This window comes from Ammospiza caudacuta, chromosome 4 (genome assembly GCF_027887145.1).
Source record: "Ammospiza caudacuta isolate bAmmCau1 chromosome 4, bAmmCau1.pri, whole genome shotgun sequence".
Classification (NCBI taxonomy): Eukaryota; Metazoa; Chordata; class Aves; order Passeriformes; family Passerellidae; genus Ammospiza; species Ammospiza caudacuta.
In genome coordinates this window covers 73883386-74027564 of record NC_080596.1, presented here as the reverse complement: position 1 = coordinate 74027564, position 144179 = coordinate 73883386, and positions in this window count along the sequence as shown.

Here is a 144179-nt window from a genome sequence, read left to right as displayed (position 1 = left end):
AAAAGGGGAGCAAAGGCAGCAGCCACTTAAAGCAAATCATAATTCACAACCTGAAAATATGCAACATTAAGCACAGCCATATTTTAAATAGCAAGAATTACTTTGCAGGGCTGGAGAGGTTATAAACCACTTCTATTTGTATTTCAGGAGCACTTACAATGCTTTGTTTTGAAAGCTTTATATTATCTTGTAAAATCAGCTCAGAGAAAGACATTGTTTTGTCATTGTCACCGCAGTGATGGCACCAACTTGTCTGTTTCTGGGCTTTGTTCTCTTTATTGAGAAACAAAGATCCCACATATTTTATTCTTTCTCCTCCTACAGGCACTAAGTGGGATGCAGCTCTGCCAAATGGGAATGGCAATTGCTCTAAAGAAATTAGAAGCTCTCAAAAAGCATCCCAGAAATATTCTTCTGACAAAGCAGGACCTTACCCTGCCCCAAATTCCCTCTCATCTCTGGTGCTTTGCTTTGAAGCCTGCAAGTGGAGGCTTCTCAAGCATCCTGAAAATTCTGGATACCTGCAGGAGGAGTGTTCAGTGATCCCGAGCTTGCACACCTTTGGTTGTTTTCTTTAAAAATCAAAGTGTGCTGAAGAGAGCAGCTGACACGGAGCTGTGGATCTGGCTGTGACTGCTGGCAAGCTCCTTTGGTCCTGCATTCTTAAAATAATGACCAACTGCAGCCTTTGCATCCTGTGTATGAGTTGTAATTGATTCATGTGCTTCTCTGTCACCTTGGCAAACTTCTAATCCAAGGTCAAAGCTATTTTATTATGATTATCTTCAGTCTCCAATACCTTCCAAGTGTTCAGAGCTCTCCTGGGGAGAAGAGCTAAAATACAATTTCTAAAAGTTCATAAAATTGCTTATGAAAATAAACAGTAAGAATTAATCTTCTGTCACAAAATATTCCTTTTAATCCACTGGTGTCCTGGAGGACAGGAAGAGGTTTCTGGAGGAGGGGTTGTCCTCATGGCCACAGCTCACAGGAACCTTTTGAACTTTGCTGTCTTGAAAATATCCAAACCCCTTCTAGCCAAGGTCAAAGCACGCAAATCCACTTATTTTCCCCTTTCTCTTCTGTGGCAAACAGCATAAAAATTTCATCAGTTCTATCCCCTTTTAGCTTGGCCTTATAGAAATAATGTTTAAAAATTCCAACCCCCTTCAGCTTTGCATTTTATCAATTGTATTACCCAAGGGAGGGATTGATGATGACCCAGCCTGAGGAAAATGAGGAGCACAGGGATGTTTTCTGCACTTCAGAGAGCTCCTTAAATTGGCAGCCCTGGGACATGGATTTCCAAAATGCCATCCGTTGGAGAAGACCAAGTTAATCCAACAGATTTGGAAAGTCTCATATCAGCTGGGACATCATCTGTAATATCCCTGACAAAAATACCTCCCACTCAGCACAGAGCTTGGCATGGGTCAGTAGGAATTGCTTTTTTTGGGCCAGAAGAAATCTGACAGATTTTCAGCTTAAAAAAAAAAAAAAAAATTATATGCAAACAACTCAAGTTTGTTGGTTCTGGAATATCAAACTTGAAACCTCCCAGTTTCAAACAAATGTGTTTTCAAACAAACATAATAAAGATTCATTTTTAACTTCTGTTTTTGGGGGGGTGTTTTGTATTTCAGTAGCTTTACATTTGAAGAAATTTGGACTTCAGGCCTGGAAAGTGGGTACTTAGAGTACTTAAATCACCAAATCCAGTGTGCCAGATGGAATTCACAGGAACTGGAACCTTCCCCTTCCAAAATCAGTTCAGCTGGCAAGATGTGACACTGAGGAAAGATGTGCCTGAAGGAAAATAACCTTTTCCTGGGGAGGGTGAAAGACACTGTTCAGCACTGGAGGAAATAGTAACAGCTCAATGGGGTCTTACACTGGTGTCAGGGTTTCAAAGATGGGGTGAGGATGGAGGGAAGGACACTGGACAGCAGATTGAAGACAACCAGCCACAGAGCAGGGACTTTATTGCTTCCAACAAAATTCCCTGGAGACTTTAAAGGATTTCTATGCTTTATCTTATCCCAATTCTTAAAAGCAAAAGTTATGGATAGACTGGAAACTCTGCCTCCTGATTCAGACACACAGCCATTAAAGGCTGCACTGTTTTGGAATAATAAGACCACAGAATGGTTTGGGAGGAACCTTAAAGATCATCTTGTTCCACCTCCTACCATGGGCAGGGACACCTTCCACTAGCCCAGGTTGCTCCAAGCCCTGTACAGCCTCGCCTTGGACACTTTCAGGGAGCCAGGGGCAGCCACAGCTTCTCTGGGCACCCTGTGCCAGGGTCTCATCACCCTCAAAGGGAAGAATTTCTTCCTAGTAACCATTCCAAACCTATTCCTTTCCAGTTTAAAGCCCTTCCCTGTGTCCTGTCCCTCCATCCCTTGTCCCAAGTCCCTCTCCAGTTCTCCTGAAGCCCCTTCAGGCCCTGGTAGGAGCCCTAAGCTCTTCCTGGAGCCTTCTCTGCTTCAGGCAAACAGATCCAGGTCTCCCAATCTTTTCTCACAGGACATCTGTCATGTTCCATCCTTCTAATAATTTCTGTGGCACTTCTTTGGACCTGATGCAACTAAAAGAAGAACATGGACACCCTGCTCACAGCCATGGGGACACCAGCTCTGTGTCCCCTTGACTAGAGACACCTTTTGAAATCCAGCCCAGCTATAGCTGGTGGTTCAGAGTTTGCTGCTCTAATCTTGTCTTGGGCTGAGGGTGTGTATTCTTTTCCCATCTGTCAGAGGTGGGGCAGTTATCTTCTGCTCATTGGGCAGTTTTCTTTATCTGTTCCACAGCCAATCCTCTCTCCAGGAGATCTCTGCTGCTCATGGGCCATTAATTATTAATTATCTTCTGTCCATGGCCAGTGAGTGTCCCTGCATGGCTGATTCAATTCCCCATCCCATGGGGAGATGCTCCGCCCAGGGGAGGAGCCAAGCATTCCTACCTGGGTACAATCTGAGCTTTGGGACACCCCAGCATCCTTTGCCCCCTGCATTGCCAGAGGAGCAGCTTTCTGCTGCCCTGCATGGCCAGAGGGAGCCCAGGCCCATCTGCAGCAGCCCTGGAGCTGCAGAGGAAAACTCCCCCCTTGTGCAGGATCCCTGCTGCAGCAGAGCCACAGCTGGCACTGCAGGAGGGCTGAGCCCCCATGGCATGGGGCTGGGACACCGCCCTGACACACAGGGGGCAGGGACTGCTCTCACTCTGGCTGTGTTATTTTGTATCGCTGCATTTTTATTTTATTCTTATTTTCTTCCTTAATAAAGAACTGTTACTCCTATTCCCATATCTTTGCCTGAGAGCCCCTTAATTTCAAATTTATAATAATTTAGAGAGAGAGAGTTTACATTTTCCATTTCAAAGGAGGCTCCTGCCTTCCTCAGGTCTCTTTTCAAACCAAGACACATCTACAGAGATGCAGAGCCTGCAGTGCCATGTGCAGCCATTCCTGGCTGGTTTCTGGGCTGCTCCACAGCTGCTCTTTCATCTGAGGAAATGGAGCAGCTCCACAGCCCTGACTCTTCTCTCTGACCTGGAGCTGCTGCAGCATCATGAGAGCTGAAGGTCACAGAGCCTTTGGGCTTATGGGTGGGCAGATGTGCAGCCAGGACACATATTTTTGAGCTTCTGGGTGCTCTGGGGGCTTTGCTGGATGCTTCAGAGGAAAGATCAGAGAGAAAGCAACACCAACACCACATTAAAATAAAACCTGTGCTCACTTAAAGGTCAGCAGTGCATTAATGCTCCCAAAGCTACTCAGAGATGTCTCTCACTGATAGACACATTATTGATGCACTCAGGGGAGGGCTCCAGTGCCCTTCCTTAAGTTGTGTCTGTGCCTAGGATGATGGGAAATATACTCAATGGACAGAATTGAGCCATTATCTTTAATTCTTCCTTTAAAAAAGAAAAAAAAAAAAAAAAAAAAAAAAAAAAAAAGGGAAAAAGAAAAAAGAAAGATTGCTGGATGTCTTTGAGCCAGAGCCACCTAATTCGTGCAGACAGTCTCTATGGCAGGGAAGCATCCTGGGAAGATTGCAAAGCTTCTTCCTGACCTTTTCCAGCCTTCCTCTTCCCTATCTTTTAATCTCAGACTCCAAACATCTCCCCATCCCAATCTATCCCCCTTGGATACACACTTTGTTCTATATCTGACTATTACAGACATTCTATTTCAATATTCACTTGCTTGGAATAAAATTCTTCAGTTCTTTCAGGCTTTCCTCACTGGGCATGTTTTTTTAGGAACTACTCTGTGTCTTAAAAAAGTAATTTTCTCCAAGATAAGAGCTTCTGAATGTGTTGTTTTCCCTGTAGACACCTAAATAGCACCACAGAGCACAACCTCTTAATGCTGACTTCCTTTCAGAAACTGTTCTATCTAATTAGTGGCTCACCAGAGACCTTCCTAAGCCAGACATCCATCCAAGGAAAAATTGCTTATGATTGCTACGGACTGAAAAACCCAGAAAGCCACAAGAAGAAAGGAAATTTTCTGGCTAATAATGTGTCCTCACGAGACCAAGTCTAGCTCCATTCTCTGAAACCACTGGAAAGGCACTGAATTAAGCTTGGAAACTGAAGGGAGCTCATCTGGAAGTGACTGGAGGAGGAAAGGAAGGGGTCTGGTCAGCAGAGGTTTTTACGAAGAGTTTCCATCCCTTAAAGCACAGTGTATGATCTCCCTATTTAACCTTCTCAGCTCTACAGGTCTGAAATTTGCCATCTTTGCACATAACTTGCTGAATACTGAGCATTATTTTGGTGATCCTGGTGTGGCTCCTCCTTAATTTCTGGAGGAGTTTTGTGACTCCACGAGACTCTGAAATGCAGGAAGGACCCAGAATGGCAACAGCACTGCTTGTACTGTGTAGTTTTGGTTGATTTTTTCACTGTGTTCTTTTTCCAACTGAAAAGATACTAATTAGCCTCTCTTTTCTATGTGTGCTCATTGCACTCACTTAAGGAAAGAAACATCATCAGCTACAACTTCATCAGCTCTTCCCCAACTGCCTACTTCTCAGCCTGCTTGTTATTTCCTACCTCATTAGCCTTTAGCCTGAAGATAAAAGTGTTTATTGATTTATTTGTTTATTTGATTACAGAAGGCAAATTATTTCTGAACCTGGTTTTGTAATTGCTAAAAATCGGTGACAGGAAAAAAAAAAGGGAGATTAGTATAAGTGTCCTTTCCAAAAAACAGGGGATCTTCACGATGGAAAAATCCCAAATTAGCAGCATTTCTCCACAGTGGAAAAGTGTGTGAGTGCTGACCCTGCCATGAGTCAGAGTGTCTGAATGGGCATTAATCACAGAGAGGGGGTATTGACTGACTTCAGTCACGCTGCATAATTCATCAGTGTGAGCAGCTTATCATGCACTGCCCCTGCACAGCGCAGCACCTCCTGCACCCTGCTCACACAACCTGAGATTTCATCATTTCAGAGCCTGAGGGCAGTTCTGGCCACCGTGTTCCTTCCCATTGCAACAGGTGAAGGACATGGGCACAAGGATCTGCTGTGGCCCAGGTGAGGAAAAGTGAACCATGAAATGTAAGTAATTGGAATATTTATGGCCATAAATCCATGAAGTTAGTTAGACTAGAATAAAAGCAACAATTTTAGAGTTTTTCTATGAAGCACAAACTAACTTTGGCTTGACAAAGTGGAATTAAATTAATGCTGGAATGTCCTTTTTTTTGTTATATGCTCCAGTGTTACATTATTTTGTCAAGACAGAGTTTCTTTATTGAAGAAGTCTTTAACAAAAGGAGCCAGAGTCTACAACAGCAGCCCAGATTTATGGACTGAACTGAGAGGTCCTTGAATTTATTTACATTAGTCTTCCTTGTAAAATCACTGGAGGAAGTCAGGCATCTCCAGAGACTTTGGCCAAATAAATCACCTGCCAGAGGTCTTTTCTGTAGGGATAAAAAAAAAAGAAAAGAAAAGGAGATCAGCTTCCAAATTTAGGCATCTAATTTTGGACCTGGAAGGTGAAAACCAAATCATTTTCCTTGTTGGTTTCCCAGAGTAACTTATCACTCTGCAATGAGTTTCATGGCTCCCTGCAGAGCATTCAGGTAGTTAAAGCTGAGGGCAGCCGGATGAAGATGAAAAGTTTAGGCACTGGGAAGAAAAGCGAGCAAGGTACTGAAAGCAGAGCATGAATGAAGATGTTCAGGTCTTTACTGCCTTGAAACTAAGTACAACTCAAGAAAGTAACAGGAAAGTCCTTAATTCACACCAACCTTCTGGCTGGCCTGATTTTCTCTGATTTTCCTTCAAATGTGAAGAGAAGGAGTCAAAGAATGTTTTTAAAGATGAAGTGTGGATGAGGTACGTGACCTCCTGTTGCAGCAGTTGTTTTCCAGCACACAAAGTCAGAGTTGCAGTGACACTGGTCAGGTGAAGCCTAAGAGCAGCCTGAAGATGAACTCACGGATAATTGGGTAAGAAAACAGGGACAGGGATAAAACAGGGCTTGCATGAAGGTCAGTCAGTCATTGAATTGAACAGTAGTTATTAAAAGTCCTCTTTAGTCATCCTTGAGTTAAATTCCTCTCTGACTCCAGTGGCAAGCTCCAAGTCTCACATATATGTGAGTAGGTATGTAGAGCATATTTATTTTAATATTTCTGGACAGACTTCAAGGGACCCAGTGTTGTCTACACAGGCACACTCAGACCTCAGAGCCTTTGGATTTGCCATCACTAACACTCCATTTTCTTCCTTCCTATCCATACCCAGCATCATTGCAATGAAGGTGGTAATGTTGCAAACTCTGCTCAAAAACTGAATTAAAAAAGGGAAGCTTTCAGACCAACAAGAAGCCTTTTCAACCTGGGTACAATTCACAACACATGAAAAGTAGGAAAAACAGTCACTTTTTAACAGGCCAGGGTTTGTGTACTGGAAGAATTTCTTTGAGTTTTCAAGCAGTGTCAATACTCTGCAGCCTGCTTCAAATGCCCATTCCTGCAGGCTGTGTTTGAGATAGGAAACAGAATTAATGATGTGACAATATCAAATATTTGCTGTGCCATGCTAAGGAGACCTCTAACTTCACACAGTAGTGCTGACTTAGCCCATAGTGGCAGCAAGAGCAAGTTAAAACAATCTTAGACTTGTTTTTAAACTTGGAATTTCTTTTGGAATAGGAGTGTAGCCTGAGGCAGTTTTATGCTCTGGTTCACTCATTTTCCTAAACCATATTTTATATCTCAGTTTATTTTACAAGTTGTGGATTTTTCTAACCATATGAGAGACTCATGCAGAAAAGACTGTACAGACTATGAAAGACAAAAACATATTTTTGCATAACAGTGAAACTCTTAATTCACAAGGTAAAAAAACCAACAAAATTAAATCACATTTGCAAGAAGCATATGGAACAGATGAGGAGAGATTTCTATGTTCCTTGTACACAATCAGTGTGACTTTAGTCTTGTGTCTTCATGGTCTTGAACAAAACCTTTCAGCAAGATACACTCCAGTGAAGATGGAAACAGCCTGAGTGATCCCAAGCACAAAATGCCAAAGGGGAGCTGTGTTTGCTTCTGCTCTCTCCCACTTAATGAGCAGATTTCCACAGCTACCACGTGCCCCAATGCTCATCCCAAAGCTTCCCTGAGTGAAGAGACAATTAAGGCAACAGCTGAGTGCTACGGTGTGTGATGTTCTTATTCTAAAATGGAGATCTGGAGAGAGTTTATGCACAGGGGAAGATAAACTCAAGATTTTTTTTTATTATATATATATATATATAAGTTTTTTGTTGTTATTGTTGTTTTTTAAATAAACTTGTGTCCTGTTTGTAGCATCTTGAAGCTGCTGATGGGAAATTTCCTCCTGTCCTGATGGTTTTCCTAGTGAATATTCAGGTAATAACTCCCAGCCCAGTTCTCAGAGAGAACATGCTACCAGACACAGGAATTCCAGGCTGGAGCCATGAATTCAATACCAGAGCAATTAAACAGGATTGCTGAAAGTCTTCAAATCTGTTCAATATATATCATAAATTCCAGTTAACCATCAATCCCTCTTGATGCCAATCCTGAACAACAAACAAGATCTTGTCCAAGCAGATCCATGACTCTGCCTGAATTTCACAGAATCCCAGATGGGTCTGGCTGGAAGGCACCACAGAGGTCACCTGGTCCCAACTCCCTGCTCAGGCAGAGCACAGGGCACAGGGTTGTATCCAGAAAGCTCTGGAATATCCCCAGTGAGGAGACTCCAAAGCCTCTCTGGACAATCTGCTCAGTGCTCTCAGTGAAGAAGTTAATCTTCATGTTCCTCATGCTTTTTTTAAACCATCCCTGGATGTGTTTAAAAAAAAGCCTGGATGTGGCACTTGATACCATGGTTTAGTTGACGTGTTGGGGCATGGGTTGGACTCAATGATGTGGAAGGTCTCTTCCAACCTGGAAGTGGTTCTATGAATTCTGTGAATTCAGGTGGAACTCCCTGGGCTCAGTCCCTGCCCCTTCCTCTGGTGCCATTGCTGGGCCCTGGAGCAGAGCCTGGGGCCTGCTCTGGCCTTCCACGCACCCAGGAACAGCCAGGGACAGACAGGGACACCCAGGGACAGCCAGAAACACCAGGGACACCCAGGGACAGCCAAGGACACACAGGGACAGCCAGGGACAGACAGGGACACCAGGGACACCCAGGGACAGCCAAGGACACACAGGGACAGCCAGGGACAGCCAGGGACAGACAGGGACACCAGGGACACCCAGGGACAGCCAAGGACACCCAGGGACAGCCAGGGACAGCCAGGGACAGACAGGGACAGCCAGGGACAGCCAGAAACACCAGGGACACCCAGGGACAGCCAAGGACACACAGGGACAGCCAGGGACAGCCAGAAACACGAGGGACACTCAGGGACACCCAGAGCTGAGTGCCCCTCTCATCTGGGGCTCCTCTCCAGGCTGAACAGCCCCAGTTGCCTCAGCCTTCCCTGGGCAGGGAGATGCTTCAATCCCTTCATCACCTTTGCAGCTTCCACTGGCCCCACTCCAGGAGCTCCAGGAGTTTTGCTCTGAGAGTTCCCTTACCCACCAAAGGCTGTGGAGCTGCCCATGGTCTCTGCTCTCATGAAGGGATGTCTCAAGGGGTCACTTTTGGGGCCATGTTGCTCTTGTAGGCTTTTCTATGAGTTTAGCTGACAGACAGAAGTGATGCCTGTAGATGACAGCACGAGATCTCCAAAATCTGCCAGCAAATTCTGCATTTTACCATTTTCTACTCTGAAGGATGTTCTGCATGTCTGTCTAATTATAGCAAAAACTGTACAGATTGTGTCAGAACTGCCCACTATTATCCAGGCTGTACGAGCCACAGCTGACAAAATATGCACATCCCCTAATTAGGAACATTTTAGAACTGACTTACTTAAATTAAGAAAACCTCCCAGTCTTCACTTTTTGACAAGTTACTCTGAGATTCTCGGAGGAGGAGGAGAAGGACAGCAGGAATATTTTAGATTTCTTCCCTCATTTCCTACCTCTACAGAGCACTAAAATAAATTACAATGTGCAAACAATACGTCAGAAAGAAAGGCTTTGGCTTGACAGATTGCAGGGCACAGCATTAAATATAATTGTGTTGTTCTGGAGATCTGAAGTACAGAATGTAACACACTTTAAATGCTTTGTTATTCTTGAGATCTCCAAATGTTTGGACACCCCAGGCGATAGCTTAATTCCTTCACCCATTGATGTCGCTTTGTAAGAGAGCAGAACACAGCTTTGCTAATGGTGCAGGAGGACTTCTAGCTTGATTTTCCCAAATTCCAGTCTGTGCTGGGGATAATGTGAAGAAAGGCAGCAATTCCATCTGGATTCCTTATCTACATATTACAGCTCACTGTCATTTTGTGGTGACAAGTGCGTTTTGTGAGGTAGACACTTTTCCAAGCACCTGCAATTCTGCTCTCCAACCCTAGTTTGAAAGTCTTTACTTCCAACCAGCTGCAGCTTGATAATAAAGAAGGAGCAAATTCTGCACCTAAGAGGATCCTAAGCAATGCCAGGCTCCTTGTGTGTGTTTTCTAATACACCAGGGCCAAAACCGAAACTGAATAATTGAGCTCTGTTGTGAAAATGCATATTTTATGATTGGCTTTTTGCAAATATTAAAATGAATATTCTGTGTGTTTTGTTAGAAAGTTATGCTGTATTAATTTTCTTAAGCAGTGTGTTAAATATAGTTTTAGGTTATAACATAAGGTTAAAATAGAAACTATGCTATGTAAGATACTTTTTTTAAAAAAAGTACTCACACCAGATAGCAGCCACAGGACACCTGAATCTTTCAGAGAAAGAGAATTTATTGCTCCATTATCAGGAGAAATCAACTTCTTCCTGCCTCACTCAGCCCTGAAGAGCCATCAGTATTAAGAGGAAGAGTTGACACTGCCCAGACAGAATCATGTGTTTGAATGGAATTTATGCATCATGTATGAGATGTATGAATATGCAACAGGTTATTGTTTTTAAGGGTTAATCCTCTGTTCATGTGGGTCCTTTTTTGGGCTTATTTTGCCCAGAAAGAGGTACCCAGACTGTCTACAACTCTTTGTTTTTATTGTCTCATATTGTCCTAAATCCTAATTGTCCAAATTTTTATTACTCTAATTGCGTTACTATTTTTATAACCATTTTAATTACTATTAAACTTTCAAAATTCCAAAAACAAGTGATTGGTGAAGATCCTAAGTGCAGGTGTCATGTCTAAGAAGTGATGGGAGGGCAAGAAAGGGAAGAGAGAGTTATTCACCTCAAAAAACAAAGCAGAGATTCCACTCTGGATCTCAGGTCATCACTCAGTGGATGGTGAGAAATTGAGCTGTGCATCACTTGTTTTGTATATATTAAGTATTTTACAACTATTATTACTATTACTATCATAATTAGCTACTTTCATCCAAAGATTTTCATTCAAGTTGGTATTAATCAAAATCTCCAGTCAAATTGATCAATGTCAAAATACAGTCAAAGAGATCTCAAATTGGAATTCTGGTTAAGGTTTTTACTGAAGAAGATTAATACGGCTTTCAAACAAGTTTTGGCAGAAACAGAGTGAAAATCTCCAGGTTTTAGTCCATTTTATTCCAGAGCTCATTTCAGCAGGAGAGAGAATGTCAGTTTGAGTTGTTTTGCCATTGTCCAGCTTCGGGACTTTTAGCATCTGATTGGTTTCTGCAGGTTCATTTTTCAGCATTAAAAATCATGGAAATCCAAGTCTAGGGCTTGTGAAACAAAGAAGGGCTCTAGTCAGCTGTTACTGGGAATAAAAGTCAGGCTCAAAAAAATTACAAAAAATCCAAGTATCGTATGATATACATGCAGAATTTGGCATGATTATTGCTTATTGAGGAGAAAAGCTATTTTTTAAAGAAAAAAAGTCACACACACATATATATATGTATGTATATTTTTGTGGTAACCCTAATAAACAATAATTAATTTATCTGATAAGAGAAATTCTAAACTAAGTATTGTCTGAAATTCATTATCAATAATGCTTTTTCATTATATTTTCCAGGAGCTTGATCTGTAAAAACTGAATATGGCTAACAAAAAAATAATCTGGGAGGTGCAAGGTTAAAGGATTTTGATTTGCAAGCAGGTCAATGTGTGTGGGGAAAAAAACTGAAAATTCAATATCTTTTCGATAACATTTTTACTGTTAAAGCAATTCATAAACCTTTATGAAAACCACTTTGAAACCAAGGTGAAGAAATCTGTTTCTGAGGTGGATCAGAGTCCACCTCTGTTAAAATCAGTGAAAGAAGAACTTAGAAAAAAAACCATTTTTATTAATAATGTGTTTAGTGAACCTGGTGTTTGGAGAAAGGGAGAACAGTGGTGAAACACCAAGACTCCTTTTGTAAAACATGATACATGTAAAATATTTCTAGTCACAGACCAAGTGTTAGAACATCAAATACTTCTATTTCATCATTGGTTCAATAAAACTTATTGATTCCCTGCAGATGGCAGCTGTTGTTCTCTAAGCTGGCAAATTACAAAACTTCTTTCTCTATTATCATTCTTTCTTCATACCTTAAATAATTTAGAAACTGAAAAATTACCTTTATGTAGTCTCAAACACTTTTTGAGAAATAAAAGGAATTTCATTTCTCTTCATGTATTTAAGATACTCCTTACTCAAGGCGCCACATCTCAGTTCTTGCCCTGCTGTTTTCAGATGCAATGTCAAGCTTTCCTCCAGTTTTATTTATTCATTATTCTAAGCATTAACTGGTAAATGAGTTTTGGAGCTCAGAGTATGCTGCCCACTAATTTCATGAGTGTCCTGATTTTCAGTATTTCTCAGTCTTGCACGGGGTGATGATTTTAATACCCATACTACAAGCACTGAAAGGTGATAAAGTCTTTTAGTCATTATTCTAGACAGCTGTTTGTTGTGGGGGTTTTTTGTCTGAAGAGAAGGAGCACAGCCTGAAGTACCAAAATGAAATGTTTAATGGATTTTATCTCACCCATGTAATATCAAGCCATAAATAGTTATGAAAATACCTCCTTGAAGTGTGGAATATTGTGACGCCCAAAGCTGGTGGTGCTTCAATTGTTCAAAATGTCAAACACAGTTTTTCTTCTCATTTGCACCTCAAAGCACAGCTCAGGGAGATAATATTTCCTTTTGGGTTTGGGTGTCTCTTTCCCAGGCACTCATGAACACTGCTAATTAAACTGTGAAGGTTTTCACAACTGCTACTAACGAGCAAGTGGAGGAGGAGTGGTTTGCAGGACAATTTGCCTTGTGAGCTGCAGAGAAGAATTAAGGCTTTTTTATTTCAGTTGTTCCTGAATTAGTGAAGCAACTCCTCTTTCAGCTGAGCTGAGGGACATTGGAGCAGGAGCAGCTTCTCCTTGGGTAAAAACATGAACAATCTGGGTTCTCCCTCCATTGTAACCTCCCTAGTTTTGGGGAAGGTGGAAGCTGCCTGAGCTGATGCAGTCCTGTCCCTCCTGGCACTCATGGATTTCCCAGCCTTCATTACCTTCTGTGCTGCACACAGCAGGCCACTGTGTGTTGTGTCACCTCCAAGTGACAAAATTGGGAACTTCTGGTCAAAATCCTACTGCTTCTTCTCATGGAATCACAGAATGGGTTGGGTTGGAAGGGATGTTAAAGACCATCCAGTTCCATCCCCTTGCCATGGGCAGGGACACCTTCCACTCTTCCAGGTGGCTCCAAGCCCTGTCCAAGCTGGTCTTGGACACTTCCAGGGATCCAGGGGCAGCCACAGCTTCTCTGGGCACCCTGTGCCAGGGCCTCACTAGCCTAGGTTTTAATTTCTTACATTACATTCCAAATACAATGGTCAGAGGTCCTGAGGAAAAAAAAAAAATTAGTCCTTCCCTACAGTGAAAAAGACTGATGAATTATTTTTTCCACTGTAGCTTCAGGGTTCCTTCCACAAGCACAGGGAGGAAAACATCTCATCAATAGTTTATCTCATCCAATGGGTTGTGGATTTCCTGGGGGTCAGGGGTGTACTAATCATATTCAGTATTATACTAAGGACTAAACACATTTAAAGTTATGCTGTGAGAGGCACAATCCTTAATGCAAAGAGGTGATATAGACACACAGAGGAAAGAAAGGATCAACATTGTAAATAGAATAAGCAATGAATGGCAGTAGGTGTCACATTGGTCCATTTAGGAAGCGAGAGGACACTGAGAGCAAGGATGTGCTCAGAGAGAGCACAGCTCTGTGATCTCACCACTGCCTGCACCAATTTTCCAGTCAAATGTTTCATTTTCAGAGCTGAAGGATATCTCACACTGAGACAATCAGGGCCTTGACAGAAGCCAGGGCTGTATCTGACTTGAGATGGCAGCAGCTGTCCAAAGCTGTGCTCACCCTGCTCTGAGCTGCAAGATCAGAGCTGCTTTGTCAGCCCTCTGAGCAATTTACACTTCCAAGGTAGGGTTTGAGCTCAGGGACTTCATATTGGATTGGCTGAACGTCAGTTCCAATCATCCCTGCCCATGGTGTTCCCTCCCTCAGTGCCAGCGCTCACTGTGGTGTCAGCCATGGATAATTGATCCCTTCTGTTTCAACTCCAGCTTGGTTGCTCGGCAGTGCAGCAGTGAAATCTTGTGAAAATGAGTGTTATCTGGGAGAGCAGTGTTTAGGGGAGGCAGTGCCACTTCCTGAAAATGGCAGGACCCCAGTGAAAATGTCAGGAGGCTTCTGCAGAGTATTGCACATTTCTCCAAGAAGGCTGAATTCAAAGTCTCTGTTTGGAACCGAGTCCTTTGTTGGGAATGGTTTTGGGGTCAGTCACTCACAAATACAGGTAGACACACAAATTACAAGCTTAGGGCTTCTACATCTTGCAAAAAAAAACCTCAACAGGAATAAAGATTCTTTCCTAGGATTTCTGACAACCTGCCACTGCTCAGCATGCCAAACAGCCCATCTCTGGGGAAAATTGGTTTGCAATGCTGAAATTTGCAATAAACTCCAGTAAATGCTATGTAACAGAGTAGTTTAAAGTGTGGCAAATATTTCAGGAGAGCTTTCACAGGCTCCTCTGTGCTCACAGGCAATTACCAGTTTATAACTCTTCATAACAGATCCCTGTGGTCGTAATTGCTGGTTTTCACGATCTGAGAATCCCAAACATCTCCCTGATTTGCCCAGTGCCATCATCCTATAATTATGTTAATAGAAAAGACTATTTTTTCATTGTCATAACGAACATCTGCAGATTACAGTGGTGGGTTTCTTCTTCAATGTAAAATACATGGGATGGTACCATAGAAAAATGGGGTTTTTTGGAAGTCTAGAGTGAGACATTTGACCCCTCTTCCTGTCCAGCAACATAAATGGATTAAAAGAATTAAAAAGGATTGTTTCATAAGATTAATGATTATAGTCTACTGAAAGTGTCCTAAATTATGATGGCTTTAATTTATAAACTTATATTTGTTCTTCCTTTTCACAATTTATTTTTGTCTCAGCTGGCTGAATGGTACTTTAAACACGTAAGGAAACACTGAGCTTGTGTAACCTGTTCTCATCACACATGGATCACTGGAAGTTACTGAAGGCAAAAAAACAGCTCAACACCTCAAAACTCTGCTTAAAAAATAAGGAAAACAAACAAAAAAAACCCAGAGTCTCCAGATGGAATTAATTTAGTCTAACCTTTATATTTTTCTTTCCAGTGTGAGCTAGACACCCAAGGCTCTCCTAAGCATTCAAAGAGAACTGGGCAATTTTAAATCATGACTCATCAGACCTCCTTTGCACACCTGCATCAGGAGCTGACTCATCTTCCAGACTCATTTGGGGAGACTCACTTGGTTCCCAGCAGATGGCCAGGAATCCTGGAGTGATTAGCTCTGCTGAAGATGTTTGCACTGCTCGTGTTCACACACAGCCTGTGTCCTTCCTTCAGCAGGAGACTCACTGCAAAGCTGACATTCCCACCATCCAGATTGTCATGTTTTGTGAGAAAGGCTGAGAAAAAGACAGCTGAGAGACTAAGACAAGAAATGTCTCTTTTTTAAAAATATTTTTTATATTGTCTATTTATATTGACCCTTCTAGTCACTTGTAAATAAAACCTCTTTCCTCCAGAAATGAAGTGAAAGTTCATCCATAAAAACATTCCTCTCTCTCCTGTGGAGCCAATCCAGTTTATAGAAAACATTTTCAATGGCAAAAAATTGAACTGTTGTTCTTGGTGGTCAACTTACGTAGACAAAAACTCCTCAGAAAGGAATAAATAGGTTGGTATCAGAATCCTCAGTCTGTGTTGCATTAGCTTTAAACACTAGAAAAGACCACTATCAACTACTCTTCTCCAATTAAATTTACTCCAAAATGATCAACCAGCTCTGTTGAGAATTTATACTGAGCTTCTCCCACAATATCCACTAAAATCTGATTATAGAAAACCAGTATCAAAGTGAACAAAGTCTGTTTTGGAGACCAAGTAGATGTAAAAAATGGATAAGGAATATTTTGCTATTTCTTGGATCAAACTTGAAGCAGGAGGTCCAGGTGACTCTGCAGGCTCTGTCTACTGTGCACAGCACACATTTTATGAAAAATAAAACAGGACTTCCATAGCATTATCAGCAAATTAAGTCAAATTTTATGCAAATATTTCCAAGAGATCCTCGGTTCTGAGATTCAGGTGTTAGTTTAGAAGGCATGGAACTGAAGTTGTGGGGGTTTCAATGCACTTGGACATTTTCTCAGCTTTGCTGGTGGACTGAATTCCATGTTCACAGAGGCAAAACTAGAACACACTAGGAAAAAAAGAGATGGTTCTCATGTTAGATGGACAGTTCAGATAATAAGGGCAGGGAAAAAATGGGCAAGAGTGTCTCAGAACTGCTAATCTACTTTAACTCAGTTACTGAAATGGTATCATGAACACAGCTCTAACAAAATCTTTAACCAATGTCACCTCTTCAATCATCTACTCTGACACTGTAGAGTTTTTCTCCTCTGCAAACATGTAAGATGGTGGCACTTCCCATTTTCCAGAAGTGTCTTTAACAAATGACAGGAAGACAGACATTTCTATCAAAATACTGATCAGACATACTGATGTCCCAGATGCCAGAACAAATCCGAGAGTTGTTTCAAGTCCTTGGTGTCTGTGACCACAGATTTGGTGTCACAGCAGCATATTCACACATTTACTGCTGGGCTCCTCAATTCTAACTTCTCCACATTTGAAAAACATCATATAATCACGTCACCTTTTAACCTCAGTTCCAAAAACTCGGTTCTAAAAACTCAGAGGAACCTCAGTTCCTATGTTTTCCAAAATAATGTGATTTTGGAAATCATGTGATCATCCCATCCCAGAATCACAGAATGGTTTGGGTTGGAAGGGACCATGAAGCTCATCTCATTCCAACCCCTTCCATGGGCAGGGACACCTTCCACTGGACCAGGTTGCTCAGAGTTCCATCCAACCTGGTCTTGAAGACTGAGTCTGGTCCCTGAAACACCCCTATTAATCTCTAGGCAGAAATTAAGGGGAGGTTTACACACCCTCTAAACCTCCCCTTATGACTTGATATGATCACCCTGTGATCATCATTGATTTGTCAAAAGAATAGCCCAAACCATTCTGTGGTTCTATTGTTATGTGATTAAAAATCAGCTGAAAATGCTGAAGGTGGTCTTTTGTGAGGGAACAGAGAGAGCTGCAACCAGGAATGGGTGCTGGGGATGGCAGATAGCAGGAAGCCATAAAAATTGGCAAGTGTCACACATCTTCTAAAAAACAAAGAGTTCCTGTCAGAGTTCTTTTTGCATTTTGAACGTTTCTTTTCAAGCAATGCTGAGCTGAAATGTGAAGGAATTGGTGAATTTGTCTGAGGAGAGATGTGAGTGCACAGGGACGAGAAGCTGTTACTGTCTGATCAAACGAATTCTGGATGTCAAAGATACAGAAGCCTGGAATGGCATCATGAGATAGCCTAGAGCTTTGGGAATCAGACAAAACTCAAAATTAATGCAGGGACTCCCAAAAGCCATTTTGTGAAAAGGAGACAGAATAAATACATCCACTGCTCAAGTCTGTGTGATTCCTTTAGTCCTGGCCTTTGGATCTGCTTTATGAACAGTGATGGCAACAAGGAGCACTGTGCGCTCTGAAAGTCACAGAAAACAGAGAAAGGGTGTTTGGTGCTAGGATACCAGGGGTTTTTTTTGTTGTTATAATGCCATTATGCCTGGGGTTGTGGAACTCTTGAAGCTGTTCATCTTCCTTTGCTATTTCTGTGTACAAGCACTTAGGAGAATTAATGGTGTTATTTCCTGTAATAACCTGTGGACCTGAGAGTTGCTCTGACTTAATCACGCTCGTGTGTTGCCCACATGGTTTTTTAGGATGTGGAGACTTTGAAAAGCCTTAATAAAAGAAGCCAGAGCCTTTGATGAGTCACAGCTGGTTACTCATAGATGGGATTGACTCCCAAGGGGTTGGTTGCCCCCTTGCAGACCTGCCCTTCAAAATTCCCAGAAGCTGTCATGCTTTCTCCCACGCTGCCCTCCAGAGCAGGAATAACTCTGTAAATATCCCCACAATCACCTTGTTGTCCCCTAAATCAAACTCAAAATGCCCAGAGGAGAAGGAAACAAACTCAGCAGGGGGAGTCCATTGCAGTGTTACAATTTTGTCAATATGAATTTTCTCGTGCTGCTCCTGTTGATTCTTTTCAAACATGTTCTGCTTTGTTTTAAGGAAGTTTTCTAGGACAAGGACAGTCACATACACTGACATTTTATATACTGCCCTGCAAAACAGCACCTAAAGCTCATCTTAGACATGAATAGCACCAGACAAAGCATTGCTTTAGTGTAACACCAATAAATTGTGAGCATATGTGAGGTTTATAGACAATAATTAAATCTGGATTATGTACAGGGGCTGTATCAGACCTTGCACTAAATGAAGAATAACTCTTGCCTCTGATAATGGCTTTAGCAGCTGCTTGGAACTGATCAAAGGATTCTGAATTCAAACAGTGGCTCAGAAGGGTGTAATTGGTTCCAGAACCATCTGCAAACACTCGAGGAAAGGATTTGCCAGTGTTGTCAGCAGTGGCCAGGCAGGCTGGGAGATTGGGCCAGAGTCAGCTGAGCCACTGGGGCAAATAAGCCTTTTCACAGTGTCTTCAAATAAGGGAGTTTCTCACAAAATTTCAAGCTAAATTTAAAATTTATATTGTTTGCCAGTGCCTTCTTAAACAGGGACCTTTTGTAGGGGTGGAGATCCTTTCAACTGGAGGATCAGATAAATTACTTGCACATAACCCACATCTAGATCAACGTTTTTTAAGAAGTGAAAACATTTGCACAAAAATGGTGGCCTCTGTTGCTAGAGAAAATAGCTTATTCATACCAAAACCATATGGCCAAATATCCTTCTTCAAAATGTTATTCTGAAGAGATTTTAAAAAAATTCCAAAATCAACATTTTACATTTTGAGATTAAAACATAAATCAACAGTATACAATCAATGCCATTGCCTCTGAAAAGAGTTTCTTCATAATCAGATGAAGAAAGTTATGAGCTAAAATTGAAATTCAGAGAAAGTCATAACATTTCAAGGCCTAAGGTTATTTTCAAGCAGCAATGTAATTGAGAAGTCAGGAATCAAATCTATAATTAAGGACAATTACAGGAGAAATAGGTAAAAATTCAGGACTGAGACATCTTAAAAAAACTTGTTTAAGAGGACACTTAGAGCAGTCTTAACATGTTTATTCAATATATTCTGACCACAGTCATGACTCTTCGCAGCTTTAAAGGGTACTAATACCCTGGGAAAATTGTGCTGAATAAATAAAATATATTGATAAATATATTTTATAATATATAAATAAAATATATCGATTTAGAGGCCAATCAGTCAACAGTCTTCAAATAGTTGTGTGGCTCCTTTCTATGAGGTTGGCAAAGACAAGCTCCATCAACTTCTGACAAAGTTGGGTTCTGGTTCTCTCCAGCTGCTCAGAAAAGAAAGATCTTACAGCTCATTCTGCAACATGCCAAGAAAAAAGCCAAGAGCTTCAGGTTGTGTGGGTTTTGACATATTAATATATGAAAGTGTCTCCTGGCTGTTGGAAGGAAAAGGTTTTGACCAACAGATAATCACTGCCATTAAAAATGCCCATCAAAATGTCAGAATCGATCTAGAATGGTGAAAGGAAAGGAGAGGGTGTAAAGTGACCCCATCTCTAAAGATGGCTCAGAACCAGCATTTTTTGATCTGGCAGGATCTGCAGTTTTTGACAGGAAAACAGTGGCAGTGGCTGTCAGCAGGGAAGAGCACTGCTGTGGAAATCTCAGATTGCTTGGATTTATCGAGCTTGACAATTGAAGGTTTGAATTTCATCATGGCAACTGTTGTTTCTTTTTGCTGCTTGACTGGCCTTAAGACCCTTAAGTGTTCAGAGAGCTGCAGATTTTACATGAAGTCACTTAAAACAGGTGTCTGCAGCTTCCAGAAGGCAGGCAGGGAAGGTTTGGGCATGAGAGCCCAGGAAAGGCTGGAAAACACCCAAAAATCCAGCTGATCCTGAGCTGAAACAAGAAGAGTTTTGGAAAAAAAATGAGACATGCTTGACAAAAATACCTTCAGAGACTCATGAAATTTCTGGATTTCTGGAAATTTCTGAAGTTCTTGCTGGCTCTTGAGGTCACAAGCCCAAGAATGACCCAGCTGATCATTCACATCAAAAAATGCTTCTCTCCACCCTCATCACCAATAATTAAAAAGTTATGAACATAACACTTCCTTGAGGGACACAAACCCATTTCCATGTGCCAGTCCCGGAGATGGAGAGGTGTGAGTGATGAAACCTCCTAAATTTACTCTTAATGTGAGTGTGCCATCCCAGTCTGGTGACACTGTGATCCACCATTCCTCTCGGGGCAGAGAGGAAATGCCACAAAAAATATGGAGAAGCTGCTTCTGACTGCTGGAGACATTGAGATGGAGAAATCTGTTATTTCTATTTTTACCCAAATAGAGTCAGACAATGGGATTCATTTTAAGAACAGCCTTATCAACACCTGGGCCAGGGAACATTACTAGAAATTTCTAAAGCATCAGTGTGTGCTAACAGTTCTTTTGACTTACACCAGTTTTCCCAAGGCCTGTAAACAAAGAAATAGTTCAAAAAGTAAACTAAACTACAAAGACAAAGTTGCAAAATGGGACATTTTGAAAATTACCTAATTGGCATTGATTTGGTTACTAATTATGCCACTTGAGAGGCAATTGCTGGTAGTCCTTTGACTTTGGGTAATGTGAGTCCTGCCAAGGATTTGTGGATTCTAGAGCAATTCATAGACAGCAAATTTCACACCTGGCATGTTTTAGGCACCTGCCAGGTTTTAAGGGTGCCTGTATCAAAAAAAAAACAACCAACTGTTCACCAAGAAACCAAAAAATCTGTGCGGGCAGACTATCAAAACCTTCAGGTCAAGGATGAACATGAAGAACTCAAAACTTGGCTTGATATTTGCAAAGGAAAAACTGATCCAGGGTTAGACTTTGCTTTCTGCTTTGAGGGCAAATCTACTGAAGTCTGGGATGTTGATTATAGATAGGAAATGTCATGTAGAGGGACTATATACATTATAATAAGCTAAAGTTTATTTCTCTTTAAACCACCAATTTTAATACTTTTAGTTACATAATTATTGTCTGATTCCACTGTGAGTCACACTTAAATTCTTTTAAAATCTGTTGTTTTCATGTTAATATCTTGTATTTCTAAGTGCACTTTACTGGTTTTATTTTGCTTAAATTTGGAATGACACATCCTTATCAGCTTTTTACTGCTTTTCTAATTGTTTCTTATCCTTTCAGCCTTCATGCTATCACCATTTTATTTTTGTCTGAGAATTAATAACATTTGATGAGTTAATCTTGTTTTAGGCTTCAATCAAAAAATATTAGATCATTACACAAAGTTATTGATGCCCAACACAGCTACAACACAACTAGGGGGAAACAGTGCCAGAAATCTTGTCACAGCTGAAGGCAAGGTCAGGATGGGTCAAGATATTGGTGACTCATTTTTGGCAGAAATTACTTTCTTTAGTTTTTAAAAATCAGCAGTTCAAGGCCAAACAAAAAAGCAGATTGACTACAAATTCACTTCTGTAGCTGATGTTCCCACTTAAGAGAGCTTTGCATCAACCTATTTCATTTTTCCAACTTTTTTATAGATTTCCTGTATGTGAAGTGACTCTTTTCTCCCTCACACAAAAAAAAAGGACTCAGAGTTTCTACGATTTTTTGAAAATTTTCCTTCATATCAATCTAAAAGAGGCATATTTTGGGAATTAATATTACAACATTGCTTCCTCTAAAGTTCTTTATTTTCTCTCACTTGCAGCAAGAAATAAAAGAGAAATCAGAAGAGCAGAGAGCTGAAGGGAATCCTTCAAATTCCTTTTAAAACTTACTATAAAACAAGAAAATAAAGTGGAAATAAAGCCAAAAATCTCCATAGGGGATCCATCAGCCAGCTTCCCTCTGCCTCTGCCTCTCCTCCCACCTGAAAGCCCTGATGTGGCTTTACCTGAAGCACCAAGGAAAGGTCAATAAATCCCAGCACTGAGGCTGGAGGGCTGCTCAAAGGAGCCTTGAAATTGTTGGTATTTATTCTCTGTTGGTTTTGACCACAGACAATGCAGAGAGAACTTGTTTAGATCAATATCTACAAAAGGAAAAGAGGCTTTGAGCTGTTGGAGTTTTGCTCTGAGATTGTCTCTACTTTCACTTACTGAAGTTTTTATCCCCACACACACAGGAGGATTGAGGAGTGTGAGAGGTCTGAGTGGAGAAAACCAACACAATTTACCAAAAACAGCCACGGGGGGTTATGGTTGAATGGTTGAACCATGGGAAGTGGATTGTGGGATCAGAGAATTTCAGAAGCACAGGAGGAGTTTTAAGGGACCTAAAGATCATCCACAGGCAGGAACTCCTTCCACCATCCCAGGTTGCTCCAAGCCCTGTCCAGCCTGGCCTTGGACAATTCCAGGGATCCAGGGGCAGCCACAGCTGCTCTGGGCACCCTGTGCCAGGGCCTCACTATTAGGAAGAATATATTTTGTATTTGCAAATGCTAGCAGAAGAAGTTTTGAAGATTTTTACAAGTTTCCAAACTGCTCTGTGCTTTTATGCAAAAAAACAAACAAACAAACAAACAAAAAAAAAAACAAAAAACAAAACAAAACAAAAAAAAACTGTATTCCTGAGCCAACAGAATCTATGTGGATTTCAGAGTATTTTAGGCACTTATCTATTGAACCAGAAAAGTTAACTCAGGGAAAACTCACCTTTCATAATCAGCTCCATGAGATGTAGAATAATTGATTCTATTTTTAAAAAAAATAGACACATGTGACAGTGTTCACCTGGGTTTTCTGATGAGGGAAGAGACGAGGATCTGACTCCATGTTTCAGAAGGCTGATTTATTATTTTATGATATATATTACATTAAAACTATACTAAAAGAATAGAAGAAAAGGTTTCATCTCAGAAGGCTGGCTAAGCTAAGAATAGAAAAGAATGAATAACAAAGGTTTGTGGTTCGGACAGAGGGAGAGCCAGCTGGGCTGTTGATTGGCCATTAATTAGAAGCAACCACATGAGACCAATCCCAGATGCACCTGTTGCATCCCACAGCAGCAGATAACCATTGCTTACATTTTGTTCCTGAGGCCTCCCAGCTTCTCAGGAGGAAAAAAAATCCCAAGAAAAAGATTTTCATGGAAAGATGTCTGCGACAGACACAGATATTCTAGAAAGGGTGTGTGTGTGTGTGTAAGGCTACATTAAACTGCTGATTGCACCTGAAATACAAGAACAAAACTTCTGGATTTCAGCAGCTGTTCACTCCAGATCAAGATAAATCAAGTCAAACTGGAGGAGTCTTTCAGAAGGGCTGGGAGGAAGGAGCTGGAACAAAAATCTCAGCATGGGAAGAACAAGGAGGATTTTGTGTATTAATTGATGAGCTGAATGGAAGGTCTGATTGCCATCCATAAATGCATTGGGGTAGAATTGAAATCACCAGTGAAATTAAGACATGGAAGGGACAAGAACAAACATGACCAGTAATATATTTAGATTGGAAATTAGAAAGGTTTTTGCCATTTCAGAGCAATGTAGCTCTGGAGCAGCATCCCTCTAGGACTTGCAAAAGCAATTAGTTTGCTAAAGGTAATAAACTAGGAGGTCTCACAAATCCCATGAGAATTTTGGAATATGATAGGCATAACATTCAGAATGATCTGGAGAAATTAAAGATATGGTCTGAATTAAATAGGATGCTGTTCAATGTAGGAAATTAAAAGGTACTGCTTCTAAATGGGAATAATCAACTGCATGGAAACAAGATAAAAAAAATTCCCTTCTACAAAGTTCTGTAGAAAACACACATGGAGAGAAGAGTGGGTACAAGAAATCAAGAGTCATCCTGGAGAGCACACTCAGGAGGGTTTTGCATCAATCTGTTTCATCTTCCCAACTTTCATGCAGTTTCTGTGCATGAAGTGACTCTTTTCTCCCTCAACACTTTTCCCAGAAAGAAGGGCCCAGAGCTTTTAAGCCTTTTTTAAAAATTTCCTTCATATCAATATAAAACAGACATACTTTCAGAATGGATTTTACAGCTTTTCTTCCTGTAAACTGCTTTACTTTCTCTCATTTGCAGCAAGAAAGAAAAGAGAAATCAGAAGAGCAGAGAGCTGAAGGGAATCCTTCAAATTCCTTTTAAAACTTACTATAAAACAATAGAATAAAGTGGAAATAAAGCCAAAAATCTCCATAGGAGATCCAGCAGCCAGCTTCTGCCTCTGCCTCTCCTCTCACCTGAAAGCCCTGATGTGGCTTTACCTGAAGCACCAAGGAAAGGTCAATAAATCCCAGCACTGAGGCTGGAGGGCTGCTCAAAGGAGCCCTGAAATTGTTGGTATTTATTCTCTGTTGATTTTGACCACAGACAATGCAGAGGGAACTTGTTTAGATCAATATCTACAAAAGGAAAAGTGGCTTTGAGCTGTTGGAGTTTTGCTCTGAGATTGTCTCTATTTTCACTTATTGAAGTTTTGAATTCTTCTTTAAATACTTCTTGCCAAGTTTAAATACTTCATGCCAAGTTTAAATACTTTTTACCAAGGTGCCTCCACCACTGATGTTAGTGAAGGGTGTGAGGAGAAACACATCCTGCTTTTCTCAAACATTGGGAATGTCCCAGCCTCCTCTCCCAAAACCCGATCTACAGAAATACATGGGCAGTTCAAAGCCTAAAAAAAGGCAATAAGAATGGTGAGAATTCTGGAAAAGAGCTTCTAAATTAATATCCACAGGAACACAGTGCAGTTTGGTTTCAGGAAAAACTGCATTGTTTCAAATAAATGAAGTTAGTGAAAGTTCAGAGGGGAAAAAACCTGATTTTTTTACCTCTTATTTTTGTCATGCATTCTGCCTAATTTAATTTATTTGCGTTTGGTGCCAAGCAAATATTTTAGCTCTACTCAAAACAAAGTTGCAATGTTTCTTAAGCAAGTTATAAATCTGATGGACATATTTCTTAGAAGTAAGAAACATCAAGAGTCAAATCTGGAGTAATGTATCAAACTTCATACACATCAAAAATATCATAAAAGCAACATCTAATAGATTCCCAGGAGCTAAAAAGTCATCATTAATGAAATTATGTGCTGGTATTGATTATACAACAAAACAAAAATAAAATATTTCTCTTTTTCCCAGGCTAGTCTACAAATAGAAGCAGCCCTGGAGCTTTTACAGATAATTCTACACAGTCAGAAGCAGTTATCTAGATTTTTCTGTCATTTCTAATTAATAATATCATGTCGTGGACATAAGAATTTCCAAGGCATGGTGACTAATTACCACATGGCAAAACATGTGCAATTGATCTTTTAAACTGCTCTGCTAATTGCAAACCTGCCACTTGAGGGTGTTCTAAATATTGATTTCTTGTGTAAAGTCTCACTCAGCTTTTCCATATGGACATTTCAGCGTTGCTCATTATCGTGGTGCTCAAGTTTATGAGGACATCAACTTATTTCAAGGGATATGAGACAGTTAGGAAGGGAATTGGACACTGAAATAGCCTGATTTAAGAAGAAAAAAAACCCCAAAACAACAAAAACAAAACCCAAAAAACTGTTTCTAACATATGACAATGTGAAAGCCTGGAGGATATTTAATCTCTGATAATATAAGTAAATTTGAAGCAAGTGGTGCCAGTTTTCAGTGTGCAACTGTGAATATGTAAATCTCTCTACTTCTGCTATTTCTGGGGTTTTTGCCAAGGAAGCAGATCACTGCAAATAAAACCCAAACCAACGACAACAACAAAAAGAACCCAACAAGAATAAAACAGAACCAGGATGAGATCACCTCATGTGCAGATGATTTGTCTCTACAGAACAGTTTGGGTGGAGGGGACATTAAAGCCCATCCAGTTCCACCCCATCCATGGGCAGGGACACCTCCCACTGTCCCAGGGTGCTCCAAGCCCTGTCCATCCTGGCCTTGGGCACTGCCAGGGATCCAGGGGCAGCCACAGCTGCTATGGGCACCCTGTGCCAGGGCCTGCCCACCCTCACAGGGAACAATTTCCTCTTGCACCTTTTCCACTGTTTACCCAAAATAAAGGCAGAACTGGGAGGAGAGGTGGTGCCCCTGTGGAAAGCACAGGGGTGTGTGTCCCAGGTGGCATCAGGGAGGGCAGAGCTCCTGATTTAAGTTCAAACTCCTCATTTGAGTTCATTTAAGTTCATTTAAGTTCACTGCTCTGCACAGTGAAAAAGTAGCAGAGGTGGCTGGAGTAGAGGAGAAATCCAGCCCAGCCTCTGCAGATGCAAATGCACAGAGAACAGCGAGAGAATTGAGAGATAATAGGATTAGAATGACTCAGACTTGTAGAGTTTATTAAAACTTTATATTCCACCCACATGTAAGGGAGAACAGCTCTTTCACTGGGGGGCCAGAGCTCTTGCACTAGTAGAGATCAAATATCTTTTCTGTGTGTTTTTTTCTGCAAAACTTTTGGGATTTAGGTCAAAGCAAAAAGCAAAACTGAAGTCCTCAGTATCATCCGTTTCCCTATTTTTCCTTATCTGTTTATAACACTTCTTGAAAAGCATCTTTGCTAATGCCTACAAATGCACTCAAAGCTTTAAGAAGGTGAATGAGGAGAGTCCATCCCAGTTTGTGTTTGAGTCAATGCAGGGCAGAGGTTTGGTGACTGCTGTGGGGAACATGCCCCAGTGAGGAAGGACAAGTTAAGGCATCTGTGGAGTCTTTGCTTCTTTTTTGCCAGGGTTGGGATTAAATGGGTGAGATGAAATTTCTTGTTGGGACCCAGATCTTTATTTGTTCTTATCTATGTCACAGTCGCACAAACCCAGAGTTCTACAGCACTCCAACAAACTAAAAATGGAGCCCCATCTCTCTCTCTACAAGGCCTTTTAGGGATAAACTGTTCAATTAAAGAAGTGACACCTGAATTATTTTTATTTTTAACCCAATAACCAACCACCCAATGCAGACTTTTTATCAACTTACACAAAACCACCCAAACCCATGAAGAAGAAGGTGAAGAGGAAGGACCAACCTCTGCCCCAAAACCTCTATCTTGCTTTATATATATATTTTACTATATTCTAAAACCTTAAACTGTAAGTTTTCCATCATATGATATCACACACTTCTATTCAAACTCCACACCCACAATCCCAGTTCCATCATTCCATTTTGGAAGCTTCTCCACAGCCTCAGGTCAATGCAGTGTTCTCTTGGGGGTCAGAGCCTGGCCGCACAGAAAATCTGAAATTCTCAGCAGCCAGGGTTCCAACAGCCATCTTTAGGTGGCTTTGCAAGAGCTAAACAACCAAAACCACTCACTTTTGTACAATAAGCCCAGTTGTCTGTATTTGAATATTTTCAGCAAGTGTTTAGTCTTGAAATCCTCTTGAAATCCTCGAAATCCTCTTGAAATCCTTACATGTGCAATCCATCACAACCCATCAAGGTTTATTCCAATCATTGCTCAACACTTTGAGTTCAAATTACTGGGGTTGGGTTTGGAACAGGCAGAAAACTGAAATCTTCCTCATTGCAGGAGAAAACACATTTGAAAGCTCATTTTAAAGGAGAATAATAAAGTTATCCTGGAAGACAGCTCCTGAGAGGCAACAATCCCCATAAGATTATTGATGAAACTTCAGCTACCTTGCATCAAAAATCAGCTGACAAGTTCAAACTGATATATATCTGTGTCAATCAAATGGACCTGAAATGCATGGGTTTAGTATTCATTCTAGAGCTTGGAGATTTTGGTTAGAAAAGTGGAAATTTCTAGTAAAAGCATATTTTCAACTATCTGACATTGAAGAGGGGAGCCCTAAACTCCAAGGAAAATTCTTTGCCAAATCTTAACTTTCTAACCTAAAAATGGACTAGGATAAATATTCTAGTACTGGTTCTTGACAAACTTTTCTCCTGTCATAGGAGGAGAAGAAGTAGCTGCAAGTATTTCCTTTTCATCAATGCCTGCCTGGTTTTGTGGAAAAGGAAGAGAAATGACAACTCACTTCAGGAAATGCTTTTTATACACTTCACCTCTCACTTGTGGGGAAAGAAAAGAAAAAAAAAGAAGGTTTAGAATCTAAGTCCCAAGGTTTTTCTTTCCTTCTCTTTCTGGTTTGTGTATTTTGTGTCTTTTTTCCTTTGTTGGTTATGTTGGGATTTTTAGGAAGGAATAGTTCATAGAGCACAAAAAATATTCAGAGTGCATCATTCTTGGAATATTCAGTTCTTTACTATGTGATCTTTTCCTTGCTCAGGGCTACAGAGGCATCTTTGGTGGGTCTCAAACACACACTTTAGTGTTATTTATAATAAAGAGCAAAAAAGCACAAGTCTGCAGGGTATAAGAAAAGAATTCCTAGATTTATCTGGGTTTCTCAACATGTTGCTTCATTAATCTCCTCAAAAGGATACTGTGCTAACTGCACTCGTGTACTAAATGCTTTAATGGGGGTTTTATTACACTATTAAGTTTAATAACATGCTTCTATATAAAATAAATACATAGGCTGGAAAACAAGTGATCCCTCAGCTTTGGAACAGGCTTTGATTTCAAGTTCAAGTGCTCAAGATTTTAGGTTGAAGACTGGAGCGATGGTGAGGAGTGTTACTGATTAAATGAGCCACCTTTCAAACCTGACAGGGGTTTTTTAATCAAGCAGCACAGAAGTTAAATAGAAATGGTTCCAAAATATGTTTGTGATGTAGTACAATTTAGCCTTGTTATTCATAGTTGGGAAGGTTAACATTTAATTATGATTAATAATTAAATTATAAATTTAATTTATTATTATTATATTATCATAACACGATATTATTAATAATATTATATTATTATTATTAATCATAATTATAAATAATTAATAATGTAATTAAATTTATCATTTAATTATTACTAAAAATCTTTGATAATCCATCCCTGCATGCTCCCAGCACCAGCTATGGATGTAGGGGACATGAGCAATACGTGAACTGGATTTCTGGTAAAAAAATTAATTTATCCAGCCTTATTCCTCCATAGGTTTTAATGGTGTGTTGTAGACCTTGTCCAAGAAAAAAGTAAATCATACAGGAAATACTGACTTTGGTGAAACATGAGTCCAAAGCACAGCAACAGCCACTGCCCACAGATTATCACTGACCTTGGGCAGGCAAATGGATGAAGAAATAAGGTAAAAATGAAGTGTTGAGGCTTCATCTAATTGAAGCTTCATTTACATACCAATCTAAAGGATGAATTGCAAAAAGAAGGTGAAACTCTGGTGTGTAACGTGCTCCAGAAGGTGTCTGTGGGGAGTGCAGGGTACTTGTCTGATTATAACAGTGTATGTTCAACCAGCTGCAATATTAATAATGTCAAAAAACCCCATCAGATAATCTGTATAGAAAAATATCTGGTTTCCCTGCTCACAAAACTTTCTTTCAAAAGGTCATGTGAGATGATTAATCATTTTTAGGACCTTTTTTTCCTTTGAGAAAAGAATAACATTTCTCACCAGCTGCCTTTCAATTCCTCCAGAAGTGCTGTGAGATAACTGAGATAGAATCACACCACTCTATTATTATTTATACATTCCTTACGCTCTTTAATTTCATCTGAAGCATCTCACACGTATCTTTAGAAACCTGAGTCATTTCTGCAGCTGCTTCTGAGATTTATACCTTTCCTGACACTAACAGCCTAATTTTGCCTCCATGAGAAATAAGACATAGAAACCAATCTCCAAAATTTTATCTCATCTCTGGGTTTGGACACATTGGGATTTCAGAGTCATTTCTCATCCTGCCTTTAAGACACCATTTTGTACAGATACTTAAGGAATCAGTAAAAAACTATTCTTAAAAAACTCCTGGTTGGTGGGAGGGGAAGGGATTCAAGAGAATGGCAAGGCTGTGCTTTAAAAAGAGAATCAGAAATACCTCTCCCAAACTCCCTCAGCTTCCGTTTCTGGAAATGGTGGGATTAAATTATTAAGCATTTCACAAGCGCGTCATAGAGAGGTGATAAAAATATGGTCACTGGGGAACTGTCAAGAAGAAATTCTGTTAAAGCACATTATTTCCTTCCCTGACTGATGATTTAGACTACATAAATGGAGAGGAAGTAGGGGAAACAGGTCTTAAAAGTTTCATAATGCTCTGGTATGATGTTCTCCACAAAAAATTAGGGAATATGGCTTTACTCATAAATCAGAAAATTGTTCCCTAAATCCTTAGAGCAGAAGAAAAGGACATTCTTTTGGGAGGATGTTTCAGATGGAAGACCTATGGGATCTGTTCTGCTTCAATATTTTCATTTGTGATTTCACTATGGAGGTAGAAAGTGATCTGATAGCATTTCTAGCTAATGGGCTAGAAAAAAACTCAAAATACTCTGGAAAACAGAATTGGAATTTTGGCTTGGTAACTCCAACAGAACTTCTAAAATCCTTGTGGAATCATTCAATTGAAGAAAATACCAAGTGGTTTAAGAATTAATCAAGAGGAATTCTGAAAAAAAAAAAAAGGGCCTTTAGAGGGGTCTCCTCCCCACACTTTGGGGCTGAACACAGACAAAGTAGGATAAGCATGGATTCTCATGGAAAAAGTTGAATTCTGGACTATATTATATAGGGTCTGGACTATATTAGTATGAGGTCACTGGTTTTCTCCATTTGTACAGCAACGTCCTCACCTGGAATTCTGCCTTCAGGTTTGGGCACTGCAATTACAATTCTGGTCATACCTGAGTGAGTTTTCAGAGAACTGCACCGAAAATGAGAAGAGGTTTAAGAGCATGCCTTGGAGAGAAAGGTTTAGAAAAACTGAATTTTTTTAGTCCAGAAAAGAGGGGATTGAGGGGAGAGTTTTGGGGGGCTGAGAGATGAAGTATTGTCCAACACATTGGAAGCAGATTCATCCCTTCTCCTTCCTGTCTCAGAGGTGACAGCAGCCGCTTGATGTTCCTCCAAACTTTATGTGTGTTTGAGAAAATAGAGACAAGGGAACAGTGAATAACAGATACTGTATGTCCCTGCCCTGCCTGCACTTTTTGGTGTGATGTTATCAGACAGATGAGCACAGCACAAGCGTGAATCCATCAGGGTGAAAACAGCCAAGGTCTCTGTTATTCTAGAGTCAGCTTTTCCAGAAACACAGTTTTGGATTTTTAGCACTCATCAGCTCTCCATTTAGCATTTCCTTTGAAAGGAGCACACACTCTGCCATGTTGTGGAAGGCAAAATGTCACCCAGGATCACTGTGATCAGCCCAGACCTTGCTGGCCTTTGAAAACCTGGGCATTTTCCCTTTAGTGCTTGATGTGGGAAGAGTTCAGATGTCTAAGATGAAGAGGGGGCATAGCTATTTCTGCTATTAAAATGTCAGGCACATTAACACCTCCACAAATTATGTCAGGGTTTTTATTTTCCCTGAGACTGACCTGCCTGAAATGGAGGGAAATACTCAACGTGAGTCAAACTATTCATTCAGCACTTTCAGTTCTTGAAACATTTTCGTTTCATCCTCCTTTTCCATGAGCTCATGCTTTTTCTAAGAGAATTTCTTAGGACATCCCACATATGATCAGTTTAAGTTTATAATCAACACACAACTCATCAGTGCTTCAATTCTCCTAAAATACTTGTAAATGCTTGACCTTACTCTGTTTAGTGCAGTTTTACATAATGTTTTCTGTTTACATAAGAAGTACTACATTTAAGAAAAGTGACAGTGATGCAAGCCAAGCCTTCTATGGGTTTTTTTTTTGGGGGAAGGGAAGATTCTTCTGTAACAAGACCTTTGCTCAGATATTTGTGTTCTGTACAGGCAAATTTTGCTTGACTGAAAGAGAGGGAACTAAGGCATGTCAAAATCTAGGAATCATTTTAAGTGTGCTCAGGGCAGAACCAACACACTTTTACTTTATATCTCTGCCAATTCCCAGTGGCAAACTCTCTGCTGAAGGTGAGGTGTCTAGTAGAGAAACAGAAAATTATCCAGAAAACAGAAAACACATGTTTGGGATGACAAACATGAAAAAAACCACACAACATTCTGTTTTCTCTTCATTATTCAAAACAACCTAAAATATTCATAGTTTCCCTCATGGAATTTGCCTTTTCTACCTGCTGCTGTAGAGCTCTGCTGGGGCTGTTCCTGACCCCTTCACTTTTCCAGCCACGGGAGCAATTGCAGCATTTTGTGGTTCAGTGCTGCCCCTGAATGCTCTGGAGAGAGCCCCCCACATTTATTTTCAGCAGCTCAGCCCCTGCACTAAGCAGAAAATAAAAAAATCGCCACCATTCCAGCAGTGCCTTTGCAAGTCCTCATTTTTCTCTTTTGGTTTTGTTTTTTTTTTGTTGTTTGTTTGTTTGTTTGTTTTTTTAAAGAATGCTCAGCTGCTGGCTGCAAATGAGGGCTTCTGGGTCTGAAAATGCCTCATGGAGGCTGCTCCCATCCTGCTGTCTAATTTATGGGGTCAGAAGAGAGCCACAGCCACTGCTGGAGGTGGGGTGGATGCTGGGGAGCAGGAGCTGAGACACCTGACTGAGATTCAGCTGGAGCAAAGAGGACATCCTGCACCAAACCACCATGTCAAAGAAAACCTGATGAGAAGTGAGAAGCATCTCAACTTTGAAATGCAATATCTCCTGACGCTGTTGGATTTCTACCAGCAAATTTCTAATTTAGAAAGAAAACTATCATCAGATGCAAGTGTTTGCAAGGCTGTCAAATCCTTTCGTGCCAGTGGCTCTCCAGCAGCCTGTCAGTCACAATGACCTTGGGTTTTGAGCTGCTTGGAGTTTCTTTTCCAATAACATTTTCCCTGATTTTGAAATTGAAGATGCACAAAGAAGTCTATTATGAAGAAACACGAGTTCCTCTCGCCAGAGAACAGTTTTGTTGTTCCATTTTGCCAGAGGCTCTGGAGAAGGGAATGGGGAGCCACAGCATGTTTATTCATGCAGATCAAACTGCATAAATGCAATTATTAGAATTCATTTTGCCATTATTCTTCTGCCCTGCAAAAATATTTTATGGCATGGCCAGATTCCTTCCAAAGTTCTTGGGAGCTCTTTTCCAGTGTGGGCTCTGTAGTTGCACATACACTTTTACTGATTGTACTTAAAAAGAAAAATATCCCTCTAATACACCAGGAGCTGTTCTGCAAAATAGGGCCTGAATTTCCAGGTGGGCAAGAAATTGAATGTGAGTCCTGTAAATGTGACCTTTGTGGCCATAAATGCCCATCTCCATCCTTGTCAATAAGACAGGTCCAGGGGGGATTTTTTCCACTTATCCAGAACTTTTGATGCATTCTTTCCCTCACTTTTTTGGTGCAATTGATCAGGGTTGTTCTGAAGAACCCTCATATTTCTACTGCTCTGTTGCCTATTTTACCCTTCACACCATAATGCCAAATTTTTTTTGCTTCTCAGGGAATAACACACTTCCTGAACTTGTCTCTGTGTTTGTAACTACTTTATGCTGTACAAGCCACCCAAAGTATCTTCAGAAATTCTTCATTTGTGTTTAAATGAAATCCAGATTTTTACTTTAAAATCTCTCCCACCACACATCTTCAATTTTTTTTACTGTTTTGTTAGCTCTTGATTTTTTTTCCTATATTTTCTTGAGATTTCCAGAGATGCTCCATTTTTCTTTAAATAATTTCTACCGTGACAGGCTATAAATTTTGTCCTGGGATCTCTGCCTTCTCAAACTCCAAGCAACATATCTGCATTTCAAATGCGCTCAGCACAGTATCTAAATGCCAGCAAGGCATTTAACCTTGTCATTTTACCTGAAATTAGGTATTCAAATCCTTCCTCTTTGAGTTTTGCTATTTTGATTTATTGGTGAAACCCTCAGGTTGCAAGTTGCCATTTTCAGGGTTGGCTCTGAAGGTGTTTTAAAAGCACTGCAGATGGAAAGGGGAATTCTCTGCCCTAGTAAGAGTTTGCTAGAGATTATCCATATGCCAAATTAATTTGTATTTGGGCCAGACCTGATTTAAAAGGTTCACTCCATTATTTTAGAGGTGTATTTAAAAAGCCTTTCACTCATTTATCTTATTGCTTTGGAAGCAAAGTACATTATAGGTTCTCCAGCCCTCTGGCTGGATCCTTAAAGAGATAAAATGTTCTGTTACACCCTAAAAAATCCTGGCAGGCACAGGACTGACAGGCACTGAGTGCCTGCAACCAAAGCTGCCACAAATCTTGAATGACATGAGGAACAAGGAAGGGTTTTTTTCCTTTTATTTTTCCTTCTTTTTACAGATTTTGTGATCCCATATGCAGAGAAGGGAAACATTTCCCCCTTGCCAAACTGCACCCATGCTGTCAAGGCCTCAGAGGATGCTAATATATAAATAAACCCCTGGCCATTTGTTTGAAATGTTTTTTTCTGCTTCTGTTCCTCATTGCTTACCAGGCTTCCCTACATTTGTTTATTCACTGGAATGCTGCAAATTCTTGTACAATTCCTATTTTACGCAAGAACTTTTAAAATTCTGTCACCACAGCAAGTCTTTCCCCATAGAGAGACCATTTCTTCTGTGACATTGAGAAATCCCTCAGAAGATAAACCTGTCCTACAATTTGTGTAGCTCTTTGGAGCCTAACAACTGGATTTACTTCAGTACCCTTAAACTGACATATTTTTATTGTCATATTGACATAATTGTGTCATATTGACAAATATGACATATTGTCATATTGACATAAATTCCTTCTAATTCAAAAAGGATGTTGAATCTTTCTACCTAAATTTTGAACATCGTTTTAGGGAATTCTCTTCATTTGAGGAAGTTCTTTTATTAACAGAAAGGAGCAGGTTTTGCCCATTTTGATAGAGTTCAGGTGTCTCTGGTGAAGAACTTGGACTCAGAAGAGATTCAGCCTAAATTACTAAAAAAATATTCAAGGCACTCATTGAGACAGCCACTGCAAAACACAAATGCTGTTCCCCCCAGCCTTGAAAGCTTTGCTAGACAATTTCTGTCAACTGAAGAGAATCTAAACTTCATCTCACTGAAAACACATGGAGCCTGACATGGTCAAAGGCCAAAGTTTCTCACTTGTGCTTGGGAGAATGGATAAGTTGAGTATTCTGTTTCCACACTTTTTAATATCTCTAGTCTGCACATTATGTCCATCAAAGGGGTCTTGGGAGAGACATCACTCACAGAAATGTGAATATTACTGGAAATGCCATTCACAGGAGGCCTGACTTTGCCTTCCTGTGAAGTCATAAAGGTATAACAAATAAAAAAGGTACAGTCACAATCTAAATGATTGCAACATCTTTGCCAAATATGACCCAAAGGGCTTTTGGCAAGGGGGCATCATTTTCTTAAGTGGTTGATAGTGCCCAGGGGAGCCTTTCTTTATTTCTAACACTGAGACCTCACCACCTGAATACAGAAGTGAAAGGAAAAAAGCAAAAGAAAAGTTTCTGTAGGATTTTATTTTACCTACTTCACCCCTTGATGTCCAGTGTAGCAAAATCTCTGAAATCACAGAATGAGTAGAAAAACCCTTTAAGATCATCAGTCCCAACCATTAACTCAGCACTGCCAAGGCCACCTCAGATCCATGTCCCCAGGTGCCACATCCACATGGCTTTTAAATCCCTCCAGGGATGGGAACTCCAGCAGTGCCCTGGGCAGCTGTGCCAGTGCTCCCAGTCTCACAGCAACATCAGCTGTGAAATCTAAAATACCCTTGCAGTTTCAGTAATTGTGATCTCAAGGGAGCCAAAGCCAAAAGTCTACAGCATCATTTGAAGCTATGTGTGTCCAATGGGGCATGGAGGCATTTAAACCCAACAAAGAATGAATCCTCACTCTGCTGCCTTTCCAGAGGCCCAAGTGTGTATTTGCTTATTTATTTTCAGGATCCTCTGTGTGGTCTTTTCAACAGCTTTGGACTTTTATACCTTTCCCAGCCACATTTTGTATGGACCATCACAGAGCCTAGGAAGGAAATTTTCATCTCCTGCATCACCACAGATTCCCCGCTGTTGGCACCCACTCCTGCAGTTGATCCATCCCAGCCAGAGTTTCTCTAGGCTGGGCAGAACAGGCTGATCTGAGTCTTTATGTCACTCTGCACTTGTGCCAAAGCAAATCAGGACTTTGGCTGGGTCCTTGATGGCCCTCAATAATCTCTTCTTGCTGATTCCCAGTGTGTGCAAACAAGTCTGTACAGAGAGAAGCCTGACACTGAAAATCTCTGGATCATGAGCCCATTCCCAGAGTGTTTTGTCTCCTTTTAGGGTGAGAATGAAAAGCTTCAGGAGCCTGCATAATTTGTTTTTTTTTTTTTTTTTCTGCAGCAGCAACACAAGGATTTCACCCAAAGGATTGCCTTTTCCTCCTGTTCTTACCTGAGCCAGTGTGCTTGGTTTGATCCAGAGTTGGGTTTTTTTCTGGAACAGAGGACAGAAAAGGATAATGTGGTTTTGATACAGATATATTTGGATCTATTTAATATTTTCAGTAATCTCCAGCCAGGCTCCTCCTCAAAATCACACGCACATATGTTGTACATATCCTTTATTCTGAGTATTTATTTCTGCCATTCTTTGCAAAAGTCAAAGATCCTCAGCAGGAAAACACCTGTAGAGCAAAGAGAGACAAGAAAAACAAAAATTAGATCAAAGGAGGATAAAGTTAGTGATGCTAAAAAGCTTTTGAAAGCCAGCACAGAAAGTGCATGTGAACAAAAGAACAATACATAAAGCTACCAGCATGTTCAGGGTGTCAGCTCTTAGTCACTTATTTCTCCTGCATTATTTGTCAAAAAAACAATATTTCTTCAAACTTCTTCCCTCTGTTTAAATCCCAGTCACACACACTTCTGCTGCATGCCCAGATTGATTATTCACTCCATTGTCATTGCCTGTTGTTCACTGAATTCTGACCTTTCCTTTTAATTCAAGGAAATTCCTGCTACAGACTAGAAAAAAATAATCCCCTGTTCTAAGAGATGACTCATTTCTTTGCTGCCACATCAGCTTGCATGGCATATTTAACTTTGAAATATTACTGGAGAAAAGAAAGATGTGGATCAAAAGGTTGTTAGTAAGTAATGTTTTAGGAAGGAACAGGTGAATTCCATGGGAGTAAAGTTAAAAAGGGGATGTGAAAAGGTTCCCTGATAAAAATTGAAAGAGTCAGCAGTAAGAAATGATAGGTTGTCTTTAGGGAAGATCACAAAGCAGACAAACGAATTTGAATGCATTAAATTAAGAGAACTAGTAAGATGATCAATATTCTCCCAAACCCAAAGAGATCCATGCCAAGCTCAAACCCTTTGGACAACAGCACTGCTCTAAGTGGCCAGAGGAAGATTATGAAACTCAGCCACAAGTCAGGCAGGAAATGCGCCAAGAACAATGAAGAAAAAAATGGGATCAACACTGAAAACTCTTATTTTAAAAAATCTTTTTCAATATGTGAGGAACAACTCACCCCTCCCCTGCTCAGCTGTTGATTGCTCTGAGCACTACCTGGAATGCATGGAAGATGATGAGCTTCTAAAAGCAAGGAAATGGTAATGAGCATTCATCAGAACTACACCTCTCTGACACTGGAAAGACAAAGAAGGAGAATTTGTTCCTAGGACTGAATTTCTTTCTTATTTCCAAGAACCTGGATGTGGAGAAAGGAGGAGGTTTGTTTGTTGCATGCGGGCTCTGTCTTATCAAACTCACAAAATTATGAAATGTCAATGTTGAGGTGTGATTGTGACCCCAGAGAGAAGTTTAGGACTGTGGTTATAATGGGAAGTGTGAAGATGAATTAGCCATGCCACTGTTTGGAGCACTCAGATAAAAACCCGTAAAATGTATTTGAGTGATTTTTCCCACCCAACAGCAGAAGGACAATGTCTGTCTGTCAAAGGGAGAACACAAAATGATCTTAAAAATGCCCCCTGTACAATCCACGGTGGAAAAATGGGTGGGAAGCCATCACTGAGGAAAGGTGATGGAGTTTTAAAATATGGTTTTTAAATGTGACTGGATCAGAGACAAGTGTGATATTCCTTCTAAATCAATGCTCTTAACATTGCAATGAGTTATGGGCTATCTTCAGGTAACACCTGGTACAGGGGGATCTCAGGCTTCTTTTCTTCCTCTGGTATCTTTTAGGCATTTAATCATGAAGAAGAAAAAGTTTCATAAAGCTGATACTCCCTCAAAATTCCCTTTTCAAGCCTATTCCCAAACTGCAGTCCACAATTTCAGCTCTTCCGCAAAGAAAAAACACATATTCAAAATAAAATCACAGAATCCTAAAAGGACTTGGGGTTGAAGGGACCTTAAAGAGACATCATTTCATCCCTCTGCCATGGGCTGGGACACTTTCCCCTATCCCAGGTTGCTCCAAGCCCCATCCAGCCTGGCCCTGGACACTTCCAGGGATCCAGGGGCAGCCACAGCTTCTCTTGTCTCTTTTGACACCAAAAATTCCCCTCTGACAATGGTTGTTCAGTGACCATATTTAATTCATTAAAACAACAAAAAGAACTTACAACTCCTAAAGATAAAATTGGAGATCCATTATAACTCAATCACCAAACAGAAACAGCCACAAATAGAAGAAAAAAAAAAAGAAAAAAAATTAAATTCCATGTAAAAAATCTGCTTTGGTTTAAAGTGTTTGCCTACTGAGATTTAGAGGTGCCATTCAAGCTTCTTTACAAGATTAGATATAATGTAGGCAATACTTTGACAATTTACTGCATAATATATTAAAATAGTGAGTTAAAACTCATTAACTCAACTACACAGGCAAAAAAGGTGGGTCCCAACAGCTTTGACTTGACAAAATCTGCAGTTTTTCAGCACAGACCCTTAATTTATCAGGCAATTATCTGTCTAGCAAGGCTGGGATAACAGTGTTATTGCTGAAAGGTTCAGTCTGGATAATCCATATCACACACAGCCACATCACAAGCAGGAAGGAAACTCCACCCTTCCCAATAAAACGCCTCAAACTGAGGCCATGAGGACACCCAGGACAGCTGAACTGAGATTTGTGCAGACCAAGAGCACAACCCCAGGCAGTTGTGGAGAGTTTTTGTCTGTTGGCTGTTGCTGTTCATCTCTTCACCCCCTCATGTTTGCTCTGTAGACTTGGAAATTTCTGCTGTTTCAAAAGAGTTTTGCTTAATTAATTAATGTTTGCAAAGGAGGGGATGTGGCAAATGCTGTTATAACTCTCTGAAAACTGCCTGATTAAGATACAAAGCACAGGCAAACAGCTGTCAGAACAAACTCCTGTGCTGTCAATGCCCTGACAATGCAGAAGACAGCTCTGGATACAAATTCATCAGCAATTAGTTCTTCCTTGAGTCACAAAATAAATTCTAAAAAGTGTCTCAATGAAATTATTCCCTGCATCTGTTTTTTGTTGCCAGATCATTCAGTAAAGGCCCTGTATTGCTTCCCTGGTAGTTTCATCTCTTCTGAGCAAGCAGTTAGCCAAAGTCAGTGAGATTATCACAGAGATAATTAATTTATCAGATACTTGTTGCTGTTAACATTTTCTTGTTGGAAGAGTCATTCTGGGTGAGGCTCTTTCACTAAGATACAAAGCATCAGATGGACCAAACTGACATAAAATCATTGTCTCCCACTGATTCAGACGCATGCTGACACCAGCAGAACTGGCCCATTTTGTTTCCCAGCACCAATTAAGAAACTGAAAAACTCTCATCATTTACTGGATCATAAAACTTTTCCTTTCTTCACTTTTTTCCCCGTTATTACCTAAAAATGTCTTGATTCACAACACCAACAGTATTCTAAACTACTTTGTTTTCTGCAGCTGCCCCATGCTGAAACCCCAGGGTGAGCTGCTGGGGAGTTCTGACTGACAGACTTCTGGATCTTTGTTAAATTGCTGTGAATGGAAATCACAGGAGAACACAGCTTGAAGAACCTGAGCTGACACATGACCAATGAAATAACAACCATTTTTCCAAACTTAAAAGACTTTTTTCAGAAGAAAAGTTAATCTTTACAAGATTCCTTATGACCTTGGGTTAAATTAGCCCTGTTTCCATGGGAAGCTCATTCTTTAGGCTCAGCCATTGCTGGCTGCCTTTACATTTATTTACAATAGCACCTGGAGCCTTCCACTGAGTTCCCATTATGTTTAAGTGCTGCAGCACCTCATTGTAACAAATAAAATACTTGAAAGGACGCAGAACAATATCAGAAAAATGTGTTTAAGAATAATCAGTGAGCCTATTCTAAAGGCAAATAGATTTTATGAAGGATATGTATAGACAGATACCTAAATACTTTTATACATTAGTGAAGGAGAGCCTCTTTCTCTTCAAAATTATTTTCTGATGCTGTAATTGTAGTGCTTTTCTTACTCCTTGCCTTGAATACATGAACAGACTTATTTTTCTTTTCATTTGATTCCACTGAGCATAAGTGGATTTAACCCTTCTGACAATTCAGGACCAATCTTCTCCAGGACAGAAGATAAAGTTGGGGTATTTTTTTATACAGAACCTGAAAGAATTTGGGTTCTGGGTTTTCCACAGCTGCTTTCCATACTACCAGACAAGATTTCCAGCTAACTCCCTCTGGGACAGTAATATCTTCAATCTCATCTTAATTTCTAATTTTAAATTCCTCTCTGCTGTTGTCCCAAATGTGTCCAAGGCACCTGTGTACACAAGTGTGAATAAATTCAGCCCTAAAAGCAAAGAAAACTAAATAATTGGCTTACAGAAAGATCTGTACCTAAGACCACAACATGGTCTTGTAAAAAATCTCTCTTCATCTTTCTTGTAGGCTCTCTCCAGGTACTCAAAAACAGGGAAAAGGAGAAAATAGAATCACACAGGCTGAGCTTTTTTTGACTTCCATTTCCAGTAACACACCTGAAAAAAACCCCCACCAAATTATCCCTAAAGATCTGGGAGACAAATAAGCCACTGAATTGTATTTTTGTAAGGAGAATGTCAAGACTCCTTTTTCTCTGCAACATGTTAATGTAGAGATGACACAAGAAGAAATGCAATATTTAATTTTTGGAAAGATTGCTGTGAAGACAGAATCTTTTTGTAGCTATTGGGTAATGTAAAACAAAAAATGGAGAAAGATTTGGTCAAACAACAGGTAAAAAACTATGGAGTGAACATATTAAAGCAGCTAAAAGGAAAAAATTTTGTGTTTATCAGCAGAAGATTTTAATAGCAAACATCTAGAAACTCAGCTGTGGTGCAAATAGAGGTGACCTTGGAGGAGGAGAGGGATGGTTCCTTATGGGTGCTTATAACTTCAGCTCTGGGGGCAATAATGAAATATATTAAATGAATATAAGAAATCTGAATATGAATATAAGAAATCTGAATACGAAATATATGAAATTAAATACAAGAAATCTTCAAAATGTTAGCATTCAATCAGGCTTGATTGGATCTATCAAATGTTTTTCTGCTTGCTACCACCAGTTAAACAACAGCAGCTCCAATTCCTCATCCCCCTTCCCTGTTAAAACACGCACAGGATGTTTTTCATTTTAAAATGAGCCTCACACAACTTCAAAATACAAATCTATGCACCCTGCTCTGGCTCTGCCAGCAGCTTAGATGGAGATGTCAAGGTTTGGGATATCAGCAAGAGCTGACGCAAATCCTATCTCCTGCTGGGAAATACAGGAGAGGATGTGAGGGACAAAACGGGAATAAAACGTCAGGAGCAGGTAGAGGAGACTGAAAATAGTTTGAGGCTGGAAGGCAGATTAGAGCAGAAAAAGGAGCTGTTATTTTACCTCTCATAAAAAATACAAAAGGGCTTCCTGAAGTATATTACAGAATCACACGGGGTTCAGAAATTGGTTATGAGAATGATCAGGGCGCTGGAATAAAAATTTCATAAAAAGAGATTGAAAGATTGTGGGGTTGTTTACAGAAGAAGTCAATGAATACAAGGAGTTGTGATGAAAATATATTAAATTTTGAGAAGTTAAAGGAAAGAGCTGCTTATTCTTCATTTGGCTGTATCTAAAATCTCAAAAAGAAATGTCCCTAAAGTTCTCCAGTTTATAAATTTCATTAATGGAATTGCTGCTGCTTGAAATAGGTAAAGCAGTTATGAATTACTTATGATTGCTGAAGTCTGGTATTGAGGATATATATATATATATGAAAATAAATATATATTATATTATATATATTTGATATATGAAATAAATGAAAATTAAATTAATTGTGTATATATAAAAAATAAAATGTAGACACTAAATTAGAAATACAAATAAATATAATAAATACAAATAAAATTACAAGTGCAAAATACAAAAAGAAATAAATCTAATATAAATACAAATAAATATAAACACTGAAATATAAAAATAATATAGAACATTAATTTTATATATTATATGAAAATAAATATTAAATATTGGTCAACTATAATGATAATTACAGCAATAATTGCTCTGTTTTACCTCAGAAAAATATTTTTTCAAAGAAATAAGGCTAAATTTGCCTCTCTGTGTAATACTTGAAATGCAGCTCACAGTTATCCCCATTACAGAGGATTTCTGGGGTATCCTTGCACAAAATTCAGGATGGCTCCCTGTGAGCAGATGACCATAATGGACAAATAAAAATGTCATTTGTTTTTTGCTTTTTCCTTGTGCTATTACCACTGTGTGAAACTCTCCTGGCCAAGTTCAGCATCAGTTTGCTCTTGATGCAGCGTCTTCTTTTGCAACACATTTTATTACTCCAGGATTCTCATTGGGGAAGAAAATGATAATAATTTCATCTATTTGTATTATTCCTCTGATCATACTCATAGAATAAACCACCAGAAAAAAATTTGTTCAGGCATTCAAAATGAAAATGAATTTAAAATTGCAGGTGCATAGGGCTCCTTTCTATTCCAGAAAAATCACCTTTCATGGGATGGAAATCCTTTCCAAGCTCCTGTTTCTCTCACTGGCTGGCCAAGGGTCCCAGTGCTTTGTCTTCTCTACTTGTGCCATATTTCCATTGTTCACTTTAGGTAGTTTAAGCTAAAATCAGATTAACTGATCACAGCAGCCCCAGAAGCCTTTCATAACAGCAAATGTAATGGTGAAATCCAGATTTTCTTCCCTCTCCCTGTTCTTCTGCACCTGGGATGTGAAACTTTTGCAGTGGAAGGGCGCTCTGTATTAGAACTAAATTACCAAAACAGAAGCATCTGGTTTTCCTCAGTTATCTGGTCAGATTAAATAATTCTGGTTTGAAATTATTTCAGGGATTTGTAGCCAAAAGTTACATCATGGGCTTGTAATCTGATTTCTCACAACACCTGAACACCAGGTCTAAAACAAGTGCACAGTAATGCAGAATAAACAATTTTTACAAATTATTTTCCTGAAATGACCACGTAAGAAAAACTATTAATAATCCAACAACTTTCTCTACTAATGTGATAAGGAACTTGAGGCCCAAACCATGAATTGAAAATATCTGATTATGCTGATATTTAATAATACTTAAAACATTATTTATAACAGGCTGGAAAATTACACCATGTAAATGAAGTGTATTTAATTGTATGCAATAGAAAAGTAAAAGAAATCTCTCTTTTAAAGAAAATTGTGTCTTTTCCAATTGAGTTGGAAATCCTCATGTCAGCCTAGAACTTAAAATATTTCAAAAATTTTGCTGCTTTTATTTCTCCTTGCTGTGCCTCAAGCAAGAATTGTCCACTAAATGTCTTGGAAAGAAGTGAAAATTATGAGTTGCCTTTTACATGCACTAATTATTGGGCCTCACTTTGATGACCTCAGAAGAAATTTGTCAACCAATAAAATTTTAATTTCTCTTTTTATTTTATTTAGCATAAGTTGTTTTCCTTCTCCCTCGTGCCCAAATTTACAAGTACCAAGGGAGCCCAGCTATATTATTAAACTCTAAAAGTACCTGTTCCTTTATTAAAAAACAAAAAAAATCTCTTGAATGAAAATTGCTTGGCACCAGCAGATATTAAAACTCATTAAAACATGAAAATAAAGAACAAGCCAACCCTCAAAAGCTCTTTTTTTCCCCTTATTTTCATTTCAATACAGCCTCTCCTAAATACATGCAAAAATCTTAAATACATTACAGAAGGATTATTGACTCAGAAGGACTCATTTATAAATAAAGTCTCACTGGGAGGAGCTCCACTAATTGGCAATTTAGTAAGGTCATTATCTATGTAGAAAGAGAATATCTGCAGGTATAAAAGCAGCAGCTTTGTTTAAGGTTTTTATAGGACTGAAATATTGTTCATGAAATAAAAAAAAATCAATTATTTTTAATGTTAATGTTGGCTTTTCATTTTTTTTCAGAACTTTTTGCACCTAAGTTTTTAATTTTAATTGCAGAGATATTTATGACAAAACCTACACCTCTGATTGCCTGCAGAGTATGAAATAGGACAAAGCTTGGGTATTTCCAGCTGGTGTTAAATTCTTTAGGGACTCCCAGGTTTTTAAATAAAGATCTTGGGAGATAAAGCAGGAAGAAAACTGGTGTTCTGACTTTTGAATCCTTAGCTTTTTCCTGACTAATTTTAATAATAATTTAATATTAATTTTTCCTTTTTTTGCTGGTCATAATGTTCTTGTGTGGCTGCTGTAGTAAGAGAACTCACTGAAATCCTAATTTAGAAATTATGTCTCTAAGCTGTGAGGGCAAAACCTGCTGCACCTTTTCTCATCTCTTCTTGGTAAGGTGAAAAAAAAGGTGCAAAAATAACTTTCCCTTATGGGCATAAGGGAAAATACTGAATTTCAGGTAGTTTTAGATAAAAAAGTTGTTTTTTTCATGCACCTGACCTGCTGCAGGTCCCTCCATCAACCCCTTTGGTACCTGTGTGCCTTCCTTGATCATCTCTCAGGTGGCATCAAAGGGAGATTAGACATCAACATTTTGCTAATCTGAATTTTAAAAATGCTTTGGAGCATTTCCTTCTCCAGGGGTAAGGAAAGCTGTTCAGGCAGGCTGGTTTGCTTTTTGGAAATACAAATGGCACTGAACTCCTCTTCAAGACACCTCCCAGTGGTTTAAAACTCTGATATGAATTTGCATATGCATTGCACTGTCTAAGTACTGAGAAAATCCCCTTAAGCATCAGACTGGAGTGCAAATTGAACAGAATTTGGAGAAATGTTGATTTATTTTTTTTTTCCCTTCAAGGCTCAGTTGAACAGCACTAAACACACTGGTGGATATAATTAAAGTAGTCATCATCCTAAAATTTAGCTTAAAAATTCACATTCCACCCTGACTTTAAAAGATAAACATATCAGAAAAATTGTAAATACCGTTGTTGGTAACCCGTATGAGATGAAAAGGTGGTTTTCCTCAGTATAAATGACAGTTAGGAAAAAGGAAAAGTAGGTTTCTTGCTTACTGGCTCCAGGTGGTGAACTTGGCAGTGTCCTGACCCTTAAATGAGATCAAATATTGATGTGTGTTAGAGGACCCTGAGCCTGCACAAAGCAAAACACAGCATCTGAAAATATTTTCTTCTCAAATTTATCTGGAGATTTGAGGAAAAAATACCAATTTGCTGATTTGGTGCTTGGGTGTGCAGAGGGTAATTCAACTTTAGGCTCCTGGGCACTGCTGTTAAAGGCCAGTGGGTCAGTAACAGGGTACTGCAAAATTCAGTTTTGTATGGAATTCAGCCCCTGGTCCCAAGCCTTTCATGAGTGTGTGTTCTACCAAGAGCTGGGAGGAGCTGCCCCATCTTCTGCTTTAATCAGTATTCATATTCCAGCCTGCATTATTGCTCTTATTGTTCTGGTTCTCAGCTTCTTTTTCTGCCTCTGTCAAGGTCAGAAAATTGAAGGCTCTTGAGATGGTGTTTTGTGTTCAGGCTTAGATTTATTATTTTTTATTCATACTACAAGTTGTGAGTCCTACAGCATTCTACTAACAAGCCACAAAGTGGCTAAGTATCTTTTGTTACAAGGTCTTTTAAGGCTAAACTATCCAATTAAGAAATGACACCTAAATTATTTTTACTTTTAACCCAATAACTAATCACTTGTGTTCCTCAATGTGGACTTTTCTGTCCAATTAAAACACCACCAAACCCATGGAGAAGAAGGTCAAGAAGAAGGACCAGCCTCTGCCCTAAAACCTCCATCTTGCTCTATATATATTACTGTATTCTAAAACCTTAAACTCTAAGTTTTCCACCCAATGATATTACACACTTCTAATCAAACCACACGCCCATAATCCCAGTGCTATCAATCAGTTTTGGAAACCTTCTCCACGGCTCAGATCAAATATAGAATTTTCTTGTGGGTCTGTGCCCTTCAGCACAGGAACTTTAAAAATCTCAGCATCCAGGACTCCAACAGCATCCCTGTTGTTCATATTTGGCTTAAAATAATCTTAGGAATTGAATACAGAGGTTGGAGTAAGGTTAATTCTCATCAAGGCTTTAACTGGTCACTAATTCATCTGAATGGAGTATTCCCCAAGGACTACTGGCTTGTTGAACTGCAGGAAATACTTTTTTTTAAATTTATTTCCAAAGTGCTTTGACTCCTTCAGGCAAATCTCCATTTGGAGTTACTGATGGGATTGAAGGCAAAATTGGCCACCTTTGCTCTGGGATCTTCCTAATTGCTGCCTCTCCATGGTGGGCAGAGCCCTTTTTTGTTTCCCTGTCAGCACAGCTCCCAAAAGAAGGTGCAGTTGGCCACAATTCTTAGAAGAAGGGGAAAAGAGGGTAGGCAAACAGTTTGGATAAAGAGGATGTCATCATTTGGGATTCTAGAGCAATCCACTTGCTAGGCAATTTCCCTTGACCTGAGATTCGTTAATAGATCACATCCAATTTCTCTTCCTCAGCTGCTCATGCCTAGGAGAAATAGGCTGGATTTTTGCTTGCAATCTTTTCTTTATGAATAAAATAAATTATCTCAAAATTCTTGACCTTCCTGCAAACCTTGAGCTGTGGGGGTGCGAGTATTTATCTTTCTGTGCTTCTTTTGATGCTTCCTTCTCATTCTGCATCTGATGACTTCTAAGTTGAGCACCAATCCCACAGCACTGCCCATCCAGCTGTGGGCTGTCCCAAACATCTGCCTGACCTTTGTGCCACAGGCAGGCTGCTGTGACATGAGCGCTGCAAAGGGCTAAGGGGATTTTTTGACCCTCCATCGCTTCTCGTTCTGCCTGGGTTTCCACCCAGAGAAGTTTTAAAATACCTCACGTACCTGGCAGCTCTCTGTTGTGCAGCTTTGAGCAAAGATTACCTGAGAAGTAAGTCCTTGCCTGCCTTGTTGATGTGCTCCTGGAGAACATGATGTATTTTGTGTGGGGAACAATGCCCTGACCCTCTTTGCCCTGACAGAAACACCGCGGGCAGCGTGCCGAGTGCGCATTCCCGTCATGTTTATTTCAATCCTCCTCAGCCTCACAGCTCTCGCTGAAATTTATCACATTGCAGGTCATGGGCACAGTTTCTTCAAGAGGGGGAAATGTGAGGTTACTGCTGAGGCTTTTGGAAAGTCCTCTGTGGTTTTAGTGGAAAGGTATTTGTAACAGACATATTTTTGTGAAAATTCTTCTCTTTAGGATTTTCCTTTCTGAGAAGCTGAAGCCTCAGAAACAAAATGTAAACAATGGTTATCTGCTGCTGTGGAATGCATCAGGTGTGTCTGTGATTGGGCCATCTTGAATGTTTACAATTAATGGCCAAACTCAGACCAGATAGCTTGGACTCTCTGTCCAAGCCACAGACCTTTGTTATTCATTCCTTTCTATTCTTAGCTAGCCTTCTGAGAGGAAACCTTTCCTTCTATTTCTTTTTAGTATAGTTATAATGTAATATATATATATATATATATATATATAAAATAAAATAACAAATCAAGCCTCCTGAAAATAGAGTCAACATTCTCATCTCTCCCCTCATCCAAGAACCCTTGTGACCACTGTCACAGGTATTCACTGAGCTGCTGCTGACACGACGGCTGTCAGCTGTAGCACCAAGGGATGTTTTCAGGCATAACAATCTTCTCTGCATTGTCTCAAAGACCTTCTTGAATTTTTTTTTCCCCCCACAGTTGCAACGTTATGGGCGAATAATGCACAGGGAGGGTTTCCAGTGCACACCAATGCATGAAAACTTTCAAGGACACTCTTAAAAGCCCCAGTATTTTTATTACCACAGATCTTCACAAGAGACCTGGTTTCCACCACTTTTTCTTTCTTTGTGAAGGTCATAGAAATAGAGAATGTTTTGGGTTTGGTGGAACCTTAAACATCTTTTATTCCAACCCTACCGTGGGCAGAGATAGCTTCTACCATCCAAGGGTGCTCCAAGCCCTGTCCAACCAGGCCTTGGACACTTGCAGGGATCCAGGAGCAGCCACAGCTTCTCTGGGCACCCTGTGCCAGGGCCTCACCACCCTCACAGGGAAGAATTTCTAACTGAGATTCAGCAGTGCTCTACCACAACCTTTTTAAGAATGTCACCATCTGGATTTACACCATAAAACCACAGGAGATTTCTCAGTGCTTCAATATTGATGCATTTTTGCAGCCTTCTTGCAGTGCTTCTAAGAGAGGGTGAACCACTGTCAGGCAGCTCAGGATGATCCAGCGCAAGTTTTGACTCCTGGAACTCCAGTTCTAATGTTGGGTTGTTCCAGAATTTCAGAATTCACAATTATGACTCCACAATTAAATTACTGACAAATACGTAAAGATGAAGTGAGGGTCCTGGGGTCAGAACATAAAAGAATTCCACATTTTTATCCCATAATATTCTGCCACTAAAATTGAGGGTCAGAACATAAATTAAAATAATTCCACATTTTTATCCCTTAATATTCTGCCACTTTCAAACATATTGCTTGTTTTTAATATGAAAGGCTGGCAACAACATCACCCCCTTTGTCCCAAATCTTCATTCACACGTGTTTTGAGATTCTTTTTTTTTTCCCAAATCATGAAGATCTGAGTGATTCTTTTCCTTGCACCCTCTGGTGGCTGCAGGTTCCCCTCTGGTCAGTGGAGAGCAGCAGCCTGACAAAAGCTGGAGTTGCTGGGTCACTGCTGTCCTTTCTTTAGTTATAGACACTCCAAGGAGCTCTTGGGTCAGAGCTAGGGTCAAGAGGGGAAAGAAATTCAAGGCTACATCCACAGGACTTAGTTCAATCTGACCTGATGTCCTTTAGAAATGTATTTGGGAAGCCTGTGAGTCGCAATAAAGGACCTAAAATATAATCAAGATGTATCTTCTTCCTCCAGCTACAGCCCAATTTTATGAAGACTAGGAATGGAAGTTGCATCAGCTTCAGAGTTTGTTTGTACAGCCTTCACTCAGGGCATTTTTCTTAGCTCCGGTGAGATGTTCTTTGCTTTTAAGCAAGAATACAACTGGTTTAGAGTTTTAAACACTCCACATACAAAGGGGAATTTGCTGGGTGTTAATCTCAGTTGTAAATTGCTGTGCCAGTACCTTAAACAACAAATAAACATACACTTTCTATGCTTAGGTGAAATATTTTTACTTCATGAAAGTGACAGTCTGAAATGGCTCTGTATATCCTGCAGCACTTAAAATTCCTCTATGGTCAGCTGCAAGAAGCGGTATTGGAATATTGTGCTAGGGAAAGACTGTGGGGGTTAAAAGTCAGCTTTGCCTTTGCAAGGCAGAGCTCAGCAGGGCTTAACTTAATCTGTTATCCAGAGGGGTTCTGCGGCCCAGGCTGGACCCTGCTGCAGTCAGCCTGAGCTCTTTGTGTTTTCAACAACCCTGCCAGGGTTAGGATGGATCTCAGGAACTCTGTGTGCAGATCTCCATCCATGCCCACACCAGCATCACTCTGCCCTTGGGTTCTCCTCACCAATTATGAATTACGTTGATACAAAACTGGGGGGTGGCCCAGAGGGTTGTGTGACCCTTCAGAGGTACCTTAAGAGGTCCTGAAATTCAATTTTCCAGGCTGAGCCCCTTTCCCAGCTCCTTCAGCCCCTCCTGGTGATCCAGACCCTTCCCCAGCTCTGTTCCCTTCCCTGGACACTTTTCCAGCTCCTCAAAGTCTTGTTGTGAGAGACCCAAAAGTGAACATATTAAACTCTGCAGCTTCCCTTGCAAATAAAGGTTTCACATCTGCCTTTATTGTTCCCACTTTTGGTCTATTCCTGGGTTCCTGGTAGAATTTCTACCAGGCAGAGCAGACGTCAATGTTTGTTTCACTCCAAGCAGAGAAATTCTTGACTTGCTCCTGTATGAATATCTCAGAAATAGATATGTTTATTATGTTTATGGCCCACATTAAGGGAACAGGCAAAGTTGAAAATTAAAAACATATGGAGTTTCTTGTGTTATTGCAATAAAAATCCAACGAGCTGTGAATTTCTTTTCACATATGTGGGGGTATTTCTACTGTTCAGTTTTCAGCTTTATTTTGACAGAATAAAAAATATTCAGAATTTTCCTTCCCCAAGAAGAGATGGGCATTGTCAGAGGGCAAATCCAGAGGAGGCCACCAAGTTGATCAGAGGGTTGGAGCAGCTCTGCTGTGAGGAAAGGCTGGGAGAATTGGGATTGTTCAGCCTGGGGAAGAGAAGGTTCTGAGGTGACCTTATTGTGGCCTTCCAGTGCCTGAAGGAATCCTGCAGGAAACAGGGAGAGGGACATTTTACAAGGGTCTGGAGTGACAGGAGAAGGGGATAGAGCATCCCACTGCCAGAGGATGGATGGGCTGGATGGGAAATTGGCCAGGAATTGTTCCCTGTGAGGGTGGGCAGGCCCTGGCACAGGGTGCCCAGAGAAGCTGTGGCTGCCCCTGGATCCCTGGAAGTGCCCAAGGCCAGGTGGGTTGGGGCTTGGAGCAACCTGGGACAGTGGAAGGTGTCCCTGCACATGGCAAGGTTGGAACAAAATGGTCTTTAAGGTCCCTCCCAACCTAAACAATTCCTTGATGTTTCTGGTGGGGTTTTTTTTGCATCCCACTCTAACTGTGAGTTCCACAGAAACTCTCATGGAGCTATGGACACATCTGCATCTATCATTGGGCTCATTATCCTGGGCAGGAGAGGGACACTGGTGAGACACCTCTGGTGAGTGGGGGCACACAGAGATTCCCCCTTGGCAGGACAATGAGAAAACAGGTTGTCCTTTCCTCTAAACACCCCACAGCAACTTTTATGCACTCCCAACATTTTCCATCCCACCCCCAAAGCCTCTTTGTCCCTGCATCCCCTAAGAAGTTCCACACCCCAAAGGCCTGATATCTTCCTCAGCACAGTGGAGGAAGGGCTTTTTTTGGATGACTGGCTGTGCTGGGTTTCACAAGGTCAGTGATCTAATCCCTCTCCTCATCCCAGTCACTGAGGTCTGCTCTTCCCCAGCTCAGTGGGAGCCTCCACCTGGCATCCTCCCCCATCCTTGCCTTTCAGGGCCTTTTAGTTTGAGTCACCTCTGCTCAGCGCACACACAGTCCATGAGCAAACAGCTATTCATTAAAGGACGCACTTGTTCTGTGTGCAGGTTGTAAACACTGTCAAAAACAATTTCCTAATGCACATTCAGAGGTGGGTGGAATAAAGATTTCCTGGGCAAATCTTAATGTTGCTTATTACTGATTTTTTTTTTTTTTTTCTACAGCCCTCATTGTACATGAAAATTTTCTCTTTCCACTCAAACACATTAGCTGGTCATGCGGGGCTCCTCGGTGTGATTTTTTTTACCTTTTTCATAAATGCCAGCAATCTTTCCTTATTTCAAAACTTTAGTTATCTCTCAGGGAAGGGAGGGGTGGTATTTCTTGGAGCAGGAAGAAACCTGAAAGCCTATTGACTGAGAGCTATTCAAAGGTTTTCTTTTTAAAAGCTGAATAATCAGATATATATGCCTGAATCCTAAGAACAGAATTAGCTTGTAATTCAACACTAGTTTTTCATTAGTTTTGGCAATATAGTTTAATTCTAATAAAGAAAGGGAAAAAAAAAAAAAGCCATTCCTGTTGTATGCATGACTTTATCACTGAGCCAGCAGGGTTTTCTCTCAATCTGTTTGTCAGAAGAAAAAAGAAAACAACAACAAAAGAATCCCATCAGCAAAACCTGACAAGTTTGGGGGCTTTTTTCCCCAGTGGCCAAAAAATATGCAAATTTATTAACAAGCCAGAGAATTAATAAAACTGTAAATATTTGACAAACCACTGTGTCCCATTAGATCAGTCAGAAGACCTTCCAGCTTTTCCTATTTTCGGACTTGTTGCCTCTGGTTTTGCTCAAATGGTTACAGTTATTTTCCCTTGTCCTCCTGTAAATATGCACACCCAGGGTGGCAATAAGTTCCCCAGCTCTCAGCGGTGGCGATGTATTCAACAGCTCTGAGCACAAAAGTGATTTAAACCTCACCTGTTGGGTCCTTTACACAAATACTCATTCCTGAGACTTCCTGATAGGCAGAAACACTCCTAAACCTTCAGTTGGTGAAATTTATTTATTTTTCACTCTTTATGCAGCTGAGCAAGTGGAGCTGGAGCAGCCACTCGTTGGCAAAGCCAAACTTTTGTTCCCAGTCGTGATAAATGGGGCACTTAACCTTTCAGGAGAAATGTGCTTCACTCTGGACAGCCTCCCTGGGAACAGGGCTGCTGGTTCCTTTTAGTTCAAGCTGATTGAGGAAGCATCAGCACACAGAAAGCAGTTTTACCCTCTTCAGTGAAAATTACTTGGCTGGCCTTGATGTCAGGGCAGAGACCATGGGATAACTCAGGTTGGGAATCACTGATCCAAGCACCTGCACAAAGTAGAGCCAACGCTGAATTTAGATCAGGCTCTTCAGGACTTTATTTTGTGTGGTCTTGAAAGCCCTCAAGGATGGAGACCGTGAAATATTTCTGAAAAACAACTTCTTCTGCATTAATTCATGATTGCAAGTGCCATAAAATGGATGTTACTAGTCTGTATCAGCATATTAAAAAGGCCCCAAGGTCATACAAGTGCATGTTTCACTGTCATCAACTTTTAAACCACTAAGTCAATGATAATGAGGAGTGTAAATGGTTGTTATTTTCCTTCTTAAAGGTTTATTTATTAAATATTTAAATGGAATTAAAATCCCAAATTCCTGAAAAAGATTATTTGTTGGTTTTGCTCAGCAGAGTGTCAATACGTTCATTTCTCTTCTGCTAACATTTCTGTGTGCAAGTGCTTGAATCAGAGGTAAATGTTTTCTCAATAAATCATGATGAGTGATGCCTGAACTGGTGAATAAATATTCAATACTAATTCAGTACAAGAATATCTGTGCAACCTGCTCTAGGTGACCCTGCCTTGGCAGGGGAAATGCATTAAATGATCTTGAGAGTCCCTTCCAACCCCAACTATTCTGTGAATATATTCTTGTATTTCAGAAAAATGAGAGGGACTTGTTCATTAATTTAATTTTACTTCCAATGAGGTTTATAAATAGAAACCTCGTTAGACAAATGAGCTGGTATGAGAAGCTTTAGCAATATTGCAAAATGTCAGTGTGGGATCCTTGATTAGATGGCAAAAGGATCATTAAGTACAGTTACAGTATAATTTTAAAAAACCTAATTACCACTCTGCATGAATTCTTTTTGCATGAATGGAGGAGATTATGCCATATCTCCAAAGTGGTTTGGGATTTATATTGAGGTTATTTTTTTTTCTTTTTGCATATGTTTACAGGATCTAGCACAGCAGTTTTTATCTCTGCCATTTCTTTAGGCTTTGAGCTGCTCTCATCAGCAGTGCAAGGTCACTTTCTCCAAACTGCTTTTCACAGAGGGCAGGAAACACAATGGTTTGAGATAAAGCAGGAAAAAACATCCCAGGGTTTTCAGCCCTAGCATCCATCCCTGTGATGAAACCATGGCACATAACCAAGTCCATAAACAGAGAAAACTCCCTCCTGATCTGCAAAAACAGGTAAGGTTTGTGTCCCAGTTGTTCTTTCAACAAATTATTTGGAACCTTACTCATTAAGCTGCCACAAAAGCTTTTACACTTGTTCTGGATGAATTGCCCCAGAAATTATTTTATTCTCTCTTGTACTTCCCCTTAACCTAATCTTTTTATTCCTGATATTTTTCACTGGAAGTGACATATGTCATGTACTTAACAGTAGAACTTCTTGGTTCTCTCTCAGTAAGTTCTACAACCTTAAATCTAATGAAGAGAGTGGGATTTTTTTAAGCTTGGAGGGATGAATTGCCCTGTGAGTATCCTCATATTTTCCTGCTCTTACCAGTGCTAGAAGAATCTTAGGTTGTTCAAATAAGTTCAACCTGGGTGGAAATAAATAAAGGGAAGTGAAAGACCCTTGTCACTAACAAACCAGCTCCTCTGGCTCCTTGTGTCAGGTTTCCTGAATGCAGAATAAATCAAGCAGCCTTCAGAGCTTCACACCAGATCTCATCATGGAGCTGAAAACCTACATTTCTCGGAGGGCATTTCTACAAATTCTTACTTTTACTGCAGGGTGACTTGCTAGGAATAAGCACCAACCCTTCAACCCTTGGCCTGTACTTTCAGAAGCACCTTTCAAAGCTTTGTGTGCCTTTCCATGGCCTCTCCAGCACAGAAAGACATTCAGGTGTTCTATGATGAGGAGACAGCTCCCTGATATCACTCCTTAAGTCAGAGCAGCTGTAAGGTTGCTCTAAACACTTTCCAGTGGTGCAGTTCAAAGCTAAATCACAGTCAGTGTCCCCTCTCTTCTATGCCTGCAGGGGCTTCTGAGCATCTAAAATCTTATTTATGAAATGCAGAAGTCCATGCTGGGCCCCAGAGTGCACATAGCCATTGCAGTTTGGGAATGCACAAAAGGCCACGGCCTGGATATGCTTAAAGTCATTAACAAACCAGCTCCTCCAGCTGCTTGTGTCAGGCAATTCACTCTTTGCTTGATTTATTCTAAATTTAGTCTTCAGAGCTTTAGACCAGGTCTCATCATGGAGCTGCAAACCTACATTTCTCTGAGGGCATTTCTACAAATTCTTACTTTTACTGCACTGTGACTTGCTAGAAATAAGCACCAACCCTTCAACCCTTGGCCTGCACTTTCAGAAGCACCTTCCAAGGCTTTGTGTGCATTTCCATGCCCTCTCCAGCACAACACCCTCCCCAGGTGTTCCATGATGAGGAGAGAGCTCCCTGACAACTCTGTAAGGTTGCTCTAAACAACACCTTCCAGTGGTGCAGGTCCAAAGTTAAATCATAGCTGGTTTCCCCTTTTTTTCTGCAGGGGCTTCTGAAAACCGAAAACCTTATTTATGAAATGCAGAAGTCCATGTTGGGCCCCAGAGTGCACACAGCCATTGCAGTTTGGGAATGCACAAAAGGCAAAGGCCTTGCTTAAAGTGTTCCTCATGCATTGCCACAGAATCATGGAAGGGTTTGGGTTGGAAGGGACTGAAAGAACACCGAATTCCAACCCCCTGCCATGGGCAGGAAGACCTTTCACTGCCCCACTTTGCCTTATTCAAAGGAACAACTTGTTTAGAAGCAGGACTGTAAGGTAAGGAGACTAACTGTGTCTCACAAGGACAGAGAAAACATGGGATAACTGCAGGAAAGAACAAGACTTAAGATCATGCTAAATTCTGTATCAGCTGTCACAGTGCAGGGTGGGGACACTCAGAATCAGAGGCCATTTCCATACATCTTCCTTGGCAACATTTGAACAGGACTTTTATTAGGAAATAATAGTTTTATTTTATTTAGAGGAAGGTGGTTGCTCTTTCTTCCAGCATTACTCAAAGAAAAAAAGTCAATGTAAACGAGAAGCTCTCCTGCTAATTAACCTCTCTTCATGAGAGAGGTGAGAAAATTAAAAAGCCAATGTAAGCACACAGAAATAAGGTGGACCAATACCAAAGGTATTAATGTGATTAAAAGTGATGCTTTTGTGTTGATTAGCAACAGTATTTAAATAATGAAGTTGCTCACTGGACTGAACTTTCAATTGATAGGAACAGGTAGATCTGCTCAAATAAACAACTGGTTCTACAAAAGCTTCTGCTGGTGCAAAACCCTTCATTTTTTGGTGTCACTGCTCAGGTATTTCCACTCAATAAACTGGTTCCATGTTCAAGCATATTGAATTCTTGATGCAATTGAGCACAGCAGTGAACAGGAAGAGATATTGGAGTTAAGCAAAACAGGCCAATTCTTCTTCTTGTGACACCAAATATGTCAGCAGGAAAATGATGAGTTGCATGTGAGAGAAGACTTGACTGCTTTCATTTTCCTGTCTTGTGCTCTGTGATGGTTTGGGCATTACTTTTCCTTTTATATCAGTGTGCTGGCCAGGGATGTGATGCCCCAAGGCAATCATCCTCAGGGGGTGGGCACTGGCCAGCTCACACAGCAGAGATGAGAAAGGTGGAGAATAACCTTAGGAAACGTGGAAAATACTGTGAGAAATAACAGCAGTGGAGGCTGAATGTGCTCAGGTTAAAAACACAGAGAGAAATGCAGGTTCAAATCATAGAAGCAGAGAACTTCCTTAGCTTTCAACATATGCATGATTGTTTCACCCAAAGACTTAAAAGAACTCCAGACTATTCCCCCATATATGATCATGAAATATAATCAGAATGTTTTTTTCACAAAATCACGTGAAACTTTGTGAGAGGATTAGATAAATCGTTTATTTCATCTTAAGTGATGAAATACAACCATAAGTGATGAAATTTGACGATTACAGTGGTCAAATCCCCTTGATAGGAAGGGATGACCCAGATTCTTTGATTTTTCCAGAGTGTTCTAAACACCAGGTGATTCCCCATATGACTGTGATATCAGAACCAATATTCTGGTTCAATAAACCATATAATAAGTACAACAAAAAAAAAAAATAAAACAACTAAAAATGTTCTCTAATAAAAATATCATAAATCCAGGGGTTTTTCCTTTTCGGGTCTTCCACTGCATTGCCATGTTGTAGGGAGTGGTGAGGAAGGCAGGATTTTCTGATAATTAAGACATTGAGGAGCTGGAGCTGTCCAAAGAATGGAACAGAGCTGGGGAAGGAGCTGGAGCCCCAGGAGAGGCTGAGGGAGCTGGGAAGGGGCTCAGCCTGGAGCAAAGGGGGGTCAGGGGGACCTTGTGGCTCTGAGGGGACAGCCGGGGGGTCGGGCTCTACTCCCAGGGACAGGGACAGGAGCAGAGGGAACGGCCTCAGGCTGGGCCAGGGGAGGGTCAGATTGGATATTTGGGAAAATTTCCTCACCAAAAGTGCTCTCCAACCCAGGCAGAGCTGCTCAGGGCAGTGGTGGAGTGCACATCCCTGGAGGGATCCAAAAGCCACGTGGATGTGGCACTTGGGGACACGGTCAGTGGTGGCCTTGGCAGTGCTGGGGGAATGGTTGGACTCAGCAATGTTAAAGATCCTTTCCAACCTGAATGATTCCATGAATTATCCATACTTTTATTCAAGGAAGCCTGAATACTCCCTTCCTTCTGAATACTGCCTACCGCCTTCTCTTCCAACTTTGTGAGATCAGCAGCTCCTTTATAACCCTGACATGTTTTTCAGCTTAATATTGACTGTCTGCATTCATCATAATTTCTCTTAATTAAACTTTTAGCAATATTCTGCCTTCAGAAAATGATGAGTAATAATCAACATGTCAAAACTACTTGTATTTATCACTGGAGATGCATCATGGTCCTCAAAATGCTATAAACATATCATAAATGTATGGGTCCAAAATTTTGTTGCTGCCACCTCCAAATGCTTCGCAAATAAAAAAGAATTTGTGAAAAAGAAATATGAGAAAACAAATAAGGGAAAAATTAAATTTCAACAATATCTCTTTGGAAAACTGAAACCCTTCAAGGTAAGGGGAAAATGCAAAGGCTGATTTGAGATACATCCCCAGGAGAGGAGAGGAAGCCTTGATGGACCTCAAATACCCAGATGTATGTGACTCTTAAAAATATGAAATTATTCACAGGAAAACTGCACATCAGTGAATCCTCTCAACCCAAAACTGCTCAAACAATCATCTTAATGGGGAATGAGCTTATTTAATGTATAAATTCATCACTGGAGAGTGAGCTTTTCCCCTCTGTCAGCTTCACCCATTTTCTTGACATGGTGCTGACTGTAAATGAAATTTTCTTGACAGGAATTCATGATGGCATCAGTAGCTTCAGGAGACCTTGGCTTGACAGGAGCTGTGGAGATGCTCCTCTGGGTGGCCCTGGATTTCCCCTATGCCCTTGAAGGCAGAGCCCTAAAAGACTCATCATTTTTACTTCATACACTCCTTGTCAATGCAGACAAAAAATTGCTGTTATTGGAGGCTCGAGACATTTATGTAACTCCATAGGAGAGAGATGTCAATGAATTCTAAGTGCATCTGACTATAAATTGGTCAATATACTGCTGGAAAACACAGTGGGGAAAAAGAGGGGGGAAAATATTCAGCCTCAGATGCGTGGTATGGAATATAAGCATGCTAAAAATGTTCTGTCCTGTGCCTGTATTGTTCTGGCTCGATGGGAAACTGTCATGGATTTGTTTTCTTATTGATACAGAATGCCAAACTCTCAAAATATCTGCCAGCATCTCTTAGAGGCTTGTGTAGCATCAAAGTTATATTGTGTCTGACATATTCTTCAGCTGGGAACAGTCAGAAATAGGATGGAAAATGCCTCTTCCTTGCTCTGGGTTTTGATTTCCATTAATAAAAGTTCCTCTGTGTGTGACACACGGAAATAATAACAATCCAGAATAAAATATCTAATATTACAGTAAGCAAAAAACAGCACATTTTTCCTGTTCTTGCCTGTTGTTTTAGAAAAGTGGTGGATTTTTTTCCCAGTGGCTTTCACATTTCATTCTGTTCATTGTGGTACATGGTACAAATTCCAATAAAATAAATATAAATATATGTGCCTGATATAAAATATCAAGTATTAGGATACTGGGGGCTGGGTTATGAAGGACTTGTCCACAGATATTATTTTTTAAGACTGCAAGCTGCAGTGAAAGTTGTCAGTATTCATAAAATTTAAATAAAGGTCATGTATTCTGCTCAACAGAGAAAAAATATACAAGTAAATACATATTATTCAATTCTTTTGATTTGTTTACACTAGTCTTTACTCCTACTGTGAATATGTTTCCTTTGGATTAAATAGAAGGAAGAAGAAAAGAGAAAAACAAGTTTTAAAACAGAAATTTGGGGGTTTCTTGCAACACTTACTATATTCTTTTTTTTGCTGTAATTGGCTCCCAAAATGAATTCAGTCACCAGCAGCACGGTTAGGAGGAAATCAATCAGTTGGTGGAATAATGGGGATACTTTTCTAGTGGTGATGCTGCAGCTCTGGCAACAGAAAAGTAATTTTTTTTCAGGAGGAAAGAAGTTGGATTTCCCCCTGTGGCTGTTGAAATTGAGCTTATAGGTAAATTTGTTTTCACAGAAGCAACGTCTCTTGTCTCCTGCTATTGAGGCACCGTCTGCTGGCGTCACGGAGTGGTCACTGCTGAGCACTGGAGTCTGCCTGCAGAATATTTATAACTGTGCCTACTTCACTGGGGGGAAAAAGTACTTTCCCAAGAACTTAACTTACTGGCTGATTATTTATGATATGTTGCTCAAAATCATAGAAATAAAGTGCTGGAAGAGAGCTCCAGAGCATGTTTAGTGTGAGCAAATATCAGTCAAATTCAGAGGGTGATTTTTTTGAGAATTAATTGGACCCCACGTCATGGGCTCATAGTCCCTTCAGAGAGATGTGGGATCATGGAATCCCAGAATGATTTGGTTTCGAAAAATCCTCTAAGATCATCAATCCCAACCTTTATCCCAGCACTGCCGTGCCACCACTGACCATGTCCCCAAGTGCCACATCCACATGGCTTCTAAATCCCTCCAGGGATGGGGACTCCATCACTGCTCTGGGCAGCTGTGCTAAGGCTGGAGAGCCCTTTCCATGATGGAATTTTCCCAATATCCAATCTAACCCTCCCCTGGCCCAGCCTGAGGCCGTTCCCTCTGCTCCTGTCCCTGTTCCCTGGGAGCAGAGCCCGACCCCCCGGCTGTGCCCTCAGAGCCACAAGGTCCCCCCTGATCCCCCTTTGCTCCAGGCTGAGCCCCTTCCCAGCTCCCTCATGCCAGCAAATATCTGGATTTTGGAGCATGTAAACAAAGAAGCCGCCTGATTTTTAGGGCAGAGTGGCTCTGTTGCCGCTCCTATTTCTAATTATGCGTTGGTCAGAAGGGTTTGGTCAAACAAATCTTAATTGTATGTGGTTCCAGAATGAAATTTGGGTATCTCTCTCTTCTTTTAACAACTTCAAGCAACATAACCTGTCATACCCATACCTGGTACCTGATACAGCTGGCCAGCATCACCATGGAGTGAGATATAGCAGAATATTCCTAATGCTGGGACATTTCTTGGAGAATCCTCAAACTGCTGGATGCCAGGGGTAACCTGCAGGCTTGGCTGCATTGGGGACAGCACAGGTGTGTGAGGCTGGGGGCAGAAAACATCCCAGGCTTTGAGAAAGTCTTGATTTTATGAGCTTCCCCATGCTGGCCTGGTGAATGCAGGACTTGTCTTTCAGTCCCTGAGTGCTGCTGAGTCAGGATTTGGGAAGGTTACCCTGGAAGGAAACAGCAACACTCACACGACACTCATCTCTGAGCAGATGGCTAAGAGGTGTAAGCAGCATCTTTATTCTGTTATCTGAGCTAACAAAAACACCCTGCAGCAAAAACAAATATCTGCTGTTCAGGAATCCAAACCACTCATTTTTTGCAAATTAATTTTTTTAACCTTTTTATTCCCAGCACTTCCCAAAGGAAAAGCACCTCGTGCTGTCTTTGTAAACGGTTCCCACACACTCAACAACAAACTAACAAGCCCGCTGATAATTTCCTTTGCAACTGAGCTTTCCTGGGACAAGTTTGCTGCTGTGGAAAAGGGCTCAAGGGAATGATTAAAAATGTTCAGTTGAGAGCTGGTTCAAGAGGCCAGTGGCTGCCTTGACAGCTGGAATGTGCTGGAATTTTGGTTTACCAAAAGGCATCCAAGCCCTTCTTTGACCCTCTGGGATTGCATTCTCACTGGTAGCTGCTCCAGGGATTGTTCCAATATTTAGAAGTCCCTTTGCCTTGTTCATCCAACACTGAAAATTTGGAAGACCACAACAGGAAAATGTGTTAACAGTGAATAGCACCAGAGGGGATTATAAAAAGAGCCTTTCAGCAAACAAAGCAGTTTTTTGATGAGAAGGAGTATGGCAGAATTTTGGGTCATGAGTCAGTCTAATTTTAATAATCTGATAGGAGACGATGTGTCCTATCCTCTGGGATGGGAGAAGCAGATTTGAATGAATAGGAATTAACTCCAAAGGGAACCTGTGCTCACATTCCAAGGACAGAAGGCATCCAAATTCAGCATTGTCTTTGATACCACCAGTTGTCATTAATGAGAATAAAGTTTCAATTCCTATGGAAAACCAGTTTTCCATACAAATTTAATTGCCTGCCAGATTTTCATGCCCAGCCAAGAGTGTATGATTTGCAGAGGGAACTGTAACATGAGTCTGTGGAGGAGGGGGCCAAATACCAATGTAAATAAATATTTTCCTTCTCTAGGACAAGCAGTGCAGCTCAAAAGAGACACTTTCCATAGTTAAAGGCATGGGTGATACCAGAGCCTTTAAGATTTCTATTAGAGAGATCTCAAAGGAATTCTGGCAAAGTATGGACTGAATAATGGCTGGCAGCAAACCCAGGTATCTTCTGTAGGTTTTCAATGGAGAAAGTTAATTAAAGGGAGGACGAGGTGGAAAAAAAGCTTGTAACAAAGCAGTGTTTGAGAGACTTGGCTGCTGGTGCCAAGGCTGCAGCCAGCTCATAAACAGCTATAAAAACACCCCCCAGTACACTGTAACTGACTGGAAAGTCCTAATGAAACACTAAAAGCCACAAACTAAACATGGCACGGGACGAGGAAATAGAGGACAGCTTCACACATGTGTGTTTTCTACAGGAGCCACAGTTTATAGGGTATTCCTTTGCAATGAAAGCTGGGGCTGGGCAAGAGCCAGGGCTCAGAGGTGGTGTAGGATTGTATTTGCTGGGAATGTCCCAACAAAGGGAAGAATGATGCATCTGACTCCATGTTCTCTGAAGGGTAATTTATTATTTTATGATACTATATTATATTAAAGAATACAGAAAGGATACTTACAGAATGCTAAAAAGATAATATGAAAACTCCTGACTCTTTCCAGTATCCCAACACAGCTTGGCCCTGATTGGCCAAAGAGTGAAAACAACTCACAGCAGAATGCAATGGAACAATCACCTGTGGGTAAGCAATCTCCAAACACATTCCACATGAGCACAACACAGGAGAAGCAAATGAGATAAGAATTGTTTTCCTTTTCTCTGAGGCTTCTCAGCTTCCCAGGAGAAAAATCCTGGGCAAAGAGATTTTTCAGAGAATGTGAATGCCACAGTGTAGGAAATGCAAGGTGAGGATGTGGAGGCTGCCTGGTGCATCAAGTCATACATTTATCCTTCTGCTCTCTACAAGCTGACCTATCTCTCATGTCAATCTCGTAGAATTATTCAGAAATGAGAGGAACAGCGGATTTGTCTTTACAAACAAGCTGTCGGTCTGCTGGAAGATAAAACTAGCATTGAGAGACAAAAGAAACAATGGGAAGGATTTCACTGATTGATGAATGGAAAAATTATAATTGCCTTTGCAAACAAATTTTAGGTTTGCTGATAAATGAAATTGGATATTGAAAGATGAAAGAAACAATGGGGAAAAACCATAAATTCCATAAGAATTAAAAAATAAAAGGGAGAGTTATACATTAGAGGAGAATCTTTGATATCAGATGTTCTGGGCAGTCTGTATCTCTCAAGTAGCTCAGCCAATGGGGAAAGAGAGAAGGGAAATACAGCCAGGAAATTGGGATAAAAAGGAGGCTGCATCCTCCAAAATTTTAAGAGACCCCAGGGGAATGCCCCATGGCCTCTCCCTTTTCTGGAATAAAGTTACAGGACTCCTCTGTCTCCTTTTTGGACATGAGCCTCTGGTATTTGTGGCTTAATTTTTCTGACAGAAATAAGGCAGTTTGTGCTTATTACTCAACCAACAACCAGGTTTTTACCTTCACCAAAAAACCCTGCCCCTTGCTAATACCAGCTGTTGAAGCACTGAAGGTAACCCTCTAACCCCTACGTGTGCAGCTGTAGAAACTCAACACCAGATCCTCAAGTTCATGCTAAGCCCTCTCCTTATCTTCCCCACTTCTCCTCCCTTTATCTCTTCTGGTTCTTTGGCCAGTGAAAGCAGCAGAGCCACTCAGGGCAGAGATGATAAGGAGAACACTGCTGCCTGAGCACACACATCAATTTTGAGAGGGCCTAAAATCTCCAAGTCTGGTGGTTTGTGAAGGCATGGGGTTGGCCAACAGGAAAGGGGACTTGTGTGGAACTGGAATCCTGTTTGGTTGGAATTGAGGCTCCTTTCCCTAGCGGGATGCTCCACTGGCCCCTGCCACTGATGCCTTCCCAGCCTCTGCGCTCATGGATGCTCAAGTGGGAAGTTTCTCACATTTCCCACATTCCTTTCAACACCTTTTTCCAGGTGAGTTATCACAGCTGAGCCCCTGGCCAAAATCCTTGCAGCAACAGTACTTCTCTGCAAGCAAATTCTTGGAAATTTATTTCCTTGGAAACAGGCTGTCTTGCTTCTCCTCTAAGGACTCTTGTACTCATTTGATAAGGCCAGAGGAAAAATCTACCCCACTGACACCTGGGCTGATGCACATTCTTTAGCACTGACATATTGTATTTGAGGGGTGTCCTGTGACAGGAAGGAATGATGAATCTGACTCCATGTTCTCACAAGGCTAATTTATTATTTTAATAATTTTTTTGTTATTTTAATTTATTATTTTATGATACTATATTATATTAAAGAATGCTACATTAATTATACTAAAGAACAGAGAAAGGATACTTACAGAGGGCTAAAAAGGTAATAATGAAAACTCCTGACTCTTTCCAGAGTCCCAACACAGTTTGACCTTGATTGGCCAATGAGTCAAAACATTAAGCCAATGAAACAATCAACTGTGGGTAAACTATGTCCAAACCACATTCCAAAGGAGCAAAACACAGGGAAAGCAAATGAGATAAGAATTGTTTTCCTTTTTCTCTGAGGCTCCTCAGCTTCCCAGGAGAAAATCCTAGGCGAAGGGATTTTTCAGAAAATACAAATGCCACTAACAGGTTAAAGTGACTCCTGTGTCTCATACACCTGGAGCAGGAAAAGAATTCTCTCCATGTTCAGCTTCACTGGTGTCCCTGTATGCGATGCCCAGAGAAGCTGTGGATTCCCCATCCCTGGAAGTGTCCAAGGCCAGATGGTTTGGGACTCTGAGCCACCTGCTCTGGTGGAAGGTGTCCATGCTCATGGCAGGGGGCTGGAACTGAATAATCTTGAAGGTCCCTTTCAATCCAAACCATTCTCTGATTCTACAATTCTGTGACTTTAGTTTTTCTGACTAAAGGCTGTTTGCATCACTTAAAAGAGTTCAGCCACTCAGATGCAGTGTGGAATTTTTTCAGGGTATCTACCACAATTACCATATTCCAGGGTCATCAGCCAAAAATAAGCACAGTGTTTATTTTAGGGCTGTGTTTAAAAAGGGAGCTGAAACTGAGATTGATTCTGTAAAGTAGTCTGAAAAACAATAATCCATCTTAGCTGCTACTGCAACCTGCTCCTCAGTGCTTTTTTAAGCTTAGTAGAGACATGAATGGAGACATTTTCACCCAATAATGTGACTTATTCCAAGAGCAGATGCACAACAGGAAACAATTAACATGCTGTGGATCTTACTACTGCCTATGGCACTGCAGTGAAAAATGTAGCTGTCCAAACAGCTTTTATTTTTATCAACAATTAATTTGTGCCCAGAAAGAATTGAGACGAACTTGCAGAAAAATTCTCAGAAGGGCTATAGGGAAACAGAGAAAAAATTTGAGGAGGCAGGGCCTGAGAACATTTGGTCAGGATGCAATCCCACGTGTACATTTGAAGTGAACACCTAAATATTTATAGAGGGAATTTTTCGTAATTCTATATAACTTCAGGAAGAAAATGATGCTCTGAATTAGTAAAGATTTCCTACATAACAAATTAGTTCTTTCTGTCAATTCATTATATCATACACAGCACAGTTTAACTTCTATTTTCAGGGATGCAACATCAAAAATTCAGATGAATCAGAGGAGTATCAAACTTGTAGGTCCTTCTTGCTGCTGAATTAGCTGTTAATGTAGATAATGTGGACAGAATCTTAATTTTCAAAGTCCTTTCTTACTTTGGGATTACAGCAAAGGGTATGTAAATGCACAGAGAGATTTTGGCAGGAGAAAAAATGAGAATAAAACTATTTCACAGAAACACTTATGTTATTAATGTCTGAAAATGCAATGATAGTATGTCATGTAGGACAGTGGGAGAGATGAAATGCATTCTCTCTTTTGTGTCTAAGAGACAAAAAACCCCACAGCATCTGTAGAACTCAGTGCAATTCTTTTATGGGCAAGACCAGGCAAGACAAGAAAATGGAATTGATTTTTGATATGTTTGAGTTTATACACTATGATCTGTGTTCTTGGAAGCACTTCACTCTTTACATTCTCAATTCTCACATTGAAAACCAGGAACTGCAACGCTTCAGGCCTCCTCTTGTTGCAGCATGGCAGGGTGGCAGAAATGATTCAGAGGATTCCACACCCTCTGACTCTAAAAATTTTGCAGCCTTTCTGCTCTCTCCTTGGAGCCTGGAATCAGCAGATGGATTGGAGATTTTTTAGTTTAATGTGGGAGAGTTACAGAAGCAAAGAGGAGCTGCAGAGCTGCTCATTTGCCATCTACCAGCTGGATCACACCCAGTTTGGAGGTACAGCCCTTTACAACTTTCCCAATCACGTCCCTAATTAAATTACAACCCCAAAAAATTCAGGGCAGTCTCTGAATGTCATTTGAAGGTATGGCAGACTTGGAAAGGTAAAACTAAGCAGCTTTGGGTTTGGCCTGAGGCTGCTGAAAGGGTAGTGGGTGATTTGTGCCAAGATTCGTTCTGAAAATTCTGCATTCAGATGCTCTGAAAAAATTTCTTCGCCCAGGATTCTTCTCCTGGGAAGCCAAGAAGCCTCAGAGAAAAAGGAAAACAATTCCTATCTCATTTGCTTCTCCTGTGTTGTGCTCATGTGGAATGTGTTTGGAGATTGTTCACCCACAGGTGATTGTTTCATTGGATTCTGCTGTGAGTTGTTTTCACTCTTTGGCCAATCAGGGCCAAGCTGTGTTGGGACTCTGGAAAGAGTCAGGAGTTTTCATTATTATCTTTTTAACATTCTGTAAGTATCCTTTCTGTATTTTTTAGTATAATACAGTATTCTTTAATATAATGTAGTATAATAAAGTAATCAATTAGCCTTGTGAGAACATGGAGTCAGATGCATCGTTCCTGCCTTCATCAGGGCATTCCCTGTGAATACAATAGAAAGTCACAGTTTTTTTCCTCATTCTCAACCGCCACAAAACAAAGAGATCCTCAGAAACCTGTTGATATTTTGGGAGTGTTGTGATCTGCCTGCTTGGAGGGATGGGACTAGAATGGTACCTTGGGGTGGCTCATGCCGAAGGAACTCAGACCTCCAACCTGTTTGTTTGGGATTTTCTGAAATTGAGCACAGTCCATCCTGGGGCATAAAAGACTTCACACAGTGCCCTTCCTGCTGTGTGATGGGGCATGGATGTCCTGGGGAGCTCCTGATCCATCTCACTTATTAAATACTTCAGTCCTGGATGACGCCCCTGCCTTCACACACCTGCAGGGCCAGGAGGCCAAGCTCTGGAAGAGGTGTCACAGCACATTCCCTGCAATGAGACCAAAACAGAAAACTGATGTTTGAGCCCCCAAGATTCCTGCAAAGCCAAAGGGGACCATCTCCAGAAGCTTCTTCCAATTCTTACATAGTTCCACACATTAAAGTCATGTAAAAATCCATAATCTGTTTATTTCCTGCCAGCACTTGGAGAATTAACATTAAGAGCAGCTTTTTTTTTTTTTTTCTAACTTCTTTTCCCATTTACCTCTCATAATAGCATGACTAGGAAGAAAAATGCTCCTTCACTCTCTCCAGCGACAGCAGTTTCTGGGTACTCACCCAGTGAAGTGTCACGACTGATGCCCAAAATGATGTTCATTGTGGTAAGGGAGGGAATTAGGCAAGGATTTGGGGAGGAGAGGGAATACAGACAGCACCAAGAGGAGCCAACATTCTCTCTGTAGGTAAACTATCACATTACAGATCTTGGCAATACAAAATACTTTCACTGAGAAGGAATGGTCTGAGGTCTCAGAACAATTCAATATTCCCACTCAATTTTTCCTCTTGTTGCCTAGCAAGAGTGGAATCTGCTGTTAATTGAGCCTCTGACAAATGACCGAGGCAAAAACAAGCTGATTTGAGGCCAATTACCAGCCACAGGGTGCTCATGACTTTGGGTCATTTCATGAGGTATTTTTAAGCTGACCACACATTCACAGGCAGGATGCTTTAAATAAAATCATAAGAAACTGGATGTAGGTTTCTCTGAGGGCATTTGGGACCTTTCCAGTAGGGTTGGCTTGTGAACTGTGACCAAAAACATTTGTGCAATCTGACATCCCCTAGCTGGTGGCCTCTGATCCAAATCCAGAGGGAAATGGAATAGTTCAATACACTGATAGCAACAGACAGGAAACGTGGTGCCTGTGCATGCTTCTCCATCTAATCAGAATGAGGGGGTTTGGGAACCTTTTTTGGGCTGTTTTTAATGGAACAGACCATCTTGTGGTGGAATTAGGTTTGAGTGTGGGCAGGAAATCCATGTCATTAACATTTGTGCATAGCCATTTGGAAATTGTATGTTCTGTCACATTCTTCACCGGGTCGTTGTTCTCTGAGGCAGCCTCTGAGTGTGCCAGAGGTTTCTCAGAGCTCAAAACGTGGAACCACAGCTCCAAAGTGGTTGTTCTCATTGGAAAACAATGGCTTAGAGAAGGCCTGAATGCTTCTGGAAACAGCTGATATTCTGTGCACAGGATTGTTGGGGAAAGGGTTAACATGGTGATGGGAAAAATGTGTGGTGGAGGGGAGGAATTGTAAGTACAGAAATTATTTGGTTTGGTGCAGTCTGGGGTAAAGCCCACCCCACAGATTCCTCTCCATGCTGCTTCAATGAACTGGCTGTGCATCATCTGCTTTAATTATAAATCCCACAAGGCATATTTGGTTTATGTAGCAGACACACCTTCAAGGAGAGGAACCATATATCAGGATTTACATTCAGGAATACTTCATTATCCTCTAGATTGGGCTGTTCAATCATTCTGACCACCATCTCAAGCAATTGGTGTCTGAGAGTCCTGTTTGACTCAAAGATCCTCTACACGGGTAAGGACAGGTTTACATTGAGCAGCACATTAAGGTAAAAATACCAGCCACTATAAATAAATACTCTTTTCTAATAAGCACTAAATTAAATGGAATTAGAAGACATAAATATGTAAATTGTACTTTTAACCTTCTGCAGAGCTCATGATAAATGAAGCCATCAGTTTCTACACAAAAGCAAATTTCTGCTAAGGAAAACAGTTACAAACAAAAATTTCTTAAGAGATTAATTTTTGTTTCTCTTTTTTTTTTGTAAGCCTAAATTATTGTGTTCACTGTCCAGAGTTCACAGGCTAGAGCAAAGAAGTTTAATGGTGAATGGTACACACTGAAAAACGCAATTCTGCATTCAAAGTCACGTTTTCTGATGTGATTTTACATCCATAAATTTTGTTGGTAAATTTGTCTATCACCACTGGCCTATGGGCACAGACTGAAACGCAGAATGTTCCATCCCAAAAAATGGGAACATTTTTTTGGTCTAAGGATGATCAAGAACTGCTGCAGGTTTCCCAGTGAGTCTGTGGAGTTTCCATCCCTAGAAATACTAAAAATCCCAACAGCTTTTACACTCAGTCCTCTGCAACCAGCTTTGGGTGACCCTGCTGGAGCATAAGGTTGGACCAGAGATCTCCAGAGATCCCTTCCAAACTCAACTGCTCAGTGACTCTGTGAATCCTCTTGAACATGGGAAAATCATCAGTCCTCAGTGTTCTTCCTTCTCGAATCAAAGCTTAGCAACACTACCCAAAAATGTCTTTGAGAACTGCAGGATACAAAAAGTATTTTGTTTGAAAGATCAGGGTGGGTATTTTGTTCACCACCTCCGAATGCACTTAACTGTGAACTTCAGTCTGCCTAACACAACATCATCTGCCAAGACTGAGCAGTGAAGTGGAAAATTAGCAGCTCCTGCAAGGTATCCCACTCCTTTCCTGTAGCTAAGTGATTCTCTGGGTGTCCTGAAGTGTTTGGTACCCTTGCAGATGTCAAGGGGCGACCACAGAAGAAAACTTCAATAAAAAGATTTTAATCTCTCCTCTTGTTAGCAAGAATGAAACTTGCAGACAGGATGAGTCCATTTTTCTATTATAACATGTTGGAATTCCAGTGAAATGCCCTCTGTTTGCAAATATGTTTAAAATGCCACAAAAGGTTGTGAAATGACGAGGCCATGATTCATCCCCCTGTCACCCCAGCTCTAACAAACTGCGTCATTCTGCTCCAGTCACAGAGGTTTGGGAGGATGAGAAACAGATGAGAGCAATTAGATTTAGAAACACCATTAACTAATATAATGTAAAGGCAGGGAGTGAACAGTGAAGCAGAGGGTTTTACAGCAAGTGAAATAAGAAATTGTGAAAAAAGAAAAATGGCAGCTTCACATTTGGCTTGCTTTTCTTCTTTTGAGCATTTTTGTAAAGGGAAAGTCCAGACTTTAAATGAGCAGCACATAGCTCCCAGAAATACATTCAACACTCATCACATAATTGTTTTCACTCTGTGTCTTCTCAGAAAGGTAAAAAAAGGAGCCAGCATTTGAAGACTGGGATAGTCTAAGTGAGAGATAACAGTACTGAAGGCAGAGATGTAAAGAAATCAGGAACATAGAACAGAACAGTTGCCTGACAGAGAGAAAAAGGACCCTTGATCAAGGGGGCTTAAAGACACAGCTGAATAATAAATTAATGATTCTCACAGCCAGCTGAAGAAATGTTATCACCCTTCAGATCACACTGCAGCAAATGTGAAACTGAGAATGTGCTTTCTTATCTCAGAGTCTCTGGGGACTGTATATTCCAGGTACCTGATAAAGAGAGTTTCCTCTGCTGGAAAACTGCTGCAAGGCTGCACTGCAAGGCTGAATGAATATTAAAATTCAGTAATAGCCTTGGCTTTTTTTATTTTTTTCCTTTATTTTTGGAACAAGAGTAGAATTTTTGCCAGAAAAGGGTGCGGATCCACTCTTTTTATAAACGCTAATGGCCAATCCATTTAATGATGTAATAAGAGAAGGATTTGGGCAACTTTGGACACCTACAGCTATTCAAACTTCTGCTCCTTATTTTATATCAACAGGACTGTTGAGGGGAGGAGGGAGAGAAATTGGCCTTGGGGGGGTAATGGTTTTGCCACAGAACTAAAAGATCTACAGATATATGGAATTAATGGAAACAACTGGTCCTTATAGTTAAATAGGATACCAGAGGCCCTTGAAGCTTCACTATTTTGTATGCGTTTTCACAGAATTCACAGAATTCACAGAATGACAGAATGATTTTTACTCTTCCTATCAAATTTGATGCACTATTAGTGTTCCATCTACTTGCTCATGTTCCTAAAATTAATCAGCTCTCCTGAGTGCTCACTCAGATTCCTGCCCTTTTCCCAGATAATTCGCTCTGGGCAAAGAAGGTGGGACACAAACTGCATTTCTGTAAATCTCTGTAGTACACTGATGCTGGAAATGACCAGGCCTTACTGGTCATAATGGTTCCCATTATCTCCCATAACTTTTTCAGAGAAAGGTGCAAGTTGGCATCCCTGAATTGAAAGATCCTCCCCTTCTGTTGTGGATGCTCCATCCCTGGGAGTGTTCAAGGCCAAGGTGGATGGGGCTTGGAGCAATCTGGGATAGTGGGAGGTGTCCCTGCCCAGGGCAGGGGTTTGGAATTACAATCAATATTATTAGAATTATGTGACTCCTGAGCATAGGGACATAGGTAAGCTCTGGATTGTGCCAGACAGGGCTCCTGAAGCATCCTAAAGGAACTCTGAAGCCGTGGGACAGTCCTGAAAATTCTGTGGAAAGTACTTTTTTCATTATAATCTTCATTTTGAAGCCTCTTCTTAGATTTTTTTGGCATGTGGGTACAGCCAAGGGTACATCTTGATTTGAGTCCCAGTGGTGATTAATGCCACTTTATCCCTTTTGAAGCTTGAGAATATAAGAGGGAAAAGAAGATCAGCATCTCTCCTCCTACCCTGTTTTCAATTCCAGTAGACAATCCCACGCAGCAGAGAGAGTTTAATTGTCAGTAAATCTGTCCCCAAAGGTGTTGGAATATTTGATGCTGAGAATTTTAAACTTTCTGTGCTTAAAGGCCCAGACTTCCAAGAGAACACTGCATCTGACCTAAGGGTGTAGAGAAGACTTCAAAAATTGATTAATAACACTAAAATTATAAGTGTGTAGTTAGATGAAAGTGTGTAATATCACAAGGTAAAAAACTTAAAGTTTGAAGTTTTAGAATATAGAAATAAATATGAAGCAAAATAGAAGTTTTAAAGGAGAGACAAGTTGTTCCTTACCTTCTTCTTCCTTCTTCTTCACCTTCTTCCTCCTTCTTCATAAGTTTAAATGATGTTTTGTAATTAGACCGAAAAGTCCACATTATGAACTTCAAAAGATCAGTTATTAAGTTAAAAAACAAAATAATCTAAGTATCATTTCTTAATAAGTTTAGTCTTAAAAAACATTCTACACAAAAAATAGTTAGCCATTTTTTGTACCTTACTAATAAAAAACTACAAAACTCATAGTTATGAAACTATTTCACTAATAAAAAATAATAAACACCTAAGTCCAAACATAAACTACCTTCTCAAGTACCTTCAATCCCAACCTAAAAAACCCACACAGAGGGAGCTCAGCAGTCATCCAAACCCACACCAGCCTTCCCTGTTTGGAAACCTTTAGCTGAGGAACATGTGCAGCCCATTTACTGCCCCCAAAATCTGAATTTAGAGCAAACTCTGTGACTACAGCGTGTTAAATACTATGAGCCAAGATATGAGGAGGAAAAGATGGATGAAAAATTATTAAAAGATGGCCTCTGTGTAGAAGTATTAATTTAAGCGATACCAAAGAGCAATAATCCAAAGAACATGAAAGCTTGTAATGTATAAAAACCAATATTTACTCCAGGAGTAATAACTGAGCTCCTCACATGAGTAACTACAGCATCTATAATGCAATTGGTGATGCAAAATTGCTCAAGAAACTCCATTAAACTACAGAAAATTTGCTAGAAGGGACAATAGAATTAAGGATGACAATAAATTGGAGAACGAGCGAGCCGAGGATGTGGAAAAGTCCGTTTGCACAAATCAGCAGCTGCAGGAGAAAGACACTGAAGATAAATGGGGCAATAAAAGGAGAAGCTATCAGGATTTCTTCTGTGTCCTGCTCTTTGAGAAAAGACCATTACTCCAGAGACAGATTTGAGCAAGCAGGTGAGAAATATAAAAATTATTATTAGGCTCGTGGACCAAGAGGTTGATTTGAGTGCAAGCGATGGTAACTGCTGAGAGCAAGTGGAAACAACTTAACCTCCATGAGAAATACATTGAAGCCATAATCATTACATGGAGTGATTTTATTCTCTTCAATTAACACCTCCAGGCTTTGGTGAAATGCCCAAGAATTTCTGTGGTTACTGATGTTATTTTTTTTTTTTACCTCTGGCATTCAGTCTCCTGGCTGCATTGCCTATTGAATAGGGTTATTTTTCATTTTTTATTTTTATTATTATTATCATTCAGAGCTTTGGTATTTAGCTAAGGAAATGGTCTTGCAGAAGATTATTGTTGTCTTTAGGGGGTGGTGGTGTTTATCAATATCTATATCTATATCTATATCTATATCTATATCTATATCTATCTACCTATCTATACAGATATATAGATATATTTAATTTCCCTTCAATTTATAGTGCCCCATTACAAACCTTTTCGGGGTTTTTTAGTTTTTTAGTTTAGTTTTTTAGTTAGAAAAGAAAAACAACAGGAAAATTTTGTGGAACATATTTTCTGTCCTTGCTGCTTTTGAAGATTTTACTTGTTCAATTTTCTAGTCCTGTGCTTTGTATCTCTTGTGTTGGAGATCAAAGAAACAGGAGAGATTTTGAATCCAAATAATACACAGTGAATGGTAGGACTGTCTTGTCTGAACACAATTCTCTGTAATTTTTTGCTCTCAGCGTAAGACTCTTTGATAACATGATGCCATCCTATTGATGTTTTGTTCTTTAGCTTCGTCCTTGATCCTGTGCCTGTAACACCTGCAGGGTGGTTGTTCCAGAACCGGGGCTTTAGACATCCTTCCAGGTTTCACAGTGAAAAGAGACCCCCTGCCCTGAAATGGTGATTATGGAAGGATGTTTTGGTAGTTCTCACTTTCTATTTCCATCTCCCAGCTCAGGAATATTGACAAGGATGGAATATTGAAAGATTGGTCCATACAGTACCTCTGGATATGCACAGCATGTGCTCTGTAATGTCCAACCAGGATTCATTGGAACAGTTCCACTGATTGAGGTTAAATACCAGCAAGAGGGAGCTTAATTTTCCAGATTTCCAGAGCTCTTTGCTGCTCATCTGATGTCTTGATTTCTGTGGGGGTGTGCTAATTTTCTGCCTGTGTTTAATGACCCCATCAGGTTCTGAACCCACACAGCAGACCCTGAAAAAGGACTTTACACCATCACTTTTTGAGGAGGAGTCTATACCTCCTTTTAATGACTGTGTCCTAATTAGCTCTTGTAATGATAACCAAAGATTTGACACTCTGTGATGTAAAACAAGTTTTAGTTCAAGTTAAAAGTACATGGTGTCCTTTCCTTGAAGTCGGGAGTGTGGGGAGATGCATTATTGATGAGGATTTCTATATCAGTCCAGGTTGATTCTCCTTGGGACAGTCTTTTATTTCTATGAAAAATGAAAGCTGGTCTTGTGAATACTAACCTGCATTTCCTATGGAGATAGGAAATGGGCACATAATTTACGGGCAGGACACAGGAATATCTGCATTTTGAGTGGCTGTGTTGTTCAGGAGGAATTCAAGACCTTTAGAGTTCCCTTTCAATTAGCATTTCCACAGTTGCCATTTAATGATGTCAATATGGAAGGTATGGAACGACTGTGTGTGCAGAAAAGCCCTCAGTCACATTCGATCATTTGACTTCTTCCAGCAGAATGAGTCAAGGCTAACACTAACTTTGGAGTGTTATTTGGTAGTTAATGTAATGTCAATTCTTAATCAAATATACAAAAATGCTCTGTTGTGTATTCAGTAAATATCCTCTATAATACTTTAGTCCATATTATTTACAGATTTCTCAAGAAAACAACCATATAATACTTGTTTGTACTCCCTCATTGCTGCTGTGCTCTCCTGAGCACTGGCTGATTCACAAAGGTAGGTAAAATATCTTTATTGCCAGGCTCAGCTGTGCTTCACAAGGATGCAATACCGGTGAAATATTCACTGCTCACTCTAGGCCCAGCGTTTTATCCAGTCCCATCTGTTCTCCAGCTTTCATGAAACCCTTTTAATCTCAGAAAAATATGTTGCTTATGGCAGTCCCTCCTTTCCTTGGTGATTATTCTCCTCCAGGTGCTCTGTGGCAGCATCCAGAGCTCCCAGTATCTCCCACAGCCAATTACTGTGTCAGGGAGGAGTTGCTGCACTGTCAGGAAGCACTTTTGGGATGACAGTGCTGCCTCTCATCCAGTGTCTCTGTGGTGACTCCAGCTGCCCACGATGACAATGAGCTGCAGCATCAGGCACAGAACCAGTCCATGGAGGCACTGCCAGCCCTCCAGGGGCTTACTGTGGCTTTTGTGCTGTAGATTACTGCCAGGCAATAACCCACAGGAGGAGTTTATGGATCAGATGTGCTGTTTATCTGCTTGTTAAAGGCCAGACTGCACAGTTTTCTTGTGAAGGGTTCAATCTGCTTGGCACAATCAGAAATACCCAGCAGAGACAAAGAAAAAGCCACTCACTACAGAGGCATGGCTTGGATGGAGCAGGGACAAGGATGATCCCTGTTACCTTTGATGGAGCAGTGGATGCCCTCAGAGGCGAACAGATTGGCATCCCTGATCACCACCACCACATTTATGGCTAACTTTGTCAACATCCTCCCTGAAATCAATAGAGAAATAGCTTGTAAGAAATCCCTTCTACCTCAAAATAGGTGGAGCAGAAATAAACCTCCTCTTACTGCAGACCACAGTTTAGAAATATTAAAGTTAAAATCTAGACTTGTTTGATCCAAGGCGAATCTGGGCCTTTGGCAGTGTAGCTGGATGGTCACTGCTGTACTGCTGAAAATTCCTCTGGATTCATAAAACTGTTAAAATAAAAATCTTTCAAGGCATAGAGCGAGGGAGAAGAACCTTGCAAAATCCTTCTCCAAACCCCACACTCCTTCCAAAATCCACAAGAGAATTGATTAGTTAAACACTTCCTCATGATTGTAGCAGGTTTTGCAAGGATAAGAACCTTTCTTTCTACCCACCAGAAAATACAAGCTAATGAGCTCCTCTAAAGGGCACTGGGAGCCACTTTGGATGTTTTCCAGGATAGTCCTGCTATCATACCTCAAAAGAGGGAATTTGCAAGTCCCAGAAGTGATAGTCCAGATATGGTTAAAAAAGCGGAGCTGAACAGTAGGAGTGAGTGGCTTTCATAAAGGAGGGAAACAACAAAAGGATTGTGTAGGAAACTGCACTGCTGAATACATGCATTAGAGACCCAAGAGAAGTGTATTAATGGTGAGGCTGACAAAATTTTCTGAATCTATTTCAGAGCAATAAGTACAAAAACCACTTGTGAAGAATTGGAAAAACACGCTACAAGATTGAGTGAGAAATAAAAGCACAGAATAAATTCACTACGGATAAATGTGAAGTGAAGGGGGAGATGAGTGTAAAGGTGGATGCCTGAAAACAAATCTGATGGGCTTTCATCAAACCATTATGACTCGAGTGAGAGCTTGATAGGGTGGCAACAGTTCCATGAAAGCCTCACTGCAGAGCTCAACAGCAATAAAAAAAAAAAAAGCTAAATTGAATGCTAAGACTCATTAGGAAAGAAATGGAAAGGAAAATAGATCATTATGGCACTATAAACTCATGATCCTCCCAGACTCTGAGCTCCATGAGGCATTTGGCCACTCAGTGTGCTAAAGGGATTGTTATAAATAGAAAAATCACTGAGACTGACAATGAGTACAATTAAAGACATGGAGGGACTTCCATACAAAGTGCAGCTGCATTGGCTGGGTCTCTCTGTCCTGGAAAAGAACCTGAATGCAGGGATTGGACAGAGGTCTACAGAACCATGGACAAAGAGGAGTAGGGAATTACTTATTTTCTCATCAAATTCAAGGCCTGATCCAGCAGGTGCTCAGGTGGAAAAGACAGTTTTCCTACAGTATGAGGTAGACCTAGGAACTCCTTGGCAAAGGATAGAATTTAGGACTCAAGACACAACAAATCTATCATGAATTATTAAATTAGCTCCACAAGGGAACAACCACTTCCACAAAGATATAGATTGGATGGCTCAGCTAGATTTATCTCCCTTCACCCTTCTTTTTGTGGCTCAGTATAGAAGTCACCAGACAGGACAACAAAAGCCAGCAAAGATCTTGTGAGAACAACAAAGGAAGGAAATTTTGTTGTGCCATGTGCTGTCCAAGGTTTTAATGCGATGCCACTGGAGCAGGCCCAAAATGAAGGAATTTTGTTTCAAACATCATTCCAGAGTGAGAAATTCCTCAGATCACTTGGATCAGCTGCTGTGGGTGCCCAGTGAGTTATCTCATTGGAGGGGAGGCTCTCCACATCTCGCAACCCCCAGCTTTGACTGCAGAGTTTGGTGATGCTCCCTGGCATCACTTAATTGGCTCCATCTTTCTCTTGATGGCTGGCTCTGTACAAAAGACGATTTTTTTATTTGATGCTCATTTCTGTAAATTTAAGCTGATGTATTCAGTTGTGAGTGCGGGCAGCTCCTGCCCAGCCTCCAGTTCCTTCCAGCGGGCTGAGCAGAGCCAGGAGAAAAAATTGTATTAAACTGTTTATTAATAATTAATTAATTCCCTGTCCAACAGTGGGGTTTGGCAGACACTTAGAGAAATGTACAGAAATGAGGGAAGCTTGGTTCTTCTGCCAGGAATCCTACCCTAGCGTTTGGTGACTCATGAATTTCAAACAAAATCTTTGTATTCAACAATCTTCAAAGACTTTGCCTTCCACTGATTTTGGAATCCATGGATTTCTCAAAGCCAGCAATCCATTTTCAGGTTATCTCCACACTAGTGGCCACACCAGCATTAACCCTAACCTTTCATCCCCATTTTAAAATTCTAGATTTAATATTCAACATTTTCCCTTCTGTTTTTTCTGCAACTTGAAAGACAAACTTATCCAGCTCAGTAGTTCCTCACACAGAAGCTGTTCTGCAGGCTTCACCTCTGATTTTTGCTCCTGGACATTGGGGAAAATAAGTTTGGGAAAAGCAAATTACCTTGAGAGACAGAGAGCTTAGCTCACTGAATTTATTGCATCTCAGCTGGTCTGGTGTACAGCAGTGTGACCATGTTTAGCCTAAGGCAAGTGCAAGGCAAAGTATTTCACATACTTAGTTTAGTTTGGGTTTTAGCAATGTTTGGAAAGAGTGGAGGTTTTGGTTTGTGGTTCAGGTTTTTTGGGTTTTTATTTTGTGGGATTTTTGTGTGTGTGAGTATTTTTTAGTTTGTTTGGTTGGTTGGTTTTGTTTTTCTTTTTCTAATTAGGGCTTGGAACTGCATTTAATTTTGATACTGGCTCCTAAATTTAACTTTTTGTCACTTTATGACAATCTTCATTTTTCTCCTGCAATGCTCTTTCACTCTATCAGAGACTGAAAACTGTATTGAATATTTTTTCTTTTCATTCATTTAAGCAGCTTGTCTGTATTTCCAAGGTTATTTTGCTTTTTACTGTCTGCTTTTTACATGGCAGTACTTCTTTGCATTGCAAGATTAACACAACTTTATAATATTACAGTGTCAAGGAAAGAAGAAACTGCTGAACCCTGTGACTACAAAAGAGAAAATATCAAGTGCAGTAATTAGAATCATTATGAATTGGAAAACTAATATCCATCAAAAATTTTCTAATAAATTATGATTCAGTATTTTTAAAGCACTAAATAAACATTTAAAATACTAAATTAATATTTCCTAGGTTCTTCTTCTCTCTCCACTTGCTTTTGTGAATATTGGAGAAGGGTGGGAATGTTTGATTAAGGGGATACTAATAATACATAAGTAACCAAATTAATGATGTGTTAGAGATTATGACACTATATTTAAATTCATTTTTATTGGTGTAGCAGGACATTCTCCTGACAACCTCCATAATCATATGTGCCTGTTGGGATCAAGTTTTTTCATTAATTAATTAGAAACAAAAGTGTCTAAAAGCACAGAGCTTGTGCTTTACTTGTGTGTGTATTCTACAGCATGCAGGAACTTTTATCTGAGCATCTGGAGGCTTTGAAAAGATCAGATCTCAACCTACAGAGAGAAGAAAAAACTTTCTTGAAGGACAAGTGAGAGTCCAAGAAGTATCTCAAGCTGATAAGACTGAGAAAGATATTAAGAAAGATATTAAGACAGAAATACATGTAAAACTAAATTTGTAACAAGGCTGCCAAAACCTACAAAGAAGATGACCAGCAAAGTGAAGGACGGGGCTGGGTGACAGCACAAAAAATATGGAGAGTGTGACAGGAGCATTTGACATTTCCCTCTGGTCAGTGTACAAGGATCAGCCCTTTCCATGCCCTCAGTGACTCCAAGGAGTTTCCTCCTCTTGAACAGCTCTCCAGGGAGCACGAAAAGTGTTTTATGTGATCCTGTCTTATCCAAAAGGGGATCTGCTCCTCTTGAACCTTCCCTCTGGACTGCCAGAGCACTCTGGCCGTGGCACTGGGAGCAAAAATAGGAGCAACCAGTGAGTGGGGAGTGATTGAAGCCTTGGGAAGCAACAGAGACACGTGTAGCCTGGCAGAGGGGTTTTTGAAGTATGAAAGGGCAAGCAGAGCTCCTTAGGTTCACTGAGAGGTGAGGTTTGGCTCATTTTATTTAAAAAGCATGATTTTTTTAAAGGTCTTTCAATATTATCAACATTTATTCATCTTGGGCCTTTTTCTTTTTTCCTTTCTTGTGGGATTTAATCCAACATAAGGTGGGTGGCAAAGATGGAGAAGAAAGATGGTGTGAGGAATAGAGGGAGGTTCTGACAGCCTTTAAGAAACACTGGGGAGAAAAATAATCCCTATCCAGAAAACCTTTTGTATCCTAAAAAATGAAGTTCTAGCTCTGACATCACATCACATCACATTTAAAGAGACAGGGCAGATAATTGAATCCTTTGATTTTTTGTTCCTTTGGGAAAGAAGAAAAGTAACAGAAACTCACCATCATCACAAGGTGATCGATCCCATGGATGGCCCTTTCCCCATTTCACTGTGGGAGGAGGGCAGGTCTCCAGTTTATCAGCAGTGTTGCACATCAGGGAGCAGCACACATCCCCCTTTGGCAGAAAATTGATGCCAACTCCTTCTGCAGATGGGAACAGCCTCTCAGTCCTGGCAAGAATAAAATTATTTTTATTTTTCCTACAAATCCCTGTTTTATCTCTTCTACCCCCCTCTGGCCTCTTTCCACTTGACTGACAAATTATTTCTGAGATTTTCTGGGTTTTTTTGACAAAAAACAGATTTCAGAGCCTCCACACTTGCCCAGCTGCACTGAGGATGAAGAGATGATGGGGACATGAACATCCTATGTTCAGTCTTCCAGGCTACGAGCTCCCACCCTTGGAGAGGACAAAATGACCCTGAAGAATAAGGTGTAAATTAAAATGTTTTGAGATTTACTCTATTCCAATTGTAACTCTTCCATTTTTGATTTTTCTCCTTATTTCAGGGAATCCTCCATTGGACCATGCAAAATGTAGATACAGTCAAGGTGAAGGGCAAGGCAAGGGGGATTTTCTAAGCTTTAATCAAGACAACAATAACATGGAATTTTATAAATAACTGATGAAATTTTCATAGAAGTTCTTCATGATGTCTTGCAGAGGGAAATGAAAGCCTGAGAAAAAGTGGGTTTTGAGACAGAATGTACCAACTACGGAGCTCAAAGACTGGAAGATACCTCTAAGGTCATCAAGTCCAACTGTTAAATGTTAAGGGCTGTTGTAAGAGACACTTCTGGCTCCCACCATCCAGCCATGCTGCTCCTGTCAGCCTTGTCCTATGCAATCCTGGCTAAAACTTGCAGTGAGTCATACAAATTAATCAGAAATGCACAAAGGTCATGCACAGAGGGGGAGAGTTTTATTGATTCCTGTAGCCACACAATTTTTATACCGTTTCTAGTGCTTCCAGTCCAGATGTGAGTGTGGAGAAGGGGACAATGGAAATGGTGCATTCCCAATTTAGGCATTTCTGACTGACTTATTTTTTCAAGTACCTCTCCCTGATATTTCTCTGAAATTCATTGTTGAGATTTTATCCTCATCACCAGTTGAGGTTGCAGTTATTAAATTGAACAAGCATGGTCCTTAGTTGATGGAAATAAGCACACCCCACAAAAAAATGGGTCACTCCAGATTCCAAGGCCTGGGTTATGCAGGAATCCCACCCAGTAATCCCTGCAATAAGCCAAATAACCACCAGCTAACAGAGGTTTGTGACCTTACCAACATCTGCATGGCATTGTATTTAGACAAGTAATCAGAGGGCTGATTTCAAGAAACCAACTTTGAAATTTTGTGATTTCTTCAAAGAGAAGAAGTGAAAGGAATGATTAGTCACATACTGGACCATTTTGATTGTGAATCACACAGCTATGTGTTGCTTCCCATACCCTGCTAGGCCATAGGATATACCAATTTTCTATTTATTGCAGCCATAAATGAAGTCGTTTTCAGGAGATGGAGCAACAAATCCAATCATTGGAAATCCCTTCCTGGCAATGGTTATTCATTACAAGCCCAAACCTATTCTCAGCAGTCTTTTACACCTTTTGCTCACATAGTTTGGCTAATTCACCTTCCAGGAAAAGTGATTGATTTGCTCTTAAGTGACCCATTTCCTCCTGAGAGGTGTTGGAGAGCCCTTATCAGTCAGACTCCTTGTCTTTGTTTTAGTGTAACTTGGCTTGGCTCCTGTCTGCCTTTCTCTGGGTTAGAGGGTGCAGCTCCTCAGCTTTCACACTGCCTGGCCCGAGGAGATGGATTTAGAGCAATCTGGCACAACCTCTGTCTTAATGGAAAAGCGAGTGCCAGCTCTTTCATGTTTTGGACTGAACTTCACACCCCTTGCAATTTAGGACACACAACCCTGAGAGTCCTGAGGGCAAGCTAAGGGACCTGCAGCCACCTTCAGAATCTGTGGTGAGAGGGAAGAGCCCCATCCCACCCTCTGGGCTGATGTTCCCCTCCACATCTCCAATTTAATGCAGACCAAGTTCTGCTTTCAGTACTTATATGGTCCCTGCTGCTGTGAGATAGGTTCCTTGTTCTGATGGAAATTTTTAGTACTCCTAGAAAATGGTGCCAGCTGGAATATTCACCCTCTGTGTGTCCAGCAAGCAGCATTTTCCATTTCCTCAGTAAAAATCCTCTTGGCTACAGCGAGTGCTGCAGGAACCCACACGCGCTCATGCAAACGAAGAATGACGCAGATTGGGATCTTGCAGGTTGGAGCTGCAGATTTGAGGACAAGGAACAAAATTGGATGCTTCAGAACATGAGGCTCATCTCCTCCAGGTGTCAGCCAGGTCACCATATCTCAGCTCTGTGATGTTACAGAGCAATAATAGATGTGCTCTGCGCAGGCAGGGCTGTGCCAGCAGCACTCATCCCTTTATCAGGCAACTGCTTTTCTTGGTGCAGGCTCATGGATTTCCAATAGTATCTGTGAAAACAATCTTGTTTTGGAAAAACTTTCGGAGTGATAGGTTGGAGGCTTTCTGCATGTAACACTGGGCCAGTTCTCAGCTGTTGGCAGAAATAACTAATTGCATTATTTGCATATATTTTTAATTCACAGCGTCTCGTTTCCTGCTTCCTTTTTTAGAAAAACAAAAGACCCTGATTGAGGTCCAGATTCTCAAACCTTTGTTACTGAATAAATACTGATTTACACTAGTTAAGAAAATAGCACATGGATTTTCCTGGGTTTGGAGGGGAGGTTTATGATTTTGGCTTTCTGGGTAAAACACATTTTGTCCAAAAACCATCCTGGGGGTGAGATATATCCATACTAATAGTCACACTCAGGAATTATATTTCATTGGTATTCCTCACTGTGCTGTCCCTGTCCTCTTGCACATGAATGCAAAGGACCTGGAAAATGTCCAGTATTTGAAGCTTGGTATTCACTGGTGGAGCTGATGACCCACAGGGGCAAAACTGGAATCCAGGGCAATGACACTCATAACCAAGATATCTTTTTCAGCATAATCTGTTTTTTCCTGAGGCAGACACTCTCCTGATTCTGCAGAATACACAACACTTCTTAGATTTTTCCCAGTTTTTCACAAGCTTCCCAGATGTTGGAGACCTGAGACAGCTTGAGCCAGACATATAAACCCAGATGAATGTCATCAGGAGATGAAGTCTCTCCATCATCATCTACTGCTAGAACTTTGCACTTACAGCTCTGGACCAGGCAAGAATTTTGTCTACACCTCCCCATGGGTTTGTGCCCACACCAGTTCATTAAATGTGGCCTCAGGGTAGAGCCCAGCTCTGTTGTGCAAAGGCACAGAGACAGGCTGAGAGCTGGGGTTGTTCTGCCTGGAGAAGAGAAAGGTTCCAGGAAGATGTTACTGTGGCATCGCAGGACTTAAAGAGGACCTATAAAAAACAGGGAGATATTATTTTATATACTGGCAAACAGCAACAGAAGAAAGGGGAATGATTTTAAACAAAAAGAGGTTTACATTAAATGTTAGGAAAAACAGTCTCCCCTGTGAGGGTGCCCAGAGAAGCTGTGGCTGCCCCTGGATCCCTGGAAATATCCAAGACCAGGTTGGACAGGGCTTGGAGCAACTTGGGATAGTGGAAGGTGTCCCTGCCCATGGCAGGATGGTTGGAACTGGATGGTCTCTAAAGTTTCTTCCAACACAAACCATTCTGTGATAGTTTAAGGATCTCTTTATCACTGCAGGATGCTATAAGTTGTTAGAAAGGAAAGGTGCAATGGGGCAGTGAGATTAGTCTGCTTCTGCAGACTGAAGGATATCCCCCAGAAAATCAGTGTGAGCATCACAGATCTGCTCAGATACCTGCTCAGCCATGCTTGTTTCTCAGTGTAGGTAGCAGCCCCCAAAATTGCACAAGGGCTACAAACTTTTTTTCCAAAAACCTGAGGCAGTAACTTGCTGAGCAGTCTTGTCTCTGTCAGCAGCAATGATTGTGCCATGAATGCCAGCAAGTTTGGCTCTCCAGGATGTTATCTGCAGTAAAGGAGAACTTGGAGTGCTGTTTCATTTGCTAGAAAAAGCTTCAAGCCACAACAAAGAAGGGAGGTTTGTTTTGTTTTTTTTTTTATGGGTCTAAACCAGATTCCTACCTGGCAACTGCTGCTGTACAGAGAGTTCTGCTCATTTTGCCTGTCAAAGACTTTTCCTCACCCACTTCCCTCACCTCAAAATCAGCTTCAGGAACGGTTTGCAAGCAACTATGTGACAAAGTTTCAGTGTTCTTGAGTGTTTTTTTTAAATATAGGATCATAGAATGCTTTGGTTTGGAAAGGTCCATTCAATTAGATCAGGTTACTCAGAGCCCTGTCCAAGCTGACCTTGAAGATTTCCAAGGATGGGGCAGCCTGTGCCAGTGTTGCATCACCTCATTGTTAAAAAATTTCATCCTTATGTCTTGTCTGAACCTAACCTCTTTTAGTTTAAAACATTTGTGCTATTGCAGTAGACCCTGCTAAAATTCCATCCTCATCTTTTCTGTTTCACCTTTAGGTACTGGAAAGGACTCATAAGGTCTCACCAGACCCTTCCCTGCTCCAAGATGCACACCACAAACATTCTCAGCCTGTCTCCATAGCACTCACAGCATCCTCATGGCCTCCTCTGGAGTCATTCCAAGAGGTCCTTGTCTTTTCCATGCTGAATATGAGCATTAACTCTTTTATCTAACTGCAAACTGACCCAGTGTATTCACAGGTTATGATGGGCCAAGAAGATTCAGCTCTCCCCACGCCCAGCAGAGCTCTCCAGAGACTAGCACATACTGGGAATTCTGTGGATGAGAAGGGATGGGGCAACACTGCTTTATTCTGTAGATGCATTTTGCCAGGCCTTCACCTTTCAGATTCCTCTTCAATGTTTCCTCCTTGCCAGAAAAGAAAAGAGTTAACATTTTGCTCCTGCTTCTCATCTGAGCAGCATAGATTTTACCAGGGCATGAAAACCATAATCTCTGTCGCTTCCTTCCTTTAACCTTTAAAGGAAGTTTTGTCTTTCCATGAGCTCTGCTTCTGCTCTGTAATTTGAACTTGCTGTGAGGAACCTGGTATTTTAAAACCAATATAGATTTCTGATCAGAGATGCTGATGCTTGAAAGGACCGGTGTCACCAAGCCTTCTCCCTGCCTCAGCTGGTGTTATTTCCTGAGGTTTAAATGGATTGTTCCTTTTTTTGGTTTTCTCATTGATCTGTCTCATTCCATATTTCAGTATTTTTCTCAGTCAAGGGTGTATATATTATCTCTCTCTTTCACTCCAACAGAAAAAAAATCCTCTGAGTGCATGAGCTCTGCACTGATCTCAGATCAAGATATCCTGCTCTTATTTTCCACTCTGCTCTCACAGCTTAGTGTGAAGCAGTTGGGATGAGAGATGACAATCTCTCTCAGGAGAACACTTATGTTGTTCAGCTCCATGTGATTTTGTGGTATTTAACATATTCTTACAGCATGTGACCAGCACCACACAATTAAGGAGCTCAGGGATGTTTGGAATTTTTTTTTTAATTTGCATTTCCAGCTGTCTACAAGTTTCAGAAAACCCGATCTTTGCTTATATACATTACATGCTAAGATACTGTACTTTTATTTGATTGCAGACATCTCACCCTTTGAGAGATGTTACAACCCACCCTAAAACGTGAGGGAAACCCAGGTTCTTGTTAATAAATCTCTTAGAGTGGATTAGAGAAATACCACTGAATGACCACTGTCTGTAAATACACACATGCGGGGTTTATTGCAGAACAATTTGGTTGCACAGGAAGACTGCTATGAAGCCATTTTGGTTGTTGTTATCTATAGTAAATGGCAACATAAAAGCACAAAAATATCACTTTACAAAATGTACAAAAAAGATAAGAAAAGGAGCAAAGAGATCTCACCACCCACAAGATCCACAATGAGACTTAGAATAATTTCACTGTCCCTTGGCCATAGACTGAACCCATCAGATGGTGACAAAGAACCCCAGAAAAAAACCACATCTCTTGGGTTTATATTCACTCAGGTTCAGGTGGGAACACCCAGGTACCTCCCCTGGGGTGGGGAACTTCAGTTGGGTGATGTTGTGTTGTGGATCAGGGAGACCTGGATGATGGAATGGTATAGATCAGGGACACCTGGATTGATGGAATGTTGTGGATCAGGGGACACTTTTGATGCCTTCTAATTCCATACAGCTGCCCATCACATCTGGCCCCATCATGGCCCCTCAACAGAGTGAACACCTTCAGGCCACCTGTGAATGCCCCAGAACCTCCTCCTCCCCAGGGGAGTTACCACAGCTGAGTTCTCTGATAAGGACAAGGAGACAGTTCCTGCCTCACAGGGTTCCCCTCTGTCCTTATCTCATCCATCACCAGCTGTAGCCTAAGCTGGGCTGTGTTCACCCTCAGGTACTCTGCACAGCAGCAGCTTTCCTCTGATTGTTTGAGCCATCAGCATCCCAGTCTCTCTTCCAGGATCATTTCTGGATACATTTTTCTCCCTAGACCTGGGATTGGACAATAATTATCCCCTTTATCTTGTCCTCAGTTCTTGTCACAGCCCAAATTCCAGTTAGGAGCCATATCTGGGGAGGGGTGGTCACAGATGAGCAGTTATTTCTTTGCAGTTTGCTTTACAGCAGGCAAAACTCCTCTGATAATTTTAGCATTGTTGAAGCCATGAAAACATCAACTATTCAGTGTCCCACAGGAGATGGTGCTTAATTGCTAAATGTTCCTTCCAAAGGGATAACCCTCCTGCTCCTCAGCAAATCCAGCAGCCAGTGGAGAGGAACCAGGCATGGACTAGATCTCTCCTGTCTCCTGCTCAGAAAGTGCCTACAAAAGCTCAAACTCTTCAGTACAAAGACTTGTCTTGGTTTGGAAAAGTAGGTGTTTGTTAAGGAAGGTAGGAGCTTTTTTTGAAATGGAAAAATGTAAACTTTTTCTCTCTAAATTGTTATAAATTTGAAATTAAGAGGGGGTCCTTGGGCAAAGATATGGGAGCAGGAAATAACAGCTCTTTACTAGGGAAGAAAATAAAAAGATAAAATAAACAATGCAGTACATCAAAACAAGACTAACAGAGTCAGAACCCAACCTGACACCCTGTGGGTCAGGGTGCTGGCAGCAGTCCCATTGGAATTGTGGCTGCAGCCCTCCTGCAGTGCCAGGTGTGGTTCTGTTGGAACAGGGATCCTGGAGAAAAGGGTGGAGTCTTCCTCTGAAGATCCAGTGGAAGAGGCAGCTGCTGTTCCTCTGGGGAATCCAGTGGAGAAGCCGTGCTGGTGTTCCAGAATCTCCAGATTATACCCAGGTAGCAATGCTTGGCTCCTCCCCCTGGGCTCACATCTCCCAATGGGATGCTGTAGTTCTTATCAGCCATGCAGTGACATTCAATAGCTGTTATCAGTAGATATCTCCCTGGAGGGAGAAGTGGGTGTGGAAGAGATAAGGAAAACTGCCCAATGAACAGAAGACAGCTGCCATGCAGGTGGCAAATAGAATACAATTCGCTTGGCAATCCAAGACAAGATTGTGTTTGAAAGACTAACGAGTGGCAGCTTTCCTAAATGAGTGATAATATTTTAATGGAAGGAAGACAGAAGAATAATCCAATCAGGAAAATGTGGCGGTTTGGCTGACAAGCAGATATTTCTGGGGTAAGTACATGGGATTGCTGAAGGAGTGAAGTCTGGCAGGACAACAGGGATGTGACTCTCAGAGCAACAAAAAACTTGTGGTGACATAGTTCTCACCCTCCAGTTCTTTTCTAGGAGTTTATTCTATTGAACAGGGCCCTTTCTCAGACCAGACTGCATTTAGATTCTTGGAAATTTGACAAAAATATCTCCTGAGAACTGGCCTGTTTCCTCTCTTTCCAAGCTGACCTTTTAATGAGGTCTCATTTTGCCTCCATAAGCTGAGAACAGAGTGTACGAGACTAGCACAAAATGTGCATTGTCTTTCTAGGATTTCACATCTGGTTTATTCTTCTGCACATTTCCACTTTCCAGGGAAACAAATCCTAGGACAGTTTTATTTGCCCTACAATGAGGGATGCTGTTCTTTGAGCAACCAATAGCATGAATGTATTTACCCTTAAAACCACCTCTGTTCTCAGAGGTCCTAAAACAACCACTTTTTCACTGTAGTTTCTTTCATAACTTAAAACAATTCTTCCACTTAAAATGGTTTTAGTGATTTGGTTGGAATTTTTTTCCTCAAACAAATAAAGCGGTTGTTAGCATTGCTTGTGTTCCTGAAATAAGGACTAAAAAACCCTTTTTATCTGACTACTATCAAAATAATATCACATTCTGTGGGATTTTTTTGCAATGCAAGGCCTAATCCTTGTCTTATTCTAAGGATAAGCCAGAATGTGTCCAGCCTTGGATGTGTGATGCTGAGTTAGTTTTATGTTACACCAACCCCAGCATGGTTGTGTTTGCTGGAGATCCAATTTCAAGCACATCACACTCCAACCTAACGCAGAACAAGAGGAAATGGCCTCATTTTGTGGCAGGGGATGTTTAGATTGGCTGTCAGGGAAAATTTCTTTATGGAAAGGGATGTCCAGCACTGGAACAGCTGCACAGTGGTGGAGTCCCCATACATGGAGGGATTTTAAAGACATGTGGATGTGGCACTTGGGGACATGGGTCAGTGGTGGCCTTGGCAGTGCTGGGGAACAGTGGGGCTTGATGATCTTAAAACTCTTTTCCAACCCAAATGATTCTGTGGTCTACCAGAGGATCACAGTTCACAGTCCTGCAGGTGAAAATTTGATCTTTATCCTACTGGATGTTTAATTGAAAATCTCTGAGCCAACATTTAGATATTTTCCAGCAGTTCCTTGCAGCTTAGACAGAAAAGACAAGGGATAGAAAATAACTGCTTGATGGGAGACAGGGATTCATGCACCTGCTGCTGAGATAAGTGACAGAGAACGAAGTGTTCACACTCCCAAAAATCGTGATAAAGCACATCTGGGCACTTGTAAGAGTTTGAAAAATGGAAGTGATAATATTTCGTGGATGTGCTTGCACATAATCCTTGTTTCTTGGACCATTTCTTAAATGGTGTTTTGGTCTGTAGGTCTCAGCAACAACTTTAACTGATCAAAATACATTCACCCACAGAAGAAAATAAATAGCTTGGTACAACAGGATGGTGGCCTTGGGTATTCCAGGGTGAAGCAGCAAACAAATTGTGAGTTTCTCCTGTAATTCCTCCCAGTCTTTACCATTGCAAAAATGTTGACTCAGCCTGTCAGGTCAAAGGGGATGGGACATGATAACAACAGGCACTAGAGTGAGAGTTTCTAGGTTTGGGAGACTTTTATTATATAAATGTCATATTTTTAAGAGCAAACCAGAAAAGTGGATAGACTCTAGACATAATGGATGTCTCAGGCAGAACCTCAAGGACTTTTGGAAGTCACAAGGCTGACACTGAAGGCAGAACTTGTTGGGCTGCTCAGGGCAGGGATTGGGAAGCCTGAGGATTTCTGAAGGCAGCTGGCACATCTCAGTTGTGAGAGAAAAACAGAACCCAAAAAAATGAAGAGCTCATCTCTGGACAAATACAACTTCAGGGTGACTCTGCAAACTGGATTCTGGTGTTGTCTCATGTCAACATGAGACAACATGTTGCTCTGTATAAAGTCCCTGAGATGGTAAAATATGAGGGACTGATGCTCTGCATCTTCTGGCTGCTCCAGATAAGGATCATAGCTTAAGAGAGTTGGTACTGAGTTACTAAATTTAGAGATGCAAAAGGTGTTCCTTGTGCATATATTTTACTACTTCTGTGATGCACTTAAAATAACAAGTTTATGATCCATGTTTTTCTGTGGAAGAAATTAAATCACATTTATAAGGAATTCCCTTCTTCTTCCATGAGCCTCTTACAGATTATTTACTGCAGGATCTAGAGAGACTCATTTGATTTTGTAACATATGTTCCTATGGACTTTAATTTTACTCTGAATTTCTTAATTCTGGTGAAAAAGGGTGTCAATTTACATATGTGAAAACTGTTTCTTCAGTGTCTTCTTCTTTTCCTCACTTGAAGCTCATTGATTTTCTCTGGACAGCTCCTCTGGGAGCTGCAGAGAGATCAATATTTGAAGAAATGGTGAGGCAGTTGTAACCTCACTAAATCTATCCAAAAGAAATAATTCAATATTAACTCAGATGATTTCCTCTTGTGGTTGAATCAAATGGACATTTAATAGAACTATCAGTATTTTCATATATAAGTTAAAAATAAAGGTAAACACATGAAAGGGCACCATGTTAGCATGACACACTGAGGCCAAAATTAATTAAAGCAATGACCTCTGGGCCAGACTGGTGGCTGTGTGCAAGGAAAACTCTGTTAAGCTCACTGTTCAAAGGTTCCATTTCAATTAATTCACTTTCAATTTAAAGCATGATGAGGCTGCTGCTCCAGCCTTCATTTTGGAAATTTTCTGTGGTTATAGGGCCACAGGAGCATGAGGAGGTCGCTGCTGAACTGATGACTTTGGGGCATGCATTAACTTCAGGAAAAGGACTGGAGAAGCCAAACAATGATCCTGAGATGTGACCCCATCCCCTGAAGAGCCCCTTTTTTGATATATTTCAAAACTCATAATAAATATTTATAACATGGATCAGGCGCCTACAGATTTCTATTTATTACTGTCAGAAACAAGAGATATACTGATTTAATCATCACTGCAAGGTCTTTTGTCCTTCCACCATCCCATCCTGACTGTGAATTTGCCTCAATGGATCAACCCTCTTGTACTGGTGGCTGTGAGCTCATGACCTGTTTCCCTTTCCACTCTCTCTCACTGGAAATGTAAAATTTCACTCAAAAAAATATATCTTTCGTGAATTTGACATGAAAGTACCTGGCAAAAGCTGCCTGGCACACTGTGGCTCAACCACAAGGAGTAGGAAAACTTGTTTTAGTAGTAAATCAACAACAGCAAAAGAAACTGTTCTGTTTTGCAGGTTTGACATTCAAGGCACTGAGACAGTAAATACAATTTGGCCAGGCCATAGATTACAGTTTTCCATTCCCCTCCGCACTCAGCACAAGAACAAGGACACTGATTTTTCATTAACAGCAGTAAAGACACAAAGAGAATTCTTCTGTGAGATGACAGCAAAAAACCCCAGGATTTCCAAGTTTAAAAAGTCAGAGGTTTATGGAGGAGGTGGTTTCCATTTGGGAGGGAGAAAGTCATTGAATTTTTAATTATTTTCTTTTTTTTTTTGTCATACACACAAGTATTGGTAAAGAAACTACTGAGGTTTTGCCTCTTCCTGACAAGGAATGTCATCATTTTAAAACTAATATTCATGTTGGGCTATAATGATGAAGTCTTTCAAAGCCAAGTACACTTACATTTAAAGTTAAGGATTTGGCTTCTAGAATCTGCTTTCTGGCACTCAGATTTCTGCTGGCGTCACCCAGTCCTTCCTTCTCCCAACAAATATCTAATATGTTGGCTTTAAATCTGGTAATTTAAAAAATACATAAATATATATTTAAGTTGCTTAAATGTTTTCCAAAGGTTATCTTACCTTTTATGGAATTAGTGACATTTCATTCCACTGTAACATTAATCCAAGATCACAAAATGATAATGGGAAGGGGTCAAGAAGAGCAAACATACCAGCAAAATGCAAAAAAGAATATAAATCCCCAAATAAAAAATAACCAAAATACAATAATATCAATTATTTTAAACGTGGAATTTGATATCCAACCTGAAGAAGTAAGCCTTGGCATTTTGTTGCTCGGCTAAAATTGATCTGAGTGCCAACAGAAATGCCAGCTGTGGGTTTTAATGTAAAAGGCTTTGTCAAAGGGATATTTTTGATACTTTTCTCCTTTCAATGAATCAATAGATTCCCTCTTGGTGTCCCTTCCCGCCTGTCCTGGCACACTGCTGTTGACTGAGTGCAAAAGGAAGGGCTAAGGTTGATTCATATCTGAAGACTTGTGCTGTAATGCACACATTGGTGTCTGCATTGCCAAGAGGAGATTTATTTTTGTTCTGAATCATGCAAAGGAAGAATATTCTACTTTAGTTGTATGACTCTTGCCTTAAACCATGAGGTTTTCTCCTCACCATTTTTCACCTCTAGGGCATGGTTATTTCAACAAAATTCCCTTTCCCAGTGGTTTCCAGGGTCAAAACTCTTCCCTCCAGATGTTCTGCTCACAGTCAGCACAGACAAATGATCTGCTCCAAGTCCTTTCTTTGCCCAGCAGATGGGAATGCATAAATTATTGGCACCACCTATTGGTGAAAAAGGCAAATTATACAGGATTTGCAGGTTAGTCTAAATATCTTCAGTAAATATGGCTTCAAACATTGGCCCTGCTTTGATTTATTTAATGATGTGACCCAGCAAGGTCACTCAAGCTTTGCATTTCCCTGTGCCAGAGACAAATTTGAGTTCAGGGGTGATTTGGGATTTATTTGGCAAGGAGTCATGCAACAAAGGAGGAGAGAGGGCATGAACACACAGGTGGAGCAGGTCCCCTGAGTCCCACGTTCTTTTAAGTTTGTTTTTTTTTTAATGCAAGCAAAGATGAAAAGGATTTTTCCACTCCAAGCAGCAGCCACAGCTGGTCTATGAGTCACAAATCAAAGTGGTTGCCTTTGGCTCTTGTGACCAGGAAAGGAGGTGTGTGGTACAGGACTTGCTGAGACAGGTGCAGAACGATGGGAATTTCATGAGCAAAACCCAGGGAATCCTGGTGTCTACGTGAAAGATGGTAATGTGAAAGGAACTGCAAAGATCAAACCCGTGATTTGGAGGCAGAAGCATTTTTAATTCCTGTGCTCATCCTGATGCTTGTGTCTGTGGGAATGTTCTTTGACTGTGGAACAAGGCTGAGTTGAGATTTCTGTGGTGGCCCTCAAAGACAGAAGGTGGTGGGAGGGATCTGGAAACAGTGTAGGTGTTTTGAATAATTCCCTACCAAGAAGTTTTCACTTGAATTATCCATTGTTAGGCTGGAAGTGGTGGAAAACCTTTGGGCCAGGAGACAGGTTGGTTCTTTGTGGTTACTGATGAACAGAATGATTGCATTCTCACTGAATAAAAGAGAGGGGAAAGAGAGAATGCCATTTTGCTTCAGGCTGCTTTTTCTTTTTTTGAAATCCCAAAGAGTTATTTTGGGTTGATATTAGCCCTAAGTTATCTGCTGAGATGGATTTTTAGCTCTTGGTGTGCTAAACTGTGCATTCAGGAAAGAGCACTGGACTCTGGCTCAGCATGAACTAATTGAAATGTGGAAGGGATCTGATGGATACTTTGGTAATATTGCAGCTATCCTCCAAAGTTTCTTTGAGGGATTTTTTTTTCCTTTTTCCTTTCCTAGACTTGGAAAAACTCTTCTCCAAATTCTCCCACATGAATGATATCTATTTGTTATTCTGGATGTCAGGGTTATTTGCTGTTATTACCTTGCCCAGCAGGATGGGCTCTTGTGCTCCATTTTTTTTTTTGAAATATTAGAAATAAGTGAGAACTCTTGATACACACAGACTCAAACTTTCTGAAATGTATGAAGCAGTGCTTGATCTGTCCACAAGGTGCATTTAGACACTGCCATGACCTAAAACTTTACCATATCTGAGCCATGCACTCTGTGGATTAGGACTGTACAAATAGCTAAGACCATACACCTCCATTTATTTTTAAAGAAAATATTGTTCTACATGTCCAATTTTAACTTAACTAGCATAGGGATGAGGCAGTGCTAATGACAGAGAAAATTCATTTGTCACTTGGTTGTACTAACATGTCAGAAAGGATATTCGTAAAGATGTTCCATCACGTCTGATCTGCCGCCTCCAAAAAGTGGCAGGACAGCTTCAGCCTTCAGAGGATCAATTTTCTCTCAAAAATACACCTCTCTTTAGGGACTTCTGCTGCAAAACCCAACCAGAATATCTATTTATAATGGCTGTCTATGGTCATTAGACAACCTGAGGATAAATAGTAAAAGCTTGGAGACTGACTTTAGAAAGTGCCAATTTTTATTACTGCTATTTAGTTTTGTGAACCAGGCAGTGATCCACAGATTACCAACATGGTGTGAATCCACTTCAAATAGAATGAGAAGAAAATAGGGATGTCCTCAATCCAACGAGCAGGATAACAAACCCTTCCCTGACAGCTCCTATGCTTAGGGACACTTAGGGCATCCTGCATAGTTTGTACCTGTGACATGCAGCACAGTACTAAGCAGGTTTTGACCAGAAAATGGTCACATTCTAAAACAAAAGGTCTGAGGGGAAAAAAATATAATTATAGAGAGAAAATGTCAGTTACATTTATTTCTCCACCTCAGACTTGGTCTGTAAAGTGGACATTTAGGGACAGGTGTATTATGGATGATGTTTGTAGTCTGATCTTCATGGGGACTGAACATTGCAGAAAACAGCAATTTTTGAGGGTGTGTCTTTCTGGTCAGGACTGGTTATCTTAATTGATACTATCTTTATTGGTATTATATTGAGGTTATTCTATCCAAGATAGAATCATAGAATGGTTTGGGTGGGAAGGAACCTTCAAGACCATCTCATTCAAACCCCCTGCCATGGGCTGGGAACTTTGCACATGACCTGAGCCCCATCCAGACCCCACACTGGCTGTGGGCAGCCAGCTCTGAGTATTTCTGGTCAGATGGTGGCAGATGAGCTTTATGGATGGCCTTTCCCAGGAGCCTGCAGCTGTTTAAATAGTCAGCCCTTGGGAGCCACAGCACCACAGCTATGTTTGACATTGTTATACCTCAGCGGGGACAGGGAGAACCATGGGGACAAGAAGTCCTTCCCACTTCCTGGCCTCCACAGCTTACTTTAATTGGTAAAACTATGCTGCTGTCACTGGGGAGGACGTCATAAAGTCAAACATGAACAAAAATCTTAAGCTCAGGAATCTGTTTGCCCCAGGGCTCAACAAAACCCTTCTGGGTAAAGCTGTGTCTGCAGGGAGCCACGCACCAGCAGTGGGAGGAATCCCTTGGAAAGGGGACAGGCCTGTCACACCTCCCAGAACAGGACATAGTAAACAATCCCTGTGGCTTCCTGCCAGTCCTTTTGTTTGTTTATTTGTTTGTTTGTTTGTTTCCCCAGTGATTTTTGGCTTTTCCATCTGGACAAGCGTGCGCATCCTCGGTGCGGAGTCATCGTCTTTCTGGGGTGAGAGAAAAATAACTCTGCACATATATGTGAAAATCAAGGACATTTTTGTCCTTCTTCCTGCTTTCACATTGAGTTCAGCATAAATTCACAGTTGGAAGTGGTATTTAGTAGTTCTCACACTTTCAAACACATCTTTTTCTTTTCTGCAGTTAATTGACAAAATTTTTATGGGCACAAAAAATTCTGATTTGTGACTAAACTCTGACAAGTGCTATTAAACAGGCTCCTTTAATCTGAAGCTGTTTATGCAAGCCTGTTTCATTTGTGATAGGGATGGACATGATCCACTTTACAATTTTAAGAACACAAAGAACTAGGATTTGAAGATAAAACATAATCTCCATATAAGTAAGCTAACAGTCCCCTAGACACTGTGTTTCATACAGCCTGTATTATTCTCATAATACATCTGAGATAAAAATCATTTTTATGTGCTCAAAAGATAAAATAACTCTAAATACGATCCTGATATTGCCTACAGTTGTTCTGGAAATAAAATTTATGTTTACTCCCTAGCCTCGCTGTTCTATGGTCCTCTGTATAAAATCAGTAAAAAATTCAGATTTTTTTGCCCTTAAATTTCTGTTGAATGACAGCTGCTGTTCTCCTGAGCCTACTACCCGACTCCAACCTTTTTATTTTCCAATAGAAAGGGTCTTTGGGAGCATACACAGGTCCCATTCCTTAAATTTTAACACAGCCTGAGCAGGTCCTTGCTCTTCAAGCATCACACTGCATAGGATGAGTGGGTTTCTTCCACCTCAGTTTTCCTCCACAGCGCCCCAGCCATTTCCCTTTCAAGTCCAAAGGGAAATAATTTTCCAGTTCTTCCATGTGGCTCTGGGACCCTTTCCCAGTCTCCCAAGGTCGAAGTGCCTTCCATAGCTACACACTGCTTATCTTGTGTGGAAGTTTCCTTGGATCCCAGCCAAGACCCTAAAATCAGAATAAAATCAGTAATTAATAAATTTTAAAGCTTGGCTTTGAGCATGCTTCTCATAAAAGCTTAGCAAACATTTTAGACCTGTGAAACTGTTAATAAAGCTTTCCCAAAACTGGGTTGGGTTGGGATGGGTTGGGTTTGTTTGTTTTTTCCCAGCAGGCAGAATCACAGTGTCCAAAAATTTTATTTCACTTTTTTTTTTTTGAGTTGAACTCTGCTTAAAAGCCTTAGGTATTGAGATTAACTCATTGAAAGCATGATTTGATCAGCAGATGTTCTGTCCGGTGTTGCTCTAATACACTTGTTTGATGGGTGTTTAACTTCCAGTGATGTGATAAATGAAGGAGAAATTGAATGTTCTGGAGCATAATGGAGAAGTGGTGCGTCCAACAGCCTTGAGATTGCAAATCCATGTCACAAAGGCATGGGAGATGCCATCCCAACATCTCCATGTCTCCCACTCTACAAGGGTTCCCTGTATAAGTTCCCATGGCTGGGAGCTCAACTTTCATTCCATAGGGGTTTACTTTGGAAAGAAACTTGTTCCTGCAGCTCGTGTCCACGTGACCTCTTCCAGCTTCTAAGGGCAGCTTGGGTTTATTCCAGCAAATGCTGCTAGATGGAAAATCCAATAGCAAGAGGTTTCTTGCAGTTGGATGGAGACAGAATTGGAGACTGAGCTCCAAGCTGGCTCCAACTTTTGCCTCTCCAGCATGGACAGGATGAAATCTTAGCTCCAGGCTTTCCTACCTGATTGTGGAGCAGAGGAAGGACACCGTGTAATCACAATCTCATAATCAATCCTGTAAAAGTTACCAGATAAAAAGGTATAAATAGCTCTTGGAACAGGAACTGGAAACCAACCTCCACATTTCAGGAGACAGCCCCATTGCTTTGGCTTGCAGATGGCCTTCCTGCCGCCCCGCTTTGATCCAGAGGACTTTTAATCCCAGATCTGCTGCACAAAGACTCAGTTTCAGCACAATGGACAAAGAATGCTCTCCCCTGCCTCCCCAACACGTAGGCTGCCTGCTGCCAAAGCCATTAGTGGAGCCTTGTAGGAGAGTCTGAACCTCCACAGAGAGGATCTGGAAGGCCTTTGGCTTCCCAGGATATGCTCGAAAGGCAGCAGCAATTATCTCCTCTCTCTGCTGCACCCCAAGAGAGCAGAGAGAGCCTGTTTCATTCTTTCCAAGGTAAAAATGGAATTAGTGCTAGGAGAGGTGGCCTAGATAGTAAAGATCCTGGTGTGCAAGAGCCACACAACAAATGTGTTGAAGGGGAAGAGTTTAAGATACAGAGAATCAGAGAATCAGAGAATCACATAATCACATAATCAAATAATCACAGAATCACAGAATGGGTCTGGGTTGAAAGGGACCTTATGGATCATCCCATTCCACCCCCATGTCCGTCAGATGTTGAGTATCTCTTTTGAAACCATGTTTTTCTTGAGGCTGAAGCAACCAGCTGAGGAACCAGGAAACGCTGAGTTAGGTATTGTGACTCTTTGGTGTTCATGCCATTTATTAACCCCCTCAAAATTGACCTTCTGTCCAAGATTGTCACCTAACCTAAGGTTTGAGCAGAAAAATGCTCTCCAAGGTATGACAGGTGGTAACCTAAGCTAGGTGAAGCACTGCTGCAGGCTGGATCTTTCCCTCTCTCTCTCTCCATGCTCATCTGGCCTCTCAAAGACTCCATCAGATCCAATGTCTTACATAAAGACATTGGTTGTTTTTTTTTTCATTTTTTAAAGAGAAATCTTCTTAAGAGCCCCTAACTTTTGGTGGTTTTAACTTCTGGAGTGAGGCTTTTGTAAAATGGCTGAGCTCACCCAATTTTTGTCTGCTTCCTCTATTTAGATGACAATTTTCCCATAGTAGGCTTGCCTTTTAGCAAGTGTATGTCTTACTTGCTGGCACAACAGCATCTGAGTGTTAGAAATGTGACAGGCTGGAGGTGTGCATTCGTCATTTAGAACCTGCTCTGCTTAAAAAAAAAAAAAAAAAAGATATTTTGCTTTTAGGTTTCCTACAGCCGTCAGATTGTTTCAAAGTGAGACATCCACAGCCTTTTACAGGAGGCACTTTAATGGCACAAATGATATGTTATCCAATGAACAGTGATTATGGCTGTTCCCAAATCTCCTCCCTTTCCATCATCTGTTGAACTGTTGGCTTTTTTTTTACATTAAAGTTCCCATACCAGCTGAAAAGCCACAGAGTTCCTGTGGGTGAATTTTAAATGAGCGTATCAGATGGAAAATATCGATTTCCAGTCAATTCCTTAAGGAAAAAAAAAATAAATAACAAAACCAACAATACAGCACATATTTCACAATGGAAGAGTTCACAGAGGACACAGGAAATAGGGAAAAATGTTTCCTTCCCAGTTCAGTGCAGGAGCTACACAGAGTGTTCCAGCTCACAGAACATGCAAACAATGTCCACTGCTCAGACAAGGTCAGCAAAGCAGATGTGGCTTCAGTTTTGCCACTTGTGCAGCGTGAGAACAATCCCCAGATAACGGGAAGACCTTATGGGGAAGCCGTGGAGTGTCCCAGCCTGACATGATTCCCCGAGTGCCATTTCTACGTTGCTCAATGCTCTTGGGGCTGCTGGAGCTGCAATGATTAGAGGAAAAAGAATGACTTTGGGTTAAATATCTTCAAAGGCCACAGGAGGAGGGGGGAAGGAACCATCCAGGGTTTTCCTTGAAGATAATTTTGAAGGATGCTTTGCTCCTCGTGGAGTATTTGCACAAAAAGAGGTGTGAAGTCATCTTAGGATAAGATACATCCAGTCATTTCCTAGATTTTCAGCCCCTCTTTGCTCTCCCTTCATGGCCCCTACCATAAAAACTAAATGTACACATGGCCTTTGTGTTGGTTTGGGTGATTTCAGGTTCCACATTCAACTTATTGAAGCCTTAATCCTTGACAGAGGTTTCTGCAGTGCATTTCAAACAGGACAAGGAGATGAAAACATGAATTACTGTTAGCACTAAAAGCAGGGCATTTTCCTTGGAAACTTCTCACAAACCTATCAAAAAGTGAGACCTTGTCCAAATAAATACTCAGCTCACTGACACATAAAGATTATCCATTTGCAGTGTTTTATCTTAATAAAAACATTAAGAAGATGGAATTCCCTTTCCAAGCTTTTGGAAGGGGAAGAACAACAACATTGTCAAGAGATGTATGTGACAGAGTAAATTAACCTCTGTAAATCTGATTGAGGTCAGGTGACTCAGGCTGGAAAATCAACTTTAATTCTCCTTTATCACGTTGGTGCTAGGATTTGCTGGCTCTGGATTCCCTCACACGCAGATGTGAATCAAGCTTTGGTTTTCTGAGCATCTGCTGTTCCAAAAATTAGCAATGAATGGGAAGATGAAGCTAGAAAAAAAACTCTAATGTGATAATATATATTTGATTTTTTTCTCTGAGTATATTGAATCACTGGCCCAAGCACACACCAAAAGCAATTACATTCTTCTTCATGCAGGAATCTCTGAACTGGTAGTCTGGGTTTTCCTGGGGAAAAAAAAAATGTAGGCAGAATTGAAGAATCACTGATTATTGCTTGAGGTTTGCTTTTTCTTTGCAACCAGCCCAACTGCTTTAATAGCATTTATTCTGCAACTGAGGAAAGTAATGGGTTAAAATTTATTTATGTGCCTTAGTGAAATGCATTTGTGTGTAGAAAACTAATTAACAATGACCCCTTGTTATAGAATCATAGAATCCTGGAATGATGGAACCATGGAATCATGGAACCATAGAATCATAGAATCATGGAATAATAGAATATTTTGGGTTGAAAGGGACCTTCTTTGAGAAAGACCAGAGTTTGAAAATAATTTTACCTTAGTCATGGCTTTGGAATAAAAATATCTGCCTCATCAGGAAATAGCCATGGATAAAATCATGGCACTACACTGTTCTGAGAGCTCACCTTTTGTTCTCACCTGGTGGTGTGCTGTCCTGATCTCTGGGAGGGCAAGTTGGAAAACTCGCCAGTTTGTGCACTGGACTCAGCTATTCTGTGGAAAAATAATTCATTTAAGTGTCAGAGGAATGAAGAGCTTCCAATTAATTTTCTTTTTTTACTCACAGAAGCTTCAACAGAAGGACTGGCACCTGGTTTTCTTGCTCCAGAATGCGGGCCCAAAGCTGGAGTGACTGAAAACTTCTTGAGCAAATTTAAAAGTCTTGAAGTCAGAAATCTGATCTGTGACTAACTCATAGTCTTTGAAAATGTGTCATGGAAATAGTTTTGTTAAAAAGCAAAAATCTTTCTTTATTTTACCTCCACTCTGTGCAGGAATGGAAACCCAGAAGTGTCAGCTTTGGGTGTGTATATAACTTATCCACACCATGATGAGGTTCCTTTTGCATTTACTTGTAAGAAGTGAGATGCCATTTGGTTTTAAGTGCCACAAGTCCTTCAAAGTCTAACTCCTGGAAAAAAAATGCACCATCTTTTTCTGCATTTTTCATTCCAGAGAGATCACAAGATCACACACAGCAGTGAAAGGATTTTGCTCTGAAAGCAGCCAGGTGAGTTCAGAATTCTCTCCTCATTTTGTCAACCACAAAAGATGTGCCAGAGCTCCTGTTATCCCCCTATAATGAAGGGTATGGAGTGGGTGGAGGGGGGAATTTTGACATTAAACAATTATTTATGGAGCAGCTACATGAATGTCTGTGTTTAGGACCTCATTTTCACTGTGAATTGCCAGATTGCTCTTTGCCCCAAGCACAGCAAAGGTTACACCAACAGCTCTGCATAGTACCAACAATTCTTCATGCTCTGTTTACTGCCCTGGGGTCACTTGGTGCTGGAGTTATTGGTGAAAAATGATTTCTCTCCAAAGCAGGTGAGATCAGGCAACTGGGGAATGTTTCAAAGCACAAGCCTGCAGTGGTAGAAGACAAGGCAGGAGACATCTTGCATGTTATTCATCCGTGGTTTTAGCTTTCAGACTAAATTTTAACTTTCTAAAAACAGAAACAGGAGGCAATCATATCTCAGAGCAAGGACCAGAAAAAATTATTAGTTTCTTCTTGATTTTCTATAGCAATATACAGCATAAATTATAGCAAAACTGCACAGCAGAACTGCTAATATTTTATGCAACACTGAGCAGCAGAATTGATAAGATTCTGTGCAACATCATAAGGTCTCTGTGTGTGCCTCATTTCAAGAGGTATTAATGCCTAACTTGGAAATACAATTCCTTTATGCCTGTGCTGTACATAAAATTGGGAATAGCAGTGGGGATACAGTGACAGATCACCTTTGGATTGTCAGGGTGCTGGGTGAGAAATTAGAATTTCTCCAATTTGGGGAAAATAGTGATGGTGAAAGTCGTGTTCTAGATAAGATTGAATGTGCTGCAATAGCTGTTGTGTAATTTTCTCTGCATTTCTCTAACTGTTCAAATGTCATTTGAGTTCATGGATATGAGAGATTACAGAAGTTCAATTTAATTTATCCAGAAAAAAGCTGGAAGCCTTCCTGATGCCAGGTCCTTGGCCAAGCTTAGCACAGATTTCTGATCTGACTCCACACTTCCATTTATCAGAAAGATTCACTGCAGGGCTGGATATCTGCCAGAAAAGCTGAGCAAATTCAGATGGAAGATCAAAACTCTCATTTTTGCCTTCCAAAGTTGCAAAACGTGATGCCAGTTTACCACGGGATGTAACAAGTTCACTTTTTCTTAAGTCTTTGTATCGAGGCAAGTTGGTTTTCTAGAACAACCTGATGCAGCTCGACAATTTAATTCCTGAAAACTGTGAAATTCCTCCTCCTCCTGCCTTTGTTCTGTAACAGGTCACTCCAGGTGACTCCTGACCTTAAACATAAAAATCTTTGGATGTGAAAGGATTGAGTGCAAAAGGGAGAGAAGCACGACATTTAAAGGACACACGTGTTTGCTGAGAGCACTGTCTCCATAGCCATCCACTTGGATGACTGCTTCCCTGCACATCCCATTCCCAGATAAAGTGATCTTTCTGCCTGGTTTATAGAGAAATGTATTGCATGTAATGGTTATTTTCTTTTGAAAAAATCTAGGGAGACATGATCTGTCGTCAGTAATAAAAATCCTTGCCCTTTCCATCTGAAAACAATGTCTGGGTTTTTACGGTTCGCTGTAGCAGTGCTTCCCACAGGGATGATTTTCAATATCACTGTGTCCTAACAGGAAAAGAGTGATATTTCTGCAAAACATCAAGAGTGTCTTTGCTCAGATGATTAAAGAACACCAGAACTGAGATAATGAGTCTTATGTCCACATTAATATGTCCTTTAATCACCATGGTCAAGCCTACCAAAAAAACGAGCCGTGCTTTACCTCAGAGCAGGGGCTGATGGGTTGTTTTCCACCATTCCCTGTAGAGATGAGATCACAGAATTATGGAAAGATTTGGGTTGGAAAGGACCTTAAAGACCATCAACTTCCAATCCCTTGCCATGGACAGGGACATCTTCCACTATCCTAGATTGCTCTGAGCTCTGTCCAACCTGGCCTTGGACACTTCCAGGGATGGGGAATCCAAAACTTCTCTGGGCAACCTATGCTCCACAATCCTTACAGTAAATAAATTGTTCCTGATATCCAGTCTAATCCTACTCTGTTCCCAATCTGTTCCTCACAGACCTTACAGAGATAAAAAACTGAGCAGAGTGATGGCAAGAGAAAGGAAAGCTGGAAATGCAGAGGGGAAAGCAAAGGTGAAAAGTCAAGAGAAGGCATCTGAGCTTCCCCCTGCACCTCCTGCTTCCTGAACCTTCACTTTCCCCACAACCCTTTCATCACTTCATTACCCACAAGTCCCACTTGCCCCTTTATCCTTGAAGATGTGAGGAAAATTTACAGCTGCAGGTCCATTAATGGCTCTTCATTCATGGTCAAAAAATGCTTCTGTACAAGGCTTTATTTGCACATTAATAGATCTGAGTGCCCACCCCCTTCCTGGCTTAGAATTATCTCTGAGTCTATAATTGCATGGTAAGACTTTCAGCCTCCCTTTCTCCTGCTGTGCTTCACAGCAAACACTATTTCATTGTTTTTGTTTCAATCTTCTCTGTTTCTTCAGCAGATTGATGGCACATTTTTACAGCTCTGGCACTAACACAGGGATAATGATGTCCTCACCCTGCCCATTTCTACTGATGCTGCTGCATCCTGATGATTTCGCACCTCTGATGATTTTTGACACAATCTTCTCGAGACAGTAATGGCAACCATGCACAGCCAACCATGCAACGGTCCTGGGAATATCCTAAAAATATTTCATGTGGTTGAATATGAGCCCAGGTGGCCAAGAAGGCCACTGGCACCTGGCTTGTGTCAGCACTGGGGTGGCAGCAGGGCCAGGGCAGTGCCTGTCCCCTGTGCTGGCACTGCTGGGGCACCTCCAGTGCTGGGGGTGGTTTTTGAGCCCCTCACAACAAGACCTGCAGGGGCTGGAGAGAGTTCAGGGAAGGGAACAGAGCTGGGGAAGGGTCTGGAGCACCAGGAGGGGCTGAGGGAGCTGGGAAGGGGCTCAGTCTGGAGAAAAGGGGGATCAGGGGGGACCTTGTGGCTCTGCACAGCTCCTGACAGGAGGGGACAGCCGGGAACGGGGACAGGAGGAGAGGGAATGGCCTCAGGCTGGGCCAGGGGAGGTTTAAATTGGATATTGGGAACATTTTCTCATAGAAAGAGTTGTTAGAGATTGGAACAGACTGCACAAGGAAGTGGTTGAGTCACCATCCCCAAAAGTGTCCAAAACCTGTGTGGATGTGGCACTTGAGGACATTATTTAATGATGAACATGGTTGCGGTGCTGCTGGGTTGACAGTTGGACTTGATGATCTTAAAGATATTTTACAGCTTTAATGATTCTATGATTTTTTCCAGATTTAATGATTCTGTGAACTCAAGCTGCCTGGGGACAAAATTTTTCTAGTCCTTTGCCTGTGTTTTCTAACTCAGAGATGTAACAGTGGTGTGAAACTAGGGAAAATTAAGAGATAATTTTGTATTTTGGTTTTGGTGGTGTCTTTTTATATATACACAAATGGAATATCAAACTAAAAAAAAAAAAAAAGCTGAAGCTGTGTTAGGGAAAATAAGTGTATCCACTGATCCTGCATGTCTGAAATTAATGCCTCTGGGTTATTGGTTCTTCAAGCCTGGATTAGACACTGGAAAAAGACTTGTGGAAGTTCAGTTGTGGATGAAAATAACACTGACAGACACTCCTCTACAACTCTCAACCCTATAAGCCAAGTTTAATAAGATTTTATGGAAAGAGAGCCATCTCATATATATTGTGACCTCTTATATTTTTTAATTATGTGACTACACAGAAGAGGGAAATTCTGCTTTATGTCCTCTCTGAAGGGAGAACCCTCTAAAATTTTCACAAAAAAGGCCAATGTGACCTCTGCATCACACTCTTGTCTTAGAGATACAGATCTTATGCTAGCAGGAGCTCTCTCCAGTCCTGGAATTGTCTTCTGCTTCATAGAGAGCCTCTACTCTGGGTTTTTAAATTATTTTCTTCTGAATTTAAAATTTCATCAGCAGGCTAGAGGGGAAAATATGAGGCTGGGTCTCTCTCAGGAGCAGAGTACACTAAAGTTGGAGTCAAACCCATAAAATACAGAGGTCTGACATGATGCAGTGGCATTTTTGAATATTCCTGGTTTAGATGAAGCAGCCTTGGATCAGACCCCAGAACTCCTAACGGGTTGTGGCAGGTGTAATGCTGAAAGGTGCCAGGCATGTAATTTTCTCCAATTAAAATAATTACAAGACGGATGATCAATTACTGCACTTCTGAAAAATAGCTGGGAATCCCTCACCCATGGATATTCTGTTTGACTGTTTAATACTTTCTGTCAGAGGTATGATAATCACTGCTCTGTGTGGAGTATCACATTCCCTAGCTCCCTCACACCCAGGTGTCTTTTGACAGGTTGTTTCCAGCTCTATTAAAATGGCCACACAAATGTCAACTAAATTCCCTCCTCTTGAAATTTCCTAACTGCTTCCAGAAAGCTGGCAGGATCATCAAATTTCCAATGGATAGGAATGGTAAACTGAGATAAATCTTTTCCTCTCTGTACCTTTGAATATTTGGTCTGCAACCCTGAGTTCAGGAATCAAAAATTGTTGTGAGTTTTATTGTATGCTAAGCCACCAGTGAACCACTTCTCTGTCACTGTACAGAGACCTGTTGGAAACTTTTCCTGATGAAAAAATTCAGATAAGGAGGCCTCATTGTCTCAGAAGGGGCGAGAAACTTCACAAGGGCTGAGGAAAGAAAAAGCAGGTTGTCTCTGTGTCTTAGGCTGGGGGTGTGTGTTCTATTTGCCATCTGTCAGAGGTGGGGCAGTTCTCTTCTGTTCATTGGGCAGTTTTCTTTATCTCTTCCACTCCCAATCCTCCCTCCAGGAGATCTCTGCTGCTCATGGGCCATTAATTATTAATTATCTTCTGTCCATGGCCAGCGAGTGTCCCTGCATGGCTGATCCAATCCCACCATCCCATGGGAAGATGCTCCGCCCAGGGGAGGAGCCAAGCATTCCTACCTGGATCCAATCTGAGCTTTGGGACACCCCAGCAGCCTTTGCCCCCTGCATTGCCACAGGAGCAGCTTTCTGCTGCCCTGCATGGCCAGAGGGAGCCCAGGCCCATCTGCAGCAGCCCTGGAGCTGCAGAGGAAAACTCCCCCCTTGTGCAGGATCCCTGCTGCAGCAGAGCCACAGCTGGCACTGCAGGAGGGCTGAGCCCCCATGGGATGGGGCTGGGACACCTCCCTGGCACACAGGGGGCAGGGACTGCTCTCACTCTGGCCGTGTTTGGCTTTATGTTTTTGTACTATTAAATTTGTATTTTTTAAAAATTTCCCTTAAAAAGAGCTGATATTCCTGCTCCCATATCTTTGCCAGAGTGCCCCTTAATTTCAAATTTATAATAATTCGGAGGGAGAGGGTTTACATTTTCCATTTCAAGCAAGGCTCCTGCCTTCCTTAGCAGCCACCTGTCTTTTCAAACCAAGACACTCTGCCCCAGGATCCCTCTGACTTGCTGCAAACACTGAGCCAAAGCAAAGCTGTCTAGCTGCAGGAGCATCCTGTGACAGCACAAAAATGCAGGCGCTGTGGTGAAGTGGGAACATGAACTCCTGAGGGAACCATTGAGCATCAAAGGGGTGGGAGTTCATCAAGCAACAGCCTGGACTGCATCCAGGGCTGCAAATGAGTCCACAGTTCATGATTCTCCCAAAAAAGATGAGCACAGTAATGTTGTGGGGTTGTAAAATGGCTTTTCCAGCAGCACAGTCCTTCTGGACACCAGACTGAGAGCTGCAGGACAGGAGAGCCTGGGAGAAATGGAATCAGCTCCCAGAAAAGACTCAAAGGAAGTCCCTTCACTCACAAGAAGAAACACAAGGATGGAAGGGTGAGCAGAAACATGTCTGGGTCTCACAGAAAGGGAAGAGAATCAGCAAAGCCCTGCCAGCCTATGGAAATGGGAAGGCACATGTAGGACATGGCTGTTATATAACACAGAAACCATTGCAGGGGTTTGCAGAAACCATCAAGACTTCAGAACCTTCTGATGGAACAGAATGTGGTCTGAATTCACTGCAAAGCTTCATCTTCAGGAGCAGCAAATTAATTGGAATCTTCACTCCCAAATTCTCTCCCTCCTCCCCCCTCAGCAGCACAGGGAGATGGGGAATGGGGGCTTCAGCCATGAATATCTCACACCCAGGGCAGCCTTTCTTCAGAGATTTTTGAATTTTAGGAAGAGGATCTCAAGGGTTAAATGTTGTATTTATGAGTCCTGCCAAGATTTCGTGGTGTCTCAAATATACTGGTGTATTTTTAGACAGACAATTCTAAAATTAACCACTCAGCCTTCCTAAAAACAACCTGCCACACTTCAATAGTTCCCATTGATGCAACATGAATACAAAATACATTTTAGTTCTCTACCACCAAACAGAAGGAAAATGTTTCTGCCTCTAAGCAGAGGGAAAGGAGCATTTTCTTGAAGTGAACAAATCTTACATCTCAATCCTGCCATTCCTAAAAGGCCCTGCTTGGTGAATCATCAAGTTTGTGGGGGAAGTAGAAGAACCCTGAAGACCTCTGCACTTAAAAATTCACGTGGAAGACACAGCTTTTTTGAGTAAAACAATGCCTCAAAATCAGACATTGAAAGGGACAAGTATTGTTAGCTTTGTGAAGTGTTTGCTAGAGATTTTCATGATGAAATCAGGTTTTTGTCTAGCATACCAGAGGTAAAATCCTGTCTCCATGGGAGTCAGAATTTCTGAAGGATTTCCAAACCTTCCAAATTTCATCCATCATTTTGTCCTTTCTGTTTCTTGTTCAACCTTTAAATATAAGGTGCTGTGCAATAACAGCAGAACTTTTAGCTCCCTCAAAAACAGGCACCATCCAGAAGAGGTTTTTATTTTGAGGTGCTCAGATGGGTTAAATCCATGTCATCCTTTCAGTGCTGTAGAATTTTGGTTATCCTTGACTTGACTGAGGCTTTCAGCCTTCCTCTGATGTCTTTGGGGCTCAAAAACTGCAAACATCTTCCAAATTCAGGCAGTGGGGCCACTGCAGCTGCCATTTGGGTCAAAAAAGATTTATGGGCTTGGGAAGACAGCTCAAATACCTCCCATATCAAGCACTTTGCTCATCCCAGATGACACTGCAAATTTCCATAACTGTTTGGGGGAGCAGAGCCTTGCAGGACACAGGTTTTCTTTAGCCATTTCTATCAAACAATTCCCTGTATTAATTTCAAAATCCCACATCCTTTGCTGTGTGAAATCAATTGTAAAAGTCTTACATGTTCCTTGGAGACCCCGTTCCAGCTGATTTTTGGAAACCTAAATGATTTCACCAGTAAGCTGTCATCTTGCTGAACAGAATAACAATCACTGTTGGTTTTGCTCAGGTTTGTTGCCATAACTAAGATCCCAGAACAATTTAAAAGCTAGGTTCATTTTTCTTGATGGGAGATTTCTTCTTGAATACCCAGATTCAGCTTGGCTCCCACACTAACCACACTCTGATCTCCTACAATGTTATGACAACCATACAGATATGTAAAATATTTGCTCTTTTTGAAAAGTAACAATAATTTCCACAGCCAAATGGAGCAATGCTGACTGTGGTGGTGGAGTTCCCACCCCACATCTCCTAATTACTTCACAAGTTCAAAGCCATTTTGCCATCAGGGTAAAAACTTTGTGTGTAAATCACTTTTAGATGACATTAGTTAGCCCACTTGGGTTTCTGAAATGCTCCACTGAGACCAGGTATAGGACTATTTTTACAGTCTGAGAGTACTTTACATGGAAATAAACTGACTTTTAAATCTCCATTTCGAGGAGGTCTTGTGGGACTCTGGGTTGTTTGTGCATTCAGGATCCTACGCAGTGGCTGATGAGTGACTCATCCTGCCTGCCACCTTATCTGCACAATACCCTGCAATCTGCACTCTGGGGCCACAGCACAAAAAAGGGGATTTTACTACTCCTGGCTGCCCAGGCTAAAAGCTGAAGCACAAAATGGAGGTTTTTTTCTTACTGTGTCTTATGAAAATCCAACATATTTTAAAATTTTTGTTTCTGATTTGCAGTTAAAACTAACAGGAAATAAACCTTCCTTGCCTCTGTTGGCTCCTTTGCTCTTTCTTGCCTTTGAAGTGCATCTCATTTGTTTGGGTTAATTGGTGTTACTTCCCTCCAAAAGAGAAATCTGCCTTTACACAGCACAAAGTTGGTTTCACATTCTTATCTATACAAGAAAACTCCAGTCCAGGTCTGCATGAGCTCCAGATTAGGCACCAGTGAGCAAAACAGCTCTGACATCAGAGAAGAGCAAACCTCTCCACCACTTTGCATGTGCTGATTCCTGGGGTGCCCAGTGCAATTTCTGGCTTGTCAAGCCACTCTGCATCTTAATCCAAGCCAAAAATCTGCATTTTAAAATCTTTTAAAATCTGCATCTTTATCCAAGCCCAACACCCTGATCTTCACCAGACTGAAGAGCAGAGTGATAAATGCCTGCAGTTTCCCTTTGAGTGAATCCATACCTTTTGGGAAAAAACTGTCCCTTAGGATTAAAAATAAAAAATACAGATGACAAAGAATCAAGAAATCTCTGGGGAAGTTGTTCCAGTGATTACTTTCTCTCACTATTGAAACATCTCTTCTTTATTTCTGATCTGACTTTCTCCAGAAGTTCACTCCACACTGACCTTAACCTATTACAATATCTTTTTCTCCTGCATGAAAAGGCTGTATGCTCCCAGGAAGGATATTTCTGTAGATACAAAAATGTGACCAAGTCAACTCTTAACCTCCTTAAGAGTGAAGCTGAAGGGAAAGCTTTTAAATGTCTTGATAAAAGTTGTCATCTAAGGCCTCTTCTTGTTGCTTTTACAGTTTTTTCAGTATTTTCACTGAAATACTATAATTGAACTTGGGTAAAAACATATCAGTTTCTCCAGTTAAGGTTGCATTCAATGTAATGAGTTCAAGAAGCATCTGGAGAACATTCTCAGGCACCTGGTGTGATTTTTGGGGTGTCCTGTGCAGGGCAAGGAACTGGGCTCGATGATCCTCGTGAGTCTCTTCCAACTCAGGATATTCTGTGATTTTGTGATTCTGTACTGCAACTCATCTGAAAATCCTCTAATAGGATGTCAGAGCATCACATTGGCCATAGATGCAGCAGCTTTGTGCCACTCAAGGGTTTCTCCACCATAACCCTGTTGTGGGGGATATTGACCCCTCTAGTGCTGCTCTTTCGAATCCCTGGAGGAAAGTTTTCACTCAACCAGGCAAACAGAGGGAAATGCTGTTTATGCCACTTTTTGTTCAAAAAATACACTGCAGGAGTGCGATAAAGTCACTTGGAGCTATCATTTCTCCTTGGGAAAGGGGGTAAGATAAGTTGAAAGAAGGTACAAGCTTGATCCCACTGACTGAATTCTCGTTGTGTTTAAGGGTTAAGTGACATTGGGGTTGTTGATGTTCCTGCCCTTTTCTGTCCTGGATTTCTTGTCACCTGGAAAGGTTATCCAGGCTGGACAAAGGAAACCTGTCTATGTTTGAACTCCACACCTGTTAATGATTCACCTCCTACTTCAGCTGCCTAGAATCTAAAACTCTGTCATTTAAACCAGCAGAGACATTACAATGTTATTTCCTCTCTGTGCTCATGGTGTTGTGGTACTACAAGATGACCTGACATGGGGATTTGGGCACAGAACCAGTCACCCACAGGGGTTTTCACCTTGTCTATTGCATTGGTTTTGTGATGCCTCTTAATTTTGGGTCTAATCTCCTAGATTGTTTTAATTCAAGGAACAGAAATCTATTAGATACATTCATAGTGAATTGTTGCCACTTTCCATTCTTGACAGCCCACTTCAGTCTGGAAATATCTCTGAAATGGTTTGCTAAAAACAGGAGCCTGGTATGGTTAAAACCTTTTATTTCACTTCTCTATTGCATTGTCTGTCTAGACAGAATCTATTTATACTTGGCTGTACACCTAATTCAGACAAGTAAGTTGATTTTGGTAGAAGCCAAGCCAGAAATGGCACAGACCTTGCCATCTCTGATCTTTAAACCTGAGCCATCTCACTGTGTACCCACCAAAGCTCCTGCAAATGAGGGATTTCCAAGCAAGGACAGATGGGACATGAGTAGGAGGGGATTTAAAGTCACATCCACTGCATGCAAGATCACAGGCACAATCTGATCTGAGTGTAATTAGTCTGTGGAAGCCCTCAGAAACCCCTCTCGTTCCTCCTCTCCAGACTCCCACCACTGTTATTCATTTTCTGATCACTGCTACCTTCAAAGGAAGATAAAAACCTATAATAAGTCACACCTACTTGTAATGCCCTGCCTCATGGGCTGAAGTTATTTTCAAATCCGTGTGATGGGTTAGCAGAAGCCTGGCTTGCATCTGTCTTAATGAGCTGCTAATATTCTTTGCCCTGATAAAAGGCCAATGCTTGCTTAGAGGGCAGTTAAAGACATTTTCTTTTCTAATATCTTGACATAGTCTGTCACCTCTAATCCCTTTGGGCCAGTCCCCCCCAAAATCCAGATCAAGAAAAAAAAATGCTTCACTTTTTCACTGGCAATGAAAGGATCACAGGATGATTTCAGTGAATTTTATGATGATTTCAGTAAATTTTATGATGTATCTGTGAACAGGTGGGGTATTTTCAGGGCTCCTCGTGACAGGAAGGAAATGATGAATTTGATTCTGTGTTTTTAGAAGGCCAATTTATTATTTTATGGTATTATATTATATTAAAGAATGTATACTAAACTATACTAAAGAATAGAGAAAGGATACTTACAAAAGATTTAACAAGATATTAATGAAAAACCCATGAGTCTCTCCAGAGTTTTGACACAGCTGGACTGTGATTGGTCATTAAATAAAAGCTTTTCACATGAAACCAATGAAACAATCACCTGTTGGGTAAACAATCTCTAAACCACATTCTAAAGCAGCAAAACACAGGAGAAGCAAATGAGATAATATTGTTTTCCCTTTTCTCTGAGGCTTCTCAGCTTCCCAGGAGAAAAATCCTGGGCAAAAAAGATTTTTCAAAAAATATTATAGTAGCAAACAGGAATTAGGGGAGGGGACAGAACACATCACTGGCTCTAAGATGACATCCACATTTCACAGCTGAATCAATTATGTCCACTTGGGCCAGAGCTATTTCTGTTTAATTGCACAGAAAATGTTTGTGCAGGGTCTCTTCCCACTCCAGGCATTCTGTGAACCCATGAACCATGGCAGGTGCAACCTGGGCTGCAAAACATCTCTTTACCATGTGGCTACAAAACTCTTCCCAGGAAATTTACACTTGGAGGAGGTTTGCCAGTTAAATCATGCTGGGTTATGGAAGGAAGCTGCTGAAAGCAAGACTGATAAATCACAGGTAGGAAGAGACTTAAAGGAACTCCTGCTCAGCATTTCTAGACATAAATCTGGACACATTTACAAGCTGCTTTTTGATTTATTCTTTTTTTCCTCCTGGCTGTTTTTCTCCTGAAGTGTCCTCGTTTTTTCATGTTCTCCAGAACTAGCTGTTCATCAGAGACAATGTGCAGTTCTCAATGAAGGGATTGAAAAATAAATTTATTTTTTTGTTGTTAGCTCTGTCAAAGGTTCTCAGGGCTCACTTCTCTTTCTGTTCTTTTCAATGTCCCATGGCTGGGGTCCCACTCCAATGGATGGAAAGGATCACAGAGATGTCCCAGGCTGTGCTGGACAGTGTTTTTGGAGTTTTGGAGATAGAAATTAAAAGCTCAAGGTTAAGAAGCACATTCCCAGACAGGGGAAAGCTCCAAAACCCAAAACACTGCCTGCAAAAAGGCACAAATGCCTTGCCCTTGGATATGTTTTGAAGGAGAGGGGATGTAGCTCCTGCTCTTGGCTCCAGTCAGTGCTATCCTCCTCTAAATGTGATTTGATCACATCCTTGGGGCAGCACAGACACCAAGAGCTACTCTATGAATCCCAGGATTATTTAATCTTGGTGTGGTTTTGTGGAGTTCACCACACCTCCAGCTAGGCTGAGAAGCAGAATCTAAATTGTTGAAGATTTTCTGAGGTAAGAAAAGGCCTCTGTGGCCTCTTAATTGCCTCAAAATAGGCAAAGGCAAAGTTTAGCCATGTGCTTTTGGGATCCAGGGGCTTTGTCCTTGGTGTCTGTGGTGCTCAGTTGTGACAATCAGTGACACTTTTGTTCCATTCCCTGCTCTACCTCACAGGACTGGGTAAATGCTAGAATAAATGACATTTGAGGGCTGGTCATGGCTCTCATTAACAGGACCCTGCCAGTGCCAGGGATGGATGAATTTGAAGGAAGCCCTGGGGACATGAAAGAACATTTTGCACAGAGCAGGTCTTGTTTCAAAGTTTCTCTTTTGACAAACTTCATTTTGGGAAGGTGTAAGGACACCAATTAAATTCCTCGTGTTTAGAAAAGCCATTAAACCTTTGGACACTAAAAGGTTCAAACTGAACTAGTTGCAGCTCCCAAAATTCATCTTCCCCATTCGTCTGTGGGAAAATAAGAAAAAGTGGCAGACAATATACCAAGTCCTAAGCCATTGTTTGCCATATATAATGAAAACACCTGAAACTGGAAGGAAATAAGGAAAAAAGTCAAATTGCTCAATACAGAGCTCCTGTCCCATCACATCCTTGCTTAACTGCTTCTGTATCCCTTGCTGTGTAAAGTTATTCCACAAAAAAAGGGCATTTCCACGTTTTCAAGTGGAAACTTCATGACAGGACAAGGCCAGGAGGACCCACTAAATGAGCTGAGACTGCCAGGCAAGATGTTTTTACTCGAGATTAGTGAAAGATTTTTTTTTTCCTTTTTTCTTGTCTAATGACTACCCTGTGAGCTTTCAAAAATTACATAGAAATCCTCATTCTTAGTTTGAAAAAAAGCAGCTGATTTTGTCACTTCCCACGAATAGTAAGGAGACTATAAGGAGAGCAATGAGCTTGCAAAAGTGCACAACTCACTATGCAGAAGACTTATGCTTTTATTTCTTTATTGTCTTCTGCTGATAAATCTTTTTCTAGTGCCCACACTGCCCACACTGCAGCTGCAGGGAACCTTCTAGACAGATTTGAGGGACTGGATTTGGGGATAAAGGTATAATAAGTCTCCAGGTGAGGATCAGTCCTTTACTCTAAGTAAAAGTGATAAAACAAGAGGAAACAGCCTCAAGTTGTGCCACAGAAGGAGTAGATTGGATATTGGGAAAAATTCTCCACAGAAAGGGTTGTCAAAGATTGGAACAGGCTGCCCAGGGCAGTGTTGGAGTCACCATTCCTGGAGGGATTTAAAAACCGCGTGGATGTGGCACCTGGGGACATGGTCAGTGGTGGCCTTGGCAGTGCTGGGGGAATTGAGCTCAATGATCTTAGAGGCTTTTCCAATCTAAACAATTTTATGATTCTATAACATCACAGAAGAGGGTGTTTCTAAAGAGGTTTTTAGCTGCCCAAGGAGTTACTGCAGCAAGCCTGTTGCTCCCACTCTTGTGCTTTGCTTTTTTCTCTTTGTAAATATTTCACCCAGACCCTTACAAGCATTTTTGGCTTGTTAGCCAGAAAGGATCTCTGCCTGAGGCATTCACGCATCCCACCCTGCAAACCTGGATACTGCTGGCAGGTTCCCAAGGCTGCCTCTGAAGGACATTCCACAAAGGCCAGGAGTCAGCTCTCCAAATCCCACCAGACCCCTTTAACCTGCTTTTTTAGGGAGGCAAGGATGTGACTATTATCTTTTTGGGGTGAATGTCCCAGAAGAGCATTCCTAAGGCTGGTAAAGCATGAGGGAAGGAGATTTTTATTGCTGATCCCTGTCTCCAGACTGGTTATGGCCCTTCACAGCCCCTGTGCTCATGCAGAAATTTTTTATTAATGATCCCTCTTGCGCTGGTTTGTTTAGCACCATCATGAAAACCATCACCAATAACAACATTATTCAACGTGTGTTCTCATGCATCTTGTGCACCCCCATGCAGGAGTTTGGAGACCCTCCAAGAGGACTTCCTCTGGGAGCTGGCTGCGCAGCCAAGCAGCTCTCACTGCTATGAAATGTTTCCTGACCCACTCTGTGTTTATTCCCTGGGGAACTCCTCACATTTCCTGTCCCACTGGTATCGGCCCCTTCACACGCCTCAGATGGATCCCCTGGCATCCCCAGCCTGGACATTTGGTGACATGCCTGTGCCAAGGCACTTCTGGAAGGATGGCTCACAAATTCGTATTTAGGTGATTAAGCAGAAAAGCTTTTCCTTAGTTCTGGTGTTGGGATGAGGGTTCCTGCTGGTGGATGCAATCACGTGGCTCAAGCAGCAAATTCAGTGTGGCTGAGCTGTGTATTTGTCTCCTCACACAAACAGTCCTGTGGCTGTGTTTATCCTTCTGATGGAGCACCATCAGAGGCAGAAAAGGGAGGCAGAGAGACCCTATAGGTTATTAAAAATATTAGGGGTGATGAAGTAAACTTCCTCATCCCCACCCCACAGCTCCTGCAGTCTGAGGCTCAAGAGCAGGATTTTTTTTTAATAATGACATGAAGTGGAATATCATTTCAGGAGAAAATGACCATGAAGAACCACAGCAGTGATGCCCCTGCCCTGACTGGGGAGCAGAACTCCAGATTCCTGGTGGAAATGAGTCATTTCTTCTGCTTTCCATCCGTGACAGATGAAGGGGAGCACAATCACAGAACCACAGAATATCCACAAGGATCATCCAAACCAAACCCTGGCCCCTCACAGGACTACTCCAAAAATCCCACCCTGTGCCTGACAGCATTGTCCCAATGCTCTTTCAACTCTGGCAGGGTTGGCCTGACCAAAATCCCAAAATAATGAAGAATGAGATATTCTGAGAAATAACCAAAGCAAAACAAAAAGTGTGAGAAAGACCTGTTGCCATGGGAACAACATGTATCAAACTGATGTCAAACATGCTGCAAAATAATTTCCCCAAATTGTAAAATGCAGTGATGAAGGAGGCAACAAAAGGAGGCTGTCAGTGTTTTATTTATACTATTTTTTATCTACCTGCTTGCCTGTGTGGTGTGCATATATCACACCCACACTCCCACCCACAGCACACAGCTGTTTCTCTGAACTTTCTTAGATCTGCTCCAGAAATTCAGGGGGTGAGGGGGGAGGAAGAAGAAGGAGAACATAAAATAAAATAAAATAAAATAAAATAAAATAAAATAAAATAAAATAAAATAAAATAAAATAAAATAAAATAAAATAATAATTAAAATTAAAAATAGAATAAAATAATAAATTATTAAAAACAAAATAAATAAAATAATAAAAATTTTAAAAATTAATAACATAAAATAAAATTAAAATAAAATAAAATAAAAATAAAATAGCATTCAGATTTGGCAGGAAAAAAGTAACTCTGCATCTTTTTAGTACCAGATAGATGCAGGTTGAAGAGGGCAGATTTGGTTCTTGTGAAGATTCACAGATCCTTTCCTGCCACACTTCTTCCCAGCTGAATGGACCCAGCACAAACTGGTGCCTGGGGTGCACAAGGCTGGTCCTCCTCGGGTGCAGGAGTGTTCAAAGAGGTGAGAGAACAGAACAACTGATTTTTCTTCATCCCCCCACATTGCAAAGGGAGAAACACAAGCTGGTGATGCCTTTCTGTGCTTGTAAACGTGGTGAGCACAGCGAGCTGCTCCAAGGGCAGAGCTGAGGCCTCTAAACTCCTCACATGGATATTTCTGTAGCCACCAGAGGAAGCATCTGGGTCCCCTGATGGGGTCTTGGAAAACCAAGAAGAGCTACCATAATTTGCAGCAAAGGAAGCAGAAGAGAGAGAGGCATCATCCCTGAGGGCTGGAGGTGGTTTGGAAGCAGCAGCTTTAGCAAGCAGCAATTATTTTTCTGTTTGAAAGAAGTTGTTTTCCCATTTGGCCCACACCAACCTCTGTCTGGCACTGTTTGAACTTCTATGGAGATGCAAGCACATTTATCCAGCTGGACACAGAGTTCCTCTGATATTCCCTTACCAATTTTCTGAGAGCGCTTCCAGAGTTCATTAATGCAGATCCTCAGCTCGGAGAAGCAGTGGCCTCACTATCCCAGGAGTGTTATCCTAGTTCTACCACATCCTGTTTCACCTTTGCTCTGCTCCCAGACATGCCTCTCCTTGTTCATACACCCCCTCTGCTGCCTTCTTCCCCTCTGGAATCTCATCCTGTGGATCCTGCTAAACCTGACCCACTCAGAATCACGGAACCACAGAATCACTGAGGTGCAAAAAGACCTCTAAGGTTATCAAGTCCAGGTGTCAACCACCACGTTTCCAAAAAAAACTCATGTCCTCCAGTGCCACATCCACATGTGTCCTAGATTGCAAGGTAAGATCAATTCTATCACCATCTGTCAGAGGTGGGGCAGTTATCATCTGTTCATTGGGCAGCTTTCCTTATCTCTTCCACAACCAATCCTCCCTCCGGGGGATCTCTGCTGTTAATGGGCCATTAATCATTAATTATCTTCTGTTAATGGGCTAGTGAGTGTCCCTGCATGGCTGATCCAATTCCCCATCCCATGGGGAGATGCTCCGCCCAGGGGAGGAGCCAAGCATTCCTACCTGGATCCAATCTGAGCTTTGGGACACCCCAGCAGCCTTTGCCCCCTGCATTGCCACAGGAGCAGCTTTCTGCTGCCCTGCATTGCCAGAGGGAGCCCAGGCCCATCTGCAGCAGCCCTGGAGCTGCAGAGGAAAACTCCCCCCTTGTGCAGGATCCCTGCTGCAGCAGAGCCACAGCTGGAACTGCAGGAGGGCTGAGCCCCCATGGGATGGGGCTGGGACACCCCCTGACACACAGGGGGACAGGGCATGGTCTGACTCTGGCAGTGTTGTTTTAGTTTACTGCAATGTTTATCTTATCTTTTTTTTTCTTCCCTAATAAAGAACTGTTATTTCTGCTCCCACATCTTTTCCTGAGAGCCCCTTAATTTCAAATTTATAATAATTCAGAGGGAGGGGATTTACATTTTCCATTCCAAGGGAGGCTCCTGCCTTCCCTAGCAGCCTCCTGTCTTTTCAAACCAAGACAATATGCTTTTTAAACCCTTCCAGAGAGGGTTCACAGGGCATTTCCTCAGACTGGCCATGGTTCATCTTGTCCCACCCCTGTCCTTGCAGGGACAGTTCCTCTTCCACAATTTTTGCCAGCCTCCATCCCACAAACTACTCCCTGAAAATACCCCAGTTCTCCTCAAACACACACAGCCTGTTCAGAGGCCTCTGCAAAGGCCAGACACCAAATTACACCACAAACCCATACAAGAAAATACAGGTGAATAGTGTTATAAATACATGAAAACAAGGGGAAAAAAAAGGTATAGCTTCTGTAAATCCAGCAGCTTTTTATTCCAGGTGACTCTTTGGTCCCTTCCATGGAACCTTCAGGGGAAGAACTGTGCTCCTTCAGAGTATGTGACACCTCCTTGATGGCCTCAACAAATTTTGGGGGCATAAACCTGAAATAAAACACTGCACGTAATTATTGAGATGGATCTTTAGTGATGAAGCAGGATTTTGTTCTACACAAAACTGAATGCCTTTTTTATTATACCTTTATTCTGTGTTTCAGTTGACCAAATTTTGCCACTGGATGAAAGTAAGTTTATTTTTGATTTGTATTCAGGAGTAAGCCAATTTTGTGCAATCAAAACTGTTTACAGGAAGCACCTGATTTCAGTGAATTGCCTGTTTCTAAAACAGAATATCTGTGAGAAAACATGAGGAAAACTGTGATATTACACATTCTATCTTTGACACTTCCACCAGAAAAATTGATATTTTCTCATATGAAACTTTCACAATAAAACTGCTGCTTCTTCATACAAGTATCTACTTTCAAAGATTGAAACAAGAATAAGAGAGCCCCCTTTCCTCCTCTTTTGCACCTGGTCTGTGAGTTGTAAAGTCAATTTACAGCTTTGAACTCAATGAGGATTCACACCAGTATATCCCCAACACACCCAGCGAGCATCCACCTCTGCTAACAACTTTTCTCCAAAATAAAACTCAGTGGACTGTGTGATATTTTGTTCTTCTGTCTAGATTTTAGGATTTAACTGGATTGAGAGGCTTTTTTTTTTTATTGTCTAGAGTTCCTAACCCTGGGGCAGCTGCATTTCTGCATTGTTTGCAGCTTACAAAATACTATGGAGTCCTTCAAGGTAGCCCAAACTCCTGGTCCCAGCTGATGGTCTGGAGCTCCGACAGATCCAGGGAAATGGGGACCTCAGGGGAATTTTAATCTTCTGATGAGGTGCTCCAACATGTAGAAGGATAAGTGGTCTCAATTATTGCCAGATATCTTTTAGGAGATACCAGTTTTCTGAGCTGGAAATGAACATTTTCCACAAGCTGGGTTTTGTGCTTTGTTTTTATTATTCACCTACTGAACTCCACATGAGGCACAAAGGACAGAGACCATTACACCTTCCAATATTCCATATAAATTTACTGGGAAACAGGGAAGATCAAAGAGTAGCAGTGTTCCCTCTGCTTGTATCCACTGCATTCTTGTGTCTCCTGGAAATTCTGGAGCAACCAGCTCTGAACAGTTTTATGCCTGGAATTACAGGGAGGATGGGTGGAGCTTTCTTATTTGGTTTGTTTGTGTTTTGTTGGGGATTTTTTGGAAACAAGCAGGAGGGATGAGCTGTTATTCAGAGCTGGCCCTGAGCCAGGCTGCAATTCCAGAACTCCGCTAGCCTGGAGGTTAACCTTGGGAGAGAGCAAATCTTGTGTTTTCACTCCAATTAATGAACATGAGTGATGTTGCTTGGATTTTTGGCTTCCAAGGGGGAAAAAAATAATAAGAAAATAGGTTTCTTTAGTCTGGATTGCTCCACAGTTACAGTGGGGTTGAATCCTTTCCTTTCCTCTCCTGCCACTGTTTATACATCACTGCTTCAGAAGCAGCACAGTCTCAAGGAATGAGACAGATCTCCATGAAGGAGAGCTTTAAAAGTGAATTTTCAAGTGATTCCAAAAGGAAACAAGACTTTTAAAACTCCAGTGGTGTCATAGGCTATTTTTTTTATTTAAAGGCCTAAGCCTGTTTGGTGAAGAGCCCAGCAGGAAGAAGGCCTAGAGATGGAATTTAGGCCCTTTGGACACAGCCCTCTGGTTTTATCCAGTGTTGCTGTTCAACCTTGAACCTGCAGCAGCACTGGCACCGACATATGGGCAGCTCTCCTGCCTAACAGAGGTGCTCTTGCCCTTCATTCTGGAATTCGATGAAGTCAAGGCACAGAGAAAACTCCCTGTGTGTCTGACATAGCACTTGCCACATGTGATGCAAATTTTCAAGAAGGAATGTGATAAATTCATTGTGTGGATGGAGAAACACCAGTTTAGGAAGGGGGGCATTACAAGCTGTAGCACAGGCATTATCTGTGGTTGTGGCCAGCACATGGTGTCTGCCTTTTACCTCTCTATAAACCTATAGGTGTGGATTTACTGTGGAAAATTAAGCATATTTTAGCCCACTGTCCAGCTGCTTTTCCTGATGATCCTCCAGACATTCCTGCTCTGTTTCACTTCAGCAAACTGATAGGAGCCTGCAGGAGAAACAAACTTGATTTGGGGTTTAAATAATCTGGAACTGGTTTAACAAGCACCTCATGCATCATACATGCATCCTAAAAGTATGGGACTTATTGTCTAAATAGATATTTTGTCTCCTCTCTCTATTTCTGCATGCTCCCTTGGTTTTAAAGAGTGGTGGTAATCATGGATAGGAGGAGGGTTTTTCCCAGAACTGACAGATGGATGTGATGGTTTTTGTTATAAATTATTGAACTCTGATAGTGAAATAAGATAATAAACCCGTGCCTGGATTCCCAGAGTGACATATGAAATTGGCATTGCAAGGGAGTGACCTGCTGGATGGAGTAAGGCTCACAAAAATTTCCTTGGGGTGTTCATTTTGATGAATGTACTTAATTAAACACTTTGGATACGCAAAAAGATCGTCAGCTGGACTAAAAATACTCTGTGAACAAAGAGCCATAGGAAATAATGGGGTTTTGTGCTTCCCTTTGTTTACTCCAAGAGAAGCTGGAAGCCTTCCATGTGTTTGGGTTGGTGTAAGTGTCAGTGAAAGCAGAGAACCGCTGGTCTTGACTCACCAGTGGTTTCCAGCTGCGCTCCACAGACCTCTCTGGTGGGTGTGGGAAAGATCCTTGCCCATTGTTAGCCAGCTGAAATTCATAACCCAGATGCCTCTAACGCCACTAATGCAATTTCACAGCTGCCAAGCTGAGCAGGGCTGGAAATCACAAGGCCCAGAGGCTCAGCTGGTGCAGGCTGATAGTGCTCCATCCCCACGTCAGCAGCCTTGGCTGTGTCTCCGCGGTTGGACAGATCTCATCATCTGCCTTCGTGTGGTCCTTTGTACTCTGTTCTGTACAACCTGTTTAATCCAGGGGCCACATGTGCCAGGCAGATGAGACTCTGCTGCACAGCCAAGGAGCATCTGAGGTCAGTGTAACCTCAGCAAAGGTCAATAATTCGGGTGGTCACGCTGCCAGTCCTTGTTCTTTCAGTACCAGTGAATTCATGCACACCTCAGTGTTCACATATCCAAAGGGTTGGGAAAAGGTGGCACAAAGCCACAGGCTCTGCCTTTTTTCAGGCAAAATTTCAGTGAGAGAGGGAAGCTGGAGTGTGTTTGAGGATTTCTCCCTTAGGCTGCCCTGGAACACACACTGAACAAATGAACAGCCTGGTTCTGCAGCAGCCGGATTAGTGCCTCCAACATGCTACATCACTGCTTCTGCCACAGGGGTTTCCAGAGTGGAAAAGAGGATTTTAGTGAAATAATGCATTGGGAAAGCTTTATTTTTCCAGGAAATTTCTTTCAGATAAAGGAAATCCCTTCCTGGGGATTTTCTACAGGGCCTGCTGTAGGCAGTTAACAGATGCAGGTAGTGGCTTCTGTGTTGTTTGTGGAAGAAAATTACTTCTCAAAATGGGGAATTTGGAAGGATTCATCTGCTTGGAATCAACATTTTCAGCCCTTTACTCCCCTTCCCTTGGCCAAAGGAAGTTGGTCTCCTGATTATGAACCAAGCATGAAGCAATCAACAGCTATTGAGGTGGCACAAAACAAAAAAAGATCTCCAGCTCTCTGTACGTCTGGCGTCATCCCATAAAATATGAAGCAACAAAAAAAAATTAATTTTCAAAGCACAAACTTTTGAAGAGAGACAAGGTTGTAGCCCAAGTGGGTTGCAAATTGCAAGCACACCTCATCCTCCAAGCAGACACAACAGGGACCCTCCCAAACTGGAACAGCCCCCAAGGAGATGGAGGAATGGCACAAGATAACTGAAACTTTGGGACCCAATGGAACTAAAAGGGTTGTCCAGCCCTGGCACAGACATCCAGGGCAGTGGTGGAGTCCCCATCTCTCTACCACTGTGTACATGTGGCACTTGGGGATATGGTGGCTTTGGCAGGGCTGAGTTAATGGCTGGACTTAATGATTTTAGAGGGATTTTCCAACCTGAGTGATTCTCTGAAAGGCCCATGAAGGCCTCTCAGAAACCTCCCTAATTTTGAAGTTTTCCATTATCAGCACAACATTCATTTGTGTGTCAGAGAAAGCATCCACACCGTAAAATCTGTGATGGATCCTCTGAAAGGGAGCTGACATATTTGTACCCAGATTGAGCAGAAAATGTCATCCTGTAAGAAACAAACAAACAAACAAACAAACAACAACAACAAACCAAGTTCCACACTGCAATTCCTTTTAAATGCAAAGTCTTGGTGCACACTAAACAAAAACTACAATTTGTGGGTAGGCAAAGTTGACTTTGGTTTGATTTTGGTATAAAAAAATAACATAAAGCAGCACAGAGCAAGAAGAGCCAGTAGTAAAGGGAGGCAGGGTAAACCTTTGTGTCAAGGAGTGCAAAGGGCTACTGAGAGCTCTTAATGGAGCAGGAAAAAGAAAAGTCTGTGTTTTCCCCTTTTTTCACAACCCCCTGAGTCCCCCAACACAGAACTGTCACTCTGAGTCTTGCTGTCTTTAGGGGGTGTTAAGAGAAAAGGAGGGAGTGGGAAATTGGTTTATTCCAGTTCTGTGAGGTCTCCACTCTCACACACTCAGCCTCATTTCTGAATCCATACGAACGGCACAACATGACCAGACGATGACTCAAACTGTGTCAAAAATTTATCAGGAAGGACTGTTTTATAAATAAATAACAGTCAACCTTTTCAGAAAGCAAAGAAGATTGGACACGCAGCAAGTCAGCAGAACAACCACGGTGATTTGATGATTTCCTCCCTGGTTGATGCTCCTTGCCCTGGAGGCCTCAATTCATCAACCTGAGCTTCTCTGGTCAGGGTGGACAACTCACCCCCAGCTGGTGGGAGCAGTTCCACCAAGCAGATACAACAGGAATGGCCTCTGGTTCTGATTTTCATTCCAAGCTGGTGTCGGCATATAAACACTGGGATCTGCGCTCAGATTTAATTACTGCTAATCAAGTGAGACTCTGTGTAATAAGTCCACCTTGCCAGATGCTTGTGTAAAAGCAGAGTTTGCATGCTCTGATGTCAGCCAGGTGTTTTCTGCCCTGCATCAAAGAAAGCAAAGAGTAAAATTATTCTCCATCCACTGGAAATGTGCGTTTTGTCCACACCTGTTAAAAAGATTAATGATTAGGATCATTAGTGAGTCCTCTTGAACTTGGTTTGTGACAACTCAGATATGTAAATGACAAACATTCCTTTTATTCCCAAATATGTAACAAACTGAAAAAAAAAATCAGCATAAAAAGGAAAACCTGGATGAAAGTGAAATTTAACCTCAGAAGGGATCTTCTAACAATCAAAAGTTTTATTTCAAGGGTCACCAGATTAATCTGTGTTTTGATGTTTTCAGCAGTGTCATTCAAAAAATGAAAATGCAGGGCATAAACTGGGGGTATAAAAGTAGAGCAGGGGTGTAAAACACTCCTCCAGCTGGGAAAAAAGTTAGAAAACTTGCATATCAATTCACTTTTACAGCCACTCAGCCAGGGCATCAGTCACCCGTGCCTGGACTTGTGCACTTCTTTCTCTCCCACCCTTTGTCACTGAGCCTTTCCCAGCAAATAAAAATGTTCCTGCTGGGCTTGCTGGTGTCCCAGAGCTGACCCATCCTCCAAGGGCATTGCCCTGTGCTGTTAAATTGTCCCCGAGTTCCTCTGGGCAGTGACTCCCAGTAAATCTCAGTTACATGAAGATGGAGGGAGGGAGAACTGCTGAGGAGAAACAGCTCTTAGTTATTTAGATTTTCACATGATTTGTCATTTCTGGCTCATGCAGCTCTTGCCCATTCAGCTGTGTGGTCTCTGAGTCTTCATTCACCCTCTTGAGCTGTTCTAAATGGAAGGAGTTCATGTCAAGGATTAAAAATTACATCTTTTTCTTTTTCTTTTTTTTTTTTTTTTTTCTCAAATGGTCCAGGGCAAACAGACTCAGCAGTATAGATACCTACCACCCCTGTGTTTGGACACAGAGGGAAGCAAAGCTTTCTGGAGTGAAGCCAAAGTTGGTGGAGGAGGATCTGGTGAGAATCAATAGGAAGACAGAGCAGAAGCTGGAGGCAGGTTGTAAATGTGAGGTTAATTAGGAGCTGGCTGTGATTTTATGACCAAATCAGAGAGAATCTGTCTCTCATTTTGCTGCATCTGTCTGGCTGGGGCTTTTTCAGAGACCTTTTTCATGCTCTTGTAAGAAGGCACCCCTGAGGTCACAGGGGGATCAGGGGATCCTGGAACAGGCCCAGCTCTGTCCTGAGGGGAGGAGGAGGAGCTTCCCACCAAGTAGAATTCAGAAAACATTGAAAGAGATACCCTCCCTGTCTCTCCTTCCACAGTGAGTAAATCCATGCTTCCTTCCCTGCAGTGAGCCAAGTGAGCATTCTGTCAAAGCCACCAGTTGCTAGGTTTTAATTTGCCACGGGAGGCTGTGTCAGATCACAAAGGAAAGCAGGAAAACCCCAGCAGAGAGAGCAGCACCAGAGCAGTGCTGCACTGACAGAAAGCAGAGCTGCTCAGCTGTGGGGTAGCAGGAATTTCTGCTGGAAGAGGTTGTTTGTAGCAGTTTGACACAACACTGGAGGCCACACAAATCCTTGTTCTCCATACTCCCAGCACTGCATTCAATTTAGTTGCTTTTAATGAGATAAAAGACAGCCCTGGGCTTGAGTCAGATGGGAGCAGAGCCTAAATGCCTGTCTCAAATTCTCAATGTGCAGCTGAGTGCTGAGACAAAGCTGAGTAATCCTGGAAAATAAGGGTGTGGGATTGGGGGTATTAGGTCTGTTCCATACTCAGCAGGTGAGGCTGGTGAGAATATGTGAGTTAGTCACCCTTGGATTGCTTTAGCATCCAAGAAAAGCTATCCAGGCACAATAGAGGGTGATGCATCTCCTCCTAAACTGGGTTTTCATCAGTGCATCAGGAGAATTCTCCCCTGGAGGCACCAGCTTCTTCCTTTTCCCTCTAATGGAAGGTCACAGTAATGGGCCTAGGGCAAAACATCTCATTTTAGATTTCTGAAAGTTAAGGGAGAGGATCACGCCCTTTAACATCCCCTTGGTGGCATATCTGTGAAACAGGAATATTAGAAAATGAAGATAATGGAAATTGAGAATAATGATTCTGTGCAGCTCAGGGAAGCTTCAGCAGTGAGTGGCTGAGGGTACCAAGGAACTCTGTTGAAAGTGAGCTCAGTTGCAGTGGGAGAAGGAGGCAGCTCTTGGCCAGCCATGCCAAGCTTTATCTGCCCTCAAACTGAAAAAGAGTGGATCCACATGGGATATTGGGAAGGAATTCTTCCTTGTGAGGGTGGGCAGGCCCTGGCACAGGGTGCCCAGAGAAGCTGTGGCTGCCCCTGGATCCCTGGAAGTGTCCGAGGCAGACTTGTCTGTGTCCAGCTCTGGCCCCTCAGTTTGGGGAGGATGTTGCAACGCTTGAGCGTGTCCAGAGGAGGCAACAAGGCTGGTGAAGGTCTTGGAACACAAACCCTGTGAGGAACATTTGAAGGAACTGGAGAAGAGGAGGCTCAGAGGTGCCCTTATTGCTCTCTACACCTTCCTGAAGGGAGGTTGCAGACAGGTGGGGTTGTTCTCTGACAGAACCAGAGGACACAGCCTCAAGCTGCATCAGGGAAGGGATAGGTTGGATATTAGGGACAAATTTTTCACTGAAAGAATAATAAAGTACTGGAATGCTCTTCCCAGGGAGGTGGTAGAATCACCATCCCTGGATGTGTTTAAAAATAGACTGGCCATGGCACTTGGTGCTGTAGTCTGGGTGAGGTGTTAGGGCATAAGTTGGACTGGATGATCTTAGAGGTCTCTTCCAACCTCATTATTCTGTGATTCTGTGACTTTACACAAGGCCAGATTGGAAACTGGGGCTTGGAGCACCCTGGGCTAGTGGAAGGTGTCCCTGCCCATGGCAGAGGGTGGAATGAGATGGGCTTTGAGGTCCCTTCCACCTCAAACCATTCCATAATTCCATAAATCTCTGATTTTCTGCCCGCAACAACCTGCAAGGTGCTTTCACTGCCTCGTGCCCTTGGAGGATGCAGCCATGAGTTTTCTGCTTTACAGCGATTGTTGTTCATGCTGTTGTCAGTACAGAGAGCAGGGATGGTGTGGATGAAGCCCAAGGGAAACCCTCTGCTAATATGACAGGAAGGTCAGAGCCACTTCCCTGCATCTGCCAGAGCTCCCCCCCTTTCCCATCCCTCCCCCTGCTCTGGGGACAGGCACAGCCCCACTTCCAGAGCCAAGCTTGTCCCAGGCTTCATCAAAATGCTCTAGAAGGAGTTTGCTGCTGCAAGAAGCCAGATTGCACAAACAGGCAGATGTTTGCAAGCAAATGTCCCAAGGAAGATTGAAATCCCAAGGCACTTTTTTTTTTGTTTCACAGCTCGCATCTCAAGTGCTGTCAGGATGCTGTGATCGCTCACTGGAGACAAAATATACAGAAAGGAGCAGCAGAGACCATAAGAGGTGGAAATTTCCAAGTGGTGCCTTCTTTCATGATGAGAGATGGGGTTTGTTTAGAGGGTGCAGCAGTGCTCTGAAATCCCACTGGAGACTGGCGCCTTGGTGTCTATGGAGGCAAGGAAAGCCTGCTCCTAATCTGGTAAAATAGATAAAATATTGTCCCTCAGAAAAGAAAAGCTGCACTCCGCACCTGATTTGTGTCAGACAACTCACTCCTGTCATCCAAGTGGCTGTAGCCTGTTGTGTCCCTCCTGAATAATTCTCTTTTATTCCCAGATCCTCATTCAATCAACACCTTGTTTTTCTGCTCAAAGGGAGTCCTAGGTCACATTTCAATACATTTATACTCAGACATCTCTTCCTTGTAACCTCCCCTGCAGAAAATCATGTGGCAATGTCATCTGTCATCTCTAATCCTACAGGCATTTCCTGACATCCAGGAAACCAAGGCTGGAATAAGTGGCTAAGGTCTTCTTCTAAAGGTCTGTAAGATCCTCGTAAAGACACAGCTCTCCTCTCTCATCACCCACAGTGGTGGGATGACTTCTGTAGCTCCTACAGAGAGATCAGCTGCAGGCAGCTACAGGTTTCCCTCAGTGCCATGTTCAATCCTCCCCTTCTCCTCAGAAATTATTCACATTTGTGCATATTTGTGCTACAAATGTTTTTTGTATTGTAGAACCCAAAACTGCAACAATACCAGGTCAGGGGAGGTTTAGGTTGGATATCAGGGAAAGGTTCCTCATCCAGAGGGTGCTGGGCACTGCCCAGGCTCCCAAGGGAAAGGGCACAGACTCAAATCTCTCCAGAAGAGTTTGGACAATGCTCCACAGAATGAGATTGTTGGGGTGTCTGTGCAGGGCCAGGAGCTGGATTTGATGATCCTTGTGTGTCCCTTCCAGCTCAGGATATTCCATTACCTTTTTTCAGCAGAAGTTCTCCACTTCTGTCCTTTCCTCAGGTTTCGTCATTCTTCAACTCCTGTGCAGTTCTTTCCTGTCTCTGGTGCTCCAGGAGAATTTTTCCCATGGCTTCATGCTGAAGAAATTTCAAGACTAATTTACCCAGCCTCTGAGGGGACTGGCAAAAATCGCATCCTAAAAAGATGGCTTCATAAACAGGGCCAGGGAACTGCTGTGCCCAGCGAGCTGGCCCTGGGATGGGGATTTATCCCAGCAGATGTGAGCTGGGAACTCAGCTATGTGGTCACTGCTGTATGAGACCCTTCTGAGTCACACTTGGTGTGTTCAGTCACCCCATGATCTCATCCCTTGAAACCAGTGCCTAAACAAAGCCAGTTTTCAGTTTGTTTCATACAACAAAAGTCATTAATGTCACCGGGCCGCACGCTGGCTGAGGGAGCAGCTCCCTGGGAATTTTGGGAGGGATCCTGGCCTGCAGCCCTCAGCCTGTCTCCCTACCTGTTGTCTTTCCAAACAAGCCTGGCATAGGCAAGCCAGCCAAGCCATCAAGTGTCCAGTTACTGGAGTGAGACTGTCTGGAGCCTCACATGAAATATGCCTGGGAGGAGTCCACAGCTCAAAGCCAAGGCTGGACAGGGAATTAAAGGTCCTATTTTGGGTGCTCTTGCTGAACATTCCACTTGAAGGAATGCCCTCCTTTTAAAAAGGAATGTGAAATGGTCAGACACCATTAAAGTGACAATTTTGTGTTTTGATTTTGTGTGTCATCTAAATACAAGCTGAAATCTGCAGGGAAGGGCAGGAGGAATGTCCTAAGGAACAACTCTTGGAAGACTCTCAACCACTTCATCCTTGAGCAATTTTTTAGCTTAGGAAAACAGGGTCACACATCCTTGATAGACTGGGATGGAGCTTTTTGTACCTCTTTTTAAGTCCTTATTTAAAAATCCTCGTAAATACTTACAGTGTTTTGAATGGGAAGGAAGGAAGGAAGTGTCGGAAGGAAGTGTCGGAAGGAAAGAAGGAAGTGTCGGAAGGAAGTGTCGGAAGGAAAGAAGGAAGTGTCGGAAGGAAGTGTCGGAAGGAAGTGTCGGAAGGAAGGAAGGAAGGAAGGAAGGAAGGAAGTGTCGGAAGGAAGGAAGGAAGGAAGTGTCGGAAGGAAGTGTCGGAAGGAAGTGTCGGAAGGAAGTGTCGGAAGGAAGTGTCGGAAGGAAGGAAGGAAGTGTCGGAAGGAAGGAAGGAAGGAAGGAAGGAAGGAAGGAAGGAAGGAAGGAAGGAAGGAAGGAAGTGTCGGAAGGAAGTGTCGGAAGGAAGTGTCGGAAGGAAGTGTCGGAAGGAAGGAAGGAAGGAAGGAAGGAAGGAAGGAAGGAAGGAAGTGTCGGAAGGAAGGAAGTGTCGGAAGGAAGTGTCGGAAGGAAGTGTCGGAAGGAAGTGTCGGAAGGAAGGAAGGAAGTGTCGGAAGGAAGTGTCGGAAGGAAGTGTCGGAAGGAAGTGTCGGAAGGAAGGAAGGAAGTGTCGGAAGGAAGTGTCGGAAGGAAGGAAGGAAGTGTCGGAAGGAAGTGTCGGAAGGAAGTGTCGGAAGGAAGGAAGGAAGTGTCGGAAGGAAGTGTCGGAAGGAAGTGTCGGAAGGAAGGAAGGAAGTGTCGGAAGGAAGGAAGGAAGGAAGGAAGGAAGGAAGGAAGGAAGGAAGGAAGGAAGGAAGGAAGGAAGGAAGGAAGGAAGGAAGGAAGTGTCGGAAGGAAGGAAGTGTCGGAAGGAAGGAAGGAAGGAAGGAAGGAAGGAAGGAAGGAAGGAAGTGTCGGAAGGAAGTGTCGGAAGGAAGTGTCGGAAGGAAGGAAGGAAGGAAGGAAGGAAGGAAGGAAGGAAGGAAGGAAGGAAGGAAGGAAGGAAGGAAGTGTCGGAAGGAAGGAAGTGTCGGAAGGAAGGAAGGAAGGAAGGAAGGAAGGAAGGAAGGAAGGAAGGGTCGGAAGGAAGGAAGGAAGGAAGTGTCGGAAGGAAGGAAGGAAGGAAGTGTCGGAAGGAAGGAAGGAAGTGTCGGAAGGAAGGAAGTGTCGGAAGGAAGGAAGTGTCGGAAGGAAGGAAGTGTCGGAAGGAAGTGTCGGAAGGAAGGAAGGAAGGAAGGAAGGAAGGAAGGAAGGAAGGAAGGAAGGAAGGAAGTGTCGGAAGTGTCGGAAGTGTCGGAAGTGTCGGAAGGAAGGAAGGAAGGAAGGAAGGAAGGAAGGAAGTGTCGGAAGGAAGGAAGGAAGGAAGGAAGGAAGGAAGGAAGGAAGGAAGGAAGGAAGGAAGTGTCGGAAGGAAGGAAGTGTCGGAAGGAAGTGTCGGAAGGAAGGAAGTGTCGGAAGGAAGTGTCGGAAGGAAGGAAGGAAGTGTCGGAAGGAAGTGTCGGAAGGAAGTGTCGGAAGGAAGGAAGGAAGTGTCGGAAGGAAGTGTCGGAAGGAAGGAAGTGTCGGAAGGAAGTGTCGGAAGGAAGTGTCGGAAGGAAGGAAGGAAGTGTCGGAAGGAAGTGTCGGAAGGAAGGAAGTGTCGGAAGGAAGGAAGGAAGGAAGGAAGGAAGGAAGGAAGGAAGGAAGGAAGGAAGGAAGTGTCGGAAGGAAGTGTCGGAAGGAAGTGTCGGAAGTGTCGGAAGTGTCGGAAGTGTCGGAAGTGTCGGAAGTGTCGGAAGGAAGGAAGGAAGGAAGGAAGTGTCGGAAGGAAGTGTCGGAAGGAAGGAAGTGTCGGAAGGAAGTGTCGGAAGGAAGTGTCGGAAGGAAGGAAGTGTCGGAAGGAAGTGTCGGAAGGAAGTGTCGGAAGGAAGTGTCGGAAGGAAGTGTCGGAAGGAAGTGTCGGAAGGAAGTGTCGGAAGGAAGGAAGGAAGGAAGGAAGGAAGGAAGGAAGGAAGGAAGGAAGTGTCGGAAGGAAGTGTCGGAAGGAAGTGTCGGAAGGAAGGAAGGAAGTGTCGGAAGGAAGTGTCGGAAGGAAGTGTCGGAAGGAAGGAAGGAAGTGTCGGAAGGAAGGAAGGAAGGAAGGAAGGAAGGAAGGAAGGAAGGAAGGAAGGAAGGAAGTGTCGGAAGGAAGGAAGTGTCGGAAGGAAGGAAGGAAGGAAGGAAGGAAGGAAGGAAGGAAGGAAGGAAGGAAGTGTCGGAAGGAAGTGTCGGAAGGAAGTGTCGGAAGGAAGGAAGGAAGTGTCGGAAGGAAGGAAGGAAGGAAGGAAGGAAGGAAGGAAGGAAGGAAGGAAGGAAGGAAGGAAGGAAGGAAGGAAGTGTCGGAAGGAAGGAAGTGTCGGAAGGAAGGAAGGAAGGAAGGAAGGAAGGAAGGAAGGAAGGAAGTGTCGGAAGGAAGTGTCGGAAGGAAGTGTCGGAAGGAAGTGTCGGAAGGAAGGAAGGAAGGAAGGAAGGAAGGAAGGAAGGAAGGAAGGAAGGAAGGAAGGAAGGAAGGAAGGAAGGAAGGAAGGAAGGAAGGAAGTGTCGGAAGGAAGGAAGTGTCGGAAGGAAGGAAGGAAGGAAGGAAGGAAGGAAGGAAGGAAGGGTCGGAAGGAAGGAAGGAAGGAAGTGTCGGAAGGAAGGAAGGAAGTGTCGGAAGGAAGGAAGGAAGTGTCGGAAGGAAGGAAGTGTCGGAAGGAAGGAAGTGTCGGAAGGAAGGAAGTGTCGGAAGGAAGTGTCGGAAGGAAGGAAGGAAGGAAGGAAGGAAGGAAGGAAGGAAGGAAGGAAGGAAGGAAGTGTCGGAAGTGTCGGAAGTGTCGGAAGTGTCGGAAGGAAGGAAGGAAGGAAGGAAGGAAGGAAGGAAGTGTCGGAAGGAAGGAAGGAAGGAAGGAAGGAAGGAAGGAAGGAAGGAAGGAAGGAAGGAAGGAAGTGTCGGAAGGAAGGAAGTGTCGGAAGGAAGTGTCGGAAGGAAGGAAGTGTCGGAAGGAAGTGTCGGAAGGAAGGAAGGAAGTGTCGGAAGGAAGTGTCGGAAGGAAGTGTCGGAAGGAAGGAAGGAAGTGTCGGAAGGAAGTGTCGGAAGGAAGGAAGTGTCGGAAGGAAGTGTCGGAAGGAAGTGTCGGAAGGAAGGAAGGAAGTGTCGGAAGGAAGTGTCGGAAGGAAGGAAGTGTCGGAAGGAAGGAAGTGTCGGAAGGAAGGAAGGAAGGAAGGAAGGAAGGAAGGAAGGAAGGAAGGAAGGAAGGAAGTGTCGGAAGGAAGTGTCGGAAGGAAGTGTCGGAAGTGTCGGAAGTGTCGGAAGTGTCGGAAGTGTCGGAAGTGTCGGAAGGAAGGAAGGAAGGAAGGAAGTGTCGGAAGGAAGTGTCGGAAGGAAGGAAGTGTCGGAAGGAAGTGTCGGAAGGAAGTGTCGGAAGGAAGGAAGTGTCGGAAGGAAGTGTCGGAAGGAAGTGTCGGAAGGAAGTGTCGGAAGGAAGTGTCGGAAGGAAGGAAGGAAGGAAGGAAGGAAGGAAGGAAGGAAGGAAGGAAGGAAGGAAGGAAGGAAGGAAGGAAGGAAGGAAGGAAGGAAGGAAGGAGTTTCTCCATGAAACTTTAAAAAAATCAGCCCTTTTTTTCAATAAACTAGTATGTAATTGAAGTTTCAGTTACAAACTCAGTCATCAACTGAGCACAGATGGTTTCCCTAATCCCTCCCAGCAAAGGTAAACCACTGGCACTTACCATTTTCTTTGCCTCTGGATATCTCAGGTTTTTGATATTCAGAGCACAGCAGGGCAATACAAGCAGCACGACATGAAGGTCCCATGTCCTGCCAAATCTCCCTGCACAATTCAGGTTAGAGTTTGTGGTACTTTTCCATTTTCAGTTGCCTGTGGGAGTCCTTCCACATCCCTGGGATGGATATAATTGACTTTTCTTCCTTGGTGATCAATAAAACCTCTGTGCTTTGCCTCTCTTTGGGCTTTCTCATTCCCTTTCCTCATCCTGTTCCCTCCCCACATTCATATTTGCCTTTGCTGAGATTTTTAGCCATTATAATTCCCAAAGTGTGGACAAATTCTGTGTAATCACCATTTTTTCCTCTCTTGGCTGCCCAACTGCTCCATGTCACTCTTTCCCTTTTGACACATGGAAGCAAAGAGGCCTTTGCTCCTAGTTCCTCATCCTCTGCAGGATCTTTTTCTCTTCGTCTTCCCCATCCTGGAATCCAGTGATATCTGCTGAAACTCCAGATTTCCACAGAAAAGGACCAGAAAACCACAAAACCTTCCCTTGCATGCACATGGTGCGAAAATAAGCCAAGTGCTAACCTTTTACAGCTCCAGGAGGCTGTGAAGAGCAGACCTGCCCACCTAAACAGACAGGGAGAACTTTTCCATATCTTTTTATAACTCCCTGCTCTGTAATTCAGTGATGCTGCTTAATGCGCTCACAATTGCACTTTTTCCTTCTTAGAAGAAAAGGTTAAATGGCCAGATTCCATCCTGCTTCCCACTTTGAATAGGAAATTGCTCCTTAAGCAGCCTCCTCTGTGCAATCAGGGCTGAAAAAATCAAAGGCAACACTCCCTCAGGGTCTATCACACGTGGAGAAATTGATGCCTTGGGAAGGCTGACTTAGAACAGAGACTAGACTGAGTTAAAGAATAAAGCAGGGATTTATTAAAGGGCCTCACTGGATGCACCTTGGGCAGCAGAAGAGCCCAGCCTGGGCTGCAACCAAGATGAACCAAAATGGTCACAAAATGTGCAACTGGTCACGAGGTTCCACACTTTTATAAGTTCTGCTCCATTTGCATCTTGGAGTTCATTGTCCAATTCCAGCTCCAGCCCATGCAGTCCCATCCTGCTTGTTTTTCTCTCTCCAGCCCACGGTGTTTGTGCTCTTGGGCTGAGATTTGGATCGTTTGTCCTGGTGCCCAGCTGGAGCAGGAATTGTTTTGTCTCCCTGCTCTGTGCACAGAGCTCAGCATGCCCTCATATGAAACCCAGACCCACACACTGGAGGTTCAGCACAGAATCTAAACAATATCAAAGCTAAAACCTGAGGCATCAAAATCAAACTCCATGCAGGAATAACTGTCCTGCCTCATCAGGGAGCAAGTTGTTCTCTAGCAATCAAAACTGGTTGCCAAATTCTCTTCTCCCAGCTCATTTCTGCATGCCAGAGGCTGAAGGATCCCACAAACATGGGTGTCCTAAGGGCTGGGTGGAAGAAAGAGACCATCACTTGCTCAGAGTTGTTCCAGTGATGTTCTGTGGCCCTGCAAGTCCTTTTTTGTTGTAGCAGAACTGCTCTTATTACACCAGAAATTGATTCATTGGTGTTGAAACAGTGGCTCTCCAACCCAGAGCCCGGTCCAGGACAGAACCAGTAATTTGGGATTACTAAACCAGTAATTACAGTAATTAGAGAACCAGTAATCCCACCCCCAGGATCTGGGGTGCTTCCTGACCAAGCACATCCCAAACCAAACAACACCAACAGGTTTTCAGCCCTGCTTTTCCATGGTTTTTATTTTCTGGTGAAGATCTAGCACTCCAGAATTCACTGATGACACGGAAACAAAATAAGCAGCAAAACTCCAATAAAATCCTCAATTTGTAAAACGACCAAGAGAATTTAGCACAGGTCAAAGAGAGGAACAGGAAACCAGTACAGACAAGATCCACCTGCTTCCCCAATAACTAATGGCTTGTATAAATTTGAAAATTAGCACAAAATTAAGCAGTGTGTGATTAAAAGTGATTCCTGATTATCTCCACATGTATCCACATCCATTCTCAAGTGGCAGCATTTTCACATTGCCATCACTTGTTTATCTCCATGATGCACTGACATCTTCTCAACCTGCAGGTCCTGAAAAACTAAACTTAAAAAAAAACCTCACAACTGAAAACAAACTAACGAGAGCTCCCTCTATGGGATGTGGGACTGGCAATGGTGTGAGGCTCTTTGCAGTTTCATTGGCTTGGTTGGTGATATTTTTGGAATCCCAGGCACTGTTTGCAAACAAAGAGAGAATAAGAAATATCCATCAAAGAAATCAGGCATTTGCACTAAGAAATAAGAGGTTTGCCTATCAACACACCTCACAAGGCAGGAAGTAAATAAAATAACAATGCAATAAAACTGTGCTAGGCAGAATATATGTGCTATGCAGGCATGTATACAAAATGTTATTGAAAATAAAATTGATACTTAACATCAAAGGAATAAGTATTTCCAAAGCCACTGCAGGTAATTCATAAACTAAGGCAGAAAATCCTACTTTTGGGCTGGTTTTTTGCAGTCATTTTTGTCAGAAGCAAGTGATATTGTGGATAGTTCATCACAGAATGGTTTGGGTGGAATAATCCCCATTTCTCTCCGTGAAACCACCAAAAAAACTCAAAACCCACCAGCTTGTACAGCATAGATTAAAACTTCACATCATCCCTTCAGCCTTGAGTGTTCTCTCTGGGAATTTGCAATGATTGATCAAGTTTTGGACCCATACTTCCCATTCCCTTGCTGAGGATCAGAGTTAGTGCAGCCTGGCCAGAGGATGACCTCTGCTAGTTACCTCTGCTAATTACCTCCTAATTACCTTTTGGGATGGATCAGGAGCTGTGCTGGATGGCAGAGTGAGTCTGGGCAGGGGATTGGCTTTGTGGGAAGGCTGTTCCTCACATCCTCCCTCATTTTCCATGTCCCCAGGATTCCAGGTGAATTTTCAGGCTGGCCTCGGAAGGGTGGAGAGGAAATCAGAGCTACTCCTTGTCCCCATGGGACAGCACTGCAGGTATTAAAGTTAGCCTGGCCCTTGCCTTTAAATCCAGATGGCTTCAGGATTTAATTAGTAAGTTGTTTGTGCTTTTTCTTTTCTCTGTTGAAAACCAAACCAGCCCCAATGTTACAAGGAATACATAAAACATTTAATTTATCAAGTTCTGGGACAGCACAAAGGGAAGAGGCGACCAGGAAAACGTTTCAAATGAAAAGCAAAGCAAGAGGTGGCAAAGAGTGGTTTTGAACAAAGAATTATATCAGAATTTATCAGAAATAATATCTGCCTTTATCAGAAATGCACTTAGATGAGCAGGGATCACTGCAGCCCCCATTTCAGGGAAGGATTGCAACAGGAACCCCTCTGGCTCGGGGAAAGGGAAGCAGCAAGTGGAAAATGCCTTTTAGCACACAGGAGTGAAATGGGTTTGTGATTAGATGCACTGTTAGGCAAATGCCAGCTTGATTTCAGCTCTATCTGAACCAACTCCCAATAATCACAGAATATCTCATGTAGAAAAGCTTGACAAGTTTTAAAAGGAAATAACTTTTTACTTTATTTTTGAACCTTTGGCAAATGCACCCGAGTCTGGATTTGAACACCTCTGATGAATATTTTTCTCTATAGTCAATGATCTCTGGTGGCCCTTTGCTTTCCACAACAAAAACTTTTCCCTCTGTTTCTCCACTCAACCCTTCCAAAAGAATTTTTGTGACTTCAAAGGGTAGCACAGGAGAGGTAGTTTGATTGAGGCCAGAAAACCAAGGAATTGCAATGAGATGAACCTGAATAATGGCTCCTGGGAGTACCTGGAACAGTTTCTGTGGACACAAAAGGGTATTGAAGCCACCACACAAAAATTATTCACTGATATGTAAACCAAAGTGTTCTGACACAGAACAGTTCAAAGTCTGTATTATCCCCAAAACAACCTCAGGATGATACTCCACTCCTCATTTTTATTTTGAATGAGAGAAAACACAGTGGTGGCAGAGCAAGGAAAGCCACAACAATTTCAGCCCATACAAAAGAACTTCCCTTTGAATAATAAAACTGCCTTGAAGTTTAATGCTCAGAGTTCAAAGGATCCAGGCCAAATTCAGATCACCAAGCATGATTAAGGACTTCTTTGACCAGCCTGTTGACATTCTTATGAATATTAAAGACCAGCAGATGTAAGGGGGAAGGTTACCTCTGGTGATATTTCATCCCAGGTACAGCAAAAAAAACCCAAAATGACCCCAGAAAACATAACCCTGTCCTGATTCTAAGAATTGCTATATATTTTTGAAAACACAACAAATTGTGCATTTCCCCCTCAGCCAGTGGGAGGACACTGTGTGGACAAAGCAGTTTTGAAGTGGTTCACTGTTCTGCCTGTAATTGCAGTAAGATCTGGGGCTTGGTGGGGTTCTGCCTTCTATTTTTTACCCATTAATTCTGTTAATTATAATGGGTTATATGTTCTGGGAGCTGTTTATTGTAAACAGACGTGGGCTTATCAATGCCCCAGCAGTGCTTTCTACTGTTTCAACTCCCTTGAAAAGCAAGAACTTGTGCTCCTGCTTTGTCTGTAATAGACTGGTTTTCCTTTTCAGTTGGAAAACTCACAAGTGGGGATTTATTCTGAGGTGACAGAGGGAGGTTTTGGGTGGTGGAGTCCTCAGAACTCCTACACAACCTGAGATTATCTCCCCCTGGGTGAAGCCCACCTTTCCCCACATCCGTCTCCCCCAAACATGCAGGGATGTGGGAATTCCTGGAGGAAACAGAAGAGGGGTGGTGGGATAGAAATCCTGACACTCCACCTGCACGGGAGTGGCGGAGGCACCTTGTGGGAAACCATCCCTGCACATTTCCTGCCATGCACTCAAAAATATTCCCACCTTGGCTTCCAAAAGCTCACCTTGCCTCCCACTCAGCACTAATGCTGCCTGACAAAGGATTTGGCTTAGAAGTAGGGAGGCAAAGAGGTTGTTTTTTTTTTTTTGGTCTAAAATTTGTTTCAGACTCTAAATAGCAGATGAACTCTTCTGAAAAGCTTGCTTTGATGGTCGGTGACGAGCAGGTGAGCGTTTGGCTGAGTGCTGTAGAAAAATCAAGCCTGTGATGCTGAATAATAGAATATATAGACAGAAAAGAGCTGATCTCTCACTGACATTCCCCTCCAGCACTGCAAAATTGCTCTCAGCAACACATTTTCCTGAATCCATTTCCATGTTAGACAAAGGCCTGTGCTTTCAACCTGCACAGGGGGGAATGGATGGGAGAAAGAGACAGCATCCTGCTTCTTGGGCAAAAGGCTTCTTAATGAGCACAGCCTGAGCCAGCACAAGGATGGGAAGCTGTTTTCCTTCTCCCACCTTCTGACAGAGTCCAAACTGAGAGATTCACACTGCTTGGGGGTCCACCATAGGATGGTGGGGGTGGTGATAAATTTGGCAAAGTGATGGTTGAAGTGCAGGCAATGGCCACAGGGCATTGAAAAGACAAGGTTTGTGCTTGTTTTCTAAGTCAGCTAAAAAAGAAACACACAACCCCCCCCCCATGTTTATGGCCCATAATCCTTTTTCCAGGTCCTGAAAACATTTTTCTCATTAAAGCATCCAGTAAAAGCTGAGGCTGAGGGAAGATGTTATCTCCCACACGAGACGCAGCCTACGGAAATAAGATTCTTTGTTTAGGGCTTGCTAATCTGACCTCCTTTCAACCATAACCCCTGTCATCTTCATTTATTAAATTCTGTTATCAAACTTATTGGGGTAGAAATCCACAAGTACACTTTCTTTTTTTTTTGCCATTACTAGTAAGATCTTTCCCAAAAAGATGTTGGTTCTGAAATCATAAACAGGCTCACCATGTTTGGTTTTTTATCTCCCTCCTGGTTATGCTTGTGCTGCTGCATCCCTTACTGGACCAGTGTCTCCTTCATAAAAAGGCAGAGTAACACCGGCCTCACAAATGCACCTGGTTTGCAGTGGTGCAGACAGGATTGGTGTTTGCTCCAGGTGCAAATCCCTGGAGAATCTGACACAGAGAGCAGAGCCAGGGACATTCTTTCCCTTTCTTCCTCCTCGTGTGCTCCTTGCAACTTTGACCCTCCATTGCCTGTGCTGGTTCATGCCATGAGCCATGAAATGTTGATGATAAAAAGCCAGGATCAGGTGCTCCTGAGAGAAGAGAGTTCCCTTGCAATAGAGCAAATGATTCACTCCATTGCAGAGAGTGAACAATTCACCCCCTTAAATCTAAATGGAGATCAAAATGAGAGCTATGAATGTGTTCCTGCATCAGCAGAGAGAAGACACCAACCCTACCCATTAATTCTCTGAAGGTGCATAATTAGGTCTGGAGATAGAATGAGAGCTTTTTGAGTGAGAACTAAGGTTTGGCTTCTTTTTTATAGAGGTAAAGGTGAGTTTTGTGAGTAAAGGTGAGTTTCACTTCATCCCTGAAGTCTTGTAGTCCCGCCAGTGATGTGGTTGAAAGTAATCATTTAAGAAAACAAATGACTGGATTTGGTTCAAGAATCAGCAGAGGAAATCCTTGCTGTGCTGTTAGCTGGAGGTTAAGGTAGATGTGATGCTGCCTGTTGGGATTAAACACTGCAAAATTTGCTGTAAGTTTGGGGTAAACCATCACACGCTCCCTCTGCCCCCAGCCAGGCTGATGGGGCTTAGGAGTTGTGCAATCCCAAAACTGCCCAGCATGAGCTGATGCTCCTGCTGCAATTCCCCATCCTCCACAGGGACACGAGCAGCCCGAATCCCACTGGGTTTATTCAGGAGTGGATGACAGCAGGGGGACAATTTCCTCCCCCTGAGCACATACCCGGTGTCGTTGGGATATTAATAGAGGCTCCAGGGCTTCAAAGTAACAGCAGAATCTTTAATAAACTTATCAGCTGCCTTCAGGCTGTTGTCTACAAATCCCAGAGGGAAACGTGGTCCTTGGACTGCCTCACAGCCCGTGAAAAGTAATTAAGAAATCAAAACTATTGTCAGCAAGCTGAAGTTTGCTATTTTGCGACTCAGCACAAAGCTCTGAGGTGCCTACAAACCAAGGAAAATGTTGGAGAACTTACAGAAAGTGGAACTTACAAAAAATTAGAACTTACAAAAGAGAAATACCTAAATCAGCACAACCTCCAGCTGAACTGTTAATTCTCACACCTTCACTTCAGCAGAATATTGCAGGGGATGGTGCATTTCTTCTTCCTGCAGCACCACAACCCCCGTGGAGCAGCTGCACTCCTGCATCTCCTGCCAGCAATGGACAAAGCTCTGGCTTTTACCCACTGTGACATTTTGTGAGAAACACCAAACACTTTGCTTCTTCCCTTGGTGGTGGGAAAAATCCCCAGCTTCAAGCCATTTCCCCTTGTGCTCTCACTCCATGTGTTTTTCAAAATTACCTTTCCAGCCCTCTTTGAGCCCCTTTATGTACCTGGAGACAGAAAAGTGAGAAATTACTGAGAACAACACTGCACATGCTGGTTGGACAAATCCAAACAGCTGAGCCTTTCTGGCAAGCAGTGGAGGATGCTGCCTGTCCTGGGTGGTAAGATATGTGTGTGTTCTTTTCCCATCTGTCAGAGGTGGGGCAGTTATCTTCTGTTCATTGGGCAGTTTTCTTTATCTCTTCCACTCCCAATCCTCCCTCCAGGAGATCTCTGCTGTTCATGGACCATTAATTATTAATTATCTTCTGTCCATGGCCAGTGAGTGTCCCTGCATGGCTGATCCAATCCCAGCATCCCATGGGGAGATGCTCCGCCCAGCGGAGGAGCCAAGCATTCCTACCTGGATCCAATCTGAGCTTTGGGACACCCCAGCAGCCTTTGCCCCCTGCATTGCCAGAGGAGCAGCTTTCTGCTGCCCTGCATGGCCAGAGGGAGCCCAGGCCCATCTGCAGCAGCCCTGGAGCTGCAGAGGAAAACTCCCCCCTTGTGCAGGATCCCTGCTGCAGCAGAGCCACAGCTGGCACTGCAGGAGGGCTGAGCCCCCATGGGATGGGGCTGGGACACCCCCCTGACACACAGGGGGCAGGGACTGCTCTCACTCTGGCAGTGTTGTTTTGTATTATTGCATTTTTATTTTATTTTAATTTTCTTCCCTGATAAAGAACTGTTATTCCTGCTCCTATATCTTTGCCAGAGAGCCCCTTAATTTCGAATTTATAACAATTTTGAGGGAGGGAGTTTACATTTTCCATTTCAAGGAAGGCTCCTGCCTTCCTTAGCAGACACCTGGCTTTTCAAACCAAGACACTCCCTCTCTCAGCTCCTCTGCAAGCTGCTGGAATAAGAGACCATTCATCACCCCTGAATTCCTATGGTGGATGGATTTCTGAGGACTAATAATCACCGCTCACCTCTGTGCAAGAGAATTCCTAAATTAAAAAGAAGCTGGGCTGCAGGCACAGGGCAGAGAGCAGCAGACACTCTGTGGTACAGGACATTCATCCTGCTTTTCATTCCATCCCTCTTCCCAGCTCGGCTTCATTACCCTAAAAATAATCCAAATAAACCACAGGAATACCTGGAGTCCTTCTGCATCAAGACAACACCCCTCAAAAAGGGGACCATCCCTGATGGACCATTAAATTTCCCTCCAAAACATGGAATGACAATTCCTCAGTCAGTGGAGGAAAGGATCTGACTGAGAAAGTGTCGAGCACATGAGGATGCACCTTCCCCAGGCAGGACAAGTGTCATGTTTGGATAACCCTCAGTGAACATTGCTCTGGTTAATTTTTCCTTCCAGAATTCTATTCCCTTTCTTTCTGAAGCTGTGTAAATATTGGGCATCCATAGCATATTGCAATGAGAAGGTAGCAGGATGACTTGTGAAAAGAATTCTTTTCTATGCCTCCTTTCCATTTCTTTACACTCTCTTCCAAAAAATTGAAAAAATACCCCATTCTTGGGCTTTTAAAAAATTCTTTAAGTTAGATATGAAAAGAAATTAATTCTCATTTCTTAGAAATGGGTGAAGTTTTATCTGAAATCTCACATCAAGCCAGGAGACTTCAAGTCAGAAATTAATTGGAAGAACATCAGGGTTCAGCAAGAGTGGCAGGTGTGTTAAAAAGTGACTTTAATGAATTATTAAGAAAGAAAATAAAGGTTTTTCAGTCTAAAAAGAAGAAGATTGAAGGGAGGATATAATGGTCTGCCCAGCTAAAAAAAAAAAAAAAAAGCCAAACCCAAAACAAAACTGGATATAAAAAGACAATTTCTTTGTGTCTAGGAAATACCCTTTGGGGTAGGGCAGAAATTAATTAATTTCCTGTGCAGGAAAGCAGATTTTGGTTAGAAATAAAGCCAATTTTACTAACTGTAAAGTCACCCCACCTGGACAGATGGACAGATTTCCTGTCCACTTCCATTTCCCAGCCTGCCTGGCCCCATCCTTCCTGCCCTCCCAGCTGCATTCAGAGGCTCACCAGTGTTTGATAGTGACACCTCATCTTTTCTATCAATCTCTCCCAAAATAGCTTGGAAAAAACAACATCTTCAATTTTTCTTTCTCTCTCTCCTGAAGGTCAAAAAGTGAGAAATTCAACAAATCAAATTAAAAAAAATAGATCATAGTTAAATGACTTATTTGAAAGATAGAGTTTTACACCTTAACAAAAAGAGCTTTACAAAATAAGTTTATATACATTCGGTATTATAGTAACCATATGAGTACTAGTGCCTTGTGTACTTCACTGTACACAGCAATCAATGAACAAGACCCTCAAAAAACTTTTTTTCTGTTCAAGAGAGAGGGGGAAATGTGGGAAATGGATTTGTAGAGAATTCTCAAAGCCTGACAGAAGGCTCACACAGTGTGCATCTGTATGCAAACCTTGAGATAAGAAATGCTGACTTAGAATGCCATGGAACAGGACAGACGTTGTTGAGAGAGAAATGGGGCTAGAAATGAGTTTCAAAAAGAAGTCTTGCAAATAAGACTGGGTACTTTAGAGAAATAGAACTATGAAAGGTGTAATTTAATAAGACCTGATTGGTTTTAAAGGCATGGTGTGGCTAAACCTGATAGGCCAAGAAACACTTATAATGGAATTAAGAAATAGTTAATTTCTGATTATAATTGTATGAATTATAACATCTGTATTGTCTCACCCTTCACATGAGACTGAAAACAGAATGAAAGTTTTTAAAACACCTCTCAGTTGCCCCATCACTGAGTCAGAAAAGAGTGAACTCCCCTCTCCCCATTCCTGGCCCCTCAGCCAGCTCTGGACACAATGAGAGGATTTCTCTCCCCATCCAGGTAAGAAGTTTCAGCAGCACAAAGCCAGTTTGCTTTTCTAAGAGTTCTACTTCCCAGGTTACCTCTATAGAAGCTCCAGCAGAACTGTTATCCACCTTTGTATGAGGATCTAGTTTTGGAAACTGCTTTGAAGTCATGAGTAGCTTCACCTGACTGCATTTAACTCCATTAAAACTCAATTTTTGATGTGCTTTCAGTGATTCAGCAGCCACTGCTTGTCTTGGCAACATGTGCCAGTGTCTCACCACCCTCACAGGGAAGACTTTAGTTCCAAAATCTACTCCAAAATCTGTGTCAGCATGGAGCCATTCCCCCTTCTCCTGTGTCTGTTCCTCACCATTGCTAAAACACCACTAATAGTGATTTACTGCTCATATTTGGAGGGAATTGAAGGTTCCCACGTGTCTGACAGCACTCAAGGAGTGAGGGACTTTGTGCAGAGGAAAGGGAAAGGACATGAGCAGATCTCAGCTGAAACTGAGCTCATCACCCCACTGATCCATCTACCTGCTGTGATGACTCCAGGAATTATAAGGACCAGAGCCTTAAAACAAATTCTCACAAACAACACTGAAAGTTAAAAGAATGGCATGTTTTAGGTGTTGTTTTTTGTTTTTTTTTTTGGAGCCTCAGACACTGTGGCAAATTTTTTTCAGGGCTCTGTGAAGTCCCCAGGCCTGTGGCAGGCCAGATGTTCAGTAATTATAAAAACATCTCGCAGACATATGAAGCAGAATGGCTCCAGTGAGGATACCACTCATCTGCCAAATGAACAAATAAAATCCAGTCAATTTTAATGGTATTGTTTGGTTTGTAGTGACATGGGGGTTTCTGCTCACTGCTCTAGAAAATAGAAAACCTTCAGCAGCCCTGTGGAGGAGGGAAACTGAGGAATAAAGCACTCTGAGCGGGTCTCTTCCTTTGAAGCCTCTTTTCCTCAGGAAATAAGGCTGTACAGTCATGCCGTGTGTGTTATCTGCCTTCCTGTGCCAGCCCTAAAGAAAATTTAGCCCTTTTAAAATCATTAACCTAATTTGACAAGCAGAGAAAAGCCTGGAAGATATTATGGCACATTAAAGATAAAATTTACATTAAAATACTGATTGGGTATGATTCCCAGTGCCTTTATGCTGAGAATGGGGGAGTCTGCAGCTTGTTTCACTTCAGATATTCTCCATTCAAAGGACATGGACAATATCTGGGCTCCTTCTTTGTGTCCCTTGTCCCTCTGAGCAAGATGCTCTCCAACCCCATGACCAGTATGGCTCCTAAAGGGAAAAAAACAGCTTTTATTTTCTGCTGATCCTTTTCAGCCCCGAATGGCAAAACGCTGCAGACAGGGTAATGTGAGCTAAAGGCTAAGGAAAATTAAAGCACAAGTGGGCAAAGAGTGTGGTTTTTATC